The sequence below is a fragment of the Paroedura picta genome, chromosome 6 (genome assembly GCF_049243985.1).
Source record: "Paroedura picta isolate Pp20150507F chromosome 6, Ppicta_v3.0, whole genome shotgun sequence".
Taxonomy (NCBI): Eukaryota; Metazoa; Chordata; class Lepidosauria; order Squamata; family Gekkonidae; genus Paroedura; species Paroedura picta.
In genome coordinates, this window is record NC_135374.1 from 39750646 (window position 1) to 39894824 (window position 144179).

Here is a 144179-nt window from a genome sequence, read left to right on the forward strand (position 1 = left end):
TTTAATAGCATGTTCTGTGGTTGAACTGAGAGTTCACATCCCAGCTTCAAGACTGGGAGCTGGATAGTCTGTGTAGATAAATAACTCAGATATGAATAGCCATATGAAAATCAGGTAATTGAAGATAATTAAATAGAATTGGAATAATGCAGAAAACAAGGAATTGTCAAATCTACCCGATTCTAACAAATGCTTTAATTTGCATTTTGCCTGTACTTCTGGTAAAGTTTAGGGAAAGTTCTACTGCTAGTGAACTGCTAGAAATGGTGCCTCAGATCTCTGGTCTTTTAAATATTTTTTTACCTTATTTATTTATAGTCCTCATTTCTCACTAAGATACAAGGTGAATTACAGACTTTGGAAAATGGGAAATCATACAGTGTATGTCATTGAACAAAGAATGCAATACTATGAGAGCACAAAATGGAATAACAATACAATGATGTAACTGCACAGAAGGATGTATCTGATGAATGATGAAAATGAAAAATGCAGTAGGACTAAGAACATGAAATTAAATGACAAAGAGCAAACTGCCCGTCAAGTTAGAATGTCAATCCTGATAGATCTTATGAGAGCAAAAAAGGCTTATAATTTGTCTGCTTTTGAAGGTACAACCTATGCTAAAAAACTAGCCACTGAATTCTATGCAAGGCAGAAAAAGTTGCCAATGAAGCTGGGTTGTCAATAAAGCTCGATGTTATAAAGGACAATAGAAGAACTCACATGGGCTTGAAGGGAAAGTGAAATTGCATTCCCTAAACTATTGCTACTTTCTCCTCTTGCTCTATCACCAAACCTACAATCATACAATGTCTTTCTCTCTCTCAAAAAAAAAATCTTGGAAATGTTTTTTGAATTTGCTAGGCAACCCCATAATGTTGCTCAATCATAAGATCTCAGGTGGCATTTTTTAAAAATCTAGGGGGTATTTAAATTCTGAAAATAAAAAAAACCCAAAACCTGTATGGGATTTCCCTAAGACATAGGTTTTTCCTAGATTTGTATCTCATCTACTTCTATGACACCATTGTGTGTATTGTTTTTAATTTTCACAGTGGAATGAAGTTTGGATTAAATATGCAGGCTAATCCTTCATATCCTCACTTAACATATTGACGTCCTGTGGTATCATTCATGCTGAAATATATATGACATCTGGTGATCTGCAGTTCTGGGTAAATTGTTCACATGTTGAAATGCCTCTGGAGAGCACTGTAAAGGATGGGAAACCAGTCATAGATGCATTAAAATATAAGTAAAATAGATCCCTTCCACCCCAGATTTAGTGATAACCTGTCAAGAGTAAGACATTTTTACAATTCAATGAACTTTACTGAAGCATTTGGAAGTATCTAAATTAAGTACATATGTCCAGGAAAGCTGCTAGATTAAACCTTTGGAGACAAAAAAACACACACACATTAAAATCTGAATTATTATAATTTTATCCTAGCTTTTCTCAGTATATCTGAATTAAAGCAATTCTTGCACCAAATAAACCACTCGTGAAAGAACATTCTTCACCTGGCACATACAAGACAATGTGTCTGATTCAAGCATTTTGGTCTTAATTTCTTGATGAGAAGAAATTAGAACAAAATAGCACTAATTGTAGCAAAGTGTTCCCCAGCAAACCTTAGATTGTATAAGAGACCAAATCAATTTTGCCACGTTTGAAAGTGCTTGATGTCAAAAATCAGGCACAAATTTGCTATGATGTTTAAATATGGTCTTCCAATATCATCACTGCAACCAATGTAACATCAATTTGTGATGGCCCTGTTAAGCAGTGCATCCATCAACCATGATTCATATAGATACTTGCTGTTGTTGTTGTTAGGTGCGAAGTCGTGTCCGACCCATCGCCACCCCATGGACAATGATCCTCCAGGCCTTCCTGTCCTCTACCATTCCCCGGAGTCCATTTAATTTTGCACCGACTGCTTCAGTGACTCCATCCAGCCACCTCATTCTCTGTCGTCTCCTTCTTCTTTTGCCCTCGATTGCTCCCAGCATTAGGCTCTTCTCCAGGGAGTCCTTCCTTCTCATGAGGTGGCCAAAGTATTTGAGTTTCATCTTCAGGATCTGGCCTTCTAAAGAGCAGTCAGGGTTGATCTCCTCTAGGACTGACCGGTTTGTTCGCCTTCCAGTCCACGGGACTCACAAGAGTCTTCTCCAGCACCAGAGTTCAAAAGCCTCAATTCTTTGATGCTCAGCCTTCCTTATGATACTTGCTTACCTTCAGTTAAATGTAACACAATAGTGACTTTTCTCAATTGCTGACTGAGATTCAAATAGTTGACAGAGCTCAATTAGCCAAGATTTGTTTAAGCAAGTGAATAATTACAGATGGCATAGGACTTCAGCTGTTTATTTTTTTAAAGTATAGGTGATCTGTAAATTAAAGTACAGCATGAACCAGAGAATTCTGGGGATGGCAAAAAAATATGGTCATGTAGCTGCAGTCAATCCAAAAGTGACACAGTGGTTTGCAAATTTTACTGAATGGTAGGGGAGGTCATATTATCCAGGAGTATCCGTTCTGGATCACAGATTAAGAATGGCATTTATTCTTTAAGACAGTGGTCCCCAACCTGCGGGCCACGGCCCGGTGCCAGGCTGCGAAGGACATGGCGCCGGGCCGCGGTTGCCTCTCCCCGCCCCCCCCCCCCGCAGTAAGAAACTTCCCAGGCCGCAAGTTTGCGGTCCGGGAAGCTTCTTACTGCGGGAGGGCGGGGAGAGGGAATCAGGGCCGGGCCGCGCATGCGCGTCTGTGCGGGGCGCAGCCCGATGTGCGGGCGCGGCCCGTGCGGGTGCGGCCCGTGCGGGCGCGGCCCGATGCCCTGCCGGTCCCCAGCCTCAGAAAGGTTGGGGACCACTGCTTTAAGACATCTGGCTATGAATATTGTAGTCCATCTGGAGAGATCAAATGAAATTCAATTTTATTACAAGACCACGGGCCAAGCCCATTGCCTTCAGGAACACAACAGGTGCTAGATTAGGGGGATGGAGTGGAAGAACTCTGCAGACAGCCCCCCCTCCCCCCAGGACCTGGAAAGGCTGTAGGCAGCTGTTATGGAACTCACCAGCAAGGGCAGCTCTCATGCGGCAGGGATCTGCAACCTCTGAGGGAAGTGGAAAGAGGAGGGGGTGGTCAGGGGTGGGGGATGGAAGGTGATAGGCTGGCCACTGGACAGACAGGCAAACCAGTTGGAGGAGAAGGCACTCAGGGGTGGGACAGCTGCCCTGGGTGGGTGCTTAAGCCATGAGATCAGCTCCTCCTCCTAGGTATTACCAGAAATATATTATGTGGAACAGATGAAGAAAAATGTTTTACTAGACGTTGCTAAGTTTGCCTATTAGGCTGCAAGAATAAAAGCTTGATATAGAAACCCTAACTAGGGAAGTCATTTTTCATAAGTAAAATAAAAGCGAAATCAAGTGTCACCTTTGAGACTACCCCATTATGTAAATGCGTGGACAGAAGGGATCATGTAGGTTCTTGGCTCTGGTGGCCATTTCCTGCATTTTGCAGGGGGTTGGAGTTAGATGGCCCTGGAGGTTCCTTCCAACTCTATGATTCAAGCCATTATACATTTGCATTTAAACATGTTATGCTTGTACAATCTGGAGCCCTGAGAGAGGGCCTACCATTACCCCCAGACCTACATGAGATGGACAGAGGTGGGAATAAAAGGAACGGAGGAATAGGGGTTTAGGATCCATCTTTCTGGATTACTGTTTGTTTTTCTGTTTTATCTGGTTTTTAGCTTGTATTTATGGGGTTATGTTTTTAATATTGTAAGCCATGTTGCGCCAGCTTGTCTGGGAACAGTGGGATAAAACGTTAATAAATAATAATTTTATATGCATCTGACAAGGTGAGTTCTGACTCACGAAGCCCTGGTTAGTTTTAAAGGTGCCATATGATTTCTGTTTAAGTTTGCTACAACAGACTTAACAAGACACCCTTTGGAAATATTCTTTTTATGTGTAACTGATGCTGTACAGAATATGTGGTTTTACATTAAAATTCTGGAAACTTTAGTGACTTTGGTGGTTACTCAATAAATGCTTTATTAAGAAGTTAGTTTTACATCCCACTTTTCACTACCCAGAGGAGTCTCAAAATGGCTTACACTCACCTTCCCTTCTGCTCCCCTCAACAGACAACCTCTGAGGTAGGTGGAATGAGAGAGCTCTGATAGAGCTCTTTGAGAACAGCTCTATCAGGACTATGACTAGCCCAAGGTCAGCCAGCTGGCTGTATGTGGAGGAGCAGGGAATCAAACCTGGTTTGCCAGATTAGATGCCACCTCTTAACTGCTATACTATGCTGACTCTAGTTCTTAGTAAACATATATCATGACTATGGCTTTTTCCTTGAGAGAGAGCAACGTCATTGCTGCATGTGTTTATGGTGATGATGACCATTCAGTCGTGCCCAACTCTTGGCAATCATATGACTCAGCTGTCTCCACATCTTCTGATCTAGCACTTCTTTTAGTTGTGTAATGCTCTGGCCAGTGTCCATTTTGATTGTATCTAATCGCCATGTTCTTTGTAAGCCTCGTTTCCTTTTACCAGTTACTACTCCTAGCATAATTCCTCTCTCCATTGAGTTGGATCACATGATGTGGCTAAAGTGAATGAGTTGAAGTTTTGTGACTTTGCCTTCCAGTGATATATCAGGATTTATGCACTCTGACAAGGCCATCAGTATGCTGCAGTTGAATTACTGTTCTCTACTGTTTCATTGTTCTACTGTGTTACTTTTTTATTGATATCTGTTTATTATTACTGTTATTTATAGCCACTGGTTTTCTGTATTGTTCCTGTTCTGCTAAGTTCTATGTAAACCTCCCTCTCAGGGAAGGGTAGCATCTAAATATTAAATAAATAAAGATCGTTCCTTGTTTGTGACTTTTGCTGTCCATGGAATCCACAGAAGCCTTCACCAGCACCGTAGTTCATGTGTTTATTAATGTATGCTATTCTTACAATTTTATGCATTATTTTGTGATCTGGTTTTAGCCTTTTGAAGCCTTACTGGGAGAAAGGCAGGACATAAATATTATAATATCTTTGTGTAAATGCAAGTGTTAGGCAGGTTTGATATATGGACGAGGCAAAGGGGCAAGGGCCCAAGAATAGGGCTCTAAATTTGTGTTTCAGAGTTAAATGTGTAAAACTGCTCTGCCGTAAACAACATCAGATTGCTCCTCCCAGTTCCTGAGACATTTACAGTTTCGCTTCCAGGTAATGTGATTAATATTCAAGCTTTAGAAGATTAATTTCTGGTGTTTAAATACATTTTCACTCAGAAATATTCAATTGAATTAGCATTCCATCTAATCCAGGATTAAGAAGCCCCTTCGGTCTATGTAGGGACTGAATTAGGGTAGATATAAAATCTATTTCTCATCAATACAAGCAAGTTAGGCAAGCTACCTAATCAAGGGGAAAATGCTTAGTTTGTCTTCATGCAGTGTGCTACAAATGGAGCTCAGCTACATTCACCTCTCAGGCATACCCCAAATAGTATAGTTCACCATTCAAGTAAGATGTTAAAGTTTAGATATTTAGCAGCTGCTATCTTCTCCTATAAACTGCATAGTTTTCACTTTATATCCTACAGTGGTGTATTGTAAAGAATTTACAGTGGACCATAAAGAAGACTCCCTGGTGATACTGAAGCTAGAATTAAACCATGCGAATGAGGCAACACATTCTTTTTATAGGTGTGTGTCAATTTGACATCTCTATTTCACACTGGAGAAAAAGGACAGAATTAACCATATCTTAGTATTCTTTGCTTGTATGTTTAGTGGCATCAACCCACCAGGATAGTCCAGGCAAGCCTGATCCTGTCCAATCTCAGGAGCTAAACAGGGTTGACCCTGACTAGCACTTGGAAGGCAACCTACAAGGAATATCAGGTCGTGATGCAGTCCAGGCAATAGCAAACCACCTCCAAATGTATCTTGTCTTAGGATCTCCTGGCTACCTTACACACATGCCTTATGATAAATAATAACATTAAATCAGTGGCACCAATTTTTAGAGAAGTAAGCTGCAGAGACTTGCTCTTGGTTATGTACAAGGAATCTCTACCGTACATCTGATTGCTTGTAATATTTAACTGTTATATTATACTACAGGAAGAACATCTGAATTTTTCCATTAATTTGAGTCCATTAATCTGAAAAGAAAACTTTCTGCAAAAGAGGCCATGGTTATCTAATAATGATGTGGTTGCTTATAAAATATTTAGAAAATAAGAATTGAACTAGATGGAAAGTAGAGGAAGTACCACCTGCACAAGGTAATAAATCACTCAAGACTATTTCTGCAGTCACAAAAAAATGTTACAGTGGCCTTCCCAAAGTCCTGTGGAATAACAAATAGCAGTTTGAGAATCTCCAGAAACCGTGATTTCTCCCCCTCTCATTGGAAGACACTTTGTAGTTATCCGATAAGGAAGTTCAGGATTTGTCTGCTTCCTTCTCCATTCCTGCCTCAAGTGATGGCATCACAGCTATGTGTCAATTCCACCTACTATCTCTCACTCTTCCCATCTGCCCTCCCCTCCGTATTTGTAAAAATTTTGGACATGATCATGTTACTGCATGAATTTGCAATAATAGCAACCGCTTTCTGGGAATGGTCCAGAAAGTTAACCTGAAGTAAAAAAAAAAACAGGACTCAACATCCCTCCTCCTACCTCCCCCTTCAGCATTTAAGCATATGTTACTTTCATTATTTAAGGTACAATGAGACACTTCATTATGCAGATAAACAGCTATGTAACAGTGGCTGATGTAATTTGGCTTCATGCATACATGGTAGTTGAACACACATCAGCACAAGAAATCCTGCCACTTGGTGATTCTAGAACCGCAGGAATTGAGATTTTTGTGATTTTTAAAATTTTTGATTGCATTATGGTGCAGGGGCATTATTGCACATGCTCAAACCAAAAGAAAAGGGGGGAAGGCATGACAGGAGGTGGGACTGTACACTCTCCTGATGAAAATGCAAAACATATGCCACTATTGGAGTCCTGACCAATGACAGGAGAAAACCATAGATGCAGGATGTCAGGTGTAAATTTGGGAGTCCACATTTAGAATCCGATGCAGTGAAAACACGCTGACAAATCATAACTGCGAAATCAGTCTCGGTGAGACGTTAATTTCATATACCTTGTGAACCATTGTAAATTTACCTCAGACATTGCTAAAATTGAAAGCAACATATCAGAACAGCCCTGTTTGAACAGACCAGTTGCATATCTAGTCCTGCATCCTTTCTCACATAGTGGCCAATACTCTGGTCACAGTGGCTAAGGTCTTCCTTTGATGTTGCCTCCTGGCACTGGGACCAATTAATATCAAGGCTCCCTTTAGTCACCATGGCCACTGATAGACCTATTGTCCATGAATCCAACCCCCTTTTAAAGCCATCATTTATAAACAGAACCCAATACTGATTCTTGTAGACACCAATGCATACTTCCCTTCAATTGTCCATTTATTCCTGTGCCTTGCAAGCTGTTATTTTTAGCACTCGAAGCTAAGAGATAGATCCAAAAGTGCTATCACACTAGTATAACAACACTTTTTAGCTGAGAAAAAAAAATTGGAACCTACTTGAAGAGTTCTTCTCTCTCTCTCTCTACATTCTCTCTGTTAGGATTAAACGGAGCAAGGCAGAACCATTATGCTGACCTTAGCTTACAAATATGATGGGTACATAAGTGGCAAAACAAAAACAAATGATGTGAATGAAAGATTGGACAAATATTGGAGGAACCTTTGAATGACCTGAATCCAAACAGTTGATCTATTACAAGATGATAACAGACAATATTGGTTTATGTTTGTACAGAAAACAAACCAATTTCATTTTAATGACACCCCACTCTCTTAAATAAGGCTTTGATAATTAAAACATTAACACAAAGTATTCCCTGAAACAGAAAGATACTTGTAGATTCTCCTTTATGTTTTTATTAGAGCGTATTACAATATCAATAGAGGAAACAAAATAGAAATCAATTGAAAATACGGGAAGCGACCTATTTTTTCATGCATTTTTATACGTAACAATTCCTCATCCTCCTTGGCTTTGGAAAAAGAAAACAAAAAAGAGCAGCATTTAGCCTCTGCTCCTGGCATAGGTCTGCAATATGTACTCTTACTGCATCTATGTCTAGAAACCACGATGACAATCTCAAAGAACCAAACAGGTGCATGCCAGTGATCTACATTTCCAATCATCTTTTTCTGCTTAGTTTCCTCCCAGGAAATCACAGCATTCATCTGCCAAAACACTTCAAACTTAAAAAAAGAAGTCTGGCATAGCAAAATTGTGGAAGGAAAGCTACACATGCAGGCTTATTATTTTATTTGTGTAAGGGTGAGGGAGCCAAATTTTAAAAAGCTTCTGGGAATTAATTCTATACATTTCAGAGACTTGAGAAATCATGGATCTCCATGAAAGGAAAATTACAGCCAAAAAAGGGTTGTAGCTTGGATTGGACCCACACACACTCTCAGGTAGTGTCTTAATCCTTTTACTCTGTCTTTGTTACTGCATTATTGTTGATCAATTATATATAAAAAATGAGTGCCTATCTTTTCATTTAAAGGACTATAGAACTGTGAAAAACCTTGTTTTAATTTGTGACTCAAGTATGTTTTTCAAATCTAAACTGGCTCCCTGTGCATCTGTAGTTTTGGTAAAGAGCCACTGGGACGAGCCTATTGTGAATTTCCCAGCACCCTGTATGTTTTGATCCTGTATTAAGCGTGCTCACTTTCCACTGATTAAGGAGGCAGTTCTAGACAGGCCTACTTAGAAGTACGTCCCATTTTATTCACAGGGCTAACTTCCCGGAAAGTGTTCTTAAGAATGCAAGCAACAACTAAGGCTTATGTCTAAGTATGCACCGAAATAAGATTTGCATTGCTAGTTAAGGCTGAGGCATGGTTTCAGGTCACAAAGTTCTGTTCAGGACATCTTTTCAAGTAATTTGGGATAAAGAGATTAAATTCTGATACATTTACCTGAAAATCCTATTGATTTTTAGGGTGCTATGTAAAGGTGCTTAGGATAAACCCCATTGATGTTCACAGTTCAGGAGGCACTAATAACAATCATCTTACACTTTTTTATACTGTCCTTAAATTATAGTTCATTATCATCTGGCTACAGTATGCTGGTTTCAAGCAATATCTTAAATTAGCATAGTATTCTATGCTGCTAGGAAACATAAATGGGCTTCTCACTGGGTAACACGATGAAGCTTTCTGATAATGACAGGAAGAGGCAATTAAGGTGCAGGTCATCCTTACTAGAACTACAGTACTGGAACCTCTCATCTGGAGAGCGAAACAGGCCTTAATGAGAATCTAGGCTTTCATTCTTTCTGATATACAATACATCTCTTTCATCACATTTTGCTGTATGTGTATCAATGGTAATATATCATACAACGCAATCTTTTGGCTCAGAAGGTTATTAAACAGAAAATCAACTTACTTTTTTTTTTACTGTAAATATTTGAGAGAAACTGAATCTTGGCTGTGACCAGTGTGCCTACTATAGGAAAGAGTTTGGACCCATTTAATATGTTTTTAAATAAATATCTATGAAGTCTTAGAATTATCTCATTGACACTTTAATCTCAACATTTGGTTTTTCGTTATTTGCTTGTGACCCTCCTGTGTGAGGCTGCTAGCATAGCTGTTGGTACCCTCTCCCTTTATGGGACTGTACATTCTTTTCTACAAATACGGAATATTTTGGGACCTAGATGGAAAGCTATTTTTGGAAGTAAAATGAAAATACTTTGATTCAGTCTGTTCAGTGCCAATTAGCAGCCACATTACAACATACCAGAATCAAGGTATCACATTGAAACCAGACTGGCGTTTTCTGGTTTCATTTGCAGGCTAAGTAAAATATAAAATATGAACTGTATACATGTTGACAGGTAGGCTATTCCACTAAATTGTTATGACACAGATTATTTTGATGGAATATTAATTGTGGTGCTGTCCCTTTATACTGGAAAAGGATGCCATTTATTTGTTCTCAAAATACACCATTAAAAAGGAGAATCTTTCCAGTTCATTTTCTACCTTTATCCATTTTGTACAAAACTCTCTGGATTCTCTTATAAGGTATCATCAGCTTCAGAATTCTGCATGTGATTCATAATCAGAGGGCATGAATGTGATCTAATGTCGTTCTTTTTGGAGATGGCTTCATCCAGATCCAGATACTTATCATTGATCTTCACCTCCATGCAACCATTATAAAAAAGTGTCACAGGGGTTGCGTCAATTGGAACATCTGCATAAAACACCACCAAAAAAATGAATGTCATTTTTTTCCAATATCTGTTTTTTATTAAAAACACTTATCTGAATGGAACAAAAACGTGATTAAATGGAAAGTTTCCCCAATACTATTTCAGCTTCCAAAAAATATGCATTTATTGCTAATTTTACCACAAACTCTGCAGCATTCTAGTTAGAATTCTTCTTTTTATCAGTTTTCAATTTATTTTAAAAGCAGACATGAACAACAATAGCATCATCATAGGGGGAGAAGACAGAGGTAAGGGAGGAAGGGTTTGATTGGGGAAATAATAGTACATGGATTGCAAATTGATATTTGAAAGGAAAGGGAAGAGAAATGGGATCAGGGATTGAGAAAAGGGGGTATGGAAAAGCAAGGAAAATATTGAGAAAAGAAACACAAAAAGAAAGCTCTGTTTCCATGTGGGTAAAGTGTCATCAAGTCATAAGCAGCTTATAGTGATCCCAGCAAGGGGCTTTCAAGGCAAGTGAGAAGCAGAGATAGTTTGCTTTCCTCTGCAAAGTCTTCCTTCCAAGTACCAACCTTGCTTACCTTCTGATATCTAACAAGATCGAGCTATACCATCCCCCGTGCGTACACAGGGAACAGCGGGGCATCGTGCCCTACCGCAACGGCATGGCGGCAGTGTGGGGTAGCTGCTGCCGTGCATAAAAGGTTATAGTGAAAGAGGACTCATTTTATTCTCCTCTGCCCCAATCTGAAGACACTGCTAAAGCTTAGTTCTACTTACTAGGACCATTGCAAAAAAAGAAGAAACCCAGCAGCTATGAATTTCAGAAGAGATTTACAAATAGATCACATTACATTTTTATCTGTGGCTGTCTTAAACTTATGGGATTTTTGTAAGTCATTTCTACCCCAAAAGCAGCTTATCAAGTAAAACAAAAACAAACCTCTGGGTTCTCTTAAACATGTCTCCCTCACTCATCTTTAACAAACCACATTGAATGAGTCCAGTGGCACCTTTAAAACAAGCAAAGTTTTATTCAAGGTATAAAAATGTTTGCATACAAAAGATTATAACTTGAATAAGACTCTGTTGGTCTCAAAGGTGCCACTGGACTTGCACTTTGTTCTGCTGCTTCAGACCAACACAGCTGCCCACCTGAACCTACTTTATATGCCAAGACTGTTCTCAGACATGTCAGTAGAGGGCGCTTGAAGTACACGATAAAACAAGAGAAAAGAGGCTGCATATGGAATGGAGAGGTTCTTCAGGTGACATCCCCGGATAGATTCTGCTTCTCTTTGTGTTGAGCCAGTGCATTATTACTACTACCACAATACTAGGCTTTAATTGTAAGTGCATAAAATTACTTCAAGAAACGACACTTTCTTTTAAAACAAACAAATAGATAAACCAAGGGTGATGTAAATGGGTAAATTATAATGGAAGAAAACAACATTTACCAGGAAGGCCACCTAGGTAGGTATCAATGGGTCTCCGCATTGTTTGGTCCAGGACAGCAAACTCTTGATCCAAGTAGGTGATATCCGAATGCGAATCAGCTGTAAGTTCAAGCAGCCGCCTGCTGACTCTGAGTCCCACCAGCACTCTTCTCCTGGTACACAGCCTCTTTGACGCCAAACGGGCAACAATGACATTCTCAATAGACGCAATGAGTTCCTAGGAGCCAGAAGCAAACCACAGTCATGGACACCACCAAGAGTGGTTATATTTTGCTTTTAATTGGGCTGCAAGCATTTTGGGCTACAAGCATTTTCTTGGGGAGCATGTGGGGGTGGTAACGGTGCTTTATTGCATTTCTTGCGATAATATTAGGCTTGTGAGCCTAAGGGAAAGACATGCATATTTTAATAAGTAACACTCCCCCAAAGATGTATACATTCCAAAGGGCTTCAAGTTTTTAAGAGCCAATAAAAACATGTAGTTTCTGATGTGGTACAGTCGTCTCACAGGACTCCATGTGCCAAGGACAGGATGCTCCAAAATACCTCTCATCCAAGCCTGTTCACAGAAACCTTGCATGCCAGGAAGAATTATCTTCAGAGAGATGTGAATAGGGGGCTTCTGAATAGGTAACCTTCTGCCTGCCCCCCTCCCCCCATATGTTCTGAGTGGTACCATCAAGTAAGAAAATCCTATGTTATAGGTGCGACTTTGAATCAGCTGAGTTTACTTCTGCCAGTGGAACTGACAAAACCACTTACACCTTTCTGAAGTAAAGCAGTCCCTCACAATACCCAAAACAATGACTCTCAAGTTGTTACCTTGGCTTAAGCCTCTGATGGTTAATCAAACAAAAAAGACTTTCAGTCAGATCAGCTATTCATACTAGGATTCTCCCCAATGGGGACCTGCGCTGCTTTACACCAGTCTCCTTTCCTCCATTTTATCTTCAAAACAACCCTGTGAGGTAGGTTACACTGAGAGTGTGCATAGTCCAAGATCACCCAACAAGCTTCAGTGGCAAAGTGGGAATTTGGTCTCCCAGAGCCTTGTCTGACATTCTAACACTATACTGCACTGGCTCTCATACTACCGACATGAAGAAAATTGGACACATATGCATGCCTGCAGTGGGAACAAAAGACTACCTGGGAATCTGAGGAGTTGCTCTCCACGACTGATAAAGCAAGAGGCACAGTCTCCCCAGAAACCAACGCAAGCATCACACCAGTGCTTGTGGATGGACGGATGGTCATAGTGACGTTTATCAACCACTCTTCTGTATCCGTGAGGCTGTTATCTGAATATTGTTTTTAACAAAGGGGGGGGGGAGGGAGATAATATCTATTAGTAAGTCACAAAAGTTGTTTTTCTCATTTATTTCCAGGTAATTTTTATCTCTGCTCTGGCAAGATAGATGCAAGCTGAAAATTACCAGGGCAGATTCAGGGCAGATTAATGATTTTGAATTATAAGTGTCCAGATAAAAGGATAAAGTAGATGCCAGATGCCCTAAAAATATTTTTATTGAGTTGCAACATGCAAGAAAAACAGGCACCTACCACACATCACAAATAGCTTTCAATCAGTAATCTGGAAACAGTCACACCATGACTACATTTATATACTCTGCTTTCCCCCAAAGAGGGCCCAAAGCATCATTCACCTCTCCTCCACTTCATCCTCACCACAACCCTGTGCGGTAAGAGGCTGAAAACAAGTAACTGGCCTAATCTTACCATGGCAGTCTGTCAGATCCTAGCCTGGCATGCCAACCAGTACCAGGCCATACAGGTCTTAAAGAGTTAACTGCTCTCTCCGGGATCAAACAGGGAAGAGAAAAACTTCCTTGACCTCATTTTTCAAGAGTTAAAAAAAAAAACCTTTCAATAAATTTCCAGATAAAAGTCTAAACAGATAAATATCTGTTGCACTGGGGGCAGGATGAGCAAAGCGGACAGGCTGCCTGGACTGGGGGGAAGTGGGGAGAGGTCGAAAAGGAGTAGACAACATGTTCAGGTGGTAACACACATGACTTCTGAGCACAGAAGGCGAAAAGGAGAGGGAAGTAGAATTCATTCTGACACAAAAAAAATCTTGCCTCCTGGCTTTACGCGATATCACTGCTAATGATCAAACTAAAAGTTAGGGTTTCTAAAGCACTTGGTCTAGGCTTCCTGGACTCAACTCATGACCCCTGTAGCCATGCAGTAACTGAGGGAAACAGCTTCTACCCCCCCCCCCCCCGAGAGCTCCAACAGGCTTAGAATGGTGCTGGGAGAAGGACTCCTGTTTCCCCTCAAGTCACTTTCTTTAATGAAAACCACTCTGGAGGGGTTATTTCCCCAATATTTCTTCTCCGTGTGGAGTGTCTGTTGAACAGCAAACCTGGGGAAACAAGTACCTGATGCAGTGCTCTTACAGGGAAACAGCTGGGGGGGGGGAGGGGGTCTTAGGAGCCATTCCTTCCCCTATAGTGGCATTCTGAGCCTGAACCCAATTCTTTCAAAACAGTAACGTTTCATTTGGTCCAAAGTGATTTCTTGCAAATGGAAGTTTCAATAGCAGTCCATGGATAATGTGGAATGCTTCACAACCCACACAGATAAGCAATGCTAGGACCTATAAAAAACCCTGATTGTATAAGCAGTGCACATGGACAGAGGCAGCCACCTCCTACCGAGTCAGACCATCCATCTATTGAGGTCAATATTACCTACTTTGACCAGGAATGGCTCTCCAGGGTCTCAGGCACAGGCCTTTCAGATCACTTACTCCCTTTTAACTGAAGATGCCAAGGACTGAAACTGGGACCTAGATTCTGTGTTACTGAGCCACCATTCCCCAACAGATACAGACTCTTCTTTGGGAGAACTAGTACAACACATAACCTGCTTTCAAGATGGTTGGATGGGAAGCCTGTGAAGGAAAATGGCAATATACATTCTCATTTCTATTCACTTTGTGGCCACCAAGGCATGACATCAAGAGGTGGGGAACATACTCACTGTAGATAACTTGAAACATTGCCACACCAGTACCAGGGTAATAAGACCCTTTTTCAACAGCTACCAAACAGTGTTTACTTTGCTTCTCTTGAATTACTTCTTTCACACCAGAATTCCCTTGATTCATCAGGTTCCAGGCACGAATGCATCCATCAAGACGGGGATTAATCTGTAGGAAAAGTACAGCAATATACAACCGAAAGAATCAGAATAGAGGATGATCTTAATAGGCTCGAGAAGTGGGCTAAACTGAATAAAATGAAGTTCAACAGGGACAAATATAAAGTTCTGACTGAGAGTGGATTTGATAACCATCTTTAAGTATTTAAAAGGCTGCCATATAGGGGATGGAGTAGAGTTGTTCTCTTTTGCCCTGGAGGGACAGACTAGAACTAATGGGATGAAATTAATTCAAAAGAAATTCCATCTAAACATCCGGAAAAAGTTCCTGACACTTAGAGCTGTTTCTCAGTGGAACAGGCTTCCTCGGGAGGTTATGGGTTCTCCATCTTTGGAAATTTTTAAACAGAGGCTGGATAGCCATCTGACGGAGAGGCTGCTTCTGTGAAGGCTTAAGGGGGTGGCAGGTTACAATGGATGAGCGATAGGGTTGTGAGTGTCCTGTATAGTGCAGGGGGTTGGACTATGAGGTCCCTTCCAACTCTATTCTTCTATGGTTCTATGATTATTGGGGCATTCTGATCTGGTACAGAAACACAGTCTATCAGGAAAGAACCTTTTGGAACAGCCTTTCAGAAGATACTAGGTAGGCTTCCATGCTGGCAAGGTTTTATGAAGGACTACAACACTGTGATTCTGTGAGTGCTGTTTAAGCTATTCTGTGATGCCTTGTGGTAATTCTTTCAGGTGTCTGGCAATTGCAGTCTGTGAATTGTTAGATGTTTTATTGTCCTGGTTTTAGATATTTTTATGCTGTATCTTTTTTTTTTTAATGCAAACTATTTGTAAGCCAACCTGAGTCACCATGCTGGCCGAGGCTCATACAGAAGGAGGTCCCAGAATCAGGCCAGAATCCTTCAGATACCCTTTTCTGAGACCACAAGGAACCCACTCCCCACCCCCAAATATAGCGATTGCTAGCTTCAGAGCAAGTAGTTCTCTTTCATAATTGGTTTTTCAAGCAAGTCACTAAGTTGATTTTCATCACACCAGACTCTGTATTTTCTGCACAACAGTTTAAACAAGATGCTTGACTTCCAATTGGCTCTACTCCTGTACTCTCAAACCACAGAGTGTAACAAATCTAACTGAATGAGAGGTACATAACCTATACACACTCCCATGTTGGCCAGATGGCTTGGGACTTGCAGTGATATCCTGAAATCAATGTTCTTGGAAGGTATCTTCAGGATGACATTGTTGGAAGTTTAAGCTATGGACATTTGATCAAGGGCTGATTGGCGTTTCCAGTATAGCAGATGTAAGTTTCCCTTCGGGAGGTATGTCAAAATCTGATACCTAAATGTGGGGCAGGAAACATACATTCCCTTTTCGGACTGTTTCCCCTGCTTTCATGTGCTAGACATTTATGCAAGTTCTCCTCCTCCATGCTATCCTCACCAGCTTTAAGGTTGATTATGCTGAAAGCTGGTGACTGCCTCGAGGTCTTTCAATGACCATCAGGACAGAGGCATTTGGACCCAGGTAACCCTTGTCCCTGTCCACCACTTCAAACACTTCAGAAATCAACTACGTTCACAGCAGAGTTTTCATGTAGAAGCAGCAGATCTTTTATCAGAAATTCTAGTGAAGGAGAGCATATCTACAGTGGAAAGCATCTGGGTGAAAATAAGCGAGGGGAAAACAAACAGTGTGGTGGTTGGTGTCTGCTACCGACCACCTGACCAACGAGAGGATGTGGATGCTGCACTTTGTGAGCAGCTTGAGACAATATCCAAGCGGCAGGACCTTGTCATCATGGGTGACTTCAATTTCCCAGATGTGTGCTGGGAAACAAACTCTGCAAAGCATCCTCAGTCATGTAACTTTCTGACCTGCCTGGCTGACAATTTCATTTATCAAATGGTAGATGAACCCACAAGAGGTTCAGCCATACTGGACTTAATACTGACCAACAGGCAAGAGTTGGTGGATGAGGTGAAGGAGGTGGGGACCCTAGGGGGAAGTGACCATGTCCTCATAGAATTCCTTTTGAGATGGGGAGCCAAGGAAGCTTGTAGCCAGACGCGGATGTTGGATTTTCGTAGGGCAAACTTTAATAAACTCAGAGACATGATGAGTGTCATACCATGGACGACAATGCTGGAAGGGAAGGGAGCATGTGAAGGGTGGGCGCTACTCAAACAGGAGCTATTGCATGCTCAATCAATGACTATCCCAGAAAGACGAAAACACTGCAGGAGCTCTAAGAAGCCTATTTGGATGAACAGAGAACTTCAAGAGGAACTAAGAAAGAAAAGGAAAATGTTCAGGAAATGGAGGGAAGGACAGAGCTCTAAAGAAGAGTACCTACAGGTTACTAGGCACTGTAGATCAATCATAAGAAAGGCCAAAGCTGAAGGTGAGCTAAGATTGGCCAGGGAAGCCCATTGTAACAAGAAAAGATTTTTCAGCTATGTGAGGAGCAAACGTAAAGTGAAGGAGGCAATAGATGTTCTGATGGATAAGTTGAAGGACTGCAATCTGGATTTTCAGATAGTTAGGTGGATAGGGAATTGGTTAGAGAACCGCACTCAAAGAGTTGTTGTCAATGGTGTTTCATCAGACTGGAGAGTAACCTTTGTAGAAAGACATCCCACACCTAGCGTCTCAGACAAAACCTCTCAACTCACTTAGCATATTGTGGATGAAAACAAAAATCACATACATTTTGTCTCAGACCACAGGGACACACAAACATGAGTGGGTATGTATGAGAAGAGATCCTAACAGAGATGCCATTATCAACACTGGAAAAGATTACCATTTTAATGAGAGTGCTATCTTCTTTGCGAGGCAGACCTGCAATGTACACCTTAGTCTCCAGAAAGCCATTGGATGGCTTAAAAAGATTTTGAGGGCTGTTGATATTCATCACTGCTTCCTTGGCTATTTTGACTGTGATGCTGTGCTCTAGCTCTTCCACCGAGATCTAAAGGTAAAAAGAAACAGATATATTTGTACATGTTGAAGAGGCCAGCTTCAACACAGCAAGGATTCTGTTTTGCTGAAAGTAAAAGCAAAGTGGGAAAAGATGACAAACCATAAGGTGAAACTGGGTTGCAACTAAATCTGTACCTTGAGGCACCTGGATTTATCATGTTAACAATGTTTGCCATTTTAACACCACCCTGAAGCATGGAGTCTTCTGGGAGAGGGTCCGTTGAGTGGGTATGAAATTTTGGTGGGTCAATAGTTATAGGATTATGCTGCCTTTTATTGTAATTAACTGCAACTTACTGTATTTTTATGTTTTTATTACCTGTAAACCGCTTTAAGATGGCTCACCCGAGAGGTGGTTAAGAAATCGAATAAATAATAATAAAGACTATCAGGAACTTCTTTTTGGTCTCAGCCTTCTATGGAACTATATATCTTGTTTGGCATTTGAGAGAAATGTGGTTGGACAGTTACTGGCATTTGCATTTTCAGTGAGAGGATAAAGAATCAAGTGGAAGTAACAGATACAGATACAGAAGGGGAGTGGGGATTTTAGCCTCACCGAATCAGCAAAACTCTATCCACAAAGTACTAATTTTTTTCTGTTCATATCCTGAGTTACTACTGCAAATTTATAAAGTTGTTTGAAAAGGGAATTGCTCCCTTACAAGCAATTTTCTTTTATTTATTATTTTATTATTTGATTTATTTGATTTCCATACTGCCCTTCCATATGGCTCAAGGTGGTTTACATACAACATGGGGGGATACATGGAACAAATTAATATATAACATAAACCAATACAACAACAACAATCATCTAAGTAACACCATTTCAGTTATCTTAAACAACAATACAACAGGAACAGGAACTTAAATTTCTGGCACTACAAAAGACTTACTATGTGCCATAAGCCATCATTAATGGCTTTGCCACCAGTTGTTACTTTGGTTACCACTTCATTCTTGAACTGAATTTCAATCTTCCCATCACGAAGTGCAAGCAAAATCCATGCTGTGTGGTCAGGAGATTCCGCATACAATATAACACCTTCATTATCATAGGTCCGAAAATCAAATTCAGCCAAAAATCTGGGACGGGACAGAAAAGCACAATAAAGGAGAAAGGATGGAGTATGAAACACTGAACAGGCTAGATCTGTACACCGTGAAAGTTATTATAGAATAAAATATATTGCTAAAAACAATGTAACAGCTCCATAATACAACTCACAAGCAATAGACAATGAACACAGCTAATAAAGGGGCTGGATGTGTTTATCTACTGATATAAAAAGCTCCAAGCATCATTATTCAGGGTTCAGTACGAACTGATAACATCAATTTCCTACCACAATAGCTCATAAACCATGAAACGAAAAATATCTATTTAATTTTGAAACATCATACATGGTAATGAGCTTCTAGCCTGCCCTTGTGTCCTCAGATTGCGTGGCTCCAGTAAAGTATAGTTGTTCCCCTGCTCTCCCATACTTGAGGGCTTTTGATATCTACTTACCTTGTAACTTCAGGCAGCCTAAACCTTAAATACAAAACGGGAATTCCTATAAATTTCTCTGCCAGGTAAAGCAATTCATAATTTGTTTCAAGATTCAGGGTGAGACAATCTTGTACAGGCTAGGAATAAAAGAAAAGAGGAAAACTGTTATAATTTGACTAAGGTCAAATCTCTAACCATTGTCAGTTTTAGCAATATATTAGAACAAATTCAAATACCTATTCCCTTTCAAATGTACACTGTAAATTATGGTCATTACAAAGTGGGAATCAAGACAAGTTTTATAATGGTATCTGCCACCAACTTCTGTCCAACAGTTGGCCAGCAAAGTAATTTGTGCAGTAGTTTCCTTCAAAAACCACAGATTTACTACATGGGAATTGCAAAAGGTAAACTGTTAAAAACACTGGTCATTTGAATGGAATACCTTTTGTCTCCTAGAAATGGCCTGTGTTTTTAGACTACCTCCAGTGAGATCTTCACAGGCTGAAGAACAGGTTGTCCATTAGAACCACAACCAACCAATGCCATCTGCAAAGCACCTATTATTGGAGGTGTGGTTTAGCTGTCAATACTGCATTAAGACTAAAGACTCTGCCAGACTTCCTTTTGGAGCAACAGCTCTAGTATTATAGCAATATGTAAAGGTCTAGACTTATTATCAAGGAATCTCAGGCAGATTTTATGTCAGCAGTTCTGATACCCTTTTAAAAATTGTTCTGTATCTCCTTTCTATATATGAAGTGATTTAGAAGAAGAAGAGTTGGTTCTTGTATGCTACTTTTCTCTACCCGAAGGAGTCTCAAAGCAGCTTACAGTTGCCTTCCCTATCCTCTCCCCACAACAGACACCCTGTGAGGTGGGTGAGGCTGAGAGAGCCCTGATATCACTGCTCGGTCAGAACAGCTTTATCAGTGACATGGCGAGCCCAAGGTCACCCAGCTGGCTGCATGTGGGGGAGCGCAGAATCGAACCCAGCTCACCAGATTAGAAGTTTGCACTCCTAACTACTACACCAAGCTGGCTCTCTTTAACAAAACTATATAGCCAGCTTGCTGATATCATTATCAGCAGGGAATGGAATTATACCTCATGCTGCCTAATCATTAAATCAAAGTTAACTACCACTCACCAAGTTCTCAAAAGTATGTTAAAATCACAATAGCTGCCTTTGATCTGTGAACTATTTAAACCTCATTGCATTGAACTGTCAAAGCTTGTTTTTAGTCGTAGCTGTTTGAATACACTTGAACATGCTCAGTCTTGCCAAAGAAGTATAAAGAAAGCCATTCATAGAGGAAAATTTTTTTTTAGTGAAACCCTGCATACCTCCCTCTTTCTCCATCTAAGAAACGGGAATGCTTTGATCGTTTAATATACCTCTTAGGAAGGCTTTAGCTGGTAGCTAGAGAATTATTAAAGTGAAGGTACTTAGAGCTATGCAAATATTTCACTAGTACCAACTCAGGGTTTCAACCTTTCGGAAACAAGTAAAAAATTAACTGATTTTAAAGTAGTTTGGACTACGGATCTAGAGATAGTTTGGAATAAGGTGATGTTATACAGGCATTACGTCATACTGAATACACAGGTATTTCTCTGCTCAAACAAGATGTTCAGGTGTTTGAAATAAAGCATCAACCTGTGAAATCTCTAGCAATGGATGGAAATAGGGCAAGTATGTACACCATGGTTAATGTTGGTACCGTCCTGCACTGATTAACCCTGAGAAGGAAGGATTGATACTTGTGTCTAGGTCATGTCATCAACAAAGTGTGAATGAAGATCATCTTCAACTAGCCTAAAAGATAATCCAAATTCATCTGGCTCATGAAAGGGGAAGAGATTTAGAAGTGTAAGGCATTAAGAGAATGGGAAAGATTTGGCAGATTTACCCCTACAACACCCAGTCAAGGGCCTGAAATGGGTTTTTCCCCTCATTCTCAGATACTTAAAAATCACATGTTTCTCATGCCTTGAAGATTATCATGAAAGAAAAATACCAAACAGGTATACAGGGCGGGGTGCTTGCAAACACTTCCCCTGTGTGGAATCTGATGTTTGACCTCACTACTGAGAAAAGCAAGGAAGGGAAGGGTAACTGTGGTGCTTTACCTCACAAGTTGTCATGTCCTTAGCAAGCTTAAACCCTTTCTTGCCATCACAATAGCATGTATAGCTTCCTGGAGAATTGATACACATTTGAGAACAAATGTTTTCGGCACATTCATCCACATCTGTAGAAAAAGGGGAAACGTACAGCTTAAACCTAATGTTTGCTTTCAAAAGGTACAATACTGCATTGTTGGGAGTAAAAAGGGTATGTTAAAAGACACATAATTGTAGTTTTGCTAATGCAGAGCTTGCACGTGTTTTTAAAATTCAGATGAGCTCCTGAAATATATTTTTAGGCTTCGAGGACCCCTAGAAGTGAGGTCAACTGGCTGGCCTGCCAGACCCCCTTGAAGTGGCATGCCCATCTGTATACTTCACTCTTCTTTCACTCCCTCCTCCAACCTTTACTACTACTATGGGGGCTTTGCCTCTTGTAGCCCAGAAAGAAGAGCAGGAGCTGAGAAGACAGCCTGCCCCCCCATACCATGCCACAATTAACCCACCCTTTGATTTTTACACCCTCTGGGTGGAGGCAGCCAGCTCCCTAGCTTGTGGAAAAGTCTATTTAGGCAGGAGAATAAAGGCTGCGGATTCCCCCTGGAGCTGCCACGAACCCCTGGTTGGGAATCCCTGATTTAGAGGCTGGATACAAATATTACCCATCTTATATATATATTGCCATCAAGCTACAGCTAATTCATGGCAACCCCTTGTGGTTTTCATGGCAAGAGGCTTGCAGAGGTGGTTTGCCATTGAAGAAGAAGAAGAATTGGTTCTTATATGCCGCTTTTCCCTACCCGAAGGAGGCTCAAAGCGGCTTACAGTCGCCTTTCCATTCCTCTCCCTACAACAGACACCCTGTGGGGTGGGTGAGGCTGAGAGAGCCCTGATATCACTTCCCGGTCAGAACAGTTTTATCAGTGCCGTGGCGAGCCCAAGGTCACCCAGCTGGTTGCATGTGGGGGAGCGCAGAATTGAACCTGGCATGCCAGATTAGAAGTCCGCACTCCTAACCACTACACCAAACAGGCTCTCTTGCATGTCTCTGCATAGCAACTTTGGTATACCATGGTGGTCTCCCATCCAAATACTAGCCAGGGCCAACTCTGCTTAGTTTCTGATTATCTGACAAGGGTACTCTCTTCAGTCACATCTCCCCCCCCCCCTGTCAATCCTGCTGAATTCTGATAAATCTGAACCTGGACCTTGCAGCAGGTCTGCAATATTCCTTTTTCTCAACTGGAAACATTTTTTACTAAGATGCTACATTCTGCATTTGAACCGTTCCAATTGTCACTCTCCTCTCGCCTTCCTGATCGAGGGGCAGCCACATGCACTTTTATCTCCCCTCCTAGCCAGCTCTGATGCTAGACTGTGGAGGGGAGGGAGCTCCTGCGGGCATTGAAGAAGCAGGAGGCTGGAGAGGGCTTTATTCCCAGCTTTTTGTCCCCTAACTCTATAGCCAGAACAACCAGGGAGAAGGGGGAGTGGAATCTCCTGTAGTATTTGAATTGACACTCTGATAAATCATCGACAGACTACCACACTACATCAGCGGTAGAGGCATGGAGAAGAGGGCGGAAGATAAACTGAAAAAACATGGACATCTAGACTTGCAATACCGGGCTTTCAGAGCGTGTTTCTCAGATTTAGTGGATAATATCTGCTCCCATATAGTCCAGTGAAAAGGTGGTGTCACTGTGGCGTCAATTATGGACATTGCAGATGGAAAATTTTAAGCAATCAAAATGGAAATCAGAAAAGTTGCAGTTTGCTTCTTAAAATCCAAGCTGATAGAGGATAAGAAACCCAGTGCAGATATGACCAGGATTAGGATAGCCTGGATTATTCAGATCACTGATTGTATATCTGAATACAAATAATTCACAATAACTTCTTTTAACAACCTTAAATATCCCATTCAGACAAAGTATGTAAGCCTTTGCTCTTCCACATGAATATGTAAATATGTAAGCCTTTGCTCTTCCCAGTCAGATGACCCTGAGGGAAAGACGATCTGAATGAGCAAAACATTCACAGGACTGAGCTGTACAGCTTTAAGACTGACTGTGAAAGAAAGCTCAGACCAATCTATCTAAGTCCTGGAACTATAACTGACTATTACTATCCCTTACAGTTTAAAAAAAAAGTACCACCTAGAATATGATCTATACGCTTAACCATGGTGCATATACCATACTGTCTTGGATTTAAAACAAAAAATAAATTAAGATCAATACAAAGGTATAGAGAAGTGTGTGTGTGTGTATGTGTGCACGTACACACCAAATTTTGAAGCCCAGGGGGGTTGGAAAACAATCATTAAGAGAGAAAATGTGAGCTGACCAGAGCAAAACACATTTTGTCCCTACTGAGCAAAGCTGACTACATTCTCTGCTTTGTTGGCTAAGCACAATAAATAATTTAGAAGAGTCAGGCTGTGTGAAAGACAGTGTTAGCAACCTGCCGTCTATGTGAATAAACAAACTCCTGCTGTGCAAGAAGATTATACAGGCATCAACATAAAGCACACATTTTATAATGCCTGAATCTAAAACACATGTTGTAATTTTAAAAAAGTATACTGAGCAGTGATTTTGTATATCTATGTCTGCTCTAATCTGGACAGCACAGGCTTGTTAGATTTCAGAAGCTAAGCAGGGTTAGACATGATCAGTATTTGGATGGGAGACCATCAAGCAATACCAGGGTCACTAGGCAGAGGTAGGCAATCGCAACCATCTCTGAACATCTGCCTGAAATTTGGAGGAACAATGAAAAATGTCCTAAATTTTCTCTTTTGGAGTGAGGAAAACCACTGTCTTTCAGAGTTTTTCACTCATTCCAAATGCACAGCATGAAAAAGTCTGAGGACCTTAATTTTTCTAATTGAAAAATTGTAAAATTTGGGGGAGACCAGAGCAAGGAAGATCTATGGGACCCTTCACATTTAGCTTCATTTATACACTCAGACTCCTGAGGTGCCAGTTAGGAGGGATATAGTAGGGTGGGGAGATGAGGCTTTTCGCTTACTGCTGATCTGTGGGTTTTATACTAGTTTGTACTTTTTACGTGGAGTTTTTTATCATTATAACCTGCTGCAAGTGTTTCTGATAGTGGTGGGAAATAAATCCAAATAAATATATATAAATAATCAGGATTTTTTGTTTAAATAATTTTGGCAACACTTAATCTATGTGTTTTATTATAATACATTAAAGAGTTCACTGTTTTCAATATTACATGTATATTAATACCCAAACATACTGGTTCTTCTACCAACTGTGACTCTGAGAGCATTTCTGTTCAAATAATGCACTTTCTTTTGTTTACCACAGAATTTGTTTTCTATCTTCAATGTTTCTTAACCCTCATATGGCAAAAAGTAAAGATACATGTGATATGTCAGCTCCAATTGCAGAAGTCTGCAACTCTGTCTTAAGTATTTGATATACTTGACATATTTTGTATCAAAAATGAAGACATTTATATGCTTAAATTCTAGAAATATGCTGATATGCTAAGTTATACATTTTATTTTTATGTATTATTTATTATTAACCTTTTATGCTGCTGCTCCTAGACCTCCTAGCCCAGGGTGGCTTACAACATTGGCTAAAACAATAAAAACCAGTACAATACTAAAAAAACAAAAACAAAAGACCCTCCTACCCACTCTCCAACACCCACCCCTCCTAAACCACAAAATTTCTACCACAGATGTATGTGCCCAGGAAAATATGAGAGACAAGGCCAAAAAGGCCCTGGCACTGGTCGAGGCCAGTAGAAATTCATGAGGGCTGGAAGTCTCGAACATTTGTACCTGCCGAGTGTAAAGCTCTGTGGGAAGCATTGGGTCCAGTTAAAACCAAAACTTGATACAACTGGCAACCAATGTAGCTGCCTCAGCACCAGCTGGATATGAGCTCTTCACAGTGTTCCAGTGAGAAACCTATCAGCTGTATTTTTGTAACTGCTGAAGTTTCAAGAACAAGGATAAGGGAAGACCCACAGAGTGAATTACAGAAATCTAGTCTGGAGATGATTGTCGCAAGGATCACTGTAGCAAAGTGTTCTGAAGATAGATAGGGTGATAGCTGCTGTGCTTGGTGAATGTGGAAAAACACTAACTGGGCTACTTTAGTAATCTGAGCCTCTATTGATAAGGAGGGCTCTAGAATCACTCCTAAGTTCCCAGTGGAGTCAGAGATCTTCAGTCTTACCTGTCTAGGGTGAAAAAATGTGCTTTCAGATCCATCCCCACCTCACCAAATCACAGGACCTGTCTTGGAGGGGTTGAGTTGCAGCCAAACCATCACTACTTCCAAACAACTGGCAAAACTTTCGGGGGAGCGGGGAGTCAGGGCAGCCACCCATCAAGTAATAGAGATGGGTGTCATTGGCATATTGATGGCAATCCAGTCTAAAGCTCTGGACAAGTTGGCCAGAGGGTGCCTAAAGATGTTAAACAGTGCAGCGGAGAGAACCGCCCCCTGCAGCACATAAGGGAAGTGGTAAGAGCACAACTCCTCCTCTCCCACAGCAACCCTTTGTGTCCAGTTCAAGAGAAAAGAGATGAGCCACTGACAGGTTGTCCCACGAATTCCATTTCCAGCAAGGCAGCAAGCAAACAGCTCATGGTCAACGTCAAATGCTGCTGACAGGTCTAGTAACACAAGGATGCCCAAACCTCCTATATCCAACTGTAGATCATCTATCATGGCAGCCAACACCATCTCCATCCCATGGCCAGGTCGGAAGCCAGACTGGAAAGGGTCAAGAACTGGAGTATGCTAGAAACTGATCTGCCACGGCCCTTTCAATCACCTTGCCCAGGAACAGGATACATTATATTCTTGTTAAATAGGCAAAAGTTGTGATTTGCCATGCAAGTAAGTATCGAGGTACAATAATGACAGTGCACACTTAAAGATGTTCAAAGTTCTCCTTTAAAAAATAAAAATTGGGATCTACCTTCACATTTCTTTGTAGTTGAATTATAGGCATAGCCTTCTGCACATTCACATTCGTACTTCCCAGGAATATTCTTGCATTGTGCTGTTCCACAAATGTTTGGGTTTAACATGCATTCATTCCTGTCTGTACAAATAGAACATTTACTCATTTCCAACATAAATGCATTCTTTTTTCATGTGAAGCTCTTGTTTCCTGCCATATACCCATAAGGGAGGAAGTGAACTCAAGAGAAAATCAGAAATTTTTGAGGCATGAGTTACTCCCCAATGAAATGTGCTCATACGAACATGTAGGTTCACATGGAAATGTTTTTTAAAAACAACAAAAAAACTAAAAAGGTTTTTGAAAACAATATATTAGTGACAGCTTAAACAGTAACAACATAATTCTCACATGGACATCCATAAACTAGACCTCACCACACATTTCATAATTTAGATCCTCACTTGGTAGGTAAATAAAAGTAAAGATAACATTGATGATGCTACTTAAAAAAAAAGGTTATAGTCATGTGAACAAAGAGTTTTCAAAGAAGTAATGCTCTCATTCTGGTTGTCAGAGTTTGAAGTGATATGGCTAAATCTTTAGATTTCCATTGGTACCACAAGCTCTCTACTTCTTTTGAATTAAGCATTCTCATCATAATGTATAGCACAATCCTAAACAGAGTTGTAACCTTCCCACTAGCTGCAATCTATTAAGAAAGGCAAACCCTGCTTAAGATTGCAGAGTCCTAGAATTCAATTGCAAACTAAAGAGATAGAAGTTTGAGTCCAGTGGTGCCTTTTAAGTCCAACAAAGTTTTATTCAAGGTACTAGCAGCAAATCCCGTTATGAAAATGAGCCATATAAGAGTGGGAGGGCTCCTGCACATCAGGGTGGCTGAGCTCACTTGCTGGACGGCTGTGATCTACAGGAGCCCTCTTGCCCTTTACCCTCCCATGTTTGTTCCTGTAGAGCAGGGAGGGCCAGCCAGCAAACAGGGCTGGATGCTCCTCTCCGAGAATTCCCGGTAGCCAGGAGACTTGGGAGCATGGCGCAGATGCAGCAGAGCACAGCCGGATGGCCTTCCCTGCCCTCCTAACAGCAAGAATAGTGAGGAGTGCAGAGCAGTAACCACAGAGCGCAGCCAGACAGCCTTTTCCACTTTTCCAATGGCCAGGAGGGTGGGGAGCATAGGGTAGCTGCAGTAGTACACACCTGGATGGGCCTCCCCACCCTCCTGGCAGCCAGTATGCTGGTGAGTCCAGTATGCTGTGGCAGAACATGACTGGATGGCCATCTGCAGCTTCCTGTCTTACCACCTGCTGGCTCTTCCTTTATGCCAAGTGCCGGGAAGTAGCATGGAGGAGGAGCAGCAGCAGGGGGGTGATCTCTGATTGCCCCCAGTGGGGGATTGCCATCACCTTATTGGGTGGATGTCCTCCAGTGAGAGCTAATCAGAAGCTTGGCACATCGCTGGACGGATATATTTTTAAAGTAGAAAATTAAGCCACTGAGGAAGATTTTTTTCCCTCTGAAAAGCTAGTAAAATCATGAAACTTGTGCCGGCATATATTTTGAATTAAAGACTTGATTTATTTGTAGACATCTCATCATTTTTTTTCTTCTTTCATCATTCGTGGCTGTTTGTTTGCTGTTGTATTACGTGCCAGAAAGTGGTATGGAGTAGTAGGAGGAGAAGGGTGGGGACGAGCGTCTGATTGTCCCCAGTGGGGAATTGCCATCACCCTATTGGGTGGATGTCCTCCCGTGAGGGCCAATCAGAAGCTTGGTGTGTCATCAGAAGGATGTCATCTATTTATGTGGTATGATAAGCCTTCTGAGGAAGTGTGCATGCACATGAAAGCTTATACCTTTAAATATAACTTTGCTGACCTTAAAGGTGTCACTGGACTCAAACTTTATACCCACCTGAACCTAGATAGATAGTACTTGGGACCATGGACTAGGCTTCCAACCCTTGTTGGAATCGATACCATCTGAAAGGAAAATGGACTACAAGGTCAACAGATTCTTGGGCTAAATATGTATGTAATATGGCTGGAGATGTCAAAAACACAGTTCCACAATTGATTTGGGACAGGCGTACTGAAACTTGCCTGTACCACCCTTGATACTGTGACCACAAGCAAATGTGACTAGAGGTGGTCCATATGCCAGATCTATGACTCATGCCAGGTAAAGTGTTTTTCCTCTTTTGGCCATTTGAAGATATTTCTTGTTGATATGTTTGAAATGTGTGAGTCGCTAGAATTGTCATGGTTCTGTGCAACTCCATTTCCAAGGTCCTTATAAGTTAAATGTCTCAGGGAGTCAATCGTTGTCTGTGCATATAAAATACACATTAAGCTTCCATGTATTATACACCAATATAGGATGGGGGAGACTTGTCTTGGCAGTCATATGTGTAAAAAGGATCTAAGAGTCTTAGTAGACTATACATTGCACATTAATGTGACTCATATGGGATTTTGGGCTGTATCAAACGGAGTATCGTGTCTAGATCACAGGAGGTGATCTAGAGGTGATCTTTACTCTGCTCTGGTTCGGCCTCACTTAGAGTACTGTGTTCAGTTTGGGGCACCACAGTTGAAGAGGGATGTAGACAAACTGGAGCATGTCCAGAGGAGGGCAACAAAGATGGTGAGGGGTTTGGAGACCAAGACATATGAGGAAAGGTTGGGGGAGCTTTGTCTGTTTAGCCTAGAGAGGAGATGACTGAGAGGGGATCTGATAGCCATCTTCAAGTATTTAAAAGGGTACCATATAGAGGATGGAGCAGAGTTGTTCTCTCTTGCCCTGGTGGGACAGACCAGATCCAATGGGATGAAATTAATTCAAATTAATTCTAAACATCTGGAAGAAGTGCCTGGCAGTTAGAGCAGTTTCTCTCCTCCTTCCTCGGGAGGAGGTGGGTTCTCCATCTTTGGAAATCTTTAAGCAGAGGCGGGATAGCCATCTGATGGAGAGGCTGATTCTGTGGAGATTCAAGGGGGTGGCAGGTTACAGTGGATGAGTGATAGGGTTATGAGTGTCCTGCACAGTGCAGGGCATTGGACTAGCCGACTCAGGCGGTGCCTTCCAACTCTATGATTCTATGGACATTTCACATGTTAGTAAGGTTAATTGTGAAGTACCTATTGGACAATTATGTTTTTTTCTAGAGTATTTAAATGGCCAAAAGGCTACCTCTTGCAGAATATGTATGAAAAAAGCATTCAGCAATGTGATCAGATGGAAGTGAAGCACAGTGATCCTTTATGTGCAAATAGGGATTGTTAAGAAGAATGCCCTTACCCCTGCAGATCAGTTTATTCGGAAGCATAAAATAACCATCTTCACAGGAGCAGCGATAGCTTCCAGGAAAATTAATACAAATTTGACTGCAACCTCCATTTTCATTTACAAGATCGTCACATTCATTTATATCTAGAAAACAAACAAACAAGAACAAAAGCATTATCTTGGACAGGTCCTTTGCTGACTCTGTAATTTAGTATGAAGATAAGCATTAAATATGTATTCATTTGTATTTTGTGTTTTATATAGATAATATATTTTAAATGTCCTGATAGCTGCCACTGGTTCCATTCCAAACTATACCTTCTTCACACTTCTGTCCATGCCATCCTGGCTTACAGATGCAGGTAAACGTGGCTCGGCCATCTCTGCATTCTTTATAACCATCTTCATTGCATGGCAGAGGAATACACTGATTTGAAATTACTGCAGAGGAAGAAAAAAAATAATAATTAGTCTTCACCTAATCTTGTTTGTCTAATTTGTTCCTAAAACAATATTCCGAACAATGGGAAAAGCTTGCTAAACAAGAACAATATTTTACGAAGTCAATGTAGTCCTCCTAATTCACTCTTAGAGCTTGTGGGGACTTTTAGAATCATGCCTACAAAGGACATAGGCACTGGTGCGACTAATGGCAACTTTCCTATCATCACTGGTAAATAAATAAGCACTAGAAGTAAGAACTTTGCAAGCACTAGAAGTAAGAAAAAAAACCCCAAAACTAAAATGCATTTATTTTTAATTTAACAGATGAATTTATTAAAATATTTCAATCCCACCTTTCCCTACAAAGAGACTCAAATACATGCGTAAAACCTGATCCACGAATTTAACTGGAAGGCACTAGAAGAGGAAAGATTAATTTATAAGGAAGGTACAGAATCTAAAGTCAAGGTTAAAGTCTTACTGCTTTGAAAATTTGCAGTAAGATGTGCGTGCATAAAGGGCCAGACTGGCTTCTAGACCCACTGCTTCACGAATATGTAATGCTGATTTGTACTGAATTAGAAGACTCTCAGTATTGTCTGTTCTGATTTCCCTAGTTTTGAGAGAGAGAGAGTCATTTCCCAAATCTGTAATCTTTTTTTCGAACTAGGGAATGAACCTGAAACTGAATAAATATTAATATAAATAAATAAATAAATTTTGTACTGTTACTTGAAATAGCCTTTCTCCTGAATTTGCAATTCTAGACTATGCCTTCGAAAGAGGTGGCAGTGAGCAGGAAATTACACTAATCGATACAGATCTAGCCAGAAAAGTCAGCCACAGGCAGAATTCAGAAATAAATTTTTAAAAGGATTTTTATTGAAAAACAAAATAAAAATCCCTAACACACAAGCACACAAATTAAGCAAACACAGAAGAAATCAAAAGAGGTGGTCAGGTGCAAAAGGGGGATTAAGTTTCTGGGACAGGACAACTTTATATTTAACGTTCAAAATGTGCAGCAGTCCAGTATTGGAAAGAAGCAGCCTGTATGAAGAGCTAAAAACACAAGACGGGAATGGCTACCTTCTGTCTCCTTTTTATAGCCTGATTTGTATATTAAAGTTAAGATTGGATATACAATATAACAATGTCCCGATGGGATTAATGGGGCAAAATTAAATAAAGTTAAAAAGGATGATGGCCTGGCAAGGTGTCCTGATAATGCCAGCATGATGTCGCTGGAGATGTCTCAAACTGTGACAAGTATCAGTATGACTGGGGAAGTCCCAAGGGATTTCCCATGTAAAGACAAAAAGGTGCAAATGATATACACAAATAGGTATTTAATTTGCAGATGGGAGCTTGACTTTCCTGATGTAGGCTTGAATGGGAATCTGGAGCAGGAAGGGAAAAAACATTAAACCAAAGATGGGATTTATGAGACAGGCCACAATCTTGCAGATAGTGCATCATTGCTGCATTGAGAAAGGGAAAGATTAACAATCAGGGGTCCCTCCCCCAGGTCGGCTGCAGGATTACTGCAGCTGGGTTGCACCTTTTCTCCATGACTGCTTGCAAGGAGATATTTTGTTCAGTCTCTTGGGCAGGCGACTCTGATCTTCCAGATTAAGTTTGTACTGTTACTACAAGCCAATTCTCACCTGTTTAGCTTGAGCCACTGCAGAATTTTAAAGACTGGATTGCCATGATATTCAGTCACGGCTACAACACTCTTTTTTTTTTTTTTTTGCTTGTAATATCATCAGAGTTTCCCCAGTGGGTAATCTATGACAACCAGTTTATGATACTGACACGTATGAGGAATAAAATTAACATCAAGTACAGCGGCATTCCTCACTGGAGACCATTCAGCGAGATAATATGCTCACACACAGCCCTGCCACCACCCAAGAGGCTCTAATGAGAGTAAGAAAGAGAGGGAAGGGATGAATAAAAACACACTTTAATTTGTGACTGCAAGCACACTAGCACAGCAGCCTGGGAACCCTGTTCTGTCTCTGATTGCATGAGGGAGAATTACCAAAGGTTCTTTTTTGCTCTCCTGTGTTCTCAAGGACAAAAACAGGAACAGATGCTTAAGGATAAGCATGTATTTTCCACTTGGGATTGGTTTCCATGCGCTTGACAATTTTGTTACTTGAACAACATGAAGAGGTACTTTCAGTTAAGAAGAGTGGATGCTTTACATAGCTTATTACTTACTGATGTCTTACCCCACACCTTTTTGAAGGAATCTGATCAGATTGACTGAATGAAGGACAAACTAGCTTTTCTGCAGCTTTAGGACTTAATGAATGCAGATTTTTAAAAGCAAGAAATCCCTACATTAGGCAGGATGGGTAATGGTGGAGCCTAACATACTATTTCTTTCCGTTGCAGATCTGCTTGGAGGTGCAATCCACACAACATCAAACATGCAAAGAAGTATTACACAGGTTCATAACAAGTTCATTGTAGAAAGAACTATTAGTCAAGATAATCAGCCATGTGCCATGAGGAAACAGGTACTTTATATGGCTGATGATCAAAAGGAGAGAGAATTGTGCTGCAACTGTAGCATCCAAATCAAGCTACCCATCAGATATAATACTGGGCTGATGTATGGTGTTTTCCCCCCAAAACGTATAAGGATATGCATATGTTCTTGCAAGACATTGTTTTCTTTGAGACTTATGAGTGGATAAGAGATAAAAAGAAGAGATAAAGGGTGTAGGTGATAACTTCTATATTTGGGATTGCAATGATGAAAGAAGAAATGCACAAACAAATATAAAATTCTATTGGCAAATTCTCTTAATTAAAAAGGGCTAGGAATCAATATCCTCTCCCTTCAAGCTAAAGCAAACTGCAGTGAAATTGACACAGCTGGAGGGCTGCAGTTGTCTCCACCAGGAAAGCTATTTAAAGTGCCAGCGAACACAGTGGATCCAGTTATAAACACAGTCTACTTCTTTGCTCCGCTTAAATAAGTTAAATAAATGTGCTGTGTCAAATGTCTCTTTGGGGAAGTGGCTGATACACAATATAAAAGCTAGACATTCAGTTTCAACCGCATAATTTACTTCACAAGCTTACACACATTTTTTAAATTATAAACCATGACAACTGATTACAGTACACAAGCAAAAAGATGCCTATATATTAATATCCAAATGGATATTAAAATCAGCTAGTTAATAATAGTTACCAAATGGATACATGTACAGTGGAGATGATCATTGAAAAGCCCTCCTAACTTGAATTCATTTAAGATAACTAATCACAACTAATCACTAAACCACAACAACAAAAACTGGGGTCATTTCTAGCTTTCTTTAACTATATTGAAGCTCCAGATGAAAAGTCTGCTTTTCACAGTTACACAAAGTAAAGGAAGGGAAATAGGGGAAACAGATACTGCACAGTGTGTATTTCCAGCCATACAGTCACCACAGAAAGGGCCTTCCTGCTGTAACCCCTGAAGTTTGGTTCCAGGAGCCTAGAGGATTCCCTGGAACGCACTGGGGCAAAGTCTGGGCTCTACAGCTGGAGGGGACCATTGGCATAAATTCCTAATTTCACTTTCAAAAACTTAAGCAAACAGGAAACTGTAAGTTAAGTGAGTTCAACTGTGCCACCTCCTTGATTAATTCCATCGACCTATTAATTTCAGAATTTTCCTCTCCGTTCAAACTCCAGAATAAGAGGATGTAAAGCACAGGGGAGGGCAGGATTCCACTTCCTTTATCACACCTGCACTAAATAGGCATACACTCACATACATAAATCTCAGTAAAAGAAGAATCTCACTTCCTCACTTTTCCTGTAAGCGGAAATGGGATATCTCCTGTGCCTGCTAGGTATCTTTCCTATGCTGTCTCTGCAGAGAAAAGAACTGGCATGAAAGACCCAGGTTAAGAGGCGTGAGATCACAGCATCTGTATTGAGTCCATAGACACTGCCCAGACCCACCAATCACACACCAGCATGCCAACAACTATTCCTGATGTCTCTGCCATCTTCCCACATACAGAATAGAATTGGGGAAGGAAGGATATAGAAAAACTAACTCTGTACATGGGATTAACTTCCAATTCCCCAACATGGAATTAACTTCCAACTTCCCAATCTTAGCATCCAGAATAAAGAGCAGAAGAAGACAATAGTGAACGGGAGCAAGGAAAAGCAGTGAGTAGGAGGAGGAGGAAAAAATAAAGGCACAAATGATATTCTTCTTCCCTGCAATTCTTCATGGGTATATGATTACAAAAGCTTACCCTTCACACAAGACCTGAGGTCTACTGGAACATCTGAAGCAACTGGATATGTCCTGAAAAGTCCTGCTCGATGAGAGGCCAGGCAGTCTGTCAAAGCATAAAGCAGCTTACACACAATGACAAGGTCACATTTCAAAATGCAAAGAACTAAATTACTCTCTGAATTATACCTTTAGCCTCTAGGTAAATAAGGCAAATAGGATGAAAGTGAGAAAACTTTTCCTTGTCATGTCAATGTTCAGTGTATAGGGAAATTTTGTTCATGTGAGATAATGAAAAGTCCAATTCCTCCTGCAGTTTAAATTTGAAGGAGCTGAATTGCAGAAGTACAAGTCAAGTTTTGTTGTTTTGGTTGTGCAGATCAGTCTTGTACTCTAAGTTTTATGATAAATGTATTTTTATATTCTCTTTATCATTGTTCCTAACCCAACCTTGTGAAAATATTTGCCACAACCAAATATAATTATCCTATGCATTTTTCTTTGACAACATAATTGACCATGACTTTGAGATTCAGTCTCCTCTGGATAGGTTGCACTCCCCCTAACTCAAGTCTTCAGCTGCAGGTTTGCTATATCTGATGAATGCCAAGTATTATCTATTATGTTATCTATGGTATGCAGCACCTTCAAGCAACTTGGACTATGAATGCCAATATGTGTTGAGAATAGAGGCTTCACCTAGAAAATGACATCCCCTTACAGGGAAAGGACCCCCCCCCCTTCCAGACTGCAGTACTTCCTAGAACCATTATGATATTTGGCCATAATATCCATGCTCTGGTAATAGCCAGGTTGCTAGAATTAGGGGGACCCTTATAAAGTCAGCTTGTGAAGATGAAGCTATGCATGTAGCAGATGCTATGAAACTTAATTCCAGTCACTCCTAAACTAAGTTGTAAGAGATAATAACAGACAGCTTCCCAGCATGTCTTTAATTTAGGCCCAGAACTGCTATGTCCACTGAAAACTTGATTCAGGCCCCTTCTCTCTTACACACACAAACACAAACTGTGTGAAAGCTGCTTCTTTGTGGAGCTAACTCCAGTGGGACAGCTGCCAGGACAATATAGTCTGAGGGCTGGACAACATTTTTGTCAAGCTTTGCCCACCCAACTCATCTAGCACCATCACAGGAGGAACACTTGGAGGAAACCTTCTGGGCTGGAGGAGAACAAACATCTGCAGATATTTCTGTCATTTGGTTACTGAGGTTGCTTCACAACTTCATGGACATAGTGGAACCAACTGAGCTTGTTGGGAAGCTCAGGAAAAGCCCAGGAAAAAAAGCAGCCCTGGAAGTTGCAGGATTATTGCTGGATGGAGGACTTTTGTCAGTTTTGTATCTGTTCAGTGAGAGGCGGGCAACAAAGCTGATGAGGGGTTTGGAGACCAAGTCATATGAGGAAAGGTTGTGGAACTTGGTCTGATTAGCCTGGAGAAGAGACGACAGAGGGGACCTGATAACCATCATCAAATATTTAAAAGGGTGCCATATAGAGGATGGAGCAGAGTTGTTCTCTCTTGCCCCGGAGGGACAGACCAGAGCCAATGGGATGAAATTAATTCAAAAGAAATTCCATCTAAACATCCGGAAGAAGTTCCTGACAGAGCAGTTTCTCAGTGGAACAGTCTTCCTCAGGAGGTGGTGGGTTCTCCATCTTTGGAAATTTCTAAACAGAGGCTAGATAGCCATCTGACAGAGAGGCTGATTCTGTGAAGGTTCAAGGAGGTGGCAGGTTACAGTGGATGAGCGATAGGGTTGTGAGTGTCCTGCATTGTGCGGAGAGTTGGACTAGATGACACAGGAGGTACCTTCCAACACTATTATTCCTTTATTCTTTGATTCTAACTCTTCCTGCACAAATGTTGCCCTTTCAAATCATCACTCCCAAACAGCTTTTACCTGTACTGTCAAAAATTATGGTAAGCTTTAAATTTAAATAATCTCCACAAAGGAAAAAAACCTGCTAATTTTCCACGATAAAAATTCATAAGGAGAAATAATTAAATATCAAGAATTAAACAGTCCAGCTTTCCTGCAAAGAGTATTTATCTTTACACTGCAGCACCCACAACTGCATTGTTGTTTAAAAAACAACAACAGTAAAATGATCAAGAATCAGCATATAAGATTATGTCATTAGGAAACATGGTACAGATGGAAGGGGTTTTATTTCTCTCCTAAGGAGTCTCAGATGTGCAAAATCAGCAACTAACTGTATGCATCCATTCTCCACTGTAGCCTCAAACTTATGGACCGTCCTTCCTGAGAAGGTCAGGAAGACTCCCACTTCCTCCGTTTTCCACTAATTATGCAAAACCAAATTACTCAACAGGGCTTTCCTACATACATAGTAAGTTGTACTGTAACAAAACAGCTCAATAAGATACTTAAGTTATGTTAGGGACCAGTCTATAGTTTGTACAGTCTGTTATTATAAGTCGGAACTTATAATCTAATGTTCAGTATTTAACACATCATAATAATATCTGTGTTTTGCTTCAATTCAGTCTATATTTCCAGCTAGTTCCAGATTCCTACAATCTCAATCCAACTGCATTACCTATTGGATATCCCACACTGTTGTATTGATTTACTCTGTGCAATGTGACTTGAGCCTTAGTGAGGAACATGGACTACATATAAATTATATATTTCACCTGCTTCAATATCTTTCTAAAAATGTGATTAAATTAACCAAATTGATAATATGGAAATTATTATTATTTTGCTAAACTTACCTAAATATCTGGGATAGAAATATTCCTGTTTTTTTAAAAAAAGGGGAAAAATCAAGTTAGAATGTTAAAATAACCAAACATTAATTGCATTGTTTTGAAAGATAATTTGCATTTACTAGTGCTATAACTTTAACAGATCATTAAAAATAATGTTATTATCTTTATTATTTGTTGCTTATTGATAATGACTGGAAGTTCAACAGAATGGTGTTTTCTGATGTAACGCACAAAGTATATACTATATTAATTAAATGTGGGGGAACCTAGCAAAGGAAGCAAAGATTTTTTCATTGCATGCTTCAGTTTTGTTTAAAGTTATGCAATTGAGGCCTAGTATTTGACTAGGCACGAGAGACTCATTTTCTATCCCCGCTCTTCCATGTGAGCTTGTTAGGGGACCTCACATCTGTCACTCTTGATCATTCTAACCTACATCACATGGTCACTGTGGGGATAATGGAGATGGGGAGAGTGGTGTTATAATCTGCTTTGGATTTCCATGGGGAAGAAAAAGGGAGGTATTTAAAAAGTCTAACTACTTAATGCATGCACTGATTTTTCAGTGCTCTGTGTATGTCGCACATTTTCTCTCTACCATCCTGACAACACCCTTTTTAAGTAGAATAGCATTATTATACCACTATTAAAGCCTTGCAGTGTGTGACTAAAAAGTATGTGGTCTCTAGCCCTGAAGAAGCTAAGCAGCTGTGAATCTGCAGTGCCCAGACAGAAGACCCTGGGAACCCCAGATAAACTACCTTGCATTTCATGATGCAAAAATGGCAGGATCTATACATAAGAAAATAAAAAACAGGTTAGGCTGAAGCGACTGCCTTAGGTTACACTTTGTGCTCTTTACTATTACCATATTTTATTAGGCCTATAGTAACCGTTTACTAAGAGCATATTATGAAGTTCTGCCTATGAAAGCAATGAAGGCTGAATGCTGAAGAACACCACCTAAAGAATTCAGAACCTTCATGGATTACACTGCCAGTCACCCAAGGACTTTTGAGCACTCCTAGTAATTTTAAGTATTTGCCCAACCTTTAAATAACCTCCTGGTATTTGCTTGGGAAGCTAGTCATCTAAATGTACACACATATTGATGAATCTTGAACACTCCAAGTAGATACACAAACAGACACAAAATCAACCTATGTTCTGCCAACATTAGGTCCCTCCTTAGTAACTGGTCAATATATATTTGTCTTACTGTTTCAGGGTTATTTTCAAAGACTTCTCTGGCTTCTTCCTTATTGCACAATTCTTCAATGCATTCCCGTTCCAAATTTCCCTTCTTACTTTCTTCCATAAAGGAATTTGCCCGACGTTTTCTGACCAGGAACTCTGAGGCATGATGCTGAGATATAACTTGATAAAAACAAAAAATGAGCATTCAACACACTGTTCCACAATCAAGCAATTCTGTAAAGTGAAGATTCACAGTGGTCCATTATGCACATGTTGGATAATGCACTTTCAATGCGCTTTTGCAGCTGGATTGTCCTGTGCAGAACAGAATAATCTACTTCTAAAGTGCATTGAAAGTGCATTATCCAATGTGTGCATAATGAGCCAGTTTAAGATTCTGAGGAACTGGTGAGATAGATCTGTATAAAGAACAGGAATCGGTGGTTTAAATAAAATACCCCCCCCCAAAAAAAAACCCACCACAACCATCACAGCTAGAATTGTTAAGAATCTGTTCCATATAATGTATTTCTGGTAAGGCCTTGGTGGAGGAGCATGTCTCATGGCTTATGTGCTACTCAGTGCTTCACCCACTCAGGGCAGCTGTCCCACCCCTGAGTGCCTCCTCCTCCAACCGGCTTGCCTGTCTGTCCAGCAGACATCCAATCACCTTCTGTCTCCTACCCCTGACCACCCCCCTCCTCCTTCCACTTCCCTCCAAGGCTGAGAAGCTGCAGATGCCTGCTGCATGAGAGCTGCCCCTGCCGGAGAGTTCGCTGCTAGGGGCTTCCAGCCTGCAGCCTTTCTAGCTGCTGGGGGGAAGGGAGAGGCCATCTGCAGAGTTCTTTCACCCCCCCCCCCCAATCTATCACCCGTTGTATTCCTGAATGCAACAGGCTTGACTCCTAGTGATCCTATAAAGGCTGGAAGTCTTCCTAACAAGCAGTTCCTCACAAACATCCATTTTCTGCCCTAGTCAGTTGCACAAAAAAGCAGGGTAAATTGACAACTGGGACCATCTGTCCCACTTGGGAGTGAAATTAACTAGATCACAAAATGCTTGCCAGGAGGTGCTGGAGGAGAAAGACTCCATCCTTAGAAACAAATGAGTAGCCGTGTTGGTCTGAAGTAGCACAATAAATTCAGAGTGAGGAAGAGTGCTTGCACTAGAAAGCTCACACCTTGAATAAATCTTTGTTGGTCTTAAAGGTGTTACTGGACTCTGATTTTATTGTTCATCAGAAGTTATTTGAGTTGTTTTGATCAGATCTGATGGCAGAAACCAATGGGCTCATTCAGACACTAGGCTGGAGCACTTAAACTGTGATATAGAAATAGATCAAATAAAATACGTAAACACCCCAGACTGAAGCTGAATCTTGAGTGCTGTTGGCAATTTAATGCCTTTCATTGAGTATTTGTGAGAGAAAATCCATCTGGCAAATATGCCCCCCCCCCCCCGAAAATAAATCCTGCTAAAGAGCCACATTTTGTTATTATTATTCAAGGTGGTAAACAGCAGCTATGTTATCTTTCCACAGCAAGATTATCTCAGCACAGGAAAGCCATACCATTGCTACCGAGAAGTTGCTTGTAGAATTACATTGCAAAATAAGGAAAGACTCCAAGATTGATTGCTCCAGTCTACTGCTTCTGCAAGTTTTGGCAAGCATTAAACCCAAGACAAAAGAAACAGACAATTTAAGGTCTTAGCCTCATTTGACCTTTAAAGGTTTTTTTTTTTTGCTAATGTTATTTCATGCTAGTTTAGGGCTATATTTTAGAACTTAACACTCAAGAGTTTGCTGTTGATTGATGCTAGAGGTTAAATTTAACTTTAAATGTATTACTGCTATGTTACTTTTCATCCTGTTGTGTTCCTTTTGCTTCAGTTTTTTTTTCATTGACAATTATATTGGTTCATTGACCCTGAGGGCAAATTCTGTTATCTGGAAAAGGAGAGTATCATCATCTTTAAATAAATAAATGATACAAACAACTTACTGACATTTAAGGTCATTAAAAAATAATTCTCACTTAAAATAACTCCTCAGTACCACAGTGAAAGTTGATAATCAAATGAGGTTTTGACTCCTTCCAGTCAAACACAGAAAAGATAACAGACCTCACCACCTTCCTCAAATCAATAGGGGACTTTCTATTGACTGCAACATATCTCAAGAAAAACAGAGCCAGTAAAGGGCAACCTTTTATCAATCCAGAGTTCAAGGTACTGGTACAGATATTTGAGGGTCACAGCAAAGGCCATTATACATCAAGTTACTCTTTTCCTATGCTACAGACATGGGATTGGATTGTACATCTTAATTCAGGTTAGCATTTACAGTAACTAATTTAAATCCCACCCTTCCCAAGAGTACATGGAATTTTAATACTAAATGGTAAACACAATTTGTACAGCTTATCAAATAACTTTTCTTCCCATTTAACCTCAGAATTATTTTTTAAAATCTTAGTGACAAACACCCTTTCTTTGAAGAATCCTGTATAACTAGGTTGCTCATGCAGCATTTTGTATCTCAACGGGTGTTTTCTAACATTTTAATGCCATTCCATACATATTAAGATTGTCACTCAATGTGTCAAATTATATTCTTTTAGCCAAGAATTCTAATCTGATTTTTGCCTTCAAACCATAAGTCACTTTAAGTAACAATTAAACAAGAATGGAAGACTTAACTCATCAATGTACTCAAAACTTCTTTGTGAAGCAGAACAGACTTCTTCTTTACTGCTGAAACTGATCCACAAAAAAGAAGTTAGAACAGACAGAGTGAGTTGGTTTTGGAGCAGCCAAAATAAATGGCAGAGGGATTATTACTTTAGATGTTCAAGATCAGAACAAAATATATGAGCTGAAATGCCTATGTAGTGCATCCACAGAGTGGGGCTTAGGGTTGTTATTTACAGCAGTGGTCCTCAACCTTTTTATCACCGGGGACCACTCAACGCTGGGGACCACTCACCGGGGACCACTCAACGCCTTTTACTGAGGCCCGGTGGTGGTGGGGGTTAGTTTACTCCTCTACTCTCAACCACTGCCCTAGCACTCTCTGATCGCTATGGTAATGTTTAAACATCCCTTCAAAATAAGATACAGACACGGCACAACAATGAAGTGTGTTGTAAAGGGCTGGGGGGGGGGATGAAGTAAAGGGCCGGGGGGGAGAGAAGGCGTCTTTTGAGGCCCACCTCCAATTAGTCGAAGGACCACATGTGGTCTGCGGCCCACAGGTTGGGGATTGCTAATTTACAGTTCCTAAGGGTATTCCTCAGTGTTCAAAACCTACAAGGAAAGACTTGCTGCATTTTTCCATCACTTGGATTTAAGTGGCAGGAAAATCCACATGAGGTGTCCTTCCTTTCAGGCTGAATCCATTCATTGTTGGATAGTATGTTATTGAAGGCATAGCAAAATTCACAAGTCACTTCTCATGTCTACATGTGTGTGGTACACTGTGAAACTAGTTTCTGACACTGAAGTTGTGAATTAATAAACTCCAAAATGTCCTATTGTTAACAGCCTTGCTTAGATCTTGAAAACTGAAGACTGAGACTTTCTTTGTTGAGCCAGTCCATCTCATGCTGGGTCTTTTCCTGCTGCTTTCAATTTTTCCTAGCATTACTGGTCTCCTCCCTATAAGTCTTGTTATATCATGATGTGACCAAAGTACACAAAGTTGCCTCAGATTGGTCAATTTTAGCTTCAAGCCTGATGAAGGTCCATGGTATCTGTAAAACTCTCCTTCAACACATTTGCTTCCTATCAGCTTGTTTCTTTGTCCAGCTTTCACATCAATACATAGATAAGGACTACTATAGTATCTTGGTCTTCAGTGATGCATCCTTATATCTAAGGATCTTTTCTAGTTCTTTTATGGTTGCCCTTCCAAGTCTCAGTCACCTTCTGATTTCTTGACAGCAGTCTCCCTTGTGGTTGATGATTGAGCCAAGGAACAGAAAGTCTTTTACTTTTTGCAATTTCTTTATTGTTAACCTTAAAATCATGTCATGCCTCAGTAATCGTTACTTCTATCTTTGTGATGTTCAGCTGTAATCCTGTTTTGAAGCTTCCTCCTTTAACCTTCACCAGAAGTTGTTTCAAGTCTTCATTATTTTCTGTCAGTAATGTAGTACTATTTACATATCTCAAATTGTTCATGTTCCTTCCACTAATGTTTACTCCCTTCATCTAAATCGAATCCATCTTTCCTTATTATATGTTCTGCATACCTAATGATAAGTTCTGAATATACTCGTCCACATATTCCATGTAATAGCCACAGCACAAGATAATGTAATATTAGTGTAATATGCATGAAAGCTTTGAGGCAGTTAGCTATCTTTTCTGAGATGTATGAGTGGGAAGGTGATGCACGAAAGTAGTACAAAGATATTCATAGAAGCAATCCCCAGCATTGTATGTAAACATTTTTATCCTACCAGTCCTTTAAGGAACTCAGGGCTGACTACTTGAATTGCCTCTCCCCCCACTTCGTCTTCACATACTGCAAAGTCAGTCAGGTTAGGATTAAATGATTGGCCCAAGATCATCCAGAGTGCTGCATAGGGATTTGCATCCGAGTCTGTCAGGTCCTAGTTGAAACCATTAGCCACTATACTACATGAGTTCATTCCAGAGGGGCAGCTGTGTGAATCCACTCCTCCCACTGTGTGAATCCACTACTCCTCTGTTTCCAGATAGAGTTTAAGGTATTGGTTTTAACCTTTAAGGCTATACATGGCTTGGGCCCTGCATATCTGCAGGACTGCTTGTATGCCAATGCCCCCCCAGGGCACTCCACTCTGCGGGCATGAATCTGCTGGTCGTCCCGGGCCCCCAGGACATTCGGCTGGCCTCAACCAGGGCCAGGGCTTTTTCGGCCCTGGCACCAGCCTGGTGGAACAAGCTCCCGGAAGAGCTAAGGGCCCTGCTGGAGTTATCAGCTTTCCACAGGGCATGCAAGATGAAGCTCTTCCACCAAACGTATGGTTGAGACCGGGCTGAGGTCCCGGAGTTATTATCAGGGATCCCCTAGAATCAGTGAGGTCAGGATGCTCGCTCCTAACGAAAGAGCTCCTGACTGCAACTGGACAGGGGACGGGAGACGGAGAGTTAACTCCAACAAATTGCCATCCTTTAATGCAGGGGTAGTCAACCTGTGGTCCTCCAGATGTCCATGGACAACAATTCCTAGGAGCCCCTGCCAGCAAACACTGGCAGGGGCTCATGGGAATTGTAGTCCATGAACATCTGGAGGATCACAGGTTGACTACTCCTGCTTTAATGTATTGGGGGTTTTATGGGTTGGGTTGTTTTATTCTTTTATTGTAAACTGCCGTGAGTCCATGAGAGCAGCAGTATATTAATTAAAAATATATAAATAAATAAAACATGTGGCATCTTAAAAGACAAATAAAACACTGTAGCCCAAGCCCTGGTGATAAAAAAAGCACTCAGCAATGTGTCACAGGGGCCATCACTGGAAGCTCAGAAATGCTCTCCTACTCCCAGGGACCATCATTGAACTCTGGGGGCTGTCATTCCAAGCCCAGAGAATTCTACTTGAGTGTAATGGAAAGTCCATTCCACATTTTCTTTGCCGCTGTTTGTCTACTGAAATGTGCCCATGCAAATCAACTGGCATCTGTGCCTCCCATCATTTCCAGTGGGTCTTCCAGCATCTCCCATGGCTTCCAAAAGGCATTCTTGTCATTCTTTTTAATACATCCCGTTATGGGTACTCTGCCATCTGAGAGGCCTCTGCTCCCACTGGTACCCATCATGTATCTGGAACTTTAACATCTTTGCTATCGGAAATAACTGGACAGCCAGGTAATGACTGTGGTTCAAAGGAGCTGGTAGGACTGATAAAGACTGTCCCATGGGGCATATTTAGGATCTGTATATGCCTTGGATTCTACGGCTTCATCTGGGGAACTCTTGTCCTCCTCTTAATTCCTATTCATCTGCCCCTTATGCTAACTGTAGATGCAAACTATGCACTGAACTAGGGCTCAGTACACAGCATTGGATGGACCACAGTGGTTACCGCAACATGTGGAGGTGGCAAAAGGGGTGTGAAAGAAATTGAGAAACAACCACTTGAGGAAGGAGAGATGGTGCAAAACCGTGGGGAGTTTTCAAAGTGTCCACGCTCTTCCAAATGTCGCATTAAAATACTGCAGGATTCTGTGAAACAAGTTGTCTTAATGCCCCGGTTAGCTCTCCCAGTCTTCCTCTCCCGCGCACTGGTTGCTCATCTTCGCACAAACAAACCGGATTGCTACGGCAGAAGGGGGGCTCGCTTGAGCCTCGAACCAGTCTCCTTGGCCAAACCGGCAGAGCTTCGCCTCGCTTTTCAGAAAAAGCAGCAGCGGAGCACACCTGACCGCCAAGGCGGACTGCAGTCGCTTCCCCGGGCGTGAAGCCCCCCGAACCGAATCGGACTGACTTCTGAGGAAACTGCGCAGCACCAGATGGTAGCCCGCCGAAGGCCTGCAAGCAAGCGGGATTTGCCCGGGGTGGGAAGGACTGCGGGGAACGCGCAGCCAGCTGGAAGACGCGGGAACGACACTAATCCGAATCGAGCGGGAGACCAAAGGGGAGGGGGAAGGGGGCAATTGTTTTTTTTAAAGAAAGCTTCCCCCGAAAGTTAGCGCGCCGCCGACCGACCGACCGACCGACTTTACTTACACGTCCCAGCCTCCGCGAGAAGCGCGGGCGCCACGAAGAGGCAGGCGAGGAGCAGGCGCTGAAGCCTCATCCTTCAGGGGGCTCGGAAGGGAAGGGAAGGGGCTGTGCCGCCGCTGCCCTGTTTAGCCGGCGCCTGGGAGCGAGGCAGGCGGCGGGGAAATGTGCTGCCAGTCCCAGTCCTCCTCCCGCGTGGGGAGGGGGAGAGGGGGAGGGAAAGCCGACTGGCTGGGGGATGGGGTCACCGCCGGGTAGGACATTTCCAGGAAACGGCCCTCTCCGTGCCTCGCGGGGCGGATAAACAGGATGCACGGGCGGGGGACCCGGGGGCCACGACCCCGAGGCGCCTGGAGCTCCCTCGGGGCTGGCTTCCAGCCGCTGACTGGAAAAGGGGCAAGGCCACCGAGAGATTTCCCGCTAGTTTCACCCTCTTAAGCCGAGGCTCTTGCTTGCCAAGCGAGGAGAGGCTTGAACCGGATCAACGTCATTTGAAGGGACGCTGTGTCCCACAGAAGGCTCTAGAATGGGGCACGGGTCGTCAGACACAATCCGAAGAGAGGGATTTAAAAAAACAATCAAGCGGAATTGATTAGGTGCAGGGAACTATCTTCTAATAAATATATAATAATAAATAGTTATTTCCATCCCACCCTTCCCTGGGCAGACTGGGTCATTTTTCTTAAGAAAGCCCTCTTGAATTGCTGAGCAACGTTCCCAGGTCAGCTGCTCCCAAGATCCTAATCTTTTCCCTGCCTTTGAGCAGGCCCAGGCCTATTGGTAAATGGAGGGAGCACTGGACAGGCAATACTGTGAAAGGCTAAAAGGGAGACAGACAATAGTTGCGCCTGTGCAGAAACAAGACCTAGGTAATTCATTTTACTGGCAACTACTTAATACATGCACCTCTGAAAAAGAAACTTGCCTAGCCTGTGTCCTTGAGTTCCACATACACATGGCAACTTACAATTAAAGTACACCAAAATGCCCCCACAACCTTTTCAGTCTACTCTGCTGGAGTTGGTGCATAGGGACACCAGTTCCTAGGTGGGACTTGGGAATCTCCTGGTTTTACAGAGATCAATTCCTTTGTAGAAAATGGCTGCTTTGGAAGGTGGACTCCCTAGCATTAAACTCCACTCTCCCTGCCCTAAATCCCACACACTCCCAACTCCACAGCCAAAATCTCCAGGCATTTCCAAAGCCAGAGCTGGCAGCCCTATTGGTGCACAAAACATTTTGTGGGCTTTCCTGAATCAAGCTTAAATATGATTACAGTGCTGAGGACACCACATCTACTTAAGAAACTCACTGATAGAAATAATTAGTAGCCCTGTTCACAAATTACTCTGAACATACAATCCATGGAAGATGTACACTTTATTTTTTTTTTAGGTACGTCCATTTGCATGTTACTTTCAACACGTGATTGACACCACATTCATTTGTTTATTTACAGTCATTCACCAGCATATTAAAACCACATACTTTTCTACTCGTTGGTCTTTCGTTTCCTTTGTAAAATGAACACACATTGCCACTTTCTTACAAACAGATGTACACATACAGGCAGAATGTATAGATGTTCGTTTCATCACGTAAACCGGGAGGGCTAGAATTGTGGGGAAATTCCACAGGAGGAAGGAAAAGTTTCTGCAACCATCATGCTTTTATCCTTTTGCCCAGTGGTTTGTAAGCAGGCCTTGTAATTTTTGGTTACTTACTCTTACAGGCACTTTTATTTTGGTGTTTCAAATGACATTGTCAGCATCCAATGTCCCAGCAAAAAACTGGCGGCTACATTCTCCATTTTAAATCTCTAGTGGGGGGATCCACAAAACTGGATTTCCCTAACTATGTAGCGCAAGCAGGAGGTGACCAACCAGCAACCGCAAGCAAACTAAACGTGCATAACCAAAATAGCAAAAGGAGTGCGAATTCCTCAAACCCGCCTCCTCCCCCTTCTCCTGGGAACAGGGATTTTCTTTTGTAGCAAACTGCCTGGAGCAATGAATATATGTTGCTTCATCCAGGCAGAGCAAAAACAAACTTTTCTCCAACAGTTGATGCAAAAAGCATGCCTCTCAGACCCCCCCCCAAAAAAAAAGTGAAAAGAAATACTTTACTGCAGATTCAAGGCTGGTGGGTGGCATTAAAATAAGCACTACGCATCTAAGATTAGATGCATGATTCTCCTTCTCACCCCCACCCCCATCGTTTTTTGTTGCTCTCTGCCTTCCACCCAGTCTGACTGTGAGGAGGAGGATTAGCGACATCCCATCCTGCCCTCGAGAGCTCAGTCGTTCACAGGTCCTTTCTCCTCACCCCCCTTCCCCATGTACTGCTCAGCCAAGCGTGACGCCCCTCACAAAGGAAGCTTTGCCAATAAGGGAGCTCCTTGGAAACATCCGGCTGCAAGACAGGAGTTGGCCAGGTGAGGAGCAACTGGCAAGAACTGCTGCAGGAGGGATTAATTCCAGCAGTTAGTGTCTGAGGGGACCAGGAGAGAAGTGGGACACGGCAGCCGTGAAGTGGCTATGCATCTATCATGCATCTATGATTAGGCATACCAATGGAGAAGTTTCACTTACGAAAAAAATTGCTTGCATCGCAGTCCTTTTAAAATGGGAAAGGTGATTGGCTACCTAGCATGACTGACAGGCGAAGGGAGAGAGACGCATGTATAGTGCGTTCCTCTCCTCTGCCATTTCAGACAGCCATGTGGAGTGCCAGGAAGTGCCAAAAAGCATCAGAATAAAGGGGGAGAGCAAGAAGGTGAGAAATGGTGAGGGGGCGATTTTTATTGCATCACGCAATTTCGCTGGTGCTTTTTTTTTTTTTTTTAGATGTGCAGAAAAGCCCTGGGAATCTTGCTCTAGAGAAAGCTGCCTATTCCCTTCTGCTGCCATCTTTCACTAGCAGGTGAATTTTTTTGGCTCATTTTACATTGCCTCAGTGATCTGTACTTTCTAATCCAATTTCTGCACATCATAACTTCCAAAACTGCTTTCTTACATTTTGAAATTTTGCCAAATGTTCCACATTGGTTTTGGCTACTCTTAGAGACAAAATAAGTAGTGGCCACTCTTTCGGTAACTCTGCATTTGGAATCTTAAATATTTTTAGCTTAGGCAGTAGCTTGCAACATAGTGAATAATTATGAATTTAATTTGGTTTGTTATAACAGTACCAGCTATACAGGCTATTTTAAGGCTCAGAAGAGTTCAGGTCCCCTTTAAGATACTCTCCCCCAACTAATCATGCCATCAGATAAAAGTGAACAGTGTAGGGTGGTTCACAATCACATTTTTCACCAATCCCAATGGTAGATGAGACTTAAACCACCTCACAAAACAAGGGCAATATTAAATATAATGTTCAGAAATAATTTTTATACCAAATGAATTTAAGGGTGAACTAAATGCTTCTATATTCCTAGGGGATAACATGGAAGAGGGTGGAACACTGCTACTAGCAGTTATCTCCAGTAACCCGGCTTGCAAATTCCTAAACAGGAAGCACCGGGTAGCAATTTTGAATGAGGTGGCAGAGAAAACATGATCAGAGAAATGCTGTATGCCAGAATGTGTGATGGATGCAAAAGGAGCAGCAAAGACACAAGATGCTTGAGGAAGGAGAGTGTGCCAGGATGGCTTTTAGGAGATAACGCAGAACATGAATGTCATGATGGCCGTGATGTATGTAGCTAGGACCTAAAAGGTTGAATGTCTAAATGTAGACAATAGTTACATAAACGTTTATTGTGTACAGTTTTTTTTAGTTAAAAACATACACAAAGCTCATAGGCCAAAAACATAAGCACCATACAGTCTTAGGCCTTTTTTGTTTTCTGTTCCATGTAGCAATTCTCCTCTCTTTGTTCTTTGGCTGCTATGGATGCCCTGAAGAAGCCATGTGATCTGCTTCAGGCTATACAAAGCACACCTTCAAATAGGATGTTTAGCTACAAGATCTAAACCAATCTGGACACAAAGTCCTACTTGAAGACACAGTAATACTGGACAACACCAACAACCATTATGTTGTTGGAAAGCCACTGAAATTCACAAAAGCTGATAGTTTTTAACAAAAAAGAGAGACTGAAAATGAATAAAATCTGGCTACCAGGCCTAAAAAACATCAGAATAATAAAAAGGGACACTAAAGATACCTCACAACGGTTCATCAGATAAAACACCTTAACTAATGGACATTCTAATGAACTCCACCCAGACACAGTTCAGCCCCTGGGAGACAGGAATGTGATACATTCCCCTCCACAAGTAACTAAATGCTCAGTACCTAAGTCACTAAAATGCCCAATAACTGTTCACATATTCCACACTTTGACAGAGAGAAATTTGCATCTTGCCATGTCTTACCTCTGAAGATGCCAAACATGGTTACTGGCAAACCATCAGGGATTAAAATTATCAGATCACATCCACACAGCCCAGAAAAAATCACAATTGTCAGCTGGTTTTATTATGAGTTTTAGTTTGGTTTTCCTACTATTTAAAATATATTTTATTATGTATATTTTTAATCTGTCACCCACATTAGTGGCCTTTATCAGGACAGAAAGGCAGAGTATAAATTCTGTAACTAAATAAATAAATATTTTATTGGGCTGGGGGCTAGATTAAGGCATGGCACACTACATTCATATTATGGGTTTTTAATCTACTAATAAAAATATGGAATGTAGCAATTTTTGCAAGACAAGTTTCTCTATTTCAATGCATATACTTCTCAGAAGTGATGAGGAGTGTACTATAGCAATAAAGTTTACTATAGTACACTGGGAGTGCACTATAGCAATAAAGTTATGGCATAAAAGGCTGTCATCTCCATAGATCAAGGGCAAATCACATGCCAACGGTGAACATAGTTATGTCGCAAGAGAAGCTTCATGTCTACAGCCATGCCATAGATATGTGCTGGGAACTGCAGCCAATAGTGTTCCCTGTGTTTTACAGCTGTTCTTCATCCTTCCAAGTATTAATCTTCTTTTGTTTTTATCTTCAGTCTTTATTGCATCATCAAATAAACTATGTCAGCATCAAAACTAAAGACATGCCAGACACATATAAATTCCAAAACCCTGATTGAGAGCCATCGTACTGTGGCAACAAATGGTGAACTGTGGGTTTTATTTCCCCAGGACTGGGTAGGACTTTCCTTGCTGAGGCTTTATTTACTGTACCAATATTACTGTCATGTAAAAGGCAGCAAGCATGTCTCCTTCATAGTATTCATTCTGTCACAGATACAGCAGGGTTGGCTGTTTAGCAAATTTGCAGTGCAGCCCTGAATTGAGTTACATCATTCTAAACCCACTGACTTCAAAGTTAAGAAGGGCACTAAAAGTCAATTCTGTGCTTTCAGATAAAGCCGTAAATACCTTTGCACGGTTTCTACTCACCAGAGGGAGTAAAGTCTGGGTTTTGAGATAGTGGTTCAAACAATAAGAATTCCTTTTTCACAGAAAAAAGTAAGAGTATGGGGAAGTTACACAAACAAGTGATTCCTCCCCCACCCCCCAATAAGTATAAATCTGGCTGTTTTGGATGGGCATGCCATAATCCAATGAATTTGACTCTTACAAAAAAATTCAATCTGGAGAAGAATTTAAGGTACTACTGGGCATGTCCTTCATTTTACTACAACAGGCAATACTAAACTTACATGGGACTTGACATGCCCTAGGTTCCTAGGTATACCCGTATCATTATCTATCACTTCTTAGTTGTACACCCAATATTCTCTAACTATTGTCACTTTTCGCTGTGTGCTGTTAATTCTGCTGTTTATCTCAATATGAAATGATTGTCAGTGGTATAAAAATCGCGCAAGTTCGTAGAGTCTTTTCTTTCCTAAACATCTTTATACACAGATAATTTGTATTGGTTAACATGACAAAGGGCTGCCCTTCCTAAACCATTCTCGGGCACGGTAACTGAATTGATCTCTAAGACTGCACAAGCAAAACCCTAGCCGCAAAGCTGAACTATGGCTCCGTAGCAGAGCATCCGCTTTACGCGCAGAACGTCCCACATTCAGTCGGCGGCTGAAGAGCAGCCGTGTTAAGCAGCGGTGTCAAAGATGCCGGGAGTAGTTGCCAGTCAGATAGCACAAAGCTGACCTTGGAAGGCGGCGGCGGCGGCGGCGGCGGCGGCGGCGGCGGCGGCGTGGGTTCAAGCCGACTTTAGCAAGCCTGCCCTGCCTAAGCCGCCACGCGACCGGCATTTCCCTCCCGTTGGAATTCTTCCCCCGCCTTTGTAGGAGCAAGTCCTTGGCGGGTAGCCATCAATCCAAATCGCCCACTTCCGATTGGCTCTTGGCTTCCCCCGCGACTCTCCTGCCCCTCCCTCCATCGCTCTTTTGTAACTATTGGCAACCAGCTTGGTTACGCGTCCCTTCGGGGCTCCGTTGTTATTGAACGACACGCTATTCCGACCAATGAGCGGGCTGCCCCAGCGTCACGTGGGGGAGGATCGGCGGAGGGAATCGTATCACGTGACCTGTCGGGAGGGCCGGTGCTCGCTCTGTCTGAGTCTGTGGCCGCTTTGAAGGTACTGGATGGGGGGGGGGGGCGTTGGGGAAGGAGGGGAGAGGACTTGGCAAGGCCCTGCGTGTTGGTGTTGGGGTGATTTCGTCTGGAAGAGAGCAGGCCTTGCCGCGAGGCTGGCTGTGAAGAAAACCGTGGAAGACGCTGGGATGCCGAGGTTGGCCGAAAGCTGTTGTTGGAAGTCGGCATTGCTCGTTCCGCAGCGATTTTTGGCGCTAAAAGCTGGGTAAGGGAGGGGGAGGAGGATACTGTCTCGTGCGCCTCATAGCTTGCTCATGGTCGGCTGACGAGGGCGCGTTGCGGAGCAGGGATATGTTGGCGTAAGGGCACAAGCAAGTTCAGCCTAGAAACATAGTCAAAGCCCAAGCCTAGCCTAGCCTCGGTTGCTTTTGAGGTCAATAACTTTTACACCATGGTGAGAATGTGTGGGCTGTAGGCCACCGACGCTGTGTTGTTTCTGTTTTGAAAGCACTTGTAAAGGATTTGTGTTTGTTGCATTTATGTGTGTGTTTTTTCATAAAGCATCTTTCGAAAGAGTAAGGTGTCAAAAATCCATGTGGCACAAGCAGCCATCCAAGAAAGCCAAGTAGTTGTTTACAGAAGGATTTTGTGGCTTAAACATTTCAATGGAATCTTCCTCCTCAAAAAAATCTTGCACTTCTGATTTCTTTCTGAGTAAGTCTGTGTGTGTAAGAGACTTACCATGTCCATATACTCCAAGGACATAAGGAGATAGCTACAATTTAGCCAAAGTATATGCGTTCAACGGTATGCTGTAAAATCTTGTGAAAATAGTGCATCCTTTCTGCATAATGAAGAACCTCTTGTGGCGCAGAGTGGTAAGAGCAGCAGACATGCAGTCTGAAAGCTCTGCCCATGAGGCCGGGAGTTCAACCCCAGCAGCCGGCTCAAGGTTGACTCAGCCTTGCAACCTTCCAAGGTCGGTACAATGAGTACCCAGCTTGCTGGGGGGTAAACGGTAATGACTGGGGAAGGCACTGGCAAACCACCCTGTATTGAGTCTGCCATGAATATGCTAGAGGGCATCACCCTAAGAGTCAGACATGACTCAGTGCTTGCACAAATGTATGCTTGTCATTTTTAAATACACATACCCATCCTCTTTCCATATATATATTACCATATATAAATGGTAATTCCATATATTTGGTCAAATGCAAATTCTAGTGCTCTGTCTGGGGTTTTTGGTACTGTAAATGTTATTTCTCAATCTACAATACTTTTCATTGGGGCATCTGTGTGAAAAAAAACTCAATGCAAGGCAGTATGTCGTCAGGTTTATAGAAGGAGCTCTTTCCTGCTGCTGAAGAACAAAGCTTGATGAGAGGGTTATTAATAGTGACCTTTCTTACTCTTTCAGCCACAAGACAGCAGCTGAATTGCTTTGTGGAACGGTGCACAATCCTTGATGGCATCTGCAGGATCTGGCTGCATACTGCACCTGTAAAGCATTTTGCGCTCTGAATGGCAATTGCTTAGTGATGTATAGTCTGATGGCCAATTGCTGCAACTGGCTAAAGAGGTGGAGGGAACCTGTTAGGTAAATTTATAACAAATGTTTAGAACAGTCTCAGTTACAGTATTTTGAAGTGTTCGTTGACAAGAAGGGATTCTGTTATATGCAGAGAATGTTCCAAAACTAAACCAATGTTACCTTGTAATGATTCGTACACAGAGGTCAAGCAAACAACTTAGAATCTCTGTCCCCTAACTTCAGTGAAGACCCATGTTGTGCTATAAGTGAAAAGGCAATTGGATAGTGGCTGATCCCTATTAGAAATTTTGTTTTGATCTTGGAGTAGTAACTTTGTTTCAAGGAGCTTTTAAAAAAATGTTTTGGTTAAAGACACTCTTTAATTGTTAGTCATCTTAAATGTTCAGAGTAATTTACAACGTGATTGTTTCTTTGTAAGTCATTCTGAGACGCTAAATAATCTCTGCTTGAGAAGAGTATAGTTAAGGTATATATTGCACAGGTTTCCCTCCCCCCCCATTTTTGGCTCTAAAATTTATCAGTCAGATTTTATGACCACATGCAAAGCTTTAAAAACAGGAGTTCCCCAAAATTATTGACTCATTACAAATAACTTATTTTCTGCATATGGATTTAAAATTATTTTTCAAAATCCTAAAACTTCATAACCTATTAAACGTCTGGAATTGCAAAATTTAAATAAAGCCAAAAGGGAAAGGAGGGGGGCTGCCTTAAGGGAGCAGATTCCCTACCTTCAAAAAAGGGCAGGTATATATAGACTTCTATTACTGCCACTCTTCTGGGTATTCTGATTAGCTAATAAAAACCTACACCATCTCTCCTATCCAATACTTCAAAATTGAGCCAAGGCTCAGCCTAGGGACGTTAAGTAACAAATGGCCTTGGAGAATGTAAGTGTAGCGTGCCCTTTCTAATTAATGTAACCCATAATTAACCTAAAAACCATATTGAAACACTACTTTTAAGATTTGTGATTTGAGATTATTTAATCTCAGAGCCTTCAGGGAAGGGCAGAATATAAATATAAATAAAAAACATAATTACCATATTTTAGTGTGGCTGTTCCTAGCTCCTTGGTACACACTGCAAGTGGCAAAACACAAAATGAAACTTTGCAGTTTGTTTCTCTGCTGTGCAACCTCCAGAGCTTAAATCGGACCTAGTCTTCAGCTTCAGTCCTTTTTTTAAAAATGTAATAACATACCCAAAATTGGGATAATTGTCCTTCGTTGTGACCATAAACCTGCCAGCACTCCCTAAAAGCCAGATTGAAATATATTGTAAGGGTAGCCAGGCATACATATTATTAGTTTATCGCAATAGAAAAAGCTAGATTTTTGTGGCATTTTAAGACTAACAATTTTAATTCTAATAGCTTGTGAACTACATTTGTGAACTACAACCAGAAAGCTGTGCTAGAATAAAAGTTTCTTAGTCTTAAGTTGCCACAGGAGTCCCGATTATAAGAATTGTCTTATGGATTTCACAGTTCCCTTCACACAGATTGGCTTGGTCTTTGAGTTGCAGGAAGACAATCCAACATTATTTTACTTTATCTAATGACTTGCATATCATTAATGACAGAGGGCCTACAGAGAGTTGGCACAGGGAAAGGATAACCAAGGATTGGAATGAAACCATGGGGACTGAAAGTGTGTGAGTAAATGGGAGGGGTACACTGGCAGGGGACCTATAAGAATGGGGAAAAGAGAGAGAAAAACATGGTGGTGCTTGAAAATAGAACAGGTTGCTATATTCCTTGTTATCTCCTAAACATGTATGGTCAGTATGCCAAGCAGGAGGACATTTGAAAACAAAACTGGAACAGATTTAGAGAGACTTCTGCAATTCGGTGTGAAAGATACAAATAGAAAGTGCCATTTGGAAATGAAAAAAGTTTATTTGCTCTATACTGAGCTAGTGCAATGTAGTTGTTTTTGGGATGATCTGCAAATAACACACTACTAGCTGGGCAGGTTATATACACACCTGTGGAAGTCTTTAGAAGTAAGTCCTTTATGAAAGCAAAATTTTCCAATGTAGTTACACTGGGGGGGGGGTAAAGTGACTTTTATTGGTGTGCTTTTTCACACTGTCATGTTATAAAATGCCTTATTTCTATGTATAAAGGAACCTTAATTCTTACAAAATCATTAACTATTTATTTACTTCTTGCATATTGTAGACACAAATATTGGCAGTCCAATGTAGGATTTTTGAGGGGTTAGAATTCATTTTGACACTTAACTCTGATTTTCTTAATATGGTCTCACCCTAAAGTATGGAGACATAGCAGCTTCCAACTGCTTTCTGTTTCTGAAATACAGTGTGACATTCAGCTCAGTGAAAAAGTCTGCAAATGCTCTTTTTCTTTTTCTGTAATTCAAAGGAAGGTGACATTAATCATGGTGGGTCTTGATAATGCTGGGAAAACTGCAACAGTGAAAGGAATCCAAGGAGGTAAGATGCATTTTAATTCCAAACAATCTCATCCAGTATTACAAACGGCATTCTGAAAGGTCCTTGAATGAATTCCAAGGGACCAAGCCCTATGAAGATAGGTTGAGGGACTTGGGAATATTCAGCCTGGAGAAAAGGAGGTTGAGAGGGGACATGATAGCCCTCTTTAAGTATTTGAAAGGTTGTCACTTGGAGGAGGTCAGGATGCTGTTTCTGTTGGCTGCAGAGGAGAGGACACACAGTAATGGGTTTAAACTTCAAGTACAACGATCAGGGGTAGTCAAACTGCGGCCCTCCAGATGTCCATGGACTACAATTCCCAGAAGCCCCTGCCAGCATTCGCCCTCCAGATGTCCCAGCATTCGCTGGCAGGGGCTTCTGGGAATTGTAGTCCATGGACATCTGGAGGGCCGCAGTTTGACTACCCCTAGGCTAGATATCAGGAAAAAATTTTTCACAGTCAGAGTAGTTCAGCAGTGGAATAGGCTGCCTAAGGAGGTGGTGAGCTCCCCCTCACTGGCAGTCTTCAAGCAAAGGTTGGATGCACACTTGGATGCTTTAGGATGCTTAGGGCTGATCCTGCGTAGAGCAGGGGGTTGGACTAGATGCGTAGAGCAGGGGGTTGGACTAGAGTTGGCCCCTTCCAACTCTATGATTCTATGAATTACAGAGCTTGGAGTATGGGACTAGTGAGATCCAAGTGCAAACCTCATTTAATCATGACACTTCAGTATAGCAACTCCCAAAGATAATTTCAGGTTGGGAAAAGAGCATAGAGGAGGAAGCCTAAGCCCATTTTCCGTAAATAATTGTTCCCTTGTGCCTGGAAAGCATAATGTGGACCATTCCTGAAAATTCTGTTGTCAAATTAGGCCCTTGCTTTTTGTTCATCATATCATACCACAGAGTTGTGAGGAAAGAATAGGGATGAGAATAATGAATGTTGCATTGAACCCCAATGAATATGGATGGGACAAATATGTAATAGATGCAAGTAGAATCTTCCTTTTTTTCCTGAAAAGTCAGAGGCACCACCATGCACACATCCTTGTTTAATACAGTCTTGTCTTTGACATGGCACAAAGTAATAAGTCTTTTTCTGGGCTTAGGCTTCATTCATGCATCTGCAAAGGCACTTTGAGTCGAGACTATTGTGCATATCCTTATAGAAGGAAAAAGTTAGTTGGAAAATTGAAGAATCATATTTATCATATGTGTTGCAAACTGGGAAACTTGATAGTATGTAATCTGATAGTAATCTGAACAATTACAGGCAACACCATCATTTGAACTGTAGCAAACAAAAAATGTATTTGGGGTTAATGAGGCATTTCACTTTTTAACATTTGATAGAAAATCATTGATTGCCCTTATAGTCTATGCTGAAACTACTATCTTCTGAAAATCAGTTATGAGTATATGTTAATACATTTAACATAAGAATAAATGTTATAGGTGTATCTTTTGATGACATTGACCTGGGATATAATTAGGAAAACAATCTCAAGGAAAAATTGTGCACACATAACAAACTGTGATTCTAATGATTCTTCTATATCTCTATTGGTGACTGTTTATGCACTGGAGGTTTCACGCTTGGCTGCAGTCTGGAGTTTTAGTCATGGCAGGTTGCCCCACCTCTTCCGGCACCCACACGGGGAGCATTTGGCCCGGTGCACCTCATCTGCCCTCGATTTGTGCTCCTGCATGGGAACTGGGGCAGTGAAGTTCCCAGTGCATAAACAGTCTGTAGTTGTATAGGTGCCACCAGTTTGGCATATCTCCCTCCTTACTAGTGCTTTTTTTTTATTTGTTTGTCAGCCAGCCCCTGTTCCTGACCTGGAAGCTGGGGCTGGTGCTAAATGCAGTGGTAAGGGTTCTCACAGGTACATCATGGAGAATCCATATGCAGCCAGTGTTGCACCACCTGCATTGGTTGCCAGTTCAGGTTAAAGGTTTTGGTTTTGACCTTCAGGGCCATCTGTAGTATGGGCCCAGCATACTTAAGGGACCATCTTACTCCCTAGGTCCCTAGCCCTCAGGAAGTACACCTGGCTTTGACCAAGATCAGGGCCTTTTGAGTTCTGGCCCCTTCCTGGTGGAATGAGCTCCTGGAATGAGTTCCTGCTGAGGGCGCTGGAGAATCTTTTGCAGTTCTGCAGGGCCTGTAAAATGGAGTTCTTCCACCAGGCGTTTGGTTGAGGCTCGGTGGCAGAACATTGTTGGGTCCTTCCTCCAAGTACCCTTCCTATGGATTATAGGGCCACACAGCCCATTGGAGACAGAAGGGGAGACAGGTAGGGGATGATGGGGGTGGGGAGTTTTGTCTTACTTTTGTAAAAAGCCTCAAGCTGGCTGGCTGGAAGTAACAATAAGTATAATAAATAAATAAAATAATATTCACACAACTGGGCTCTGTGTTGGATGATACGTGTATTTTGAACTAGTCGCACTGAACTGCCTTATTATTTTCTGTGAAACTTAATGATTAATGATGCACCCAAAGACATTGCTATAAGAAAATCTGGCCCAGCAGGTTTTCAGGTACAAATGAAACTTTATCAACTTTTCTCCCTATCTTTTTCATAATATTTATTCTGATATTTCTAAATGCATGATAACATGACATCTTAAATTATTTTAGATTTCTGCTAGTTTGTATTAAAGGTCAGATTGTAATTCACAAAAGGTCAGACTATTATACATTATATAGTTAATATACATGTAAAATGCCACAGTTAAATGTTCTTATACCCAACCCAGGCTCTTTCAATCCACTCTGAAACATAATTAACTATTGTTTCAGTGGGTGGGTTGGTCTGAAGTACTACAGCTAAATTCAAGGCCAATAGCACCTTAGAGATAAAGAAGATTTTTGGAGTATAAGCTTTGGAGAGTCAAAGCTCCCTTCGTCAGAGCTACTGAGATTACTACTCAGTTCTGCTTAATGTGGCTTACTCGCAGGAAAGTGTTCTTACACTTTTATTGTAAGTTATACAATAATGTTGGGGACCAATGTGGAATTAAGAGAAGGGGCTGGTGTGAAGTTTGGGGCTTTAAATGCCATTAAAAAGTGGTAGCCTGCTGTGTATTTTGACTAGTGTGGTCTGTATTCCAGCCACTACCAGACACACCGGCCATAATGTGACTTTTCAAAGCAGCCATTCCAATTGAGGCTTGAGGTAAATGAGGGCATAAAGCTGTTCCTGGTATTTGCGTCTCTGTAATGGAGAAGGAGATTGGCAAGGAGCCTGAAGCAAAAATTCTCTCTTCTTCCTGGTGTATGAACAAAGTGTCTTTAGTGGTCATTGGTGTTGGTGGTCAGTAATGGAAGCAGAATGATTTTTAATGTACTTTCTTTGAATATAAGAAATTTGTTTTGTTGGATTTCCTCTTCCCCATAGAATCTCCTGAGGATGTGGCTCCAACAGTGGGCTTTTCTAAAATTGACCTTAAACAAGGACGTTTTGAAGTCACCATCTTTGACTTGGGAGGTGGAAAACGAATCCGGGGTATTTGGAAGAATTACTATGCTGAATCCTATGGGGTGATATTTGTTGTGGATTCCAGTGATCTGGACAGAATGGAGGAGACAAAAGAGACTATGTCAGAAGTTCTAAAGCATCCAAAGATATCAGGGAAACCTGTATTAGTGTAAGTAACATTTTTCTTAAAAATATTTAGATTTTGTGAAGCATCCTTTTTTCTAACCTTTCTTTGATGCTGATTTTTTTTGAGAATCACACATCAGTGAAATTAAAGTGTATTATTTTATTATATTAAATTTAATTGGAAATTATAGGATCATTGCTTTCAGTAGCATTGTTTTATAAAATGAAACATTAAACATTTCATAAGAATTGCATAAGCATGATGTTGTTGATTTGTTGGTATTAATGAAATACACATATTAAACACAAGAGGGTGCAATAGAAGCATTTTCAGAATGACCAAGGTTTCTGAGAACTGTAATAATCCACACTGATTCCACAACTATTCAGGGTGCCTACAGATTTATTCCTATTACCAAGAAATCTGAACGTAATAGTAGAATAGCAACAAACATCATATGCATAAAAGTCCCATTGATTTCAGCCTAAAAAGTTAATATACCTTTGTATAGTAAATTATTATCCTCCATATCTTCCAAGGATCTCAGGTGGTATATATAGTTCTTCCTTCCCAATTTTATCCTCTCACCTTTATACGTATATTTCACTTTCCCATTCAGACCAAAGGATTAACTGTAGCAAAACTGTGCCTAATGTTGTGAAGTACCAGGCTGGGAGATGCTCAGTCCCCAACTCCTATTGCCTTTCAGTGCCTGTCAGACTGGCAGCTTGCAGCTGGCAGGAGGAAATTAAGTGGAAAAATGCTTTTGGTGTAACAGTGTTAAAATAGCTTGCAGGAAAAATACAGTAGTAATATGCCTCTTTAGGAACTGCATGACATTCCTAGTAATCAACAGTGCCTAGAGAGACAGGACTCTGGTTTTACCAAAGTACGGGGGGGTAGGTGATCTACTGACTGGAATAGGGGAGGAATGTTGCTCCGCCATCTGGGAGTCTTAGATTGTACTATTGTATTTCATTAATTGAAGGGTTTTTAATGGAAATTGTTGTATTTTATTGTTTTATCTTGTTGTAAGCAACCTCGAGATGACTGTGTTGGGAGGAATGGGGTATAAATTAAATTATAACACCATCATGGCAATCCTAATTGTATCCTCTGTTTTCAGTCTGTTGAGTAGTGTAATATAGTACAATATAGTAAATGTATTTTCAGAGAAATATGGAAGTATGCTTTAATTAAATTCATTCGTCACCAGCCCTAAGGAAGCGCGCCTAGCCTCAACCAGGGCCAGGGCCTTTTTGGTCCTGGCCCCTACCTGGTGGAATGAGCTCCCGGGTGAACTGCAGGCCCTGGGGGATTTGTCAGCTTTCCGCAGGGCCTGTAAAATGGAGCTCTTCCACCAGGTCTATGGTTGAGGCTGGGGTCAGCGAATCAGGTACATCACTCCCCCCACCAGGAGTCAGAGTGTACGCTACTCCCGCCATCCTTTCCTCTTCACCTCTTTGATAATGGGGGAAGGATGGGATTTTTAGCCATCATTTTAGTAGTTTGATGTTTTAATGGGAATTTAATGGCGTTAGTTGTTGTGACCCGTCTCAAGCCTGTCGGGAGAGGCGGGAAATAAATCTAATAATAATAATAAGTCCAAATTTCCAGCAAATAGCTTTGTATCATATCAGTTTCCATAATTGCTATAGAATTAGGATAAAGAATCTTCTTTTATAATAATTTAGTAGTTTTTGTTTAGAATGATTGCACTCTACCTGCCAGCCATCAATTTCATTTTTAAAAACCCTGCTAGTTATTTTAAAAATATTGTTCTCTTGGTGTTGCTGTTTACACAGTGTATAGGTCACCTGAAACTAATGTTTGTAGGCTGTTTCTTGTTGATTATAAAGTTAGGATGCATGAATCTGTAAGAGAATATCTAATTTACTTTGTACAGTATCACAGTCCAGAATTAGTCTTCATTGCCTTTCTTGAATCCTTCCTGAAAAGCTGAGGTTTTTCCTCGGAAATATATTTAAATCTCTCTGAGGGCCACAAATCTTAGTATTTATCAATAGCAAATATTAATTAAACATTTCTCAGGTGAGAGTACATACAATTTGTTGTGCTTATTCCTTCAGATACAGCAACAAATAACTAAAACTTTATTCCAGAACTCATTTCTACTACTTTACTTAAAAGCCATTTATACCTCTGCTTTCTGCCTCCCACAAAAAGTAGCAGGGAGCAGTAAGTAAGGCTTCCAAACCGGTTTAGTTTGCAAACCAGCCTCCCAGTTCATATTGATTTGTGGCTTGACCGTGAACTGAAACAACCACATAAATGTAGTTCATATCCATCCCTGTTGCTGAGAACCACTACAGTAAAAATCATTGCTGAAAATAATAGGTGCCACAGCGAAATTTCTGGTTTCATCAATACCTTTTCAGACTGCTCCATCTAGTGTGCCATGAATTGCCTTCAGCGAGTCTTTGTGGGCGTTTTTTTGTTAATTTGGAATCTTTTATTTATATGGTTTGTTTATTTTATTTTATTTATGAGCCATTTCAGGCAAGAGTGGTGACTTACAATTGCTGAAGATATAATTAAAAATATGTTCATATATACCATTCAGGACTGTCTTTCCCCCTCCTAGTACAATGTATCATGTGATAACAGCTTATATGCTTTCATATATGTAATCATGTTTTGACCCATTTTTGAGATCCAGCAATGGTGGGGGCTGAATGTGTCTAGCATTGTAGATGCTGTGTGCTGTTTGTTTATGCTTCTCTTCCGTTTTGCAAATGACTTAAGAAAACAAACCAATGTTTAAGTATGTTTAGGGATTCTAATATGTAAGCAGTGGTGTGTCATTTGTTAGGCTTACTATAGGATGAGTGCTTTGATAATATGAACTGCAGGATGAAACCTGAATGGTTCCCAAGCAGCTGTGCCTCTTTGAAGGCATGGCTGGCAGGTCCTCATGGGACATCTGGAGAGCCACAGTGCAGCCACCCCTGCATTAGGGTATTCTGAAACTGATGAATGCCGTGTACATAATCTGCCTATAACAAATCCTAAAGTTTAAGATATTGACAGATAAGTAAGGATGACATGATGTTTACACTGGATACTAAGTTTCTGAAGGTGTAATGTTTACTATATCTGTTGCATTTGGGACCCACCTTTAATCCAAAACAGCAACAGGGGTCTCTCGTATGTTTGTTTAACTGCTTGTATCTGTCTGACTTGACTCTCTTTTTTAGCTTGACCAAATTGAAGTGCAAGTTTGTTTTGCATAGATGGTTAAACATAAAGGTCTGGGTTTTCCTTTGTATCTGATCATCTTCCTTCCTCTCTCTCTTAAAAACAAATCTTCAGTTCTTTCTGTCTGTTAAAGGGAGGGATGAATTGTGGTTCTCTCACTAGTGTGATGCTCCCCCTTCAAGTTGACATGCAGCAACGTATGGTTCTAGCCACATGTTGAAGATCAATGACCTTTGTATGCATTTTCTTTTTTTTTTCTTCTTAAAAAAATTATATTTAGGACATTAGAAACTCACCACTTCAATGCCGTCTAGTGATAAAACAATACACAATGTATTGGTTAATTGTGTTTTGTTAAAGGAAATTCTATGAATTGTTGCAATATGAGCTATTGCAGTTATTTTTCAGTACTTATTGAAAGATTTGGGGTGGGCTGAGATTGCTTTGTTATTTTTTTCTTATATGCCTTGCTTTCCTCCCCCAGTAGGCAGCAAAAGTGACAGTGATGTGGGTTTTCTAGGAAAAACTGAATTGGAATATTTCAGTTAACATCACTTAAATGTTAAATAAAGGAAGCAATACACAATGAATAAGACTAGATTTTGAACAAGCTTGAGTTTGTCCAACAACAGCTCAGACAACTAAAGATGAACAACTTAATTTACATATGTGAAGTGTAAAATTTTCCACTGAAAAGTATAATATTGGAAAGATTTATGCAGCACATCACTGGTGACTCATAACATTTTCCCCTTCATCTTACTCTCACAACAGTCCTGTGCAGAAGACTAGACTGAGAGTGTGTGACTAACTAAGGTCACATGGCACAGTGAAAATTTGAAACTGGGTCTCCCAACTCCTAAGCTGATGCTTAAGCTACCACATCATGTTGACTTTAAAGTTTTATTAAAATGATGAAGTTGTGACCTTCAGTTCTAGGACTTCTGTGAGATGTTGTTTTAGTATAATTGTATGTAGTTTGAATCCTTCTAACAAAAGTTGGATGTCTATATTAATAATATTCTAGAAAATGTGGACTGTAGCACATTTAATGAACCACAGCCTCATTGATACCTGTGATGTACCACGGTGGCTCAGGCTCATCTTAGCAATGGTTCAGAGTCTATCTTCAGCTGAGTGAATACTAGAATTGTTACTCATCAGCCTCTTCTGCCCTGTAAAGCACACATTCCAAATCTTTTTTGAATATTTATATATTCAGTGTTGACAGTATACAAATCGGTGCTTGTTTAAAAAACACATACTAACAAGTATCCAGACTAATGAAGATCTGTTTTGTCTCTTTTCATCTTGTGCAGAAGAATGACAGGAAATCAGATCTGATCAGTGAATAGAACAAAGTATTTTAAAGTATAAGTAACCTTTGATAGCTTTAGATAATGTAATCAGAGAGCAAACAGTTTTTAATTCAAATCTTACTGACTTTGCCCCTCTAGTTTGTCCTGTAATATTAGTTTAATATGTTAATACCATGCATAATACGGTTTTGATTTAACTTATGGAAGGCTGCTTTGATCATTGACATCCATAGAAATCCATTACCAGTTTTAGAACTAAGATGTGAGCACGCTCTCAATACCGAATATTAGGCAGCCCTGTCTTAATTCTTTCTTATTTAGCATGGGCTCTTTTAAGCCCGAGATACACAAATTACTTAAATAGCTGTATGTGTTTACTGTGTACTCTCAAACTAGTAATCTTTTTAAAGACAGAGGCTTGTACACAGAATCACGTATGTTATATTCACATATTATATGAACACTAGAAAGAAAGCCCATTTTATCTGCAAATAAAATGGGCGCTAGAGAAGGAAGTCTTGGCGGGAAGGCCTTGGAGGGCGAAGGCCTCCAGTGGGCGCATAGCGGGGCCTTCTGCCCCCCCCACTGGCGATTGTACTGGGGCCAGGCAGAAGGTGGAGGGCGGCGAGTGCAGGAGAGAAGGCCGGCAGGGCGTTGTGGGTCCGTGGAGGCGCGGGCGCGTGGCGGGGCGTTGGCGGGGCGGCGATGGCATCTCGGGTGGCGGCATACCTATTGTACGGCGGCGGCAGGGCTGACGACAGCAGTCCCGCGTCGGCTGATGGCCGTCGCGGCTCCGGGCGGGTGCAGCGGCTGGTGGCGACGGTGTTGCGGGCGGCGGGAGCGTGTGGCGTGGCCTTAGCGGTGGCGGCGGAGGCCACGGAGATGGGGGGAAGCGGCTTTGGAAGCTGGCGGAGTGGCTGTCGTCCATGGAGGCAGCAGGGCGGCAGGGGCATGTGTGCTGGAGGCGATAGTTCGCTGCCAGCAAAGGAGCAGGGCGGCCGCGTCTTTGACACGGCCGCCCTGCTCCTTTGCCGGCAGCGAACCATATGGGGACGGAGCGTGGGCAGAGAGTCCGGGGCGGGCCAAGTGGCACTCGGTGAGGGCCAATCAGGAGCCGCTTTGTGGCTCCAGATTGGCCCTCTCCGAGTTTTTATCCTGGACAGGTCCCGGCCTAACTCCTCCCCACAAGCCCTTACAGTTTTATTTAGTCAGCGGCGCCGCGGGCGGATTTAAGATGGTCATCTAAATGGAGCTTGTTGTGAAGCTCAGTGGTTGAATATGAGAACCATGTGCCGCATACTGCCTAAAATATATATTTAAAATGTCAAACATTATCTCTTTACACATGCTACATATGAAGAAATCATATGTGAGAGGTGACTCACTAGCACTTAGTAATGCATTTGTAATGTTTCCATTTTCCATTGCCACAAGTGTATGTGACTTCCTTGGCATATGTTCTGATCTTGTGTATAACTGGATATTAGTGTTGCTCTGCTTGGTTTGAGAGGTCTTGGAAATAAGTGCTATAACATTGTTATCAGCTAGGTACAGGTGGGAAATACGATGCTATTCCAAGATCTGTTTATGAATCTTCAAGTGCTGTACTCTATATTCTTGCCAACTAAAATGTCCACTGTTTACTTATGAAACGGGAAGTTCTTTTCCTCTCTGTTTGTTCAAATAAACTTAGCACAAACCTTTTCTGAGTTCAGAAATAGAGTTTTTCTCTTTGTTTTAGTTTGCATCCCTGTGATGCAGTTAGGAACAGCTGGGCTGGTAGCATATCACATCAGAAGGAAATAAATAAACTTGCTTAGACTGTGAAACATGTGCCCTAAGGTACTTTTGAAGTCTTGTCAGTTTTAAACTGATTTTTCTGTTTCCTTGGATGATTATTCCTCAGGGTGTTCATGCACCTTCAACCCTAACATTCAAACCCATGAGGACCAGGAACTTTTAAAAGGAAACTTTTAAAGAAGCAAATTCTACATGCAGTCTCATACTCTGCACAATCAGGCACTCATAGGTATGGAGGATTTTCTGGAATACCAACTAGCTACTTGGAGTGAAGAGGTTTAAACCTATTCCTAGTTGTTTTATGAACAATGAGCAGCAGGAGGAAAAATCACTAGGTATTTATGATTTAGGAAGTTTAACTAATGCCTCTTGAGTACCACTGCAGTGCTATATTTGTCAGCTTAGTGGTTCCCAGGTATTTATTACTGTGCATTTACCTGAAAAGCTTAATTAATCAGAATTTTCTCCGCGTACTTTATGTAGGTTTTTGAGGCAGTTGCTTGTTGGCAGTAGGGGTGCCAAGTCCTCTCTGGCTAGAGGCAGGGAACAGTATGATTGAATGGCCAGATCCAGATTGGGAAACTCCTGGAGATTTGAGGATGGAGCTTAGAGTCTACCCTTCAAAACATCTGTTTTCTTCAGGGAAATTGATGTCTGTAGTCTGGAGATGATTCCCGAGGAATCATCTGGAAGCTGGCAGCCATCCATAAGCAAACAGCTAAACTGTATTTTGTCCCAGTAGTCCAAGTCCTTTTAGAAGCTGGTTTCTGATCTGAGGTTCCCTTACATATCAGTGGTATAGAAACTGCTTTTATGTAGTTTCCTCAAGTAGTAGTGTTAGTAGAATGCTCAAGATTCTCCTACCACCTGGGCAGAAATAACAGTACAGGAATGCTCCATTTTTTAAACCCAACTGTGATTTTAGAGACCACACAACTGCTAACATCTATATCATGACAGGCATTTAAATATTACAGTACCATAGTTGGATGAACCCAGTGAAAAACCCTTTCTGTGCCCATTCTGTAATGTTTAAAAATGGCTTATGTAGATTGCTAATGAAGTGATTCCAAATCAAAGTGGGTATTTTTGTATTTAAAATAATTGAGATAATTGGCATTTTTATACTTTGAATTACTAGTTATTAAACTCAAGCTGATTGTAATCTTAATAATATTTAAACTGGTTACAGAACTCATTAGACTTCTGTCAACTGCTAATAATTTCTCTATGCATGCTGGGTCTGAAGAGTTGTTGGTGATGATAGCTTTCTTTGTGCTACAAATAAATGACTTTGTGCTAGAGTTGCCAGCTGTGGGTTAGGAAATACCTGGAGATTTTTGGAGTAGAGCTTGAGGAAGACAGGTTTGGAGAGGGGGGTGGGGTTTAATATCATAGACTTTACCTTCTGAGTGGCCATTTTTTTCAAAGTGAAGTGATCTCTGTTGAATAGAGATCAGTTGTAATCTCCAAAGATCTCCAACAACCACATCGAACTTGGAACCCTAGTCTGTGCTGTCTAGAGTGAAACTTCCACGATATTTTAACTTGCTGGACCACCTGCGTCTTGCTTGGTTTGTGATACGACGTGGAACAAATGTACTACCAGTTCCATGTTGTGTTCCAGCATTTTTCAATTAGAGGTAGTGTTCTAAAATAAGTAGTTCTATTATATATGTGAAACAGACATGGAAGACAGAAAGCATTCTTGTGTTGCTTGGTGGTTCTATGTGAGACATATTTCTTTTGTAAAGCAGTAAATGGATTCCTGCAAACTCTTTGCCTTTGCTTCCTTCTTTTATAATGATGGAATAGTTGAGAATGTCATAACTGCAGATATGATTGCATGCTTCCTGGGTTCAGCCTTGGTGTCAGACAATCACAGCATGTCCAGGAACAAAAATAATTGAGAGACATTCAGAACACAGTTTAAAACTTTTAAGTTAAAAAAAAAATCCACAGGTGGGAAAACCTTTAGAAAAGAAACATTTGAGGAAGCAGTGTAGCTTTGAAATATGACTAGGGAACCAAAACTTCAGATCCCCACTCATCTCTAAAGCTCACTAAATGGCTTTGGCTTGTCACACATTCTTAGATCTCTCTGATAGACATAAACATGGTGGTTAGAAGGAATAAGGACCGTGTACCTCCTTGGAGGAAAGACACATTAAAAATGTATTAGGTATGTAGAGGGAACACCACTCGTACCTGATCCCCCATTCTAAAAGAAAAAAATATTCTGATAATTTATGGATGAAAAATAACTTCTGATTATGTTGTTGGTAAGTTTCTTTATTTATAATACTTGGGCATATACTTAATAACACTTTTCATTATATATTGAAACCAGTTATTTTCTCTTTTTCAAGACATTTATGTATACATTTAAATGTGAATAAGTTATTTTAAAGTATACCAATGACTTTATGGGAAGAACATTTTTATTGGTATTATATATGCTTTTAATTTGTAGTTATGTCACTGAGGAAATTTAGTAAAACCTGTTCATAAGCAGTCTACATTCTGACATAACTTCTGCTTCAATAAACAGTTGTTGTTTTATCGTACTTCATAGCCTGTTAGCTTTTAATATAAATAAGGTTAGCTTTGGTCTGTGGCCCAATTTCCCTATCCCCATGTACAGGATCTGTTGATGTTTAGATGAAGGGATTAGCCTTCAAGGCATCCAGATTAGAAACAAAGAGACTGTAAAGGTGGAATTTCACAAATGCTGAACAAAGGAGCAGAGCCAGAATCCTCTACTAGAGAGATTGCTGAAACAGGATTGAGAAACCCTAAGTTCAGCTCCCTCTTTATTGAGTGTCATTGAAACAGTTATCATCCAGCATTCTAAGCATACCTCACTGGGGTGCTTTGGAGACAAAAGTGTACTACAGCACGCTGGATTTTGACATTACTCAGCTCATCAAAGTTTTTGAAGCCTTCATTTAGCAGAAGGAGCCTTGCTCCAACTTAAGTAGCTCTTTTGCAGGAGGAAGCTTCCTCAGTGGAGTTGTAAGATACAGGCATTTCTGCCTTTGGTGGTAGTACTGGATAAAAACATAATAGCAATAAATATTTACAGGAACTGTGTGGATAAACAAGAGAATTCATGTATAATAATACATAGATAATATAACCTTGAATTTTTGGCTGTGGGCCAAGCAGTGTGTGTGTTTAAGCCTGGGTGGAAGGAGTGGTAATGGGTGGTTGCTCAGTCTTTGTTTTTATTCCATTGTAATTGTGCTGGTTCTAATCTGGATGCCCCAAAGGCCACACATCAAAACAGTAATTAACCATCACTTTTTCCAGCCTCTACAGTTCTTCTACTTAATGGTCTGTCCAGGAAGGAGTGGGAGGTGCTGTACCTTCCTTTACCCCATTGCTCTACTTATAGGTATCTTGGCAAATAAATTTTCTGTTTGTTTGCTCTGGCAGTTTGATCTCTCAGAAGTTGATCTTATGGTACCTGGAGCAAAATATAAACATTAAAAAGATTTCAATGATAGACCTAACGGCTGAGAGCTGGTCTCCTGGTAATGCCCAGGTAGCTCCCTTCCACAAAATGATTGTTTCATTTCACGTTTTAAGACCTTACTGAACTCAAGACCAATTCAGCTTCTTTTTTTTCAGCTGTGCTCAAGAGAAAGGCAAGAGATAAAAGACTGAAGGAAGTACAGTGAATAATACACAGGGATGGAGAGATGAACCACTGAGACAGTTGTGTACATATTCTGATTAGATAGTGGAGGGGGGAACACTGTGCATATTGGATCAGGTCTGTCAGTGCTGCTGGCAGGGAATTTGGGGGGGGGGGTTCAAGAGTGGAGAAGAATGCCAGGACTTACTGACAATACCTGGAGGTGACATTGGGGATGCTGGGGGGTGGGGGGAGAAGAACGATTGTTTTGGAGCAAAACTCTATGGGAGAATTAGTTTCTAACCATAGTTTTGCCCAAAAGCTCCAGGTGATGTTGGCATGTCACATTAATCTGAAGAATTATTCTGGGTTGGGGGGAGTTTGGGGAAGCAATATGTGTCTGAAAAACAGAGGACCCTTGCCTGGACGAGGGGACCTGACAACCCTCAACCAGTCAGACTTTTATTTTTTAGTTTTAGTTTTGGTTTAGTTTTAGTTTCGAAGACAAACATTCTCAGAAGAGGACCTGACCTCCTAAGCAGGGGTAGTCAACCTGTGGTCCTTCAGATGTTCATGGACTACAATTCCCATGAGCCCCTGCCAGCAAATGTTGGCAGGGGCTCATGGGAATTGTAGTCCATGGACATCTGGAGTACCACAGGTTGACTACCCCTGCTCTAAGGGATTGCTGTTGTTACTTCAGTCATGTGACTATACTTTATTATTTCTGTCACTGTGATAGAAGTCAAGTCCAGTAGTACCATAAAGACAAACAAAATTTCCCAGAGTCAAAACTCTGGAAACCTTGTACCTGGATATTTTTATTTGTCATTTTATTCTACGACAAACTTACCTAGCTACCCACCTGAAACTATCTCTTGGAGAGCATATCTAAAAAATCATAGAATTATCATCTTTAGTTACTTAATCTTAACATTCCTCTCACATGCATTATTTGTTCACTGTAAGAACTGGGCACTTTTAGATTATAATAAGTCCTGTAGGGCAGTGGTCCCCAACCCCTGGTCCGGAGACCGGGACCGGTCTGTGGATCAGTTGGTACCTCATCCTCCTCCCGGGCTGCTGCCTCAGGAGCTGGCCTGCCATTCTGCCGCCAGCTCACCTTTGGTGTTCTCCAGCAGCCGCCATGGCTGGGGCTCCCCCTCAGCGTGGCACTGCGCAGCTGCTGCTGGCAGCACCCCCCAGCAGGTGGTGGGAAGTCAGGGGTGCTGGCGAGAAAGCAAATGGAGCAGGGGCTGCGGTGACGTCCCTCAGCAAAAGTCTATCCTCCCCTGGGCCTCAGTAAAATTGTCAAGCATTGACCGGTCCCCGGTGATAAAAAGGTTGGGGACCGCTGCTGTAGGGTACTTTGGTCAGCTGCTTTTTAGCAGCACTGCTCCCTCTGTCGCTTTTGTATATTCCTTGCAGGTTTGTTTTCTGGCTCAGTGACTTCTAATGAAAGTGTGTGGCTAAGAGGAATGAACACAAGTGAGACAATGAACTCCTTCAGGATTTGAATGTCCCTTAGCTGAATAAAGGTTTCACAATCTAAAGCAATAAATTATGGTATTGTATTATGTTTGAATAATCACCAGCTGCCCGACCTGTGAGCCCTAAGTAGCAGATGGGATGTCGTATTGACTGATCAAGAGTAAATATGACCGGGCTGCGAGTGATGTGCCAGCAGGTGGGCGAGGGCAGGATGGCTAGCTGAGAGCTTTAAAAACCTACTAAGGGGAAGGGGGAGGCTTGGAAGGAAGAAGGGAGGCTATGGGGAGATGGCTTGATGGGGGAAAGAAGGAGGTAGGAATACCTAAGGGAGGAGCTGAAGCCCCAGAAGCATTCACTGCAGCTATCAGTGAGGCCACAGAGACATTTTTGTTGCAGATATTGCTGCTGCCGATATCTACCTTTCCATGGCTATTTGATATTAAAGAAGCCATTTGGTGGGATGAGTAACTTGAAATTTTAGCTGGACATGTTTGGTTTGAAAATTATTTTATTTATCCTGACTTACTTGTCACCTACTAGTTATGCAATCGTGACCTGAATAGCCCGATCTCGTCAGATCCTGGAAGCTAAGTAGGGTTATTATTTGGATGGGAGACCTCCAAAGAATGAAATGCTACAACAGTAGTATGGGAGTCACTGGAAAATTACCAACATAATAGAGAAAAAGTGTGTCTCAAATAGGGCAATTTTGAGATGCTATGAACAGACTTGCTTGCTGTTTCTTAATTTTATTTTTTTTGTAGTGACATACAAAACGATTGTTTCTGCTAAATAGCTTTCATGAGTTGTGATCTGAGCAAAACAAATTACAATATTTTACTAGTAACAAATGTATAAGTAAATTCTAGTATTGTAAGTAATCTAGTACAAAATATATTCATAGTATAATCTCACAATATATAAGCTAGAAAACATAATACTCAGAATTTGAGTACCTTTAAAAGTTCATTTACTTACAACTAATGTTTGAATTTATTGTTATCTTAATTTGTGTTTTATTATATGACTGGCTACATAAGAACGGGCTTTGAAAGGCCCTCCCCCGCCGCGGCCACTTCCCCATGGTGTGCCAAGCGCAGCCAAAGCGATCCGCAGCCCCCTCCCTTCCGGCGACTCCGCAGGTTCTTTGCGAGCCGCGTCTGCTTGGCAAGCAGTGGGGAAGCTATCCCCAGCGCTCTCCCCCCCCCAGTGAGCCTGCAGCTTCCCCACGGCCCTCCTGGGCGGCAGGGAAGCCATCCCGGCCCCCCCAGCGAATGCGTGGCTTCCCCAGGCGCGTGCCCTCATCAACGGAAGGCCCGTGTCAAAGTGGTACGGTCGTCCCAATTCAACATTAAGAAAAAGACAGCAAACACGTTTGTTCATTATAACTTGAAACTGTCTTGTTTCAGACACACAGTTTCTCTATTGTGCATGTAGGCCTCCAAAGAACCCCAGAGTCATGGCATGGAGGCGGGCAATGGCATACTAGCTTAGAATTCATTCATTCATTCTTTCATTCGGATTTTTTAGATTGTTATACTGCCCATTCTCTCATTGGCTGCTCCTAGGATTGCCTGGCTATATGACACACATGCCATATGTTCCACCTTTATATATTTCTGCTAAGGCCTTGGAGGAGGAGACTGTCTCATTGCTTAAGAGCCACTCAACGCTTAATACCTACTCAGGGCAGTTGTCTCACCCTTGAGTGCCTCCTCCTCCAACCGGCTTGCCTGTCTGTCCAGCAGCTAGTCAGGCAAGCCGGATCTTGCGTCCCCCACCCCTGACCACCCCCTTCTCTTTCCACTTCCCTCTGAGGCTCAGAGGCTTCTGATCGCTGCTGCATGAGAGCTGCCCCAGCCACTGAGTTCCCTTCCCAGGGGCCTCCAGCATGTAGCCTTTCCAGGTCCTGGGGGGAGGGAGAGACCATCCATAAAGTTCTTCCACCCCACTCCACCCCCATCCTAGTGCCCATTGTATTCCTGAATGCAACAGGCTTGGCCCCTAGTATAAATAAATACTAGTTATGTGCTAGTCTAGCAAAATGGCTGGGACTGTGATTTTAATAACTGCTTAGGTGAGGGTGAACAGTTGAGAATGGTGAATTCATGCTTTGCTTTTTTTTAACTGGGCCACATTCTTACGATAGCCAATTATTTGTGGTTTCAATGACTAGTTTTCCCCACAGAAACATTTTACCCTACAGTTGCTGCTTCCCTTATTAGCTGTGAGGATATTGCCATGTACATGTGCGTTACTTTTAGCTTTGTATCGGAGTTCAAAATGTTGTCTGAATCTAGTTGGCATTCTTGAAAATCCATTGTCAGTATTTTTCAGTAAAGTATTACACACAATAACATTTTCATAAAATCAGCATGTGCAAAATAGAAAGCAGCTTCTGTTTTGCTCTTAAAACGTTCATGGTCACTCCACTAAAAGTTCAACCAAAACTTCCATTCAGTCTTAGGCCTGCTTCAGTTTAACATTTCTGTGGCACTTAAAAGTTTTCTTCTTTTGTTGTTACAACAAAAAAATTCTTCAAAGTTTTGTGACATGTAAATTGCCAGTGTTGTTTAATTTAATCTTTCCCACGCATGCATTCACACTTGTCTCATGTTAGTAATAGATTTGCACTTTACATAACAAACAGAATATATGGAAATAATTTCTTTAGTCTTGAATTCTTTGGAGTTCAAATAGACTTCTTTTTAAAGAAATTAAATTTGCATTTGTGAAATATGGTAATATGACGACTACAGACTGCTAAAGTTGCTGACAGCATAATAATTGTATCACAGGTGAAACAACTGTTTGCCTCCAAATAATTATGATTACTTTGAGTTTTTGGGTTGCAAGTTAAAGCCATCTTAGTGCAAAGCAGCCTGTCATAAAAAAATAACAATGTAGGATAATTGAATTTTGCTGTTTTTTTAAATGTCTAGCAAGACATCTTTGTTCTGCCATATTTAGTGGCAAAATGCATTTACAAGCTGATTATAACTGTCTTACAGTGGCTATTGTTTAAAGAGATCTTTCATGCTATTTCCTGTTATATCTAAGTTACAGAAATGTTGAAACTGAAAACTAAAGACACTTACACTAAGTTCTATGCACGAAGGGAATATTTAGCATGTGTTGTTTATACCGCACACCTCCTATCCTGTACTCGATAAAGCAGCAATCTTAAAGTTAAAGGCAGGGGTCCCCACCATGGTGCCTACTAACAACTATCCTGCCATCTACCAAGTGCTTTTAGAAAGTAGATGGGGCTGGGTGGGAGTTTTGCTCAGCAGGGCTTCTGATTAGGCACTAAAGATCTGATGGGGAGTGCTGATTAAAAGGCTCCAGAAAAGTTGCTATTAGAATTATGCATAAACTCACTCCTTGCCATTTTATAGTTAGTTTTTGCCTCCTGCAGCTGCCATTTTGTATTCATGCTCACCACCCCATGTCAGAATTCCAAAGGCACTCTCAGGCTGAAAAAGGTTGGGAACCCCAGGTTAAAGATACACTTGAAAAAGCATTCCTTTCAGTGGCTTGGAGAGGGGTGTAGAAGGAGGGGTGTAATGAAACATTCCACTAGATAGATCAAAGCCTTGGGGCGTAGTTAAAGTCTCCCAATGTATGCACACTGTTTTGTTTTTACATTATACAAGCCCTTGGCCAGGTAACTGGTCACAGCTACCTCCATATATCGACACTGTGAACAGTATGTTTGCCATTTTGCAATATGTGAAGGATCCTTAATTTATGTCTATTGTGCCTGGCATTTAAGTTCTCTTCCCTTAGAAAGAATATACTTCCTGTATTGGCTGTTTTTGTTTAACATGATCCATTCACACTGGGTTCTTTCTGTAACAGTATTTACATTGGTGAGCAATATGTTTTGTGTCTATATGCATTGACTTGAGTCCTCTGTTAATAGCTGATTATCTTATTGCACCAACTGAGATCTCTGATATAGCTTATCTCCTTTGAAAGTGCTTTTTTTTACTTGTATACATGGCATGGAAGAAAAGGTGCATAATCTACATAAAACAGCTCTGTGCCCACTATATGTTAGTTTGCAACATTCTTCCTTGTAGCTTATAATTTATTTCTGTGTGGCTTCTGTTCTCAAACAGGTTGCTGTTTTTGAAATGTTCAGCCCAACACCATAGTCTTAAATTGTTCCAAACAGCGTCTCTAGACAATCTGTTTTCACAGTAGGGATATATGTTGTGCTTAATCTTGTAGCTCTTCAAGATGGCCATTCTGCAATTTTCCTGCCCTCAAAACAGCTGAATAAAAATTCCCTCAAAGTGACTCCATGCTGATGGCTAGTGTTGCATGGGATATTACCATAAGCACTGTTAAGTAGTTTTGTAACATCATTAGTGACCCTTGATGACTAGAAACTCCTTAATCCCACCACTATCTTGTTCGGATTTTAAAAATACTTAAGATATAGGGCATTCACCTTCTTCATTATTGCATAAAAAGAGTTCTTGGCTCACTTTCTGAAATGGTTGCACATAGCAAATACCCACAGGACTCACTTCACAGAACCCATTTTCTCTCTCCTTCTACCTTTACAATGTGCACAAGTGGGGTGGAGGGGGGGGGGACAGTGTATGTGTGGAATAATGTTTCTGTGCCCAATAGGGCAGCATGGCTCCTCTCTCCCTCGCATTTTGTACCTACAAGTGGGAGCTGCTGGTGCTGAAATTAGATGAATTGCCTTTACGTACAGCAGGGGAAGCACCAACAGCATATTGCTCTACAAGGATTTTTCTTTCGATACTTGGCTGCTAGTCTGAACTTCTCTTTTGTTGTCTGAACATATTCTTGAGTATTAACTACTTCCATTTCAATGCTGTTGATAATTTCTCCTTGTTCTTCTACCAACAGTGAAATTTGGATGAATAAGTCCTTCAAATCTTTCACCTGATTCTCAAGATTGATCAGTTCTTTGTGTCTTTGTTCAATCTCAGATAACTGAGTTTTAGTGATCTTAACCTCAGTAAGCAAATTTTCATTGAAAATTTCCCATTTTCCTTGCCAAACCATATTGTTAGCTTCTTCCTCGGAGACCTCTTTTCCAGCCACCTCCAGCTGACGTACGATAAAGGTCTTGCATTTTTCTTGTTTGGCTGTTATAGCATCATTGTACAGAAACATGATATTTTGGAAACGGCGAAATAGGACAGCTCGCTGAGAGCTAAGGACCCTTAAAACAGCAGATGATGAACCATGTACTTTCTCTACCTTTTTCACAGTTTTTGACAAGTCATCCAAGCACTTGCTAATGTGCTCTGCTTGAATTTTTATCTCTTTTGTAACATTGCATTCCTTTTTAAGAATGCTGAATCTTCTCATGGAAGCTACTAGGCTCTTTTGTTGCTGACTAAACTTTTGAACATCATCCGCCAGATTGTTGATATCATTGTGAACTCTCTGGATTTCATTTAGATACCTTTCTGTTACAGGCTCCCTTTCAAAAATAACAGCTGCTTGTTCAAACTCTGCTTGTTCCTCTGACACAACCCTAGGCACATGACTGTTTTCTTCCAATAGCTGTAGTTCCTTTACTCGTAGTTTAAGCTCTTGAAGGCGGTCTTTCATCTTCACTAGGGTAATTCTGTCATATATCCAGATAGTGATGTCACCCTAGGGATTAAAAACCACTTTAACTATCAGTTATGTACTTGTAGAAATGTTACATAGATGATAGAAAACTTGTAATTATATATAGAAGTCAGAAGAATGCAGCACCCCTAAGCTAAGTAAATGCACTGCATATGACAGCAAAAGCTTAGACTCACTATCTGTAATCTGTAAACCGCTCCTGCTGAGCGGTATAAATAAAACAATAAGGACAAAGTGGGAGGAGAAAGGAGCAGGCTGAGTCTGTGATAAAAACTCAGAGGGGCCAATCGGGAGCCACGAAGCAGCTCCCAATTGGCCTGTCCGAGTGTCACTCTGGGACCAAGTGGCCAATTGGGAGCTGCGTACAGTGCAGCTCCCCATTGGCCACTTGGCCCGCCCTGGACTGCCTGGCGAATTGGCTGCCATCAGAGGCTTCGCCACCGGGAAAGGAGCTCCTTTCCTGCCAGTGAGGCAGGGACCTTGGGCGGGGAGGTGGGGGTGCAAAGGCTTCAACACGTCCTCAAGAGCAGGCCCACCGCGTCGGGCCTGCTCTCCTAGCTGCACCGATGCCGGGACCTCGGGGGGAGGGCTGCCGAAAAGCCACGGCACAGCAGGAACACCAGGCCCGACGTGTCGGAGACGTGTCAGGCCTGCTCCTTTCACCATGCTGTGGGCGGGGGGAGGGGGGACCCAGAAGGCTTTGGCGCACCAACAGGCATGCTCCTGTCACCGCGCCAAGGCAGCATACCAGGTGGGGAGAGGGGCTGACTGGGATGCCGTGGCGGGGAGGCCTGCAGTCAGCCCTGCAAGCCCCCCCCCCCCCGCCTCACTGGCACCCATACTAGTGCCCATTGTATTTCAGAATACAATGGGCTTTGCCCCTAGTTTAAAATAATTGGTCTGTACCAGCTATAGGGAAAAACACCTACTGAGTCTGGTTTTGCGAGCACAAGGTGAGCAGAAATAGGGATCTCATGAGATGGATTCAGGTCGGTAGTAGTATAGGTCTGAATTAGCAGAACAAAGTTTGAGTCCAGGGACCAACAAAGTTTTATTCAGGGTATAAGCTTTCGTGTGCAGGCACACTTCCTCAGATCTGAAAGTGTCTATTTATACTTTGAATAAAACTTTGTGGGTCTTAAAGGTTCTGCTGGGCTCAAACTCTGATCTAACTGGAGACATCAGAGCCTGATATGTAGTACAGTGAACATTCTGTAATCTTCTATGCTTCCTCTACTCCTTCTGTCTCTCTTTGAAATTTCATATTTTTGGGAGCTAACAGAGCTCTCATATAGATACAAATGCTCTCGTATGAAATCAATGAAGTGTGGTAATTCTACATAGACTTGCACTACCAACCAGTTTGAAGCTGGTCAGATCTAAACATGTTTTAAATGAAGGTAGGTAAATGCACAAACAGCCCATGGCCCCTTGTATACATATCTGTGTACATAGTTTAGAAAAATACATCCCTATATAATATGCAAGTTATAAAACTTTTGTAGAATTTACCTGAATTCATTTGCTACCCTTTTTAGTTATTTCTTGAAAGTGCCCTTATAGTGTGCCATGATTTTCCACAATTCCTGATAATAGAAGCATTAACAATAGTAATGTTGAACAGATATATAATTCGAATGTACTTAGTATTTCATAAGCATTATTGGGCCATCATCTTTCAATGTCAATAGTTAGAAAATTGCATTTCACAAAAAAATGCAATGTGAATCGATGTTTATTCTGATAATTTCTTGGCATTGCAAAACTGGTAACTCCCATAACAGAAAAGCTTGTTATAGGCAAGTCTTTATTGATGTTATGGAATTGCTTGCTGACGAAATTCTGACGAAATTAAGGTTGGAGCACATAAAATAATCAGTACTTATTCGCAACAGCAGTGACATGAGCAATCTTCTGTAGTACCATCTAACACACTGACATCAGGAATTCAGTATGCCTAACGGATCTGTAATTAAAGAATAGATCAGCTGTCTTTTTAACCAGTGTCAGAATTATCTTGGATTGCAATAAATTCTAGTATTGGGTAAATCAGCAATTTTTAGTTAAAACTTTTTAGCTACTATTTTTGCATATAGTCATTGCACTGGGAACCTGTATAATGACTGGAAGAGAAATAAGGTTGAGGGACTTGGGAATGTTCAGCCTGGAGAAAAGGAGGTTGAGAGGGGACATGATAGCCCTCTTTTAAGTATTTGAATGGTTGTCACTTGGAGGAGGGCAGGATGCTGTTTCCATTGGCTGCAGAGGAAAGGACGCGCAGTAATGGGCTTAAATTACAAGTACAACGGTATAGACTAGATATCAGGAAAAAAAATTAACAGAGTAGTTCAGCAGTAGAATAGGCTGCCTAAGGAGGTGGTGAGCTCCCCCTCACTGGCAGTCTTCAAGCAAAGATTGGATACACACTTTTCTTGGATGCTTTAGAATGCTTTGGGCTGATCCTACGTTGAGAAGGGGTTGGACTAGATGGCCTGTATGGCCCCTTCCAACTCTGTGGTCCATTCCGCATGACTTTAATGTAGCAGAAGGCTTGCAAATTGTAAACACTACTAATTTGCAGTTCCGCAAGACGTTGCACGCAATCTGCAACACTCCTGAAACAGTCCCGCGAAAAGCGATTTGTTGTAGCGCTTCTAGGGAAATTGGGAAAAGTGGATTCACCCTCCGAAAAGCTCTACACTGTTGCGAACAATCTGCAACACTAGCGAAAAAGACCTGTGCGTTCCCATTGTTGTGGTTCCAACTAAGTCCCTCCCCCTGACTCTCCTCCGAACTTCCGGCGAAGTGATCGCCATTCTTTTTTCTCGGAGCGAGCTGAAAGCTACAAACCAGCGAGGCTTCATTCACCCAGCGAGGCTTCTCCGGCTACAGTCCCTCCACAGAAGTGCTTTAAAGCTCCCCTAAGTCCCCAAGCACAACACAGCCCCGTTTGCAAGTTCCCTTTATTTTTGGCCAAATATCGCGCCCGTGTGGGGGAAGAGATTTTTTTTTTCACTCGGGGGAACGTGGTAACAATGACTCGCCAGCTCACATGCCAGCTAGATGGGTCTCTACGTTATGAAGAATCAAGGCATATTCATTGCAACGTGTGCTTTTCTTTTTTTTTTTTTAAACTGTGCTTAAAGGGAAAGGGGCTTTTCCGGAGCATGATAACGAACGCCCATTGGCTGTTTGTTTGATTGACGGCCAGGGGCGGGACAAAGCACAGAAAAAATTGCTTCCTTTCTAGCGATTTTTGCGAGAACGGCAACCTGTGGGAAACAAATGAAACGCTACTGGATTCCACTACAAAGGCAGGTATGCGTAACGCTGAGACTGCACTTTTAAAAATTGCGTTTCCGCTTTGTGGAACCAGTTGGCAACATTGGTCCTTGTGCGGAAACACCCTGTGATTCTGTGAAAGTCATTGATTGTCCCTCCCTACTGCTACAATAATGCTCATAATTTTATTAACCTTTAAATGTTAATATATAGGATCATAATATAATATATAGGATTATAAAATAAAGGATAATAAATAATTCCAGATATGTTCCTGTATTACTTTGCTGCAACAGAAATATACAGGAGTCATGTGCTATGAAGTTTTAATTCTAGTAAATTTTTGTGCACAAGGAAGGGGGCACTAGTCCATGAACCTTAAATTTCCACTACCACTTTACACTGACAAACAAGTATAAGCTATCCTGTGTCAATCATGTTAAAGTCAACTTCTGGTAAAATATATTGTTGGATATTGGATTGAGGTAGCACAGAAAATCACCTAGAAAAGCCCCTATGTATAATTTTATTATTGATGTATGACCTAAATGATACTGGGTGGAGATCACTGAGGTAACACTCCCAGAGAAAGGCAATATGATTCAGAAGTACAGAGGAGGTGTTCACAATGCAGCATCGTTCACAGTGAAGCAAGAGTTGAACTTGTCAACCTGCAGTGACGAACTTTAATAAAAAGCACTGTAAATGTGTTTGTTCAGAAAACAAGAAGTTAAACTTAATGCTTTTGGTGAAGAAATTTTCAAACATGGTTTCTTTAATCTCATTCTTGAGGCTGATAAAATGTTTTAAATGCTCTGATTTTAGATGTATATTTGATACTTGAGAGTTAGTGTCTTATTTGTAAGGGTTGCCTCTTTAGATTGGAGCCTTTGTCATGGTACCATTGAGGTAGCACTGTTTTCTAGGTTTCAATTGTTTTTGTTAGCACTGTAATTGCAATCTGTAGTTACAGAGAGCCAGTTTGGTGTAGTGGTTGGGAGTGAGGACTTCTAATCTGGCTTGCCAGGTTCGATTCTGCACTCCCCCACATGCAACCAGCTGGGTGACCTTGGGCTCGCCACGGCACTGATAAAATTCTGACCGGGCAGTGATATCAGCGCTCTCTCAGCCTCACCCACCCCACAGGCTGTCTGTTGTGGGGAGAGGAAAAGGAAGGCGACTGTAAGCCGCTTTGAGCCTCTTCGGGTAGGGAAAAGCGACATATAAGAACCAACTCTTCTTCTTCTTCTTCTAGTGTAAATTGGATGAGACTGTCATTTATTGTTGTTTCTGAAAGTTTACAAATGCTTCAAGCCTATTGAATGTAGCTATTTTCTACAAGTTTTAGCTGCTATTGCAAAGTGACACGCACAAAAAATGTGTTTTTATTTTTTTCTAGTAAGCTGAATACCTTGAACTATTTCCTAATTTAACATATTTAAGCTTTCTTTATGGAGTGGCCTTCATCAATTTGATGAGCGTTTGGATTGTTTCTTTAATAAATGTGTTAAACTTTTATGAATTGTCTATGAAGACAATATTTCTAAGTAGATGTAGATTCATTTCTTGATGAATCTGGTTCAGCATGTGAGATTAAATATAGTTATATTTTAACAGAAAGTTGTTACAGTCTGTTTATAAAGGTGCTCTTCTTCAGATGAGTGCAAGAAAAACTTTCCCAGAGTAAGATAACCTGGTATACAAGAGCCTTCAGCCGTATGAGAAACTTAATTTAGCAAGGGCAGGGGTAAGGCAGTCAGACAGTGTAGGAATAAGCAGAAAAATTATATGAATGCAACCCTGCTTCTTCTTAGCTACTGAGGCCTGGTGTATTACTTGTTGGATTTGTGCAGCTTTTCTATTTGCTTACCCAATTTTTCTCCTGTGGATCACATGATCTATAGCGGTGGTCCCCAACCACCAGGCCATGGCGAAGGCCCCGCTACCGGGCTGCGGCTCCCTCTCCCTGCCCCCCCCCCACAGTAAGAAACTTCCAAGGCCACAAGCAAATCGGCCGCAAAAGTGGCCGATTAGCTTGCGGCCCGGCAAGCTTTGTTTTGTGTGGGGGAGAGAGGGAAGCAGGTCTGTGCATGCGCATTTGCGCCATGCGTGGCCGCAAACACGCATAGGCGGCAGTTTCACGCATGTGCGGCTGCACATGGCGCAAACACGCATGCATGGCCCCACCACCGCCGGTCCGCAGCCTTGGAAAGGTCGCGGACCACTAATCTATAGCATATCTTTTTGGGTGGTCAAAAACAATGTTCTCTCTAAGCTATGCACATGAGCTCTTTAACCCAAAACACCACACTACAGCAATCTGGAGCTTTGCAGGATCTTCCACTGCCCATTGCCCATTTTAAGATTTCAGCAGTTATATTGTGCTCTGGCTGTGAACTGCTCAGCTCAGTTGTGGGGGGGGGGAAACATTGGTCAAAGGGGGGCAGTAGTAGAAATTTTATTACGGTTTGCACCAGACATATAACAAGGGAAATTATATAATGCCAGCTCTATGAACTCTACATACTCTACATACAAAATTTAGCAACAGGTTTAGTGATTTTGGAGGAGTCAAAGGGGGGCCATTCTTACTCTTTCACCAGTGGAAATGCTAATGGATCCAACCCAAAGTATTATGTGAGAGAATTATTATTAAATCAATTTTAAAATGTTCAACTAATATGTAAATTTTACAAGTAAAGGTAGAGCCAAGAAAATCCAAACCCTTCTGATGTTTTAATTTAACCTTTGCTTGGAGTGTTTGCTGTATTAAAATTGCATAGTGGATTCTAATTTGCATAGTGTTAAAGCCATGACCTATGGAACCGTGGGTTTCTTAGAAGTCTGACTTGTCAAAGGTTCTTCAATGAGAAGATCTGTAACTGCAGACAAATCTGCTCACTGTTACAATTTTTCCTAGCTATACATAGCAACAGAGGAGGGCTGTGTGTGTTTTAGGTGTGGTGAGTTCAGGAGTCCATAATTGATACTTGTGATCTGGATATGTATCATGAACACATTCCAGATGCTTTGACAAAGAGACAATCCATGGCAGATATGGGCATTCCTTGAGACAATAGTGTGGAAAAGGCTTGGAAAAAAATTGAAAATGAAAACTTTATAGCAGGGGAGTAGTATAGCATCATAATTGATCACAGTTGGAGGTACATTGATGATTTGGAGTTTTGTCCTGGACGAAACAGCATTATAAAACTAGTGCTCTTTGTTATTCTTCATGTGGTCTGCTGGTGGTGTCCAGCTCACAGGTGGCTTAACTGTCCTGAATGAAGCAAGACCTTTCCTAGAGTGGCCCCTGCCTCTGTCAGATGACATTCGGTCCCTGTGGGATCTTTCTAAATTCCATAGAGCCTTTAAGCCACAGTTATTCTACCAGACTTTCAGTTGATGATAGTTGAGACCAGTTTTCTACCACCTACCAGCTGTGCTGCCTGTTTTTTGACAGCAGTCCAGGGTGTTGTTGGGTAACAAATGACCAAGTTTTATTCTGGTGCTTGAGCTAGGGTGCTGTTTTATGGATTGTAAATCAATGTTTCCATGAGATGTTTTATCTTTATTTATTATGGATTGTTTTATTGAATGTCAGGAGCTGCCTTGAGTCCTGTGGCCAAGACAAGGGGAAGGGTATAAGTCTAAAAGATAAATAAAGCAAAAAATGTATTTAATTTTTTATGTCTAAGTACTGGTGAAAATTAGGCAAATAATAATAGTTTTTAAAAGGCTGCCTTTTTCAGGGCTCAGCCAATACCATGGACTAAGTGATTTTAAAACAGCACTCAGCAATTTCATTGTGGCACCTAGTATTTTCAGCAGTGGTACAACTATAGTGTACCACTCAGCATTTCTCAGTGGAAGTACAAGGCTTATTTATCATTTCATATCAAAACGTTTTGATACCTAACAAAAAAGTATATGTGCTTCATGTTCTTGTCACTATTTATATGTTAACTTTACACCGTTCAGTGGTGGTAGGATGAATTCATTTCTCAATGGTCATTCTCTGTACTAGCTCCAATATTAAAATAAAACCAGCTTTTATATATTAAAAAAACCATAATGACATTAGAAGATATTAATGGGGAAGTTAGGTTGAGTTTTTAAAAATTATTATGAACATCAGGATTACTTCCCGTTTTAGATACATATATGCTATATGTGTGCGCACGCGCTATAACACTTGTCGTAGTATGAATAAGATTATGAGAAACTGTGAAAATCTTAGGAGTTTGTAGGAGATATAATAGCCCAGATTTTAAAAGCAGGCATGTCCAAATTTAGATATTTAAAACTAATTTTGGATCCTTTTTTATTTAAGTAGGCATGACTCAAGCAAATAATAATAAAATATGCAAGATCAAGAATCCTCATACAATGCATAACTTGGTACTCTTAACTTTTCAAGCTGAGCAAATTGTTTTCCTGGAATATCGCTTCAAGTTTTTTTTTTTTTTTAAGACTTGCCTCAGTTGGTATTAAGATGAAAATTTTGTGCAAAGAAAGGTTCCCATTGACTTGGAAAATTAGAAGTGAGTTCTTGTCTTTAAGCTACTTCTGGCATACTTCCAAAAGAAACAACTTTAGTGCATGAAACTTATTTAGCAACTTATTATTCCTGTTCCCAGATAGTAAACTTCTGAAAACATATATCAAAAATGCTTTCAAATTTTATGTAGGGCAAGCACCCACTCTTTTAAAGATACTTTGACACTTGAGGCTTTCAAATTATACAGTGTACTGTTTTGTATTCTTTGAGGAACAATAAAAGGAATCTACTTACCTTTAAAATCCTGAGTTGATGGAAGCTTCTTGTACTTCAGTCTTAGGATCTGGTGCTTTAAAGTCAATTGCCATATCCTTGAGAGCACAAATAATAGGGCAGGAGTATGATTTCCATTACAGAGTTTCTGCTTGCTTAATCTTCATAGACCTCAATCACCTGGAAAGTGCATTTTGGAAGGCTGTACTGTGTGAGAGTAAGACTGGTTGCAAGTTGGTTACTTTATGCTTGGGGAATCTGGTTCTGCCTGTTGGTGACACAGCCTTGATTTAAGGCGGGCCATTCTATTCTAATTAGCCAACACCAGGAAGTATTTCTGTTTGGTTCACTGGTTGACTTGAAATGCAAATACATGTTGTTGTACAGATCTCCGTTCTTTGAGGGGGGAAAAAAACACCCTCTGAACATTAGATATCTAAAATGTGGTGCATTAGAAGAAATCACAAGTATTAAGGAAGAAAAGAAGTGCTTGCAAATGATAGCTCAAGCAAACTACCGCTCTGCATACACAGGGAGAAAGCTAACAACTTTTAACTTCCAATAGCAGTCTCTTGTGGCTGCCTCTTCAAGATTCATTCAATGGAAGGGAAAATGACTCAGAAAGAAACTTTCGACCATAATATACTTCAAAGTTAAAACTGTGACATGTATCTTTGTGGTGTTTTGCCGTCTTTTCCTGCCTCTTCTACTTTTCTTGCAGAATTTCTTGGATGTTTCTCCTGAGCAAGAACCTCTGAATTTGTATCTGAATGTGGTCCAACACTACATTTACAAATGTAGTATTGAAATTTTTGTCCTTTTCATAACTATTTCATTCTGTTTTAAGAGGTTCTATTACGTTGACGAGCCTCTTGTGGCGCAGGGTGGTAAGGCAGCCAACATGCTGTCTGAAGCTCTGACTATGAGGCTGGGAGTTCGATCCCAGCAGCCGGCTCAAGGTTGACTCAGCCTTCCATCCTTCTGAGGTCGGTAAAATGAGTACCCAGCTTGCGTGCTGGGAGGGGTAAAACGGTAATGACTGGGGAAGGGAATGGCAAACCACCCTGTATTAGGTGCCAAGAAAATACTAGAGGGCGTCACTCCAAGGGTCAGACATGAATCGGTGCTTGCACAGGGGATACCTTTACCTTTATTACATTGATAAGGCAAAAACAATTTAGAAAAATAATATATGTTATTAGAAACAACGCCGCCCCCCCCCCCCCAGTAAACTGGTTTTGGGTCAGCTGCTACTTACAAAAGGAGACTAATAATTCCTCTACAAAAACAGGAATGTGGAATTTGTGATGTTGCCTGTAGGCTCCTTAATCTAATGTGTGCTGTGTGTGTTATAAGGTGTGATATTATTAATCACAAAATAAGTTTGTCTCATTTTGTTTACTGCATTTTATCCCACCCTTCTTCTCGGGGGCTCAGGCTGGCATGTCATGCATGGTTCTGCCACTCTTCCATTTTATTTCTAAACTAGAAATAAAGCCCACTGCACCCAAAATACAGTGGGCGCTAGTGAGGTGGTCTTCTGAGGGGCCGGGGTCGGCGCTGGGCGGTTCGCTGAGGCGCCCAGCGCCGACCTCAGCCCCGCAGAAGCCTTCCCCCCCCCTCGCAGAAGCAAAGACTTCTGCGGGGCTGGGGCTGGGCGGCTCACTGAGGCGCCCAGCGCCATCCCCAGCCCCGCAGAAGCCTTTTTCTCCCTCCCCCCACAGCGGCAAATGCTTCTGCGGGGCCTGGGCCGGCGCTGGGCAGCTCAGCAAGCCGCCCAGCGCTGTCCCCGGCCCCGCAGAAACCTTTTTCTCCCCCCCCCCCCCACAGCGGCAAAGGTTTCTGTGAGCCGCCCAGTGCCGTCCCCGGCCCTGTAGAAGCCTTTCCCCCCCCCTTTTTTTCTCCCCGGCCCCGTAGAAGCCTTTTTCTCCCCCCCCCCCACAGCGGCAAGGGTTTCTGCGGGGCCTGGGACGGCGCTGGGCGGCTCAGCAAGAGCCAGTTTGGTGTAGTGGTTAGGAGTGTGGACTGCCAGGTTTGATTCTGGACTCGCCCACATACAGCCAGCTGGGTGACCTTGGGCTCGCCACAGCACTGATAAAACTGTTCTGACAGAGCAGTGATATCAGGGCTCTCTCAGCCTCACCCACCTCACAGGGTGTCTATTGTGGGGAGAGGACAGGGAATGTGACTGTAAGCCGCTTTGAGCCTCCTTCGGGTAGAGAAAAGCGGCATATAAGAACCAACTCTTCTTCTCCTCCTTCTTCTTCTTCTTTTTGGTCCCACAGTCGGGGGAAGGGACGGGGAGGCGCGGGCCTACCTTCCCTCTCGGCGGCCAGCAGAGAAATGGCCGCCATGAGGGGAAGGTTTGGCCTTGTGGGGGATGGGACGGGTTGGGAGGCGCTTTGCGCCTCCCAATTGGTGTTTGCCGGGCCAAACAGCCAATCAGCAGCTGCGCACAGTTTGGAACTGGACTGACAAGCAGAGGGCCCAATCGCCTCCCGATTGGGCCCTCCGCTTGTCAGTCCAGGGGAAGGGTCCAATGGGCACCCTTCCTCATCCCGGACAGGGCCTGCCCTCAGGGCCCTTACTGTATTATTTAGTCTGTTCAGCGGGAGCAGTTAAAGATGGCTCCAAGAGGTAAATTAGGCTGAGAGAGAATGAGTAGGCCAGTATCCTCCAGTAAGTTAGTGATTTGAACCACTCCTGGTCCACCACTCTAATTGCTACTACCACATTGTCACACAGTGCTTATTAGCATGAGATGATCTAGCAGTGTAGACTGTGCTGTGAGGAAAAACCTATTTGTCCTTCTTGCTTGGTAATCAACATTGTCAGACATGGGAGGGACCCTTGGACTGTTTGTGTTTCAGGGGGGATCAATCCCTCTGCACATTAGGTTCTCCAGATCAGAACAGAGCTATTTGAGTGTTGATAATTAAAAGCTAACACCTCTATCTGCTTTCCTTTTAGGAAAGGTCACTCCTAATTAGCAGATACTCTTTAAATGCTGAGAACAAATGAGCTTTGAACAATTTTGATCAAGAAGTAAGCACAGCATGCCTTAAAAATAATTAATGTGAGACTGTTAATTTCATATGCCAAGATCTAGCCAGCCTAGGTGACATACTCCACTGAGAAGGAATTATTAATAAATATCAAAGAGTATGCTGGAACTTAGTAACAATTTATCATGATCTTTTTCACAACCCCAGATAATTGAGAATTTCTATTTTGCTTTTTTGGTTTGAGCTAGGCTTGGAATTTTTACTGATATCAGCAGTTCTTGGTTATCTTCTCACTGGGTGGTGTTCTTTTCCCTTAGGTTAGCAAATAAGCAGGACAAAGAAGGTGCATTGGCAGAAGCAGACGTAATTGAGTATTTGTCTCTCGAAAAACTTGTCAACGAGCACAAATGTCTGTGTCAAATTGTAAGTTTAATAAGATTGTATTTATTTACTTTATTTATTTGTTACATTTATATACCACCCTCCCCTGAGGCTCAGGCTGGTTTACATGGAACATAAAGAATTATACATTGAAAGTTTTGCCAATAAACTAGATTATAACAATTGTAACTATAATAGCAGTAACAGAAGATAACAGTTTATCAGAATAGTAATCAAACAGGTCCATAGACTAGATTCAGATACATAGATTCCAGGGATTTTATGACTCCCTTAAATCTGATGCAGGGGTTAGGCTGGAATAGTATAATCCTGTCATTCTTTTTAGCCCTATAAAACAGCTTTTGCTTTTGTGCCTCTGAGTTCCAGTTGTGCCAAATCAGATTTAAAGATGATCTGGGCAAGAGTCTACAGTCAAAAGCAGCACTGGGTTCCGTATAAACTCTACAGGAACCATTTCTACAGTTAGCCTGGTTGGATACTTGTTGAATAATATACTTTTTAATGTTATCCTTAAATGGGAAAAAAACACAAATCATTATAATTTAACGAATGAAATAATCCAAGCAGCAGCAAATTGGTTTATTTTAAGGCAGGAGTAAAGAAGAGGGGGAAAAAGGCTTACACTGGCTCTCTTGAATGATGTACACACTGAAATTTAAAAAAAATGTTAGCCACCTGTTAATGCATCATCCTTACATCTTGTTTTAACTGTATGTCCAAAGAATTTAGTGCTTGGCTTTTCAGGAAGAGCCTCAGTTGCTCCATTTCAGTAAGAGCTACTTGTTTCCCACTATGTTCCTTGAATTTTACAAGCTTCTGTGAAGAACCTAATTTCTCAAAACACAATAATGCGCAAGTAGAACCATCTAATTGGTTTCTCAGGTGATATTTCTTCTAATGCTGCTTGGCTTAGTGGCACTCAGAAACTGAAAATATCTTTAGTTGCTTTTTATTGAAAAATAAAAAAAAATCATATAGAGCTGATAATTCTGTTTAAAATTTTCACCAGTTTTACCATTGTATTTTCTTTCTGTATTATGTTAGCATCGGTACACAGCGATTTTTAAAGTAGTGGTATAGTGTGATACAAATTGGATTCAACTGTAAATGTAAATTACCTCCCAATCTAGAATGTAGAATGGATGGGATTTTTTGGTATGAAAGTATGCTTGCTTCTGAAGTAAGTGTTTTGGAGTGTGTATATTTTAGCTTTTGAGGATAGTAGATATTTTCACATACTGTAAGTAACTTTTAATGCATCCAGATCCCAAAACTACTGTTGTTTTTTTAACTCAGTAAATGAAGTATTGGAAGGGGGGGAATTTGTGGAAATAGCTTCTGAAAAGGGTTTTTTTTTGGGGGGGGGAATTAAGTACACAATCCTGTGCTTGCATCTCATTGGATTTCAGCCCTCATTTTTTCATAACGTGTAATTGCTGAAAACAACTAGAGCAAAATGTATACCTATCCTTACAGACAAATTAAGAGCTCATCAACTGTAGACAAAATCTTTAGAAAAATTAAGATGACAGTGAAGTGTAGATGTCATTGTTCATTTTCAGAGCAGTAACTGAGTATCATAACTGTTTTTCTTTTTCTTACAGGAGCCTTGTTCAGCTGTTATGGGTAGTGGGAAAAAAATTGACAAATCTATAAAGAAAGGTTTACTTTGGCTGTTACATACTATAGCAAAAGATTTCGATGCCTTAAATGAACGAATCCAGAAAGACACCATAGAGCAAAAAGCAGCTGAAGAACAAGAGAAACGAGAACGAGCTGAACGAGTGAGGAAGATGAGAGAAGAAAGGTATCCCCCTCCCCTTTTATAAGAGGATTTGTGCAGCTAAAAGTTATCAAGTTAATACTAACACAATTTCATAATAGATCCAGGCAGTTTTTTCCTTTGGAGGAGACCACCCAGAAGGCTGTGTTGACTGTAACTGTAATGGGACCTGTTTGTTATATGTACTTCCTCTTGCTATATGTAAACTGCCCTGAGCCAAGAGGGAGGGCGGTATAGAAATATATAAGAAATAAAATAAGAAAATAAATCCATGTGAGATAGGGGCTGTAGTAAGAATGGGAACAGGGTGAGACTGAACTATAAAACAAAACAAACATAACATTTTCAAAGACTTTAGAATTTTTGGACATTTATGGAATTGAAATATGCTGCTGTATGATCTCAACTTTCCCAAACAGTATGAAGTCACATTTGAGTTGAGGAAGATTAGTGATGTTTTTATATTAAGATATTTTTTCCAAATCTGAAGGTTTAGCAAATTGAATCAGTCTGGCATCCCTGGCTAATCCTGGAGAGGTACTTTTGCCAGCCAGCAACCCTTTCTAGCAAGTTCCACATTTTACGCTATTCTTTTTTCTGTCCACGTGCAGCTTGCAGAAACTATTCCTTCAGCCCCCATCCAGGCAGACAAGGTGTGGCACAAATTCCAGTAACTTGAATAATAGCTGTCAGAAGCCATTAATCAGGACTCTATTGTCCAGCATTCAACATACATAACCTAGACAAAGAGGGCCATTTTGTGTTAACTGAACAGCATGCTTGTAATATTATGGAGATCTGGATAAATAGGTATTGCAAAGGAACAGGCATGTGCAGATTAGTGCTATGGGATGATAAAGAACTGCATCATACCCACATTTTCTTCTTCAAGACTTGAACTAAACTGTGTTAAAATCTGTGATAAATCTAGGAGTTGGGTTCAGACTCACAGATGCTGGTTAAAACTCATTATTATTGTAAGAGATGTATATCTTACTCTGTTCTTGAACAAATCTTATTGGCATGTTCACTCACAACATCACCTGAAATAAAATGTTGTATGTTTCTGAATCAGAATTAGTTAGTGTATCTACTTTTCAGGTGATTAGCATAGCATCCCTATCAAGAATGCAAAAGTCACACATAAATTTATCACACATTTAACTAATTCTGAATAATAAATGCCTTTTAATGAAGTGGTCTGCAGTGCAATTTTGAAAGCATCATAAATGTTACAGATATAGAAATCAGCACAGAAAGGGCATCAGGGTGGAAGGGAGTGTGTGCCAGCCCCAGCACAGCCTGCCAGGACCTAGGGAAGTTTTTGGTGGGGATAATAGTGGTTGGGGACTTGCTGAATCTTCCATCCTTCTTGCTGCCATTATTGGAGGCTTGGGTGTTCCAAAAGTGCTGAAGGTTGCCATGGTCACAAAGGAGGGCCTGGATTAGAGTCCATACAACTTTCAAAGTTCTGCTCGAATATACAACAGGTCCTCAGATATTTCCTCTGTCTACAAAATACCCATCAAAGATACACTTCATAACGTTGTGGGCAATTTGGAGGCTGGGGGGGGGGTCATGATTATTATAAATGGCTAAAGCTGCGGAGGGTCATGACAACTTCTCGGCGCCCCACACATTCACATGGCCATTCCTGCCCTCATCTCTCCTCCAGATGACCTTGGATGGTAAAAGTGGCATGTGGGTGGTAGTAACCCTGTAGTTCCCTGAGGCATGAGCATATTTCTTATCCGATGAGGGTTCACTCAAAGTCTGATAACTTTTGCTTGTCTCCAAGCCCTGTGCTGCTTTCCATGGCTTGTGGCACTAGTGCTTCTTGGACAGAGTGTGCCTCTGGTGATGTAAGTGTCTTTCCTTTAGAATTGAATTGATTCAGATTTGTTTCTTTTTTTAAGAGAACGTAAAGAGAGGGAAGAAGCTGAACGTGAAGGTAGGAGCATATCGGATGAAACTGACTCTGAGATAGTAACTGGCAACCCATTCAAGCCTCTATCAGCTGTAATCACTGAGGTATCAAAATGTTTGTTTTATTTTATTAACCAAGGATTTCAAATTGATACTTCCCTATTTCTGGAGTCTGAGTCAGGGTGTTTATGAAAACTATTCTTCATCCATTTTCAAACTTTTAGCATGCTCTTCCACAAGGGTTTACCCCCATCTTATAATAAGTGAAGGCTGTGAGGTGATGCTAATCAACAACTATCTCTGTGTTCAGGGCTTGCTCCCATTCCATATTTAGTCTCTTCCCACTGAGGAAACCATTAACAACTCAGTGCCCTGTGGACCCTAATACAGCAAAGGGAAGTCTCACAGTGTAATATTCATTAGCCTTGAACTGCCTTACGTGTCACTTATGGACTTATGAAAAAGGTTATTGACAATGCAGTCTTATGCAGAGCTTTATCTAAGTTCATGGAAGTCAATTAGAAAAAATGTAATGAATAAATTACAGTATAAAAAGTTTTCAGTTTAGGGATACAATTCTTACCCTCTGTAGTGAGAAGACATTAGTTTTGACTTCAATACAGTTTGTGTTCATTGAAGTGTGCTTAAAATTGTGGGCTTAATTTCCAGATATTGCCAGTCAATACAGTAATGGTAGTTAACCTGCTTGGCGTATATTCCACCAGGCAGCCCAAATATGGCATATATCACTATATGCTGGCAGGAGCTCATGGGAATTGTAGTCCATGAACATCTGGAGGACCACAGGTTGACTACCCCTGGATACAACACTCTGTCCCTAGTGCCTTACTGTTATTTTATCTGTACCCTATTGTTTGGGAGACAGGTTGCAGTCTTGAGTAGGAAAGACTAACTGTAGGGGTTAGGACCATGGGAATGTCTCCTTTCCAAGAGTACTATAAATGTCTGCTACTCATGCCAGCATCTATTCTGCAGGTTGGTCTGCAGTGTGCTCAGAAAAATACAAACATTGGATTTGTTTACTAAAACTACTACTTTTCATTTTGTAGGTACTGAATTTCTGTCTATTGTGCATTTATTTGATATAAATATATAACTAGCTATACAAAAGCATTAGTGAGATAAACAAACATTAATAAAACAGGTTTATATACACCAGTATAGAACACTATGGCTTTTACTCCTGTCTCCTTGAAAAATTTGGTAATTCCCTAAGCCAAATGGGTTTCATAACTGTTGATGCTTCCCCCTCCCCCATGGAGTAATATGCAGATATGCTTAAAGAACAGTTAGTCTTCCCAAATCAATGTAAGTGATTGAAGTTGTAGTGTTGTTAGCATGAGACAATTTAAGTACAGTATACACAATGATTTGTTTATGGGATCATCCAGTAATCTGTAGGTATATATGACAATAGAATTAGAGCTGTGGACCATATTTGTACAGCTGAACGTTTGAATACCCGACTCTTAAAACCAATTAAAACATAAAGCTTTTTAAGGCCATGCTTTCCTGAGAGTGTGAAGTAACTACATAATAGTACAAGAAAAAAAAAACAAAAGAGCATCTAGTATATGGGAAATAAGTGGGATAGAAGTTTCTTCTATCCATCATATCTATAATGGCAACAGCAGCAATTTAACATGCTTCAGCTTCTTGTAAAGCTGAATGAGTTAAAAGATTTTCTTAGCACAGATGCTGTGTGAATGCATAATCATGACTTATATAAACATTTTATGTGTGTTACGTTATTTCAGTAAATCTTGTAGAATATCTTCTCTGTCTTTTTGTTGCTGTTTCTGCTGCTTTACTCCATCAGAAATTTTGTCTTGCACAATCAGCCTTACTGAAATGTCATCTTGCTGTGCTTTGTTAGAACGAAAAGAAAGTGGAAAAGGAGAAGAAGAGACAGAGAGAGGAGAATGAAAAGGATGCCATTGCCCTGAAGCTTAAAACAGATCAGGCGCAAATGGAGACTGAGAGCATGAACAGTCAGCAATCGAATGATGGTAGACTTGTGGAAAGTTATAAAGCTGCACTAACTCAACGATTAGAACATGAAGATGAGAATGACCATGACCAGCAGATCTCAGAAAGTCTTGATTCCGGGGATAATGCTGCATTGAATTCAGGAATAGGTCAGTTTTACAGATGTAATAATTTTGGGCTAGATTTACTAGCCATATTTTTGTTTGTGTTTGCCACAGACTTCAGTTGCTCTGAAATCCACAAAAGACTTGAGAAAAGGCAAGGTATTGTTTCAAATGCTGGTTTTTGGTGAAGAAATAAAACTCAGGCGGACAATCTCTTGCTGTTTCTTAGTGTCTACAAACTATTACATGAATGAAAGCATGGGGATGGGAATATGAATAGCTGAGAACATGATACTTGTTCCCAGCAAGTGGTTACTGGACAAATACATAGATAGATTGGCTTAAATGCAAAAAGTATACTAGTGAATATTTATTCTTCCCAGTTTGGATTTGTTGGTTGTAACTGATGAAAAGATCAGCATTTATGCTATTTGTATACGGTACATACTCATTGAAAGTCTGTTTTACTTATCTAAGAACCAAGTTGCAAGCTAGAAGTTTTAAAAGAAAAACTAAAGCTGCAGTTTTGTGTATACTTGCTAATAAGCCCTGCTGATCCATGGGACTGACTTCTGCATAAACATGCATGCGATAGCTAAGGGTTGGGCACAAAGATCCTGTTCAAGTAATGGTGAAGCCTGCCTTTGTTGCAAGGAGACTTGTTCTTCATGAAGAAATGGAGACGCTTCATGTTCATGTGGAGAACTATAGTTAGCATAATAGAACATCAGGCTACAGCTAGGAACACATAGATTCACCTTCTCACAGGTTGTTATAAGGGGGAAAGAAAGGCCACGTATACATAAAGGGAAGGCAGCTGCTTAGGAATATTTGGATCCACTTGCACCAGGTAGAATGGACTTGGCATTAGTGGAGTAAGTTCAGACCTTGGGAGAGGGTACTCATGAGCCTAGCCTTGCTGTTTGAAAAGCAGGATGGGATGTGCACTGCTTCTGCTGCTTCCTGTTCACCAGATCTTTCCTTCCTCAGCTGATCCGGCCATGCTGTTCCACTGCATGTTTGAGTTACTATAACATACTCTATGTTGTCTGCCTTTGAGGAATACCCAGTAATTACAGCAGCCTGTTTCTTGTTAGGGAACACATCTTACCTATTCTAAAACAGTATAACTGGATAACAGTTTATCTCCAATTTCAGTTCCTGGCTACAGTTAAAGCTTTTCATATCCAAGGGTCCAGATACCCAAAAGATAATCTCTCCCTGTATATTCCCATGTGCCAGCTATGGTTTTCAGCTTGACACCTTCTGTATGCTCCCTTGCTTATGGTAGGCCACCTTCCATTGACAAAGGCCTATGGTTTCTCAGTGATTGCTTCCAGCTTATAGAGTGAATTCCCCAGGGAAGGGGGCACTGTTATTGGTCGTAACTGATGAAAAGATAAGGATTTAGGAGGGACTTCAAGGCTTATTTTGTTTACTCGAGTTTTTAGTGGAATGTAAGTTATAAACATTTTATTAGTTGGAGGGGGATTGTGAGTTTATTGTTGTTTGGGAGTTATAATTATGAATTGTGAAACCACCTTGAACCATAGGGAAGGCACACTATAAATGTTCCAGTAAATAAAAACCTAGAGTTGACATTGTGAGTTGATATCTTGCTCCTCTGGCTGATGCTAATCTGCCAAGAGAAACCAGCATTTACACTGGTTGGCTTTATCATGTCCTCCCTTCCAGTACTATTTAATCTCATCTCTTCTCTGCAGTATCCTATTATATTAACTCCCTAGTCTCCTATTCCGTCTTTGAAGAAAGTTTATCCAACTGTCCTCAGTGGAAGCGTTATGAAAATAAAGTACCACAAGTTGAGTTTATCTATGATGCTGAAGTTACATGGCAGTATTCTTTATGCTTTATTAGAGAACAGTAAAAAGAAATCAAAGAAACCAAAATTAAAAAGGGGTCACCGAGTAGAACCAGTCAATACTGAAGACACAGTTTCCCCAGATCCTACACCAGTAGCACCGTTTGCACCAGGTGGGTAAAATACTATCTGATGAACTCTTCATAGTACAAAGGATTTCTAGATAGTTTGCATCACCTGTTGGGACAGTTTTTGAAGATATGGAAAAAATAAGTTTTGAAGTCAAACCATTGATGTCCTGATTATGTGCATACTTATTGGAAAATACATCTACAAGGTAACTGAGGCTCATTATCAAAGCATTGGAAACCCTACCCACACTGACCTGTAAATAGGTCTGAATGAAAATAATGGGACAGACTTCTTAAGTATGTCTAGGAATGGCCTTCAAGTAGGGTTGCCAACATCTAGGAAGATCCTAGACTACAGAGATCAGTTTCCCTAGAGAAGGTGGTTGCTTTAGAGAGTGTGCCGTGTGGTGGTACACTTTGCTACAGTCCCTCCCCTCCCAAACCTAATATTTTCCAGGCTTTACCCATAAATTGCCCAGAATTTTTAATTCCAGTGTTGACAACACTAACTGCAAGTCTCACTTTTTAAAAATGCCATTTCAAGTTGTTCCAGTATTAACATAAGATAACTGGCGGGCAAAAAAAATATGCTTATAAAATTATGGTATTGGGATTCAAATGAATAGTTTTTCTCTGTGTCAAAACACTATATAGTTGGGTCAACCAATTATATTGGTTGGTTACAGACTGAAGAAAAAGCACTGATGCAGCACATAATTAAGGCATTAATTGTCACTCATCGCTGAAATAGCTACTAATATAAGTAATTTTAAAATTAGGTTTACAGAGAATAGATCCCAGCAGTGACCCTTATATAAACTATAATAACTAAAAAAGAAATTATCATGGTAGGTTAGTAGTATAACAGATTATTGATGTATACCACCTCTGATCTGCTAATCAGATGTCTGTGGCAAACAGTTCATATTTGCCAGATGTTTGAGAAAGTTGGTCTACATGTACCTCTGATTTACTGTGATTTTCTTTCCTGTCCTTGCAGCTTAATGTTAAATGGAATAGGAGGTTTCATTTGTTGTGAATGCCTTCTTCCTATATTTTCACCACAGAGATGAACGCGCTGATCTCTAGATTTCTGTTCGACAGTATTGTGATAGTTTTTGATATTTTTGTTTTCAATAGTTGGCTGGGAAACCCCTAAAATTAACAGAATTCGAAAACTTGAGCCTCTTGGTGAAACACGTCGTAATGGTAATTTCAAAGGAGATCACACATTGTCTCACAACCCCATTTCATTTTGCATGTTAGCTTATTCCTTTCATTGCATCTTACTTTGAATTGCTTTATGAGTTTATTTTAAAGTTTTTAGAAAGTTCTACTTTTCCCTAGCTTTTTTATTTAAGTCAAAAGTGTTGCTTATTAACTGTTTGCTTCATTGCTTCATTCAAGACAGCTTATGCCTCAGTGGTGCATACCTATATCATCAGAAAGCAATTTTTAAAAATGTAGTGACCTGTTCTATCTTGTGTAATATTAAACATGTGATGTAGTTCAGAGGTAAAACAAGTTAAGTGCATGTATAATCAGCTACCAATAAAAGTCAGATAAACTAAGTTTTAAATTCTTTAAGATAAGTTTTATTTTTTAAACTTAATCAGAAGGTAAAGGAAATGTTGCATGCATAGTCTAGAATATGTATAAGCAATAGATCAGCCCAGTTCACAAAGGTCACCTACCAGGTTTTCTGTCATCTTCACCAGGCACGACAGCTAGTGCCATACCTGTCAGCATCCAACCTAGCCACCATGATCCATGCAATGGTCACCTCCAGACTAGACTTCTTAACTCACTTTGGGGGGGCTGTCCTTGGAGCTGATATGGAAGCTCCAGTGGTCCAGAACACAGCAGCATGAATCCTTATTGGGACTCAAAGGAGAGTCTATATCACACCAGTTCTCTTCCAGCTGCACTGGTTCCAGATTAAAGACCAGATCAGGTTCAAGGTTTTGGTGCTAACCTTTAAAGCCGTTAGCAGTTTGGGACCCTTATATTTATTGGACCACCTCTTCTGCTATACCCCCAAAAGAACACTAAGATCCAGGGATCAGCACTTGCTCAGGATCCCTGGCCCAAAAGATGTAAAACTGACCTCAACTGGAGTCAGGATCTTTTTGGTCCTGGCTACAACCTGATAGAACATTCTCCCTGATGAGAACAGGTCCCCCCAGGACCTTCAGCAGTTCTGGAGGGCCTGCAAGACAGAGCTATTCTGCCAGGCCTACAGTTGAAGCCAGGAAATTAATGCTGGGGAAACATTGGCCTCCTTGCTCACAAAAGAACAATGTGCCATCCACAAAACACCAGCCATCTCATAGAAATAACTATTTATCAATGCAACAATTACTTCCATATGTCTTATTCTAACCTACCCTGAGAACCCAGAAGTTATAAGTTATAAAAGTGAATAAATATGGATATCTCTGAACCTGATTTATGTAAAATAGAATAGGATCCATCTCTCAACCTTGTTAGCTGTTCATGAAGGGATCCAATGTAATGATTGATCTTAAAATATACAAGGCTTATGGTTGTTAACTAAGAGTTCTCTTAGTGGACTTCTTAAAATTTCCATGTAGCTATTGGGAATTCTTTCATGGGACATCCATATTATTATAAACTTACCTGCTGAGCAGGGTTGCAGTAGTACAACCAGATATCACAGCAATAGAATGCACATTAGGCATAGATGGAGTTCCAGGTTCATCCTCTGGCATCTCCAGTTGAAGGATCTCTTGCAGAAAATGCCTTTAGCAGTGGTGGGGCAGTGGTAAAACTTGCTAAGGCAGTTTATTAGTATTTGTCAAACAATAACAATTTCTTATGAGTATTTGTGATGGTAAGCACAAATATGATGCATTGTAATATAGCAATGATTTAATATGCTCTTTAAAATGCATTTGTATAATAAAGTCCACCTTTGTTTTTAAGGCATATAAAGAGAAGAAGGCAAGAGAAAAGGCAGAATAAAAGAGGTAGGGAGGACAGGAAAGGGCTCATGCTTTCTTGATTACATTTGCTTTGTTCAGTATAAGCCAGCCTGCTTTGTGGCTGGCGCAATGGAATGGGAATCAAGAAATGTATATCCTTAGGCATGATGCTTGTCATTTTCCCTTAATATCCTAAAATAAAAAATGGAAAGCTGGTACAAGTCGCAGGACAAGATATTTATCTGGATAGCAGGTGGTATCTCAAGTGTCATTTGATACTTTCTATCTCCATTTAATTTAGACATTGATTATAACAGGCAGTAAGTAGGCCATAGTGTTTAAAGCTAGCAGAATTCTGGAAGTTTCTGTTGAACAAGCAAGACAAGAAACAGCTGGCTTTAGTTCAGATTCAGAACAGCAAAGTCAGGAGGTCAGGAGGTCACAGGCCTTTACAATTGAATATGAATATATGCAGGATGGATGCAAAATAAGTCGTTCCCCTGTAATGAAACCTCCTTTTAGTGCCACTGTGAGTCAAAAATATCCCAAATGCTGCTTGCATTCATTTTTCCTGTTTCCTTCTGAATAAACAAGGCAACTTTTTGTTCCGTTTCTAATTGTGCATGTACTGAACCTGCATGTATTATGCTGCTATAATTGTTTGTGTAACGGATGTTTCCAGTCTCTCCTGGGCATGTTCAGAAACTTGGCATGGGAGGGAGGGGGGGGGGTCTTATTTTTCTTTCTCAAAACCTGTTTATCGCATCACTGCATTGTCTAAAAATATTGTCCAACAAGTGTCTGATTCAGAGAACAAACAGATCTGGTGCCAGCTCTATGAGTGTATTTATGTTACAGTGCAATCTTAAGCAGTCTTTGCCTTTGGAAGGGTGTACTTTTGTTTAGGATTGCATGTAAGACATTTTGCCTTTTATTTATTTTGTGCTTCATCGCTGGCTAGGTGTAGTGGCTAGGTATAGTGTGAGGAAAAATTATTGCTATGCAAAGATCCTCTGAGAATCTTCCCCTTCTAGAATTTCTTCTAGTAAACTTTGGCTTATCACTGTTGCTTGTGAAGCAGATAGAGATAACAATGGCAACCGCATCACAATTTGTTTGTGTGTGCAGAGAATACGATGGACATGATAAGCCATTACTTTTGACTGCACATTCTATTTTACTTTTACCTTTCTTATGCTTATAACTATGATACTAGATAGTGCTATAATTCTCTGCTGAGGTAATCAATCATAAGGACATCCCTGGGTCTACTCTAGTTATGTGCTGTTGTGCCTGTGCTCTGTAGGCTGTCCCTTTGCTAATGACATCTTAGAACCGTATCAGATGTTGCCATCTACCTTCCTTACATCATGTTCATGGGTATCAGGGGGAAAAAAGAAATATAAAAGACTATTTGTAGTTGCTGTGAAGTCACAACTGACTTATGGTGACCTCATAGGGTTTTCAAGGCAAGAGACATTCAGAAGTGGTTTGCCATTGCCTTTCTCTGCCTCACAAACTTGGTATTATTTGGTGGTGTCCTATTCAAATATTGGCTGGGGCTTACACTGCTTAGCAGCCAAGATATGCTGGGCTATTCAGGTTAGGGCAAAAAAACAAAAACCCCTAAGTCAAATATGACTTCTTTTGTGAGTTAATGCCAGTCAAGAATTGTAATAGCAGACAAAGCCCAAAGATTCCTCACTTTTTGCTAAATTAACAGAGAATGATATATACATGATTAGCCTGTTCTTAAAATTGGTAAACAGTCATGAAAGTATACTAACAGTTTTTTCCATGTGCATATATTAGATTTCTACGGAAAGCCCCTGCCCCCACTGACACTACGGCAAAGACCTAACAGTGATTCCCATGATGTGATTTCTTAACCAGGAGTCATGCAGCAGCTTTAAAAAGAAAAATGCAATGTGGAAAGGGAACACTCATATTCAATGTTATTTCCTTTACATGATGAGAAACTTGCTGTTCCTAAAAGATGCTGGGAAAGACACTAAGTGTGCCTTGGAGTTGCAGCAAAGAATAGCAGTGGTGAATTTAGCTGTCACATTTCTTTCTTGCCTCACCAGCTTTTCTTCAAGAGTTTACATGGACTGAGGTTTTTATTAGCAGAACTCCTTTTCTTCTTTGTTGGAACAGAAAATTGTAACTATGAAGAAAACTATGTACCGAGACCAAAATGCAACTTTACTGTGGACATACAATGACTGTTTCTGGTTATACATAGCAACCAGTATTTTTACATTTAATATTTCAAAGATTTGGGGCTTTTTGGAAGACATGTGCATGTGCAAATGAATAGGTATGAACTATACATTTTAACTATTTTTATATTTTTTCTAGTATGTTTGGGTTAACAAAACTATTTTGAAATATTGAAGTTCATAGTTAAATTCAAAAGCAGAAAATATTTCTGAATGTCATATTGTGTTTTGCAACAGCAATAGTTTGCTTACGACTTGTTTCACAAGTTGCCCTTGTTGTGGTCCCATTCAGCCAGGAGGAACTGCATGCTCAGATGAGTGCTGCAGTTGTTTTTCCTACTCCAGGAGCTGGTGCTACATGCAGTGAACCCATGCCGGTCCACTGGGATCACATCAGTCATGTGTTCTGGAGGGGAGTTCCAAAGATTCTGGGATGCCATGCCCAGTCCGTTCTTGATGTGGGCTTTTCCAAGAATAGGTGTAAGAGATACCCACTAAGTAGCATGTGTATTTCTTCGTGTTAAATGGGAGTGATTTGTGTTTTGATCTCATGTGATGAGACCAAATGAAAAATTATGATGGTTATTTTTGTAGAATATGTTGTAATCTCATAATTTTCTGTCCAAAGCAACTAAATTTTGGAAGCTATTCACATTTCCATTATTTAATCCTGAACAGATTTTCTTGCCCAGATTTAGAGGCACTAATGTGTGTATGTGTGGGAGAAGGTCACTTGTGGGCACAAATGTGGCTTTGGCATTAAAGTGAAAGAGAATATTTCTGCTTATGCTGGGACTGAAACATGAACATCAGAGAAACTTCAATATGCATGGGTCTCCTTGAAGAAATTGACTTCTGTATCATAAATAAAACTAGCACAATTGAAATATTATGTTAGGTTCTTGAACTTCTTTGACTTCATACCCTTTGAGTAAAATAGTAATATTAAACATTATCCAAAATATTATATTTTATGATAATACTATGACTAAATAACTTTTGAATGCAAAGCTGGTTACTTCTCCCATGTCCAAAAGTGATGTAAGCATTCATTAGTACCAGAAGCAGTTTAAAAGTTGCATGAATTTTAGTGTGGAGAGAATATTTTCTTTGTAAGTCAAAATGTCCCATAGGATGGTTTAAAGATTAGTCCAAGGCTTTCTGTCTTGGGACACAATTTAAAACAGCTTGACAGTTTAGACTGTCTCACTGAATGAGTGATTTTTCTCTGTTCTGTGAGCCTTCCTTCCTCTTAATTAACATGAATCAAAATTCAAAGGACTATCAATATAATTCTCTGGACTCAAAAGAAAAACAAACCCTAGCTAACTTTTTTTGGTACGTGTAAATTTCACACATTTGTTGATGGCTGTTAAATATATATTTGCTAGGGGACCAAACTAAAATGTATCATTTTTTTGTGTGGTAATGTAATTACCTTTTATTTTCTCGTGAGTGTATTATTTGCTAAATGTCAAATATATTTTAAGTTTGAAGGAAAAATATGAAATAAAATCTTAATGCAATATTTAAGGACTAATGTGACCTTGCCAAGTCCAACTGAAGATGGATGGAATACAGGGATTGACTATGGCAATAGTTATCTCATTCTACGATGCGTTGTCATCTTTTGAAGGATTTGCTTCAATCTTCCATCTAGTTTAGTTCTTCATATCCATTTATGTACTATTCTGGAGGAAATATTAATTCCTTGTTTCTATTTTTGTACATCTTCATCATAAACTAAGTATGACTGCATGTCCTTTTGCTAGTCAGAACACACATAAAAGACACACACGTAAATGACAGTGGACACCTAACAATTCACAGTGCCATGGCCTATTAATTGATGATTGTAACCTCCTTGATCCTCTAGGTGTAGCTCCACTAACAAGATACAAAAATAAAAATACCATTCAGAAGCCTCATACTTGAATTCCATTTGTTGTACATATAGGAAAGAACCTCAGTAGTCATTTTTCTTGAAAGTACAATATTCTACACTATAACTAGTGTTCCCAAAATGATTTCAAGGCTCATGACTTCCAGACACTTGTGACATAGAAAAAACAGAATAAATAATTGTTAATAATTACGCTAGGACTCTGTGAGCACATGTAGCTTTTTGAGTGGGTTGTTGAACACCTCCCCCAAAAACGGCTTCTGCAATAGGCAGAGCCAAATGAAATGCCTGCCCCCTCACAGCTCCTGGGGAGAAGGAAAGCCTAAAAGAATGAAACCACACACTGAGTGATGAAAGCTTACCAATGCTCCATTAGAACACCCTTTCCTTTGAATAAGGGCAGGCCAGTCACAAGCTCTGCCTTTCATTTTCTCTGCACACTTTCTGAAAAGTTCAGCATATACCATGTTGGGGAGCCCTGCTTCCCAAGTGAACATCCAGGGTCTTGTGATAAAATAGTTATAAGAATGAGTCCCAAAGTCCAGACAGTATAGTAAATCCTTTTGGTTACATGCTGAATCCTACACTTTTGTTTCCATGTGTAATTCTTATCTATTCCAGAAGTCCTTCCTGGTAATACATATGCCTCTTGTGCTAAGTGTTTTTTAGTTCCTTTAAAGATACTGGTCTTGTAAAGTGTGTAGCATCAGCAGTGGAAGAATGCCTCTGCAATGGAAAATTGCAAGCAGAAACTATTTAGCCTTCATGCTAGACAAAGGAAATTATGCATAAAATTTAAAGTGTTCTGAGAGGTCCCCATGTTCCATTTGTTTCTTCAGAGGCTGAATCCATGCATTTTTCTTTCTCCCATCATTCAACTGAGTCCAAAGAGAAAGGGTGGCCAATATATACAATAAATAATAGCTGGTTGTTTGGTTGCAGCTGTTTCTTGGCAGATGTTTGCTCATTTCCTCAGTATATAGTTATACTTCAAGCAGTAACTCCATTTGCATAGCATGCCTGTCAGAGTTGGACCATCTTCCTCAAAGACTAACAAAATGAATTGAACATCTATGTTAGAATGAATTCTATAATGGTAGTGCAATGTCTTTTATTAGAACTGTAACAACATGAGTATATGAGCCAGTGTTTAATTTTCTTGAAGTACACTAGGGTGGGCTGAAGTACATTACTTTCTTACCAGCTTGGTGTAGTGGTTAGGAGTGCAGACTTCTAATCTGGCATGCCGGGTTCGATTCTGTACTCCCCCGCATGCAGCCAGCTGGGTGACTTTGGGCTCACCACAGCGCTGCTAAAACTGTTCTGACCAAGCAGTGATATCAGGGCTCTCTCAGCCTCACCCACCTCACAGGGTGTCTGTTGTGGGGAGAGGAAAGGGAAGGTGATTGTAAACTGCTTTGAGACTCCTTCGGGTAGAGAAAAAGCAGCATATAAGAACCAACTCTTATTCTTAACTAGAAGGGACAAAAATTACCATAAAACTCACAATAAGCCAGTCACCTGTGTGCCTACCGGGCCCGTAGCATCAGTCAGTTTTAACAATTCACAGGGCCTTAGGGGAACGCAACTGGCACTGTTACTTGCGCTGCACAAGTGTGGCAGGATAGTTGGGTTTTCAGAAGCAGTCAACAACTCCACTTTACTGAAAACCTTTCTCAAGCTTTGGTGGGATGTGCAAGCACAACACCCCAATAACTAAGGGGACCTTCACACTTATGCAGCTTGTGGTCCACATGTGTGTCTACTGAGTTACTAACACAGCATGTGTATCACCCTTTTTTTATTCTTGCAGTCCATAAGCATAACTATGAAGACCCCTAACAATCAGTGTGAGGGTCCCCTAACCCTACTGCAGTCTCTCTCAACCAGGGTTTCATGTAACCCTCGGGTTTCTGGGGAGCTCTGGAAGGGTTTCTCCGATGGGTTGGAAGCTCATTAGCCATAAAACTATTTTGCTCCCTTATATATTTGGGAAACAGCCACCTGGGAGAAGACTGACGCCCTGTCCATCCAGGTCCACCCTGATTGCCTGTTAGAAGCCTTGTGGCTGCGGCCTCCATTGTCGCCGATGAGGAGAGGGGCAGTGACAGGGCTTTGTGGCCCACAGGTAGGTTCCTGCTGGGAGGGAGCTGGGGGGGGGGGTTGCAGCCTTCCTGGAGGCCACAAAGCCTTGTTGCTGCTGGGGGGGGGGGTTCCACTCCCTTTAGCCCACGTTGTGGGCCAAAAGGAGCTGCGGCCACTCTCTCACGCCCTCCTGCCTGCCATCCCTTTCAAAGCCCATTTTTAAAATGGGCTTTGATACTAGTTGGATGATATGGTTGTATTAACCCCCGCCCTCCCAAAATGGCCAGTGATGGTCCTGGAGGGGGTGGGAAGGGGAGGGGCTATGCAGCCCAACAACACTCTGCAGGATTGCACCACTTCTGGGGTTTCTCAAAGCCTGAAGTACATTTCATGGGTTTCTCTTGTAAAAAAAACAAAATTGTAAAAAAACAAAATTAAGAAAGGTTGCCCTGCTGCACTGGGCGCCCCTAGAAGGAGGGAGCCAGTAGCACGTCCTACATGTGCTTCTGATGCCTCACCACCTCCGCAGGCTCGAGAGCACAAACGGAGGAATATATGAACAGCACAGTAGCCTGTCCGATTGAGCCGCTCCTCGGCCAGCTGCTGTGCTCTTGCCTTGGGGGGCTTGACTTCTCCCGGCGGGGCATTCAAACGAGCGATCCCTCCTCCCCGTGCCTGAAATGGTCGCCGGCATGCGCCTCACGGGGAGACCTGGCCGGAGTTCTTCGCGGTCCCCGCAGGGGGGCGGCCGCTTCCGCTGTCGGCGGACGAAAAAGCTTGCGCCGCGCCATGTGGCTGCTCCGGCGCCCGGGCCTTCTCCCCGGGATTGGCCGCCGTCCCGCCGCCCGCCAGCCACGGAGCTCCCATCCGCCTGCCCCGCCAGAGGTGAGCACCACCAACAGGGCTTCGCCGGCAGGAAGAGGAAAGGCTTTGCAGCGACGAAAGCTGCCCAAGGCCGGCAGGGATCGGCTGAGGACGCCGCTTTCCAGTCAAAGCGAGCGGCCTCTTCCTTCCCCCCGTAAATACTGAGTGGATGCGGGGGGCGGCTCAGACTGGATCCCCTCCCCCCGTCCTTGATCATCTTCCTGTGCCTCGTGGAGCGCAAAGCCGCGTTGGACGCAGAAACGGTTGCGCCGGAGTGCCCGTGGGCAGGCTGGGGCTGGGAAGGGCGAGTTCCTGGCCTTCCGCTTGGCCTCGTCCTCGCGAGAAGACGCACGGGCCGCGCCTCTCCCCCCGCAATGTTTTGCCTACTGCCCAAGGGAGAAGTCCGCGCTGGGCTGCTGGTTGTACTAAGGGGGGGGGGGGGAGCCAGAGCCAGAGCCAATTTGGAAATATGGTTCCCGCTTTCCCCCCCGTTCCTCGGGAAGCCTTAAGTCCGTTTCATAGAGCGATGTTTGTATTAGAGAGGTGTTGTATGTGTGGGGTGTTACGACAGTATGGCTTCATTCTCCAGCACTCATGTTTTTGTTTTTATTTGTGTATTGAATTTATATCCCACTGTTCCCAAGGTGACTGGCCTACTACATGGCTGGATGGGGATTGGAACTCGGGCCTTCTCAGCCCTAATAGATTACCAAACATTCTCATTGGTAAACATCAGACTTTGACTTTGTGGGTTTGTTCCCTTCCCATTCTTTATACTTCTCTTAGGTTTTACTATATCTTTACTCTGAAAGCTCTGTGTAAAGGCAGTGTTCCTGGACTTGTCATTGTTGGTCTTGCAGAAGATACAACATCCTAGGGCCTTGAATTGTTGGTGCACACATTAATGTGTATGTAGTGGGGTGTAGGAGCCTCTTGTGGCGCAGAGTGGTAAGGCAGCCGTCTGAAAGCTTTGCCCATGAGGCTGGGAGTTCGATCCCAGCAGCCGGCTCAAGGTTGACTCAGCCTTCCATCCTTCCGAGGTCGGTAAAATGAGTACCCAGCTTGCTGGGGGGTAAACGGTAATGACTGGGGAAGGCACTGGCAAACTACCCCGTATTGAGTCTGCCATGAAAACGCTGGAGGGCGTCACCCCAAGGGTCAGACATGACTTGGTGCTTGCACAGGGGATATCTTTACCTTTAGTGGGGTGTAATGCTTAGAGCATTTGCTAGATCGGAAAGACTTAAGGTCCCACTTTGATAATTGGTGGATGACCTTGGGCTTGTGAATGAGTGAGCAGAAATAAACCAGTGTACAGTGCCCTGGATGGAGTGTGACACAAAAATAAAATAATCAAAATTAGGTCCCTGAAAACATTTATAAATAAACAAGATCAACATCAAAATAATCTACATCACCTGAGAGACATCTTTTGTATCTGTGGTGCATTACTTATGGTGGACCATCAGCAATGATAACAGCCGGTTGTAGTCGTTTTATAGTGTTGTAGTATTGCAATCCTAAACACACTAATAAGTGAGTCCCATTGAACTCAGTAGTGTTTACTTCTGAGTATGAATGTTTAGGGTTTTATTATGGGATCTGGATCTGGATTAGGATTGCATTATTGGATTGAGTTCAGATATTGATATTTCCATCAAAACTCACTGGATTAACTTCAGCGAGTTATATGCTACCAGAGTTGTTATGAATCTGCCTCAGAGTTGTTATGAAGATAAAATAGAGGAGGGAGAGTTACATGTTTTGCCTAGATTTCCATTTCTGTGGAAGACGATAGAATAAAAATGTACTTAAATAAATCACTGTGATTAATGCAATATGGACATATAATCATTTTAAGAAATTGTATAGCCATCAAAGTATATTTTATTTGCTTGTTACTATTACAACTTAATTGCACTATAAAGTATACCTTACAATCTTTGCTTAATTGATATTCATGTGTACCCTTTTTGTCTTTTTCTGTCCAAGTAGAAAATAAAATCGGGAGGGAAGCTTCAAAAACAAATATGCCAAGTTGTTCTGAATCATTTTGAAAAACAGTACTCCAAGGAGTTGGGAGAAGCATGGAATTCAGTCAGGTCAATTTCAGCTTTTTTGTTTTTTTCTTCCTCCTTACTCCCCAAATTCCCCATAAACGTACCTTACAAAAGTTTAAACTAATATGGAACTCTCAGATCCCTCCTTCCCTTGTATGAAAAGGAGTCCTAGGTGAGATACAGTCCGATGTAAAGAAGGACAGCTAATGTCATGGTGGATGAGAGTCCATGTTATTATATGGTCCAAGTGCTAAAATCATATTTTGCTGCATTCTCTAGTGAGAGGTTATATGGACACATGCAATTTTTCTAGTCCTTAATGGACCACTAGCTTCCTTGTTCTACAGTTGTGTCTGCAGTGACTGGCAGGAACACTTTGTCAGAGAGGACTTGAACATGGACCATCTTCATAAGTCATACTTTCCTCAGATTTCATAACAAATAGTAGACTATCTCTAGTTGTTACAACTTGAAAGTAATATTATTTTCCTTTTTAATGAAACTGTGGACAAAACACTTCAATATATCTTGATAGAAATTTAGCAAGATTTCTTAAGGCCAGAAAAATTATTCCAAAGCTGATTCTTACCTACTGCCTGAACGTTATTTGGCGATCCCCGGTGTAAACAAAGAGGGCTAATTAAACACACAAAGCCCCATAAACATGAAAATTAAGCAGGAACATTTGGGTTTAATTTTATATACACCAATAGAATTACTTGAGTTTGTTTTAGCAGGTTTATAGACAACATCCTCAAATGAATTGGTCATTTATAAAGTGCATAGAGAGCATTTATCATAGTCTTGCACTCACTTAATGAAATAGCAGTGTCAAGACAGACAAAGGTAACCTTAATACAATGTATGGATACTTTATGGAATTATGGGCTACTGTCCTAGATGTCTTGAAAAGGAATCTAGATAGATTCATAATAGAGAATGGACTGGCTGTGTAGTTCTAAATACCGGTTGGTAGGAGGACAACAGCAGAGATGGGCTATTTCCTTTGTGTCTTCCTGGTGGCCTTCACAGAGACATCTAGTTTATTACTTTAGGAAGTGTATCAGATCAACATTGGTTTGAGCAAACAGCACTGTTCTTGGCTTGTTATCAAGATTTTTTTTGAGGATGTTCAAATATCTTTCCTTTGCCTCTTGATTATCCTGTCACCTTATACATCTTGTCTTCCAAGCCCTCTTTAGCCCTGGCACCTTTCATTTCAGTTTATGTTCTGGGAAAAATATTAATTTTGTGTAGAACTGTTGCTTAAGTTTAAACTATTGCCATATACATAATAAGTTACTACATATTGTTCCCTGCTGTTTAAAGTAGCAAGATAGGGAAGGAAAGGGATACAGGCACACCGCTTCCATAGTCAGACACATATTGAACAGCAGTGTTCCTTTTAAAATATGGTTTACAATGCTTTTTGTTTCCCTCTGTTTGAATGCATACCCAGGAGTAATAACTTGTATTGTTCTACTTTAAATCTCCAGGAGAGTGCTCACAACCCCCCAATGTTGGCAATATGCTGTTCTTCTTAATCCATTCAATTTTTCCTCTGAAGTGGAGAATGACTTGCTTTCAAAGGGTTATCGGCTCCTTTTCCCAGAATCCTCATCATGTTTTCGGCCGTCATTCAAGTGTTACATCACGAGTGTGCCTGGTAGATTCCCAGCTCAGAAACACAGAGCTGGTAGACTGAAGGAATATTATCTGCTGAATGCAGCTTCAATTCTGGCAGTGCTGGCCCTGGATATAGAGAATGGGGAGAAGGTTTTGGATATGTGTGCTGCTCCAGGAGGTAAATCGATAGCAACACTTCAGTATGCTTGCCCAGGTAATCCACTGTGTTCCTAAACCAATTAGCACACACAAATTGTCTGCTAGCCTAGTTAAATAACTTATTAAACAGATTGTTTGGAAGCAAGTATTTTGCATTCATTAAGAAAACGCTGGTAGAGTTCCTTTTCCCCCTCTTGCAGTCAGAAGCTTGGAAGTGTTGTGAAAGTCTGACTCAGCACATCAGGAAGTAGTGCAATTTCTGTCTCAAATGCTATTTGTGTGTTATGTCCTTGCTGCCCAGCATGTAGTTTACAGTTTATCAGTTGCAGGTACACAAAAACGGGTTGTGCAGTCCTTGAGTATTTTCACATATTACACTACTCTAATTTTGCAGGGCCAGCTTGAATGGGAAACAAAGCAATCTTGCAATGCTAGTGAGTTGTGATCCCTAAAAAGAATGCTTCCCAATGTGTGGCACAGAGGATGCCTGCAAAGGAAAGGCACATGTGTTCTGACCACAGGGAGATTACAGTACAGACAATGGACCTGAATGTCTTTTAGCAGTTGGTTGGTTTCAGTTAAAATTGGAGGACAATAGATTAATATTTTATAATAACCATGTTGTTACAGAGCTCATGAGAACAAAAAAAGATGATATAGCAACTGTTGAATTTAGACATGGTCTAAAAATCAAATACACAGCAAGGAAACCACATATAATAATGCATTAACAGGCCCTTCTCAAGAGGTAATCTTTTGCTTCAGGAATGTGAAGATTAACGCTTCACCTACCAGCAGTGTGTCCCTAAAAATCCTATTTCCCCTAATTATGCTTTATCCTCAGCAGTATTCCAGACATGTGTTGGGCTTGGATCCAGAGCAGCATTCCTGTAGGGTTTTCACCCATAGAGTGGAAATGGTGAAATTTCTTTGCCACACCACTTCCACTGTAGCATCCTGCCCCATAAGCGCTGCTTGCGGAAGGGATGGCCAGAAAGTCATGCTCTGCACAAAACAGTCCTTAGAGCCATAGATATGCTGTCCTGGAATGCCCTGCTTTAGTGAGGAATCCAGAGGTCAGGGAAATAGCATGTAGGGGAATAACATTTCAGGGGCAAGTAAGGGCATATTAAGCATTCTCTTTCTTCATCAGCTGAACATTTAGCTTGTCCTGAGGTAAATTCTTGTTATTTTTTCTACCGTGGAATACGTGAATTTGAAAAGTGGTTTGATAATCATCTGATTAGATAATTGATCATAATGAGCTTTCTGAATTATTTTTACTCAGGTTTATTCTGGGTTGATTAACCCTCTATGTTAGGGGTAGTCAACCTGTGGTCCTCCAGATGTCCATGGACTACAATTCCCATGAGCGTTTGCTGGCAGGTGCTCATGGGAATTGTAGTTCATAGACATCTGAAGAACCACAGGTTGACTACCCCTGCTCTATGTGACAAACCAGCCAAATAATGACTTGGTTTCAACATATGTGTCATCTTTGGCCATGGAAAAGAGCATATGAATTGGTCCTAATAATTGCGATGGTAGAAGTAGTTGTTTTTAGAATCTGACTGTATTAAAAGTTTGGTTTAAACATTGTCATGGCAACTTGCTGGAAAGGTGGCAAATAATTTTTTTTATGTATCTGAGGTCTTTCTTATTTAAGGTCTTCTGCAATCCAATGAATATGATAATTTGAGGTCAAATTGGCTGAGAAATACACTAGTGTCTTTCATCCCAGAATCTTTGATGAATCTAGTTATCATTTCTCAGTTGGATGGAAGACAAATTGGAAATCTCCAACCTGAAAGATTTGATAAGGTATGCTGACAACTTCATCGAACTCTGACTTACTCATTTCTTTTCTCCTGTACTTTTTATCTTTCTAATCACAACTCGCAGTGACTGTTCTTATTTTTTCCTATGTCGAAGAGAATAAGTAGGATAAGTAAAGGCATGCTGGTTGGATCCTAGCTTTCATGAATGGAAGGTATTTGTGGAAATGGATTTTCTCTGACTTCCCCTTCCAGCAGCAACACTATGTGCATGTGGGAACAGCAAGAAAGAAAAGAAATTTCCCATCTGTTGCCTCCCCAGCCCCATTCACAAGCAGAGCAATCCTGCTTCCCTACTCTATGTATTGTATATCAGTGGTATCCCAACCTTTTTATCACTGGGGATCGGTCAACACTTGACAATTTAACTGAGGCCTGGCGGGGGGTAGTTTTTTGCTGAGGGACGTCACCGCCTGAGCCCCTGCTCTGCTTGCTTTCCCGCCGGCACCCCTGACTTTCTACTGCCCACTGGGGGGCACTGCCAGCAGCAGCTGTGCACTGCCACACCAAGGGGGAGGCCCAGCCATGGCAGCCCCCGTAGAGCACAAAAGGCAACTTCCCACTGCCCACTGGGGGGCGCTGCCAGCAGCAGCTGCGCACTGCCACACTGAGGGGGAGGCCCAGCTATGGCAGCCGCCGGAGAGCACAAAAGGTGAGCTGGCGGCAGAGTGGCAGGGCAGCCTCCGAGGCAGCAGCCGGGGAGGAGGCGGAGCCACAACCCGGTACTGACTGATCCATGGACCGGTACTGGTCTCCAGACTGGGGGTTGGGAACAGCTGTTGTATATCATGTCATTCAGGGGGATCCTGACCTCTTCTGCATGTCTTTGAAAAATATACTGCTGGAATAAAGTGGGGTAGATCTACATCTGCAAGCTCCTCTTTGCAAGACTTCGTTTTCAACTTTTTATTTTAAAATTGTGGTTTACCCTATTGCTCACGTAAGCCCAACCTAATTAGTTTAATACATGGTTTAACACAAGGATATGCAACAGAATGCTAGCTGTGAATTCCCTGTAGAAACTCCATTTAGAAGCGCTGCAGGGGCCCAATTGTGCTTAGAAGTATGGCACATGGGGGAAAGGGGCTCCTGGCTTTCCGTTCCCCTTCCCCTTCTGCCAACACTAAATGATCAGGAAGATATTATTTGCCCTGTTGGAGGTCTGTACATACAAACATTCAGTGGCGATGCAGCCTCCCCGCATGGGTAAATAACTCCCCCTGGGTTGTCTTGGATTGGGAAAACAGCACCGGGGGGGGGGGAGCAGAAGCCCTTTCTCCTTCCTCGTTATAACCCCAGACTAAATTTCTAAATTGAGTTGCCACATAGAATGTATCATATATAGCATTTATTTATTGTATTTATTTATTACACTTATACACTGTTCTCCCCTGAGGCTGAACAACTAATGCTACAGACTCTTTAGTAAGCTCACTATGACTTCCATTGGGCTTTCTTCACAAGCCGATTGAATCTGCTTCCTATTTGTTATAGCTTGGGGTGTTCCCAACCCCATCTCTCTCACAAAATAGTTTTAATTATATTAATGCTGTTTTATTTTACTTTAACTTCCAGGACCTTTTTTGTTGGGAGAGGTTGAATGCGACTTTCCATATTTTCAAATAAATAAGCATCTACAAAATCTATTTTGGGGGGAGGGGAAATCTGTCAGGAAAGAGTTCTCATTTGTTTTGTGTCATTTGTTTTGCGTTTCCCTAACTATTGGGTGGAATTCTATCACTCAGGTAGCTCTGGAGACTTCTTCTAGCCTAGAGAAAGAGCCTGTTCCAGTGGAGAAATACATCTTGAGAGGGAAGGCCCTTTATTTATTTAAGTGGAATAGTGGGATGAAATCTAGTGCTAAACAAAAAAGTTTGTTGAAAATAAATGTAGAGCTTGAAATTCAAGTAAAAGGCAAATATTTGATATTTTTAACAAATAATTTTAAATACATAGATATCTGTCAAAATGGTATCACTGTATCTTTTCTTTTAATTGGTCATGCAGGTACTAGTGGATGCCCCATGCTCAAACGACAGAAGCTGGTTGTTCTCTTCTGATATCCAGCAGGCTACCTTAAGGTTAGCACAAAGGAAAGAATTATCTGCTGTACAGATACAGCTGCTAAGGTAAGAAGATATATGAAAGAAAACTGCCTGAAATTCAATCATCTTTTGCCTTAAATTGAAGGGCATGACAAATTGTATTCTGATTGATCTGTACATAGCCACATGGAACCAGTTATTTTAAAGGGCATAAAGTTAGGCTGTCTTTTCATAGTAATATACATGTTAAAACCGTAGGTTTGAATTTAGGACTTCATTGAATGGAAGAATGAAAAGGAAGGCGGTAGGACTATGGCAGCCTGCATTTGACTTTGCATATGTTTTGCTAAAAACACAATTTCTGAATAAAGCATATCTCTAATTGTTTTAATTATTATACCAAATAATAATTTCACCAGTTTCAAATGGAAGCATGAAACATGTAATGAGCTAAGAAAAAAAAATCATACTAAGAAAACAACTGGCACAATCTGAAAGAAATAGTAATAGACCGGAAATGGAATTTACTGTCAAGTGCTAAAAGAACTCACAACAAAACTTCTATAATAAGAAAGCTTTAATGGAAGTTTACTCTAGTCACTATAACTCAAGAAGTCAAATCTGCCCAACAATACAATTGCAAGCCCTTTTCAATCCAATTCTCCCGCCCAAAACTTGAATGTTCCCAAGGGGAGGGGTGTCCTCTTCCCCAGGTGCCATCCCTGGCTTCCTGCCAGAGGTGCTACAATTCGCACGTCCTTGGAGTGGCCAGCGCCAGTGACAAGATACACTGTTGCTGTTACAATATGCAGAGCGAGCAGGCAGAAATCAAAGCACAAACAATTCAGAGCGGACACTAGGTAAAGGTAAAGGTATCCCCTGTGCAAGCACCGAGTCATGTCTGACCCTTGGGGTGACGCCCTCTAGCGTTTTCTTGGCAGACTCAATACGGGGTGGTTTGCCAGTGCCTTCCCCAGTCATTACCGTTTACCCCCCAGCAAGCTGGGTACTCATTTTACCGACCTCGGAAGGATGGAAGGCTGAGTCAACCTTGAGCCGGCTGCTGGGATTGAACTCCCAGCCTCATGGGCAAAGCTGTCAGACGGCTGCCTTACCACTCTGCGCCACAAGAGGCTCTTGTAGAGCGGACACTACAAAGCATAAAAACATGGGAACAAGGAACAGGCTTGAGTTACATGGAAACCAAGGAAAAGAACAGTGAAATACAGGCAAGATGGAGTGACCCCTTTTTATAGACAAATCACGGCAGAGAGCAGGCACTGATCCTGACATTTACTATCAGTGGAGGTGTTTATTTATTTATTTAGAACATTTTTTATGTTGCCTCTCCAGGAACCTGCCCAAAGCAACATGGTAAAGGTATCCCCTGTGCAAGGACTGAGTCATGTCTATCCCTTGGGGTGACGCCCTCTAGCGTTTTCATGGCAGACTCAATACGGGGTGGTTTTCCAGTGCCTTCCCCAGTCATTACCGTTTACCCCCCAGCAAGATGGGTACTCACTTTACCGACCTCGGAAGGATGGAAGGCTGAGTCAACCTTGAGCTGGCTGCTGGGATTGAACTCCCAGCCTCATGGGCAGAGCTTTCTGACTGCGTGTCTGCTGCCTTACCACTCTGCGCCACAAGAGGCTCTTCCCAAAGCAACATACACAATCCAAAAAATTGATAACAGATAGGCTAAAATAGTATTTAAAAATCATACCCTTAATTAAAACCCTAGGTGAGCAGAAATGTTACGGCCTGGCAACTGAAAGAAAGCAATATAGGTGCCATGTAGTGATGGTCACGTCAATTTAAAAGAAAATTAGGCAGATTTTATGGGGGAGAGGAAAACCAGTATCTAATTAGCCACAGGAGCAAATTCGCCTGAAACTCAGCCTTTCAAAGACAGAGATCCTGTGGCTGGGTGGAAAGGAACAGATGAGGAACAGTACCTACCCAACTTAGTCGGGGTGCAACTTCTTGCTCTGGGCAAGGAATTTGGGGGTGATTCTGGATTCCTACTTGTCTATGGAGGCCCAGGTCACAGACATAGCCCGCATGGCATTTGATCATCTTTGCCAGGCGTGGCTACTAGTGCCCTACCTGTCTTCGAACCACTTGGCTACAGTCATTCATGCAGTGGTCACCTCCAGATTGGACTTCTGTAACTCGCTGTATGTGGGCCTACCCTTATGCTTGACCTGGAAATTGCAACTGGTACAGAATGCAATTGCCAGGATCCTCACAGAAACATCTTGGAGGGCCTATTTCCAGCCTGTGCTGAGGCAGCTGGATTGGCTGCCAGTTGCAGCCTGGATCAAGTTCAAGGTTTTGCTATTAATCTTTAAGGCCGTCTGCAGTTAGGGACCAGGTTATCTGAAGGACCACCTGCTTCCTTATGCCCCCCACAGGGCACTTCGCTCTGCGGTTGTGAATTTGCTAGAGATTCCTGGCCCAAGGGATCATAGCCTGGCCTTCTCAATCCTGGCTCCAACTTGGTGAAATGAGCTTCCTGGAGGGAAGACCTTGAGCAGTTCCTCAGGGCCTGTACAATGGAGGTCTTTTGCCAGATCTTTGGTTGAGGCCAGGGTAGTTATCTGGATCCCCGCGCCAGTAACAAGTTAAAGAGGTTGCCTGGTTACTCTGTATTACTCTCCTACAGCACTTACACACTTGTTGAGTGGGGGCAGGGAGGGTATTTTATTCTGCTGCCAGGTTGTATTAGGGTTTTATGGGAGGGGATTTTATTCCAAGTTGTACAATTTCTTATCCACCATGAGCCAATTACAGTAGTAGTGGGCTATAAATGAAATAATAAATAAATGAATGAATAAATAAATAAGCAAGCTTCCATATAGAAGGGGCAGCAAACCTCTGAATACCAGTGGAGAGGTGAGAAGAAGTGTCAGGTCCTCAACCTCTTTTTGCCCTTTTAGTTTAGCCATCCAGAGTGAAGTGTTGGCCACTGTGTGAAAGTGTGCAAGACTAGACAGACCATTGTTCTGACCCAGCAAGCTCTGCTTATGTTCTTAAGCTGGCAATGATGAGGATAAGTTTATTAACGTGAACTATTGTGGAAACTCACGTGTCTGGTGACTGGAGCTGTGAACAGGCAAGACGGATCTTTCTATAACCCTGGAAAATGCCCTAGGTTTGGTGAAAAATATCGAATCTTTTTGTAAAAAGTCTTTAAAAATGATAAAAGGAGTGCTTAGTGAGTAGAGGACAAGCCTTTCGCCTACCCACCCATCACCAAACCCAAATTCCCACCCACACCTGGATGTAATGAAGTTCCCAGAAACCAGGCAACATACCAGGCTTCCAGACACCTGGGGGGGGGGGGGGTTGAGGTGGGAGAGACAGATAAACCAGTTCTAGCCTCAACTGTGTACCTGGTGGAAGAGCTCTGTCTTACAGACACTGCAAAACTTTAGTTCCAGCAGGGCCTTCAGGTCTTTCAGGAACTCACTCCACCAGGCAGGGCCAGGGCCAGACAAACTTTATGGGGACCAGGAATCTCTGTTTGAACCCACAGAGTATAAAGCCCTGATGGGGGGTGTAGGGGGTTACATTGTTCCTCATATACACTTGGGCCCACATTGCTCAAGGCCTTGAAGGTCAATACCAACACATTGAACTTGATCTGGTTCACAACTGGTAACCAGTGCAGATGCCACAGCACCGGCTGGATGTGGGTTGTCCATTATGTTCCAGTGAGAAACAGCTGCATTTTGCACCAGCAGCTGCTGGGAGCTGGTCATGCATTTTACACCAGCTGAAGCTTCCAAGTCAAGGACAAGGGAAGACTGACATAGAGTGAAATTACAGGAATCTAGTCTGGAGATTACCATTGCATGGATCACTGTGGCAAGGCTGTCCTGGGTGCTAGAAGCCATGCCTAATAAAGGCAGTAAAACGTTAACTGGACTACTCTGGAGACCTGGGCCTCCATTGACAAGGCTCCAGAATCACCAGAATACTAGTGGAGCATGATGCCAACAGTTGCACTCCATATAGGATGGGTAGGTGCAATTCTAAATCATCCCATGCCTACCAAATCAGAGGACGTCTGTCCAGGAGGGGTTGAGTTTGAGCCAGCTTTTCTTGAGCCAAACTTTCAGTGCTTCCAAACAACTGGCAAAACCTTCAGGGGGGGGGGGAGTTGGAGCAGCCATTCATCGAGAGGAAGAGGAACAACTTGTCCACTTCAGGTAAAGAAAGCTGGCTGAAGCCATCAAACATATACCCCCGAGATGGCCAAGGGGTCTCCATTTCCTTTTCTGTATCAAGCGTGGGTGGAAGGTCATGGCAAAGCGACAAGCCTTTATCCACGAAATAGCTTGCTAAGGCCTCACATCCTAATTCCAACCGACTATCAATTTGGACCCCTCCCACTAGGGTGGTTAGAGACTGAACTACCCCAAACAGTTGTACCGGGTGTGAGCTTGTGGGTGTGTTGGAGTCAGCAGAAAACTCCCATTTAGCCACCTTCACCACCATCTCATATTCCCTCATAAGCATGCAAGAAGATGCTCTCACGGCTTCATTGTGAAGCTTCCTCTACATTTGCTCTAGTCGTCTCATAGACTTCTTCATCTCCTATCGCCCCTCAGTCTAGGAACATCTGATTTATGAGGCTTCTTGAAAATTCTTGAGAAAATATTCTTAGCCCTGTTCATTATTCTCAGGGACCTGCAGGGAAATGAAGCTTTGTTAATTAAACCAGTGAGTGGGACAAGTGCTTTGGCTAGGATGGGCCAGTCTAGTCTGATCTTGTCAGATCTCAGAAGATAAACAGGGTTGTCCCTGGTCAATATTTGGATGGAAGACCACCAAGCAACTCACTACACAGAGGCAGGCAATGACAGACCACCTTTGAACAAACCCTACCTAGAAAACCCTGTGGGTTTGCCATAAGCCAGCTTCAACTTGACAACACTTTCTTCTAGATGGACACAATTATCTGGGAAGATTCCCTGTACAAGTCCCCTTGTAGTGGATGGGAGTGTGCATTAAAAAATAATCCTGGTATACCATGTCTTATATTTGTACTGTAGGTACATCCTTAATATGTAGCGGAAGCTTTGCTAAGTAGCTAAACACTGCTGGCAAAATATTCAATTGTTATCTACATTTTATGTCTATCGGGGGGATGGGACCCTTGTAGCTTTGGAACGCATTTGGTTTACTAGTGCTTAAATTACAGCCTTTGAGTTTTGTGTTACAGAGATAAGTAGAAATGATGAGGAATTTTAAATGTAGAGCCATATAATATTATAAAGATTTTTGAGAAAAGGGGTGGCTGATGGCTGAGTTTAAAGGATTTTTTTTCTCCTCCTCAGTCATTTTCTTCTGCTATATATTATTTTATGGCTATTGATCAAATACTAAAGCTTTTTTATGTAGTGCTGTGTTTCACTTCAGAAGTATCCCAGCTGTCAGAATGAATTGAGAGAGAAATAAAATAGTTTGTTTTCCTAAAAGTAGGGTTCTTTATGGAAAGCTCTGTAATGGCAGTCCTTTTTGTCTTGTTTTGTTTTTCATGATTTCCTGAGGAAAAGGTCTGAAGGAAGCTCGTGATTTATAACCGAAATATGAGTGTCTTATTGCAGTCATGCATCATGTCAGCCATTTCCTTTGAAGAAATCAATCACATTTAAAACACTGACCTCCTTCAGTTTTCTCTTTCCAATATTTGACATGTAAAATCCAATTTGTGAACCCCCCCAGCTCAGGAAAGCATATATCATTCGGTAAATTTTATTGCAAATTTGAATAAATCATTCTAGATTATAATCCTGAAGTGGAAAATTGACAGCAAGAACCTTGTTGGGAGAGAGGAATCTAAACAAACCAAAAACTGTCTGTCTCCCCAAAGCTCATTTAATCTAATTGGGCCTGAAATCTAGAAGAGGGAAATAGAATATCTGACATAAGCTTCCCAATTTTAGGTGTTTGCAGAATCTGCAAACAACTAATTTTTCCACTGTAATTTTAAATATTAATTCAGCAGCCCATGTTTTCTTTTCACAATTGGAGAATTAACATGGCTCAAAAGGCCCTACTCCTAGTTGCTAACCACTTCACCTCCAAAAGAGCTTAAGTACAGAAAAGAATATCTATAACAATATCAAAGAGCCAGCAGAAACCAGACAGTGTAGCTATTTAGGACATTAGGGTGTTCTTGGAATTATGAATAAAACGAATGTGTATTGCATTTAAAGTAAATCATACCAAAATATGAATTGAGCTGAATTTCATTGTTACTAAAGGAAAAGAGGTGTGGCTACAGGAATGGCAAATATTGCAAGACTAGTAATCAAGCCCGCTGTACTCACAATACAGCGGGCGCTAGGAAAGGGAGCCCCCGGCAGCCGCGCTGTGCGTGGCTGGCGGGGGCTCCCTGGCCGGCGGCCTGATGCGGTGAGAGGCGCTTTGCGCCTCCGACGTGTCATGCCGCCGGTGGGGGCTCCCTTGTCGGCAGGGCGGGAATCGGAGAGGCCAATCGGCAGGCGCTTCACTGCTCCCAAAAACTACAAGTGGAGTCACAGTGATTTGGCTTGCCCACGTTGATCTTTAAAAGGAAAAAAAAATCTATGATCATTTTCATAAGAGGGAATGAAGGGTTGAAAGTAAATGTGATTTCAGCAGCTTCAGTGGACTAAGAGGATTGTTTTCCTCTTGTACAGAATGATCTCTACATTCTATGAAATACCTCTAAAATTAACCACAAGATGGCAGCATTGAAGTGCAATAATTACCTAATATTTCCTGAAATTTTTCTCATTTTATTAAAAAAAATGTGCAGAATGGTTGAATTAGTGACATAATTAATGCCGGCCCTTCTAATGGGATGAAGAACGTGTAATTAGCCTCTGAAGAAATGAGGAAGTGGAGCTCGTAACATGAATTACTGTACCAGTCACTAGTGTATATCTCTGGATGTATGCATCTCTATCAATGGAAAATGTTCATTTGTGCTTGAAGCGCACATATTAAAGTACATATTAATTCAGACAAAAATGGCAGTTAATCCCACTGTTTAATTTATCTCAATGTGAGGTCCTTGTTTTTGGCATTTTGTAGGTTTGGTTATTTTGTTGCTGACATTTATGGAGTGTTACTCAAAATTGCTGAGAATTTGAAGAGATACTTATTGCCTCCATTTTCTGGTTTCTTTCCAATTTTTCTTTGCATTTCTTTCAGAATTCATTTCCTTGCCAGTTACTTCTAATGTAATCCTTTAGAAAGCAACGTAAATGAATAGCTTATCATTTGATATATATATAGTTAAAATTCACAGCTGTCAGTTTCACTGAATTGCATGCATAGCTATCCATGTTCAGATGTTGTTCTTTGGGCTTGCTCTAGGTTTCCAATTAATTATGCCTTGAATTTTTATAATAATGGTTAGCATTTATGTAGCTATTTTCCTAAATACTTTGGACAATCCTTACAGCAATTGGCCAGTGTTCTTATCTATAAATTACAATTTTGAGGAGCTGGGGATGCAAGATAGGACCATATGTGGTGTTTATGGCTGATTGAATTTTGAACCAAGGACTCTTTAGCACATAGCTAATGTGCTTATATTGCCACCCTAAGCAGAGTTGCTCCATTCAAAGCCATTTGATTTCAATAGGAGGGGCTAGCTCTGCTTAGAATGGCACTGTCAACTTTTATACCAGTTCATATAACTTTTCCTTCTTACTGTATTAATGATGACAATAATTTTATTTATAGCCTACCTCTCTCACTTAGACTCAAGACAAATTACAAAATAGGAAAAGTAATTTAATTTAAAAGCAAAGACCTCCATTAAACAATGCAGTAGTACTTTGGTTTAAAGAACTCAAAAACAATGCAAACAAAAACCGATCTTAAGGCATAGATAAGATTATAAGATTTTATTTATAAGATTTTATTTTATTGCATTAGCTATTTAAAACATTTATTAGCCACCTTTCTTCCTTCAGTGCTCAAGACAGCTTGTAATATAGATAGAATGCATAAATAATAAATATATACAAATAAAATCACAAATCAGGATTTTAAATGCGGTCCTAAATCAAATCTCCTTCAACTGTCTCCTAAAGATATAGGAAGTTAAAGGTCAAAATAAACTTGAATTGATATTTGGAGTTGATTGGTAGTTTTCAGTGAAATTTGTTTGTTTAATATGTTTATATACCACCTTTCCCACTTTTTCAAGCAGGCTCTGGGCAGTTCACAATGATATGAATAAAAACATCATTAAAAAGGAGTGTTATGTAGTTGGCCAGACAACTGGACAGCCAGAGAGGACTGGTCACAGAATTTCAGCCTCCATTGTTCGTCAAAGGCCTGGTGGAATACCTTCATTTTACAGCCCCTATGGGACTGAAGGAAACCCCACAGAGCCCAGATCTCAACTGAAGCCTGTTCCACCAAGTTGGAGCCAAGGCAGAAAAGGTCATGGGTGATGATAGGTGCACCTGCCTCTGACCAGTGCTATCTCTGTATGAACAGTAATGAAAAAAGAAGGAAATGTATAGATGTTAAAGGACTGCCCTGATATATTTCTGTTGAGTTGTGATAACACTCCTAATTTCATCTGTGCATTTATCTAGTATAAATTTACTCTATTGTTTCAGCAAAGTCAAGCCAAAGATACACAGACCAGTACTAAACAGATACCTTCTCCTAAATCCGTTAAAGATAATATAAACCACCAAGAGCCAGCTATGCTGGGAGTTGTTGTTAGGTGCGAAGTCGCAAGAGTCTTCTAGAGCACCAGAGTTCAAAAGCCTCAATTCTTTGATGCTCGGCCTTCCTTATGGTCCAACTTTCACAGCCATACATTGCAACTGGGAACACCGTAGCCTTGACTAGATGCACTTTTGTTGGCAGAGTGATGTCTCTGCTTTTTAGGATGCTGTCTAGATTTGCCATAGCTTTCCTCCCCAGGAGCAAGCGTCTTTTAATTTCTTTGCTGCAGTTCCCATCTGCAGTGATCTTGGAGCCCAGGAAAATAAAATCTGTCGCTACCTCCATTTCTTCCCCATCCATTTGCCAGGAATTGAGAGGGCCGGATGCCATGATCTTCGTTTTCTTGATGTTGTTTCAAGCCAACTTTTGCACTCTCCTCCTTCACCCGCATCAAAAGGCTCTAGTTCCTCTTCGCTTTCTGCCATTAGAGTGGTATCATCTGCATATCTGAGGTTGTTGATATTTCTCCCTGCAATCTTGATCCCAATTTGTGACTCATCTAGTGCTGGGAGTAGTGATCTATAAATAAATAAGGGATTAGATGAAAGCAGTATGACTTACAAGTCAGGTTGTTCTGCCATCTTTTTTGCCACTTATGTTTGTTGATAATCACAGTATTAATAAATTGGACTTACTGTTTTTTTAAAAAAATCACAATATCAATATATGTTAGAAATGTTTTTCTGGGTTTTATTTGATGCTTCATGCAACAATAACAATGTTAACAACCTCTTTTCCTTTATAGCAATGAAATTTGAGCATTTGGCTTCCATTCTATCATGTGTTCAGTTGTTTAGAAAAAATGGCCACCGAGATTATAAAGCCAGCAGCTACAGGAAATCCTAAGGAATAATCGTACAGCTGACACAGAGTGTGGAATGACACTCCCCTCTCTTATTTAAATAGCAACCCAGAAATTAACAAATCAGTTGCTTGCCAAACTTTTTAAAGGCCTTTTTCTCCACTCCGGTCATATCAGTGGTCTGAAGTATGATTAAGTTCCCCTAGACTGGGATACCAATTTATCCTTCTCACCACTTTTCTCTATACATATTCAGTTTCCTTCTCTGTCAAAAAGTTAGTTATGTCTCCACTGGTACATCCATTTTGGGTAAGGTCATGGCATAGTTCATGTGACTTCTCATCACTATTTGTAGTAGATTACTTCTATGAAATTTTGGTGCTATAAAGTTCTTGAGGAGAATGGAATTGCCCTCAAATGCATTACTGCAGCTTTTTTGGGTTCTTTAACCTTTTGGCTGAGTCAATAAACAGCAGGCACTTTCACTTTGCCCAGCTTTTACAAAAGCAATTGCTTATCTCAGTTGGACCTTCTTCCTATCCTAGCACTATCTGTGAAGTCTGTACAATTGAGCCCCCAAATATTCTATTTCTAATCATGACATTGGTGACGTCATGCTTAAATAACAGAAAGCTTTATACTCAGTGATAATAGAAGGAAAATGTGCAATGAAAATGTATTATTGCTGCTTTATAATAATCTTTACATATATAAATTGTCACTTTTTCTGGGCAAATAGCATTGTCCCCACCCACCCCAAAACAATAGACCAATTGATTAATATAAGTACGTGATGTGTTGCCAGAATGCTGATAGATGCTGAATACTTAAAAATTTATATATTCTACTTCAAGGCTTTCTAGTTTAACAAAAATATATGTTTATGTTGAATAAATCCAGCTCTGTTCCTTGTGATTCCTTACAGGTCTGCAATCAAGGCCTTGCACCAAGGAGGGTCTCTGGTTTATTCCACATGTACTCTTTCTAAGGCAGAGAACAGCGATGTCATAACTCACATCCTTAACACCTGCAGCAGTGTTCTGCCCGTGGATATAAGCACCATAGCCAGATCTGTGTCCAAAGAATTCACTGTTGCTTCAGATGTCCAGCAGCATGAACTTCTAATACTTCCAGAAATGGGAAGAGCATGGGGCCCTATGTACATATCTAAACTAAAGAAAGTATGATCCACATACTTACTTGTGTAATTTCTGTAAGTCATATTGACTTTCTAGGGGTTAAAACATTTATGGCCAAAAAAATAAGCTACTGGAGGCCAGTTATCTATTTATTTAGTGATAAACATTTCACCTCATAATTTTTACTATGTAATTTGAAAAACAGAGATATTTGTTTCTCTTGTAGTATTTTTTAAAGTATAAAAGAAAAATAAATTCATTGAACACTTGTTTAAGTGTCAGATTGGTTGTACTCTATCAGTTTTAGCAGTACAGGTAGGAAACTATAGGTATTTGCTTTCACTACTCAGTTATGATTAATTACTTTCAGGTTGTTCTTTGTTATTATGCAAGTACCAAATGAAATTTATCTGGTTCAGGAATACTGCATTCGTTCCAAGAAGTTGTATTGTCTGTGTCCTTGTTAGACTACTCTGTCTTTTGGGACCAGTCACTGAATTATGCTGCTTGGGTGACAAACCTGAATACTATGATCTCCTTATGCACCCTTGTCTCCTTATGCACCCTGCAGAGCTCTTCACTCTTCAGGTTTGAATCTGTAGGTGGTTCCTGGCCCATGGGAGGTGGACCTGGTCCTGATCATGGTAGATCTGGTCTCAGCCTGGCAGAATGAGCTCCTGAAAGAGCTATCACTATCACAATTCCACAGGACTTGCAAGATGGGAGCTCTTCCACCAGACATTCAATTTAAGCCAGTTTGTAGAAGTTCTGGGGTCCCTCAAAATACCCTGAATACCTAGGGCAGTGAGTGCCTCCCGCCCAAAGGCTGCTGGATGGTGGGCGCAGGGGAAGGACCATTGGCCTGTGATCGACTGGAGAGAGGGGAGGGAACAAGATGGGATTATGCTGCCTAGAAATTCTTTAATTTCATCAATTTTTATTGGGTTTACTAGCTTGGTCTGGGAGTGGCAGTCAATAAATATAAAATGTGTTGTCAGTAGCTGCTGAACAGCTATAGAACTGCCTTCCACTCAAGATACAATCGAAATTGGGTCTCAATGTTTCACCAGAAGTGCTTTTAAGACCATGTTTGGGCACGCTTCTATGGGTTTCCTTATTTAGAAATTATCTGTAAGTATTACATTTTTGTTGACTAAATTATTTTGCACAAGAATTGCTGTTTTCCATTATGACTATTTCCAGTGTTTTTATCTTTATACAGAAGTATGCAACTGTTACAGGGTTGACCATATGATAAGGAATGTAAGTGCTTTGAAGGCCCTTAATTTTAAATTTAGGCTTCAGCATAATTTCGAAGTTGGATTGTGGTTAACGCACAGTCATTCTGTGCATTATGTGATAGATGTGATAGAACCACATAGAAACAAGTGTTTAGACATGGAATTCCTAACTTATCTGAGTTCCAGAGGAAACTTTGGAAAATAACTTTGGAAGGCTTGGGACCCTTCCGCACAAGGACCAATGTTGCCAATTGGTCCCACAAAGCGGAAACGCTATTTTTAAAAGTGCAATCTCGGCGTTATGAATACCTGCTTTTTAGTGGAATTCAGTAGTGTTTCATTCGTTTCCCACAGGTTTCCGGTCTCGCAAAAATCGCTAGACAGGAAGTGATTTTTTCTGTGCTTTGTCCCGCCCCTGGCCGTCAATCAAACGTACAGCCAATGGGCGGTTGTTATCATGCCCTGGGAAAGCCCATTTCCCTTTAAGAACAGTTAAACACACACACACGTTGCAACGAATATGCCTTGATTTGTTGCAACGGAGACACCCATCTAGCTGGCAGTGGCGTGTTAGCTGGCGATTCATCGTTACCACGCCCCCCCTTGCATGGGTGCGATTTTTGGCCGAAAATAAAGGGAACTTGCAAACGGGGCTGTGTTGTGCTTGGGGACTTAGGGGAGCTTTAAAGCACTTCTGTGGATGGACTGTAGCCGGAGAAGCCTTGCTGGGTGAATGAAGGCTCGCTGGTTTGTTGCTTTCTGCTCGCTCCGCGAAAACAAATTGGCCGCTTTGCCAGAAGTTTGGAGGAGAGAGCCAGGGGGAGGGACTTTGTTGGAACCGCAACAATGGAAACGCACAGGTCTTTTTCGCTACTCTTGCAGATTGTTTGCAAGAGTATAGCGCTTTTCGGAGGGTGAATCCACTTTTCCCCATTTCCCTTTAAGCGCTACAACGAATCGCTTTTTGCGGGACTGTTTCAGGAGTGTGGTAGATTGTGTGCGATGTTTTGCGGAACTGCAAATTAGTAGCGTTTACAATTTGCAAGCCTTCTGCTACATTAAAGTCGTGCAGAATGGCCCTTAGTATTTTTCGGACATCTGTTTGTTTACACGTGAGCATGAGAAGCACAGAAAATGTTGCATGCAATTATTGCCTCCCAGAGGAACAGCATCAGCTCCCAATGCTAGATTGGGTTTGTCTAACACCAACGACCACCGTCAGGGGTCTACATGTGATTCTGGATACCTCCTTGTCTATGAAGGCCCAAATCAGGAAGGTCACCTGCCAGGCTTTCTTCCATTTTCATCAGGTGTGCCAGCTTGCACTGTACCTGTCAGCATCCAATTTGGCCACTGTCATCCATGCAATGGTCACTTCCAGATTAGACTTCTGTATCTCACTCTTTGCAGGACTGCCCTTGAAGTTGGTGCAGAAGCTCCCAACTGATTCAGAATGCAGCAGCATGAGTCCTTACCAGGACTCATTGGAGAGCTCTCTCCCAGCTGCAATGGCTGCAGATCACAGACTGGATCAGGTTCAAGGTCTTGGTGCTAACCTTTAAGGCTCTAAATCAGGGGTAGTCAAACTGCGGCCCTCCAGATGACCATGGACTACAATTCCAATGATACTGCTGGCAGGGATCCATGGGAATTGTAGTCCATGGACATCTGGAGGGCCGCAGTTTGACTAGCCCTGCTCTAAATGGTCTGGACTCCAGTATTTATAGGAACGCCTCTTCCACTATACCCCCCCCCAAAAAAAAAAGAGCACTAAGATCTAGTGAACAGCACTTAGGATCCCTGGCCCAAAAGAAGTAAAACCGGCCTCAAACAAGGCTTTTCAGTCCTGGCCCCAACCTGGTGGAACACTCCCTGGCAAAATCAGGACCTTTAACAGTTCCTTAGGGGCTGTAAAATGCCTGTTCTGCCAGGCCTGGGTCCAGAAAATTAACACCGAAGAAATACTTTCAACCCTGCACATAAAGCAGCAATATTCTATACATAATGCCAATAATCAACCAGAAATTAATTCTGCTTTGGGCAGTTTAATATATGTTGTTAGTTGCGAAGTCATGTCCGACCCATCGCAACCCCATGGACAATGATCCTCCAGGCCTTCCTGTCCTCTACTATTCCCTGGAGTCCAGTATGGAGAGTACCAATAGTTTAATATATCATATATAATTTACCTAATATATGCTAACGGTAATGACTAGAGAAGGCACTGGCAAACCACCCCGTATTGAGTCTGCCATGAAAACGCTAGAGGGCGTCACCCCAAGGGTCAGACATGACCCGGTGCTTGCACAGGGAATACCTTTACCCTTAATATATGCTAATTAAAATTTAAAAAATTGTTATCCATATAATTGAATACTTATTTACCTTTTATCTGTCCTGAGCCAGCAGGAGAGAGTGGGCAATAAAAATAATATTATTATCATCTGAGCTCACTCTTCTGTCTGCACTCCTGAAAGCTTCCAGCAAGTGGCAAGGTAACCAATTTTTGTTTTGCAACATTTTTTCCTACTACAAATTGCTGCTCCATTTAGTACATGAACATGTGTCTTTGTAGGCAGCTTCTATATATGCTAATTAAAGTTTTAATCCTGAAATATCTTTACCTAGTTTATCATTTCTCATTAGCAAGCAATGAAATTTATCCATCTTCAGTTTCTCACTTTATTAGAAAGACTTTAAGACTTGTTACAATGTGGGATAGAATTTTTTTTCAGTATAGTCATTCATAATTCAGTCACCTAGTTTCACAAGTTGCTGTTAGCTCGAACTGACCTCTATAAATATTGCATTATAGAAGAAGACAAGTTTGTTTTATACACCGCTTTTCACTGCCCTGAGCAGTCAAAGTGGCTTACAATCCCTTTCCCTTCCTCTCCCCACAACAGAGAGGACTGCTGTGAGAACAGCACTATCAGGGCTGTGACTAGTCCAAGGTCACCCAGCTGGCTGCATGTGGAGGAGTAGGGAATCAGCATGGTGTAGTGGTTAAGAGTGGCAGATTCTAATCTGATGAGCTGGGTTTGATTTTCCACTCTTCCACATGTACCCACTGCGGGACCTTGGGCCCTGATAGTGCTGTTCTGCCAGAGCAGTCCCTATCAGAACCTTTCAGCCTCACCTACCACACAAGGTGTCTGTTGTAGGGAGAGGAAGGGAAGGCAATGGTAAATGGCTTTGTGATTCCTTCGGGCAGTGAAAAGCAGGGTATAAAAACAATCTCTTCATCGAACCCAGCTCGCCAGATTAGAAGCCACTTGTCAGTTTGGTGTAGTGGTTAGGAGTGCGGACTTCTGATCTGGCATGCCAGGTTCGATTCTGCGCTCCCCCACATGCAACCAGCTGGGTGACCTTGGGCTCGCCACGGCACTGATAAAACTGTTCTGACCGGCAGTGATATTAGGGCTCTCTCAGCCTCACCCACCCCACAGGGTGTCTGTTGTGGGGAGAGGAATGGGAAGGCGACTGTAAGCCGCTTTGAGCCTCCTTCGGGTAGGGAAAAGCGGCATATAAGAACCAACTCTTCTTCTTCTTCTTCATATGAGGATCACTTCGTCCTCCTGGTTTGCCCAGGAGGCTTGGTTTTAGATTCAGGCAGCTGCTTCCTCTGTACTGTCCCCTCCCCCCCTTAGTAATTCACAGCCAGATTGTATTCCAGCTATCCCCCCTCCTCCTCAGGGAGCTCTGTTTTATCAGCATACAACCTTGGTTCTCTGGGGAAAGTCAATGGGAGATTCCTAGCATCCAGAGAAAGAACGGGCTAGGTGTCTCCAGGATTCGCGCCTAAATAGATCAAAGGCCTCTCTGATGTGAAATCCTTTTTCCCACCTGTAGTTCTAGCACTATAAAAGGCTGGTTAGATCTTAACATTGTTTCTGTCAATTTACGTCCTGCTATGTTTTGAGATTTCTACCATGCTTTGCAAATACCTTCAATAAAGATTTTTATGCCCTATCTACTCTCTGGAGTCGTTTGGATTAAGTCAAGGGAAGGATCTCACCTATGCCATTGAAACCGGAGTTCATGACCCCACTGGTCTTAACTACTACACCAAGCTGGCCATTTTAGAAGCTGATTTAAGGTTATAATTTGGGCTATTATTAAATGTTATTGTATCTTTGATTCCTCCCTTTCTATGGAGGCTCAGGTCACAACGCTAGCCCGGACATTGTTTTTTCACCTACGCCAAACGTGGCTACTAGTATACTACCTGTCTTCTGAACACTTGGCCACAGTGATCCATGCAACTGTCATTTACAGATTAGACTTCTGTAACTCACTCTACATGGGCCTACTCTTGGCTTTGACCCAGAAATTATAGCTGGTACAGAATGTGGCTGCAAGGGTCCTCACTAGGACACCATGGAGGGCCCATATTTAGCCAGTATTGTGTCATCTTCATTGGTTACCAGTGTGTTTCCGGGTCAAGTTCAAGGTATTGGGTCTGACCTTTAAGGCTATACATGGCTTGGGCCTTGCTTGTCTGCCTATGACCCCATAGGGCACTCCATTCTGTGGGTATGAATCTGCTGGTTGTCCCAGGCCCCTGGAACATTCGCCTGGCCTTGACCAGGGCCAAGGCTTTTTCAGCCCTGGCTCCAAACTGGTGGAATGAGCTCCTGGAAGAGCTAAGGGCCCTGTCAGATTTGTCAGCTTTCCGCGGGGCCTGTAATATGGAGCTCTTCTGCCATGTATGGTTGAGGCCAAGGTTAGATCCCGAAGTTACCAATGCGGGATCCCTTAGTGTTGGTTAGATCAGGACCCTTGCTCCCAGTGAGAGAGCTTTGACCATGGGTTGGATAGGGGGTAGAAGTTAGAACTCTATTGTACCAACATCTTTTACTGTGTTTTAGTGGGTTAAGGGTTTTTGTAGGGGTTATCTTGTGTTTTATTGTTTTCTTGTAAACCGCCGCAAGACAATCGAGAGTGGTGGTATATACATTCAAAAATACATAAAATTTAAAAATCTCACAGTTGTGGCCAAGAACAGATTTTAATGTAGAACTTGTCACTCCATGAGGAGGTTAGCCTGGGCTCCTGTAAACTATTTTCTTATGTTGCACATCATTTACATTCCAAATGTATAAAAAATACTGTGTACAAAAAAGGTGATCAGAAAAATTCAATGGATGCTTTTCATGCAGTGTGTGGACTAAAGATTTTTGGGGTAATGACTGATGGCTTTTAATGTAACATAAGTTAATACATGCTAGATTTTTTAAATGTTTCCACTTTTTGTATACAGTATTTTGTATATTTTGGAGTGCACTTTCCTACTACTGTGTGTCTTGTTTGTTGCACATAATTTACATGCAGGATTAACCTTTCAGAAGTTATGCATTATATGTATTATATTTAAATTAGTTTTTAGGTACTCCTACTCCCTTTGTCAGGATATACAGTGGGATAATAGACTACTGCAAACAGCAGATTCCAAACAAAAGTGGCACTTGAGCATGCCATTTGGAGACAAAATGCTTTTTATTGGGCAGCTATAAAACAAATACTTAAACCGAAACTACAATGACGCATAGTTGTAGTCACTACAGACAGCATTTCTATATAACTGCAGCTATAATTATAGGTGTAAACAATCTGAACAAATGGTTTGTCCAAAATGATGTCAGTTCTTTGCCAGCTATGAGAGAAGACTGAAGGAATGCCTTATAGAAAAGGCAGGTCACTGTTTTCTTTTTTTATATGTCATGATTTCAAAGTGACAACAAAAATGCTAAAAATTAAAATGTGTTATATAAAAGACTTTATATAACTTTGTGCTGTGCACCTCCTGAAATACTGCCAATATTTGAGAACGTACATTCTCTGCAGAATTGTTTTAGTTTCAGTAATAAATTAACTGTCACATTTTTCAAATATAAATAGATTTCTCCTTCATAGCTACATATGTTTAAGAAGTTTGTTCATTAACATAAGAAATAAAACTTTTTTGTATCTTTATTATATATTATTATTTTTTGCACGTTTTTCCCAATGCAGAATTAGGCTTAATTAAACTATGGGAAACTTACATGCATTTGTTGTAATATAACTCCTAACCTCTAACCACGAGGAAAGCCATAGGTTTTGAGGCCTAATAGTGCAAGGCTGTCTTTTCCATTTAGCACCTGCCCTTTGAGAATATGTGGATAGGAAAAGTGAGCATATGTGTGTGTTCTTGTGTGTACATATATACATACATACTTGGTAAAAAGCCTGATGCATGCTTCAATGCAGTGGGCACTAGCGAGGGATTGTTTGGGGGGGGGGGGGAGTGGAGGAGGCAGGTCCTGGAAGGCAAAGCACGGAGCAGGCTCCTGCGCCCTCCCTTACCTTCCCTCCGGAATGGGGCGTGGGGAGCTGGAGGCGGCCCAAGTGCTGGCGGTCCTCAGGCGGGTACAACTTGGGCAGGCTGCTGGCAGCCCTGCGACCACTGTGTAGGCAGTGGTGGGGTGCAGCTGGTGGTGGCAGCAGGCAGCTTGGATGTGCCAAAGCTAGCTGCTCCCCAGGGCTGGCACCACCCCATCTTGGCCTCCGTCCCCACCTCAGGCTGCCTCCATCCTGCAGTTGCCACTGGCTCGTTCTTGCGGCTACAGCCACTACCTCATAGTCGCTGCTGACGCCTCCAGGCGCCCCCTCCTCATTGCGGCTGTAGCCAGGTCATCCTGGCAGCTGTGCCTGCCAGCTCCTTGGGGCCACCTCCTCCTCAGGGCCAGCAGCAGCACCTCGCAGCGTCCGCTGCCGCCAGCCAGGTGGTACGGGAAAGTCACATGTTAAGGTGTGGCTTGTCTTCCCATCATCGCCCTACTATACAAGGTGATAAACAGAAAATGTCTTATTGCCACAGGTTCTCTTCCTGCTACCCATCATATTAGAGTATTACCTCCCCCTATGTAGATTAATTTTCAATAAAAATATGATTTCAATTAAAAATACTGCTTTCTCAATCTTTAATGAGTTTATACATGGTCACTTCATTTTCTTACCATATTTCATGTCAGTTCCTCAAGGTTCTTGTTAACCTATTCCCTATCAGACCAACCACAATGCTTTAGTGGAGTTTATCCTTGGTACTAGCCCAACCTATGTTTCTACCTTTTGAACAATTTACCTTGTGTTTCACTGCCTTATTATCAGTAAAGATAGCTTTCTTTAAGATAAGATGCTTTTGTTTCAGTATTTCCTGAACACCCCAGTATTTCATTCTTGGTTTCCAGTAAACAGGGATATGCTATCTAGTACCCACAGTCCTTCACTAAATGCACCAGTACTCTTCTTGAGGGTTTTTTGTTTGTTTGTTTGTTTGTGTGTGTGTGGTGGTTTTGTTTTTTTTTTAACTGGCTCTTCAAGATTTAAAAGGCAGTTTCTAAACACAGATCAGGGATCTCTCCAAAGCTATCTCCCTGTTTTAACTGGGTAGGGAAACTCTCTCACTAGGGGATCTTCTGGCCTGAATGGGAGTCTTTGCCTAACTACCTACTCATGCCAGCCTTCCTAGTACTGTATCTGTGCACTGCTCAAAGCCAGGGCTAAACACAAACCCTGTCAGTACTAAGACCTCTCAGACTGTTTCCGCACAAGGAATTCTCCCCATCCCAGCCTCTCATTGTTAGCGGGTTTAAATCCCAGACGACATTGGCACCATCCCGTGGCTGTCTGAGAGCTGTCACAATTCTGGCTGTCAGTTGCCCTGCAACAAGGGAATGTGGATAAATCTGTAGTCCCTTTTTTTGCTGCGTGGGACAACAAGCTGAAAGTTATGGCAGGACCGTCAGGAAGGGAAACCCTCCCAACCACCACTCGAATGTCACTTCCACCACCGGCTTCTGCTTGCTATCTCACTCACTAGACTGCCACCCTTGCCTGGGTCTTAAATTTTTTTAAAAATGCTTCCTGGCTCTGCAGTGCTTGTGGAGCTTTGGGAAGCAGTTGTTTGTTTGTTTTTGAGGGGGGGGGGATTAGAGATTGTTATTGGGTTGCAGCATGTGCACTTGCCTGCATGCTGCTAGGCCCGAAGGGGTAAAGCAAACAACTCTTTCCTCACTCTCACTACACCCCCCTGCATTCATCTGCCAGGGCTTACTCCTGAGTAAACAGTAACTCACTGTCCTCACTCACACTTCAACCTCCCTTCATGTGCTACTTCCCGCTATTGCTTACTCACAAGTAGACAGTAACTCATTCCTCACTCACACTACTACCTCCCCCCTATTTCTGCTGGGCCAGAAGGGGTTAAGTTTACTGAGCAACAGCCAGCTACAGAACTGCAAACAAGCAGAGGAAGAAGTGAACAAAATGGGGGAGAGGGTGAGGTCTTCCTCTTTCATGGCAAAATACTGTTTTTGAAGATCTAGGGCAATCCTATTGACTTTTTTTAAAAAATGCAGGTTTGGACTCAGAGATGAGGGGACTATTTTGTCTTGGCTGGGCTCTAAAAGGCAAACAAGACTATGGCTGATTAGAGCCTGATAAGATCTCCAACTGGCTGGAGAGGGAAGAACAGTCATAAGAACATCAGAAGAGTCTTGCCAGCTATGTAGCCCAGCAGGGAGAGAGGCGGGGAAAGTGGACTGCTATAATTTCATTATACTGGAATTGCATTGCAACACATTTCCAGATGTTTATTTTTTTTAATTATACAAGATTTGGAAGGGGCATGGGTGGAAACCAGGGTATGGGGGCTCAAACATTGTGCTGGAAGGTGATTTAGAGTTTCTGCCATGTGACACTGATTGACAAGCCAAAATGGTGGGGAAGGGGGATCAGGAAGTCCTGACTTCCATTAGCCGACTGACTTGTCAGGAAGAAAAAATCTAGGGCAAGACAGGGAGAAATGTGAGACAAAGACTCCAGTGAGGAAGCAAGAAACATCACAGCAACTGGCCACGGAGGCATTGCGCCTTTGCAACGTCCGTGCAGAAAACGTCTCAGTCAAGGCTGAATTCAGACTGCCTCTCCTCAGCATTCAGCTCTCTAATCTTTCTATGCTCACCTGATGCTAATAAGTCTTGGAACAGCCTGTCACTCAAGGCTCTGGTTTTGTGAGGAATTAACCCCTCAAAGCACTTACAACATCACACCACCCTGTACACAGATTTTCTCTGATAGAGCTTCTCTAATAAAAACAGAACAAGGGTTTCACTAACTGGATATTTGTTTTACTTTCAGAAAAGATAGATCACTTTTTATCTGCTATTCAGGGCCACAGAACAACCCACCTGCTTCTTCCCAGACCTTTTTGAGTTGAATAGTTGGTACTATCAGGCTTTGTTAACATCATACTGGTGTTCTGAGCTTATTTAAACGTATGAACACATTCAAAAAAGGCTCAAGCATCAACAATGTGTTTCTACACGGCATTCCTTTGACAGATCTGCAAGGCTACAAAGTGGTTGATGCCTGAGATCATCAAACATCACTACACAAAAGAGACAGATTCAAGAAGGGAGACAACCATTGTGAGAGCTGTGCTGCATTTCCTGTTCAATTGATAACCTCAGCACTTGCCTCCATGGTGAGTAGCTTGCTATTCTCCCAGTGTAAAACTGCACAGAAGAATGAAGATGAAAACACAGTAACTTATTCATCAAGCAGGACTCTGTCCACTTCTGCTCCTCAGAGGAAAGGTTTTCCTTCTGGTTTTCTTTCTTTTTTCTGACTTAGCTGCCCTAGTTATCTGTTTTCTTATTTCCTGAAGAATTCTGGCTGTCCTAGTATAATATTTTGGCTGTTTGAAGAGCCCAAGAACTTGAGGGAAGGAATGGGTACCCTCTTTTAATTTAATTTACTTAAATGGTACTCAAGAAGGTTTTCTATTCCACATTAACAAAATATTCAACATAGATTAGAAAGCTTGTGAAATCAGGAAAAATTTAAATAACTGAGATAAAATCATTACTTGCACAAACTTTATTATTTATGTTTTAGGCTAATGACAGTTTCTTAAGCTTTCACAGACTGATTATGCACGGTGACCACCACTGGTGTTTCGCAGTAGAGCAGCATGCCCTTCTATTTCCCATATACGCACAGCGGATGAAATCCCTCAGAGCACACGGTCTACCCCGGAGTTCTGTGTTTGCACGCACAACTCTGGGGCTGGAAGTTTCCACCACATCTCACAGTGGCAACAAGGGATGTGAGGGGTAGAAGTCCCAACGCAGGATGTTATACCACTATTGTGGGGGGGGGGAGTGTAGAAACGCCCTGTTCAGCTCCCCAGCACCACAAAGCCAAATGGGGCATTTTGTGTCCCTGTGGGGACACTGTAGGTGGGGGGGGGATCCAGGCCTCGAAGGCCTGGCTCTTCCCATATGCCTGGGCATGGCCCGGCTGGGACTCTGATGGCTGCCATAGCAAGAAAAGGAATGTAGAAAAAATAAGCATTTCCTTGCCGTGGGCCATTAGAGGCCTTAAAGCGGTCCAGGGCCTGGAAGAGCCTCGGATGGTGCCTGTATCATGCATTTGCTGGGATTATCCCTGTTGTCATACAGGCACTGGTCCGCCCTTCCCTGCCCATGCATAATCGATCATAGTGACTTAAATCTTTATGTTGAGAGGCTTTTGTTTCAGTGTTTTCCTCAAACATTTCAGTATACTTTCTTTGAGTACCCCCTAATTCTTTTGGTTCCCAGAAAGCTGGTGCACTCTTTCTAGTACCTGACCTCTTCTCTTGAAACACCCATTGTCAAGATACAGACCCACTGGACCTCTTGGTTCCCATGGCAGTGTGTGCAAAATAAACATTTTTTCTTTACAAATATTTTAGACTTATTGTGGGGAATTAGAAAGGATGAACCTAACTTTATTCAGTACAGCAGAGTCCATAAGACTGCAAGACAGAATAGCAAAAGATTAATCTACAACCTGATAATAGCATCTTTAGAACCAGGTGAAACTTTCTTTAGTTCTATTCCCTATGAGGCCTAAACCAACAATCTCTTATTTGTTGCAGCCATTCATGGCAACTAGAGCCCATAAAAATTCCAAGCATTTAACATCCTTGACAGGTGCTGATTTAACAGGTGGTCAGATGAGTCTGCAGGTGTGATCAGATGTCTCCCTTCTTAGAAACTTGGACAGCATTGTCTCATCCCTGCTCATTCATCCTCCCAAAGAAGAACTCAGCTTTCTAACATCATTAATTAGCTAACAAAAGACTGAACTTAGAAGGAAAGGGAGACACAGGAAGGCTAATTACAAGCAACTGGGAGATGAAAGTTGGTTTGCTTGCTATGAATTTAACCCTTGGAGAGTGGTTTGAGATGTTTCACCTGACTCTAGTACTTGTCTTGAGTTTTTAACTAATTCTGAAGGTCTCTATAGGCAGTTTCTAACCACACCAATCCTGGGATCTCTGCACTCTTCACAGCAAACTTCCTGTTTGGCTGGGTAGGGAATCTTCTACTCTCTCTAGAAGATCTATAACTTTTCCTTGGCCCAAATAAGAGTATCTATCTAATAACCCACTCATCTTTGCCAACTTTCCCCTATTCTCTTCTCTATGTTAAAGTGCTCTTATTCTCAGCTGAATTCTGAAACTGTCAGTACTCAACACTTCTCAGCCAGGGCTGAAATCAGACTGAATTTAATCAGTATCCAGTTAGATACCCATCAGTTTGAACAGCCAGTCACTCAAGTCTCTCTGTTTTTGTGAAAAATTAACCCTTCGCAGTCTTTTACCCATTTGTAAAGCTTTTTAAAAGTGCAGTCCATCACACAGTCATACATCCCTTCCCTCCTACCTCACTGTGAGTCTCTAGTACAATTTATCTGTATTCTGATAGTTTAGGAAAACAGATGGAAAATGGTACCCCTCCCTATCAGTGTATAATGATTTTAGCTAGAAACATCACTATGCACACCAAGATTGGGTCCTAAATGTTAGAAAGTTCTCCACAGCTGGCCTGCATATGTGTAGTCCTCACTTCTCTCTGTACAGAAGACACTCAGTGAACAATATTTACAGGTAAATACAGCCCTGTTTTAAGAATGTATCCAACTGAACTTGTCCTCTGATTTAAAATTCTGTTATTCTTTTACTTAATTCTGGGTTTACTTGTGTTTACAATTGAAGGGAATGTCATCTTAGTGTATTACGAGGGTGAGTCATTTCCTGTGATTATACTTCAGGCTTTAAGGAATTCCAAGCCCCATTCTGAAGACCAATTAAGTAAGATACAATAGAATAATATATTGGCATAGTAGTGACATACAGAGTTCAGACCACAGTGAAAAGAAAGAATGCATGTGTTGTGAGCATGTACAGAAGCTGAAATAGTAATGTGGAAGAGAATACAGAAGAAGGTAGTACAGTTTTGTATTTGTTAACAGGAATGTTTTAGGTGACAGAAAGGACATTATGAATCCTGATACCAGACTGTGATTGTGAATGTGACTCAGTTGGAATTTCAAATTGGGAGAACTGCATATGGGTCCTGTTGTTGCCATAGACACTCTGTGCCCTTAAGCAAGTCAGTATTAGCCCAAGTTTACCTCTGTGAATAGATAGCAAGCAATCCATCTCACAGGAATATAAGAGTAGCATAACAATAATTATTCAATAGAGCACAGAGTCCATAAGACTGCAAGACAAAATAGCAAAAGATTAATCTACAACCTGATAATAGCATCTTTAGAACCAGGTGATACTTTCTTTAGTTCTATTCCCTATGAGGCCTAAACCAACCATCTCTTTTTTGTTGCAGTCATTCATGGCAACTAGAGCCCATAAAAATTCCAAGCATTTAACATCCTTGACAAACATGCAAATAATGAATAAATAAAACAGTGCAGTCTTTAACCCAGATTCAAGAGTAGATTCTTTAGCAGCTCAATGGGGCATTGGTAAGGAAAGTTTCGGGAAAGCCAGTTTGCAGAAAAGTCCAGAATGTTTACACCACCGTTGAAAAAGGCCTTTCCTTGTCTAAATGGGTCAAAGTGGTCTTTAATGTTCGTGTGACAAAGTTGTGCTGTGTAAGGAGCACATATTTAAAGATCTGGGTGTTCACATTTGTAGTATTTGAAAAATTAAGTCTTTGAAAAGTTGCCACTTGGAGGTGGGCAGGGAATGGTTCCTGTTGGCAGCAGAGGATAGGACCCACAGCAATGAGATTTAGACTATGTGTAGAGTGGTACTAGTTAGGTATCGGGGGGGGGGGAGAAATTCAGTCAGAGTCATTCAGCAGTGGAATAGGCTATCTAAGGTGGTGGTGATCTTGCCCTCATTGGTGGTCTTCAAGCGGCAGCTGGACAGATATGTATAATGGATGCATAGGCTGATCCAGCATTGAGCAGGGAGTTGGACTAGTTGGCCTGAATGGCCTTTTGAAACCATAATTTTATGATTCTATGAAATGTGGAGTAGAATTGTTTTATTTCAGATTCAGATTTAGTTAATTTATTTAGTTAATTAACAAATAAAACTGATAAAACATAAGAAGTGTACATTATACTCTAAAGGTTAGAAGTATTTCCTATCCTTTTGACGAGCTTGGATCATGTAAGCGCAGAATTCCCCACTGTACCCCAGATTCCCCCTTAATGAAAAGGGGGAGCAAGTCATGACCCCTCCTTATTTCTTTTGCAACACAGGGGAAGATCTTCCGAATGGTAAGAGAAGTTTTACTTCATGGCTCCAGCCAAACATTTTGAAGCCCCATAATCTGCACTAATAGAAAACCAGACCACAGTGCAGACAGTCCAAACTACTGTTTGTTATTGAGTACTGTTGTTATAGCACACTATTTGTTGTTGTTGTTATTAAGTACTGTTGTTATATCACACTGTTTGATACAAGTTTCACTGTTAAATAAGTTGTATATTGAATATTCATTGTACTTTACTGCACATGTTATAATGTAAACCGCCCTGATCCGAAAGGGAGGGCAGTAAACAAACAAACAAACAAACAAACAAACGAACGAATAAATAAATAAATAAATAAATGATTTTCACAATCTGTAGAGGGACTTGAGACTTTTCATCTGATAAAAGTTCTTTAATCTGAACTGCATTTGATTGGCATGGCATCATGGCCAATAATGAGTGGATGAACTTTGTTAAAGCCGTGTCATGAATTGTTTTATTTGTAATATCACTCTAGGGATTTAGTATGCTTAGATATGTGGACAGAAATTTTATGTGGGTCTTTCTGTCTAATATTTTATATGTTTTCTTTAATTCAGTCATTATTATTGGTTGCTATGGGAAACACCCCCCCCCCCCATTTTTGTTCACACCCAATTCAGATAACATTTTTCAGATTGGTAGTACCCATCAGACAACTAATTGTCCCTGTCAAATTTCATGTGGATGGAGCAAGGGGTCTCATTTTAGAAGTGTATAGATGAACCAAATCCTTTCCCTTGATTGATAGATTTCAGCATGTTTTCCCACAGCAGAGATAACTTCTTTTTTCAGAGCCCAATCAAGAGATAAAAAGTTTATTTACAAGAGCATAAGGTACAGCAGGGTACCAGGTTTTGGCCTTCCTCATTCATGTATTCCATTATAAAACTTAAAAAAAAAGATTTCCTTCCCCTCAGTCTTTCCCACCTCACTTCTTATTTCCAAACTTCTAAGCAGCCTCAGAGAAGTGAATGTGTAGCTAATGATGCCTTCTGTATAATTTCAGAAAAATGCAAAGTGTGCTTTAAGAAAACCATTTAAAATGTGTAGCTGAACAGAAATCCCCAAGTACCCAACCTCTTCCTCCCCTTTTTTCCTATTTCCATACCAGTTACTAATAAAATTTATCATACAAACGCAAACCAATAAAATAACAAAGTATATAATGAAACAAAAATTCATTTAACACAAAATATAAAACAATCAAGACAAGAACGATCTCAGCAGCATAAAATCAATATTAAAACCAATACACAATGACTAGTTATCTTCAAAATCATTCTGGAAGGGGGAAAAACAAAGTTGTTGAAATGGAGAAAGTAAATGGAAAGAAAATGGAGGAAACTTCCTTGGGAAATAAATTCTACATTCTATCAGGTTCATTTAAAAAAATAATTACCTCAATTTAGGCTAGAATCATCTCCCCTGCTACTTCATTATTCCCAGCAAATTTTCATATATGAAAAATCCAGATAAACTATACTAGTGGAAATGGGTTCATAGAAGTAATTGTGTCAAGTGCTCATCAGCACAATATCCCATAGGTTAACTATGTTAATGACATTCCCAACTAAATATTCCAAGGGCAATTGAAAAAGCATCTTAATCCTTTGAAGACAAACTAAATAAATAGGATCCCTAGCTGCGATAAAGGTAGGAAGTGGTGGGATCACAATACTTATTGTTTAATGGTCAGTTTATGACAATGAAGCAGCCCTAAAAAATCTTTAACAGACGTTCTTCTAAATCCAGGATATAACTGCACTGTAAGTGATTTATCTGTTTTGGACTGCACTGTCAATGATTTATCCTATGCATTGGCTTTGATGTATATTGAGACGGACCAGTGATTTTCATAGTGACCACAGGCTGGAACGAAATTTCTCCATTTTGGTAACTGAAAATCTTCACTGATCCAAGGAGGCTCCCATTAGCAAAACACACTTCTGCCGGAACAAATCTTCTTTAGTTAGCAGAAAGTTGGTTGTGCCATAGGAAGATTCAACAATTAGTAGTCCCATAACATTTTAAACTGCTCCAAACAGCAGCAAACATCAGTAAATTCTCCTTCAAAACAGCCATGAACATACTAGGAAGTAAGTCTTAAAATATCCTTGTGGAATTCAAATTATGCTCCTAGAAACCAAAACCAGATATATGCATTAGATATAGGGTGGATAAGTGAAGACCCATGAGAAATTTATGGAGAAATTTTCTCTCTGTCTCTCTCTTTTTTAAAAAATAATTTTATTAATATTATATAAAGCATTTACAGAAAGGTAAAAGAGAAAAAAGTGACCAGCTGATAAGTAATTATTTCATAGTCTATACATCGTCTATACAAATATACCATACGTAGTGTAGTCTAATATTATCTCAAGAAATATATAGTCAGTTCCCATTGCATATTAGTCCTAACCTAATAGTTAATGCTGTCTTTCTTAAGAAATTCCAGATAATCACTCCACTGTTCATCATATTCTTCCGGTGGTTTCTTCTTAACCATGTTAGTGAGTCTTGCCATTTTTGCTAAGTCCGCTAATTTGTCAAGCCATGTAGAAATAGTTGGGGTCTCAGTCGCCTTCCAGTGCTTCGCCCACACCAACCGTGCCGCCATAGTTGCATGGAAGAAGAGGATTCTAGAAGAACTTGATAAAGCACTGGGGTGGAAACTTAGCAACATAGATTCAGGCTTCATTGGGTATCGCATTTTAAATATTTCCTGTAACACCATATGTATTTTAGCCCAATACTTTTTTTGCTTTCTCACAATTCCACCACATATGATAAAAGGAACCTATTGCTTTATTACATTTCCAGCATTTATTATCAAACCTATCTGAAGTTTTTGCAATGACCTTTGGAGTAATATACCATCTATAAAACATCTTATACCAGTTTTCCCTTAAAATCTGGCTGTTGGTTTGTTTAGGAATTTTGGTCCAAACTCGTTCCCATTCCTCCATAGCAATTATGGAGCCCAAGTTTTGCACTTCTCTCTGTCTCTTGATTTCTGACACCCAACCCCAGCCACTTTTCTATATTCTTTCTTTGTACTGCCATTTTCCCCCTTCTACACACTACTTTTCCCACACACGCACATACACACTGGTCTTTGCCTCCCACTGCTCTCTCTTTCCTAAGTCTGCCCCCCCCGCCCACCTGTCTGGAAATTCCATTAAATGAATTATAAAACTATTCCAAACTATTTTTAAATCATATTTCTTTTTTCTCCCCCGAATCAGTCTGATATTATTTGTTAACTATATTCCTTAATTTAGCATACCACATATCCAGAGAAATCCCCTTAGCATTTCCTCATTACTATTCTGGCTGATTGCCTTCCTGTCACCCTCCTCACCACTCTATTTACTTTGTCATCTTCCCTCTCACTTGGTGGGCTAGCTGCTTACCAACCAGTGGATTCCTGCATTTCACAGCTGCTCTCTGCTAATTCAAGTGGAGTGATGGGTCAATGGCTCGTCTTCCTGACTTTCTCTCCATTATTTTGCCCCAATCTGCCTGCTGCTATTATTGTGCCCTGCTCCTCTACTCACCTATAGCACCCATGACATATGAAGATAAACACTCGTCTTTTGAAGGGATTTAAATCCCCACTTTCCCCATGGTTTCAGATTTTTCTGCAAACCCGGTGGATCCTGCAAGTTTGCTGAAAAATCTCCTTCCTCTCTACATGACCTGATCCATGGATTTAAGTATCCTCATGTCTACAGGGCCATGTTGACTATATTAATGGGGATATGTTACATTTTATGGCAGTGGCCCCCAACCTTTTTATCACCGGGGACTGGTCAACACTTGACAATTTTACTGAGGCCCGGGGGGGGGGTAGTCTTTTGCCGAGGGACATCGCCGCCGCCTGATCCCCTGCTTCACTTGCTTTCCTGTCAGCACCCCTGACTTGTCGCCGCCCACTGTTGGGTGCTGCTGTGCAGGGCCGAGAGGGAGCCCCAGCCATGGCAGACACCGGAGAGCACCAAAGGTGAGCCGGCATCAGAATGGCAGGGTAGCCCCTGAGGCAGTAGCCGGGGAGAAGGACGAGGAGGAGCCACGGCCCGGTACCTACTGATCCACGAACCAGTTGGTGACCACTGTTTTATGGAGTCCTATAAATTAGGGCAACTCTGCCCCTTCTGACTGCATGTTAATGATATACTAAATACTCAGTTGGGCAAATGTGAGAAAGGAGAGGAACACTCTTCCCACTTAGCCACTCTGCAATTATTGTAACTCTCCAGGAAAACAATTCTGAAGAACAACAGTTTTAACATTAGATGAAGTAACTAGAAGTATATGGACAAATGATGGATTAGTTAGTGTCAAATTGTTGGTTTCCAATTGGAACATGCCTGGAATAAGGAATGCGACACTAATAGGCTGGACTCCCTATTTCTATTCTCCCTACTCCCAGTTCTTCTGATTTGGATCAGCTAATCACCATTTCCTCCTTTTCCACATATACCAATTGGTCCTCATGCCCAGTTACAACTTTCCCTGGCTAGCACATAATCCTGGGATCAATTTGAACAGCTGCTGCATATAAACGAACAATGCCTTCAAGTATGACTTTCATAAATTTGTCATTTGAAAATTCACAATGTAGCCAGTGTTGTTGCTTTCCTGTTGTGCATTTCTATTTGAAATGGCAGAACTGACCAAGACACAAATCAGCTTAACGCATCAAATTATTACTGACCACCAATCAGTCCAACCAGCCTTTTGGTCAAATATCCCACATCCACCTTCCAGCAGAGATCTGTGAGGTTCTGACATCTCCCTACTGTTAGGTACAAATGAAGGTAAATGTGAATCGCATTTACCTATGCAGTAATCGGATTGTCAAACTGAGATGGCAAGCATGGGGAGCAGACGTACAGTCTTCTCATCTTTGAAGTAGCGTTGTGCCTCACATACATAATTTTGACTGGAAATCATTTTGTATAAACTGCTTCAGCGAAGAGACATCTGTCAAAAAGAGCTTTCATCGGCTACTGTTCCAGCCTTCTCAGCCTGCCTGTTCAGCCCTCAGGGGTATAGTGGGCTTTGCAATATTTTTTTCCTGATTTTTTTAACCAAGCCGTTTACAGAGCCACATGCAGCGTGTGGCAGGCATCCCACAGCTCACAGAGCTC

At 41.4% G+C, this 144179-nt stretch overlaps 4 protein-coding genes and 1 long non-coding RNA gene across 15 annotated transcripts; 3 read left to right on the forward strand and 2 right to left on the reverse strand.

Moving 5' to 3' along the window:
- Positions 1–7992: 7992 nt before the first annotated feature.
- On the reverse strand, positions 7993–45599 carry PROS1 (protein S). Of its 2 annotated transcripts, none has more exons than XM_077342207.1 (15): positions 45217–45599; positions 38521–38678; positions 37305–37329; positions 34561–34647; positions 30152–30274; positions 29846–29977; positions 26543–26668; positions 21569–21690; positions 19454–19572; positions 18837–19026; positions 17759–17926; positions 14815–14983; positions 12955–13106; positions 11806–12022; positions 7993–10365 (listed from the first exon to the last, which is right to left on the reverse strand). In XM_077342207.1, exons 1-15 carry the CDS (start codon positions 45284–45286, stop codon positions 10187–10189), a joined length of 2037 nt encoding a protein of 678 aa, XP_077198322.1. In that variant the 5' UTR covers positions 45287–45599; the 3' UTR covers positions 7993–10186. The 2 variants fall into 2 exon arrangements, with proteins under 2 accessions (XP_077198322.1, XP_077198323.1); XM_077342208.1 differs by lacking the exon at positions 45217–45599 and adding an exon at positions 40070–41235.
- A 6037-nt stretch (positions 45600–51636) lies between these two features.
- On the forward strand, positions 51637–102398 carry ARL13B (ARF like GTPase 13B). Of its 8 annotated transcripts, XM_077342210.1 has the most exons (12): positions 51637–51785; positions 53163–53342; positions 55687–55757; positions 59162–59411; positions 87845–87950; positions 89534–89736; positions 91629–91743; positions 93536–93797; positions 95631–95747; positions 96846–96914; positions 98652–98695; positions 100463–102398. In XM_077342210.1, exons 2-11 carry the CDS (start codon positions 53284–53286, stop codon positions 98657–98659), a joined length of 1260 nt encoding a protein of 419 aa, XP_077198325.1. In that variant the 5' UTR covers positions 51637–51785; positions 53163–53283; the 3' UTR covers positions 98660–98695; positions 100463–102398. The 8 variants fall into 8 exon arrangements, 4 of the variants coding, with proteins under 4 accessions (XP_077198325.1, XP_077198324.1, XP_077198327.1 ...); XR_013231846.1 differs by having other exon boundaries at positions 96846–98695; XM_077342209.1 differs by lacking the exon at positions 98652–98695.
- Positions 69999–84965, reverse strand: STX19 (syntaxin 19). Its single transcript, XM_077342216.1, has 2 exons — positions 84544–84965; positions 69999–76487 (listed from the first exon to the last, which is right to left on the reverse strand). Exon 2 carries the CDS (start codon positions 76440–76442, stop codon positions 75561–75563), a length of 882 nt encoding a protein of 293 aa, XP_077198331.1. The 5' UTR covers positions 76443–76487; positions 84544–84965; the 3' UTR covers positions 69999–75560.
- A 3061-nt stretch (positions 102399–105459) lies between the features above and the next one.
- Positions 105460–124410, forward strand: NSUN3 (NOP2/Sun RNA methyltransferase 3). Of its 3 annotated transcripts, XM_077342215.1 has the most exons (7): positions 105861–105878; positions 106369–106449; positions 107720–107826; positions 109281–109624; positions 111236–111390; positions 113412–113533; positions 123928–124410. In XM_077342215.1, exons 2-7 carry the CDS (start codon positions 106393–106395, stop codon positions 124187–124189), a joined length of 1047 nt encoding a protein of 348 aa, XP_077198330.1. In that variant the 5' UTR covers positions 105861–105878; positions 106369–106392; the 3' UTR covers positions 124190–124410. The 3 variants fall into 3 exon arrangements, with proteins under 3 accessions (XP_077198328.1, XP_077198330.1, XP_077198329.1); XM_077342213.1 differs by lacking the exons at positions 105861–105878; positions 106369–106449 and adding an exon at positions 105460–105745; XM_077342214.1 differs by lacking the exon at positions 105861–105878 and having other exon boundaries at positions 105927–106449.
- Positions 124411–133497: 9087 nt separating this feature from the next.
- Positions 133498–139309, forward strand: LOC143840662 (uncharacterized). Its single transcript, XR_013232291.1, has 3 exons — positions 133498–133704; positions 134769–134911; positions 138991–139309. It is a non-coding gene; the product is annotated as an uncharacterized LOC143840662 (long non-coding RNA).
- The last annotated feature ends 4870 nt before the right edge of the window (positions 139310–144179 follow it).

Excerpts from the sequence above, each read along its gene's own strand:
- STX19 (XM_077342216.1), bottom strand. The coding sequence starts at position 76,442 with ATGAAAGACCGCCTTCAAGAGCTTAAACTACGAGTAAAGGAACTACAG.
- PROS1 (XM_077342207.1), bottom strand. The coding sequence starts at position 45,286 with ATGAGGCTTCAGCGCCTGCTCCTCGCCTGCCTCTTCGTGGCGCCCGCG. Across the intron at positions 19,573-21,568 it reads AGGACATGACAACTTGTGAG|CCTGTACAAGATTGTCTCAC; the intron begins GTAAAGCACCAC and ends TTTTATTCCTAG. Across the intron at positions 13,107-14,814 it reads AATGTTTCAAGTTATCTACA|ATAACAGCCTCACGGATACA; the intron begins GTGAGTATGTTC and ends AACAATATTCAG.
- ARL13B (XM_077342209.1), top strand. The coding sequence starts at position 53,284 with ATGTATAGTCTGATGGCCAATTGCTGCAACTGGCTAAAGAGGTGGAGG. Across the intron at positions 87,951-89,533 it reads ACAAATGTCTGTGTCAAATT|GAGCCTTGTTCAGCTGTTAT; the intron begins GTAAGTTTAATA and ends TTTTTCTTACAG. Across the intron at positions 89,737-91,628 it reads AGGAAGATGAGAGAAGAAAG|AGAACGTAAAGAGAGGGAAG; the intron begins GTATCCCCCTCC and ends TCTTTTTTTAAG.
- NSUN3 (XM_077342214.1), top strand. The coding sequence starts at position 106,297 with ATGGCTTCATTCTCCAGCACTCATGTTTTTGTTTTTATTTGTGTATTG. Across the intron at positions 106,450-107,719 it reads ATTACCAAACATTCTCATTG|AAAATAAAATCGGGAGGGAA; the intron begins GTAAACATCAGA and ends CTGTCCAAGTAG. Across the intron at positions 113,534-123,927 it reads GTACAGATACAGCTGCTAAG|GTCTGCAATCAAGGCCTTGC; the intron begins GTAAGAAGATAT and ends GATTCCTTACAG.